At 50.3% G+C, this 111,668-nt stretch overlaps 4 protein-coding genes across 18 annotated transcripts; all 4 read left to right on the top strand.

Moving 5' to 3' along the window:
* Positions 1-7,664: 7,664 nt before the first annotated feature.
* LOC133747794 (zinc finger protein 45-like) lies at positions 7,665-25,102 on the top strand. Of its 5 annotated transcripts, none has more exons than XM_062176129.1 (6): positions 7,665-7,717; positions 9,858-10,190; positions 14,727-14,789; positions 15,752-16,005; positions 18,729-18,855; positions 20,269-25,102. In XM_062176129.1, exons 4-6 carry the CDS (start codon positions 15,991-15,993, stop codon positions 22,071-22,073), a joined length of 1,947 nt encoding a protein of 648 aa, XP_062032113.1. In that variant the 5' UTR covers positions 7,665-7,717; positions 9,858-10,190; positions 14,727-14,789; positions 15,752-15,990; the 3' UTR covers positions 22,074-25,102. The 5 variants fall into 5 exon arrangements, with proteins under 5 accessions (XP_062032113.1, XP_062032112.1, XP_062032110.1 ...); XM_062176128.1 differs by having other exon boundaries at positions 14,563-14,789; XM_062176126.1 differs by lacking the exon at positions 14,727-14,789.
* A 6,109-nt stretch (positions 25,103-31,211) lies between these two features.
* On the top strand, positions 31,212-42,426 carry LOC133747793 (zinc finger protein 234-like). The gene is given in 6 exon segments (XM_062176125.1): positions 31,212-31,391; positions 32,051-32,131; positions 33,549-33,675; positions 34,614-34,634; positions 34,637-34,702; positions 39,127-42,426. Coding segments are annotated over 5 exon segments (2,085 nt in total). The 5' UTR covers positions 31,212-31,391; positions 32,051-32,116; the 3' UTR covers positions 40,983-42,426.
* A 2,912-nt stretch (positions 42,427-45,338) lies between these two features.
* LOC133747792 (zinc finger protein 226-like) lies at positions 45,339-63,674 on the top strand. 8 transcript variants are annotated; one of them, XM_062176120.1, is made up of 6 exons: positions 45,447-45,468; positions 51,344-51,476; positions 53,445-53,489; positions 56,198-56,324; positions 57,299-57,397; positions 60,393-63,674. In XM_062176120.1, the coding sequence occupies exons 2-6, from the start codon at positions 51,459-51,461 to the stop codon at positions 62,552-62,554; spliced, it is 2,451 nt and encodes an 816-aa protein (XP_062032104.1). In that variant the 5' UTR covers positions 45,447-45,468; positions 51,344-51,458; the 3' UTR covers positions 62,555-63,674. The 8 variants fall into 8 exon arrangements, with proteins under 8 accessions (XP_062032101.1, XP_062032106.1, XP_062032104.1 ...); XM_062176119.1 differs by having other exon boundaries at positions 45,453-45,468; positions 50,925-51,476; XM_062176118.1 differs by lacking the exon at positions 45,447-45,468 and adding an exon at positions 45,801-50,278 and having other exon boundaries at positions 50,925-51,476.
* Positions 63,675-75,012: 11,338 nt separating this feature from the next.
* On the top strand, positions 75,013-88,500 carry LOC133747796 (zinc finger protein 227-like). Of its 4 annotated transcripts, none has more exons than XM_062176135.1 (5): positions 75,013-75,145; positions 77,657-77,718; positions 80,251-80,377; positions 81,228-81,350; positions 87,269-88,500. In XM_062176135.1, exons 1-5 carry the CDS (start codon positions 75,121-75,123, stop codon positions 87,286-87,288), a joined length of 357 nt encoding a protein of 118 aa, XP_062032119.1. In that variant the 5' UTR covers positions 75,013-75,120; the 3' UTR covers positions 87,289-88,500. The 4 variants fall into 4 exon arrangements, with proteins under 4 accessions (XP_062032119.1, XP_062032118.1, XP_062032116.1 ...); XM_062176134.1 differs by having other exon boundaries at positions 75,017-75,145; positions 80,251-80,421; positions 87,269-87,348; XM_062176132.1 differs by lacking the exon at positions 87,269-88,500 and adding an exon at positions 83,104-86,158 and having other exon boundaries at positions 75,017-75,145.
* Positions 88,501-111,668: the final 23,168 nt, after the last annotated feature.

Here is a 111,668-nt window from a genome sequence, read left to right as displayed (position 1 = left end):
AAAAAAGTATACCTTGAGAAACAAGAGAACAAATACAGGCAGTGCAACATTATGTAGGTCAACTCTCCCGAATCTTCAAAAAACATGGGTCACAAAATGCTGGATGGTTGGTCGGTTCTCGACCAAAAGAGATTCAATAAGCCATAAGCATATGCAATATATAAGCTTCATTTCGTTCTTGGCTTAAAAAAATAAGCCAGTGAATGCTAAAAGACACTCTTTCAGGGAATGGGAACCTTTTTCCTGCCAAGGGCCATTTGGATATCTATAACATCATTTGCAGGCCATACAAAATCATGAACCTAAAAATTAGCCTGTTAGAGATTTATTGAAATTCAAGTCCCACCAACAGTTGCCTTGGCAGGGCCAGACCAAATTATCTTGCAGGCCAGATTTTCCCAACCCCTGCAAGTTTAGGCCACTGCAGAAATTTACAAATGGACTGAACATTGTAGTATGGGGTTACTGCTATTTCTTTAGGTGACATTGGTTTGTAGCCATGTAGACTGTCTTCAATCCTAGCAGTTGTATGTTGACTTTCTAGAAGCAAAATGATGCCCAAAATATTCACGCAAAAATAGCAAAAACAGTATATGTATTTCATATGTAAATATGAAAATTTTGATATATCTGTCTGGATATATAAATACACATGAAACCTGAATGTGTATATGTGTTTGAGTCTGTATTGTACATATGTAAGTACAAAGGATCTTCGAAAAGTTCATAGAAAATATATATATAATTAAATATAATGAAAAAAGTAAATTTAAAAAATTTTTGCACCCGAAAAATCCTTATTTTTAAATTCTACTTTTTTTTTTGACAGGCAGAGTGGATAGTGAGAGAGAGAGAGACAGAGAGACAGAGAGAAAGGTCTTCCTTTGCCGTTGGTTCACCCTCCAATGGCCGCCATGGCTGGTGTGCTACGGCCAGCGTGCCGCGCTGATCCAGCACCAGGAGCCAGGTGCTTCTCCTGGTCTCCCATGTGGGTACAGGGCCCAAGCACTTGGGCCATCCTCCACTGCACTCCTGGGCCACAGCAGAGAGCTGGCCTGGAAGAGGGGCAACCGGGACAGAATCCGGCGCCCCAACTGGGACTAGAACCCAGTGTGCCGGCACCGCAAGGCAGAGGATTAGCCTATTGAGCCACGGCGCCAGCCTTTTAAATTCTACTTTCCTTTTTTTTTTCTTTTTCTTTCTTTTTTTTTTTTTTTTACTTTTTGACAGGCAGAGTGGCTAGTGAGAGAGAGAGGCAGAGAGAAAGGTCTTCCTTTTGCCATTGGTTCACCCTCCAATGGCCGCCACGGCTGGTGCCCTGCAGCCGGCGCACCGCGCTGTTCCGAAGGCAGGAGCCAGTTGCTTTTCCTTGTCTCCCATGGGGTGCAGGACCCAACCACTTGGGCCATCCTCCACTGCACTCCCGGGCCACAGCAGAGAGCTGGACTGGAAGAGGGGCAACCGGGACAGAATCCGGCGCCCCAACCGGGACTAGAACCTGGTGTGCCGGCGCCACTAGGCGGAGGATTAGCCTGTTGAGCCACGGCACCAGCCTTAAATTCTACTTTCTAAGAACATTTCGGAGTACCCTGACTTATGATATAAGATATACTGTAGCCAGGCGGAGAGCATACAAGCCATCATTGCACCACTGAAAATGGTTGCCTTTTTGGTAAACTGCTAGTCTGAAAACTTTTATACACATGAGGCAAACTTTTCCAAGTCAACGTCTGTCTTCTCGCTACCCCGTTGTTAACTTCTGCTTCCTTTGTATGGTAGGAAATGTGGATTGTACAGTGTGTGTTACAGAATTTATCTTGAAAAGATTTTCTCAAACCATGCTCTCATTTCCCACAGCTTATACTCTGAATATTCAATAAAGACATGGTATGTCTTTCCACCATTAGTCTTCAGGGGGTCAATTCTGAATTAAAATATCCTCATTTAATATATTGTACCGTATTTTGTCAGGAAAGTATATGAAATGAATGTTTTAAATATAATCAGACTCATAGGGGCGTTATTTCCCATGAATGTACTTTTAGTAATTCTGATTGCCATAAAAATAACAGGTTTAGTAAGCAGCTACTTACTACATGTGCCAGATGTCCTGGCGAGGGCTTATATTTTATGGTAACCATAACATAATCCATTTGTGGAACGATGGTAGTGGTAAAGAATCTATCACGGCTAATGACTTTCCTACGCATTCCTGTAAGAGTTTCTCACCATTGTGGAATCTTTGATGTTGAGTAAGTTGCCAGCAATGATTAAAGGCCTTACCCTATTCCTAGCATTTGGGTGACTTCACACCAGTATGAGTTCTCTGATGTCAAGTAAGTCAATCACTGTGATTTAGCCTGACCGCTTTCCTTACATTCAGAGGGTTTTCCACCAGTATGAATTCTCTTATATTGAGAAAATCCCGAGAAAGAACAAAATGCCTTTTTAATTTTTTTACGTATATAGGGCTTTAAACTACTGTGAATTTTCTGATGATAAGCTAGTTGAGAATTAAGCCTAAAGGTTTTTGCACATTCCTTACATTCAGAGGGTTTCTCCCCAGCATGAATTGACTGGTGTGTTTTCCCGCAGGACTGAAAGCTTTTCCACACTGCTTGCATTCATACAGTCTTAAATCATGATGAATTGGGGCTGGCGCTGTGGCGTAGCGGGTGAAGCCACGGACTTCAGTGCCAGCATCCCATATGGGCACCGGTTTGAGTCCCAGCTGCTCCACTTCCAATCTAGCTCTCTGCTATGGCCTGGGAAAGCAGTAGAAGATGATCCAAGTCCTTGGGCCCCTGCACCTGCATGGGAGACCTGGAGGAAGCTCCTGGCTCCTGGCTTCGGATCAGTGCAGCTCCGGCCATTGCAGCCAACTGGGTAGAGAAGCAGCAGATGGAAGACCTCTCTCTCTCTCTGCCTCCCCTTCTCTCTCTGTGTGACTCTGACTTTCAAATAAACAAATAAATACATCTTTAAAAAATCCCTATGAATTATCTGATGTTGGGAAAAGTAGGAATGAAGCTTAAAAGTCTTTCCACATTCTTTACATTCAAGTGGTTTTTTAACCAGTATGAATTCTCTGATGCTGTGTAAGTTGAGCGCCTGTACAAAAGGCCTTTCCACAATTTTTGTAATCAGCATTTTTCATTACTATACATTCTTTTATTTAAGAAGGCTGAGGGGCCAGAGCCGTGGCTCACTTGGTTAATCCTCCACCTTGTGGCGCCGGCATCCCATATGGGTGCTGGGTTCTAGTCCCGGCTGCTTCTCTTCCAGTCCAGCTCTCTGCTATGGCCTGGGAAAGCAGTAGAAGATGGCCCAAGTCCTTGGGCCCCTGCACCTGCATGGGAGACCAGGAGGAAGCACCTGGCTCCTGGCTTCGGACTGGCGCAGCGCCGGCCGTGACGGCCATTTGGGGAGTGAACCAATGAAAGGAAGACCTTTCTCTCTGTCTCTTTCTCTCACTGTCTATAACTACCTGTCAAATAAAAAAAAAGTAAAAAAAAAAAAAGAAGGCTTGAGCCCCAGCTAAAAGCCTTTGCACACTCCATATGTTCATGTAATTTCTCACCAGTATGACTCCTCTGATGTTGGATACGCCAATAGTTGTGAACAAAGGCCTCTGCACATTCTATACATTTATATGGTTGCTCACTGGAGTCAATTTTCTTTATTTTTATTTTTATTTTTTAATTATTTTTTTGACAGGCAGAGTGGAAAGTGAGAGAGATAGAGACAGAGAGAAAGGTCTTCCTTTGCCGTTGGTTCACCCTCCAATGGCCACCACGGCTGGCGCACTGCGGCCGGCGCACCGCACCGATCCGATGGCAGGAGCCTGGTGCTTATCCTGGTCTCCCATGGGGTGCAGGGCCCAAGTACTTGGGCCATCCTCCACTGTACTCCCGGGCCACAGCAGAGAGCTGGCCTGGAAGAGGGGCAACCGGGACAGAATCCAGTGCCCCGACCAGGACTAGAGCCCAGTGTGCCGGCGCCGCAGGTGGAGGATTAGCCTAGTGAGCCGCGGCACCGGCCGGAGTCAATTTTCTTATGTTGATAAAGACTGAATGTTGGGGCCGGCGCTGTGGCGTCGTGAGTAAAGCCGCCACCTGCAGTACCAGCATCCCATATGGGCTCCGGTTTGAGTCCTGGCTGCTCCACTTCCAATCCAGCTCTCTGCTATGGCCTGGGAAAGCAGTAGAAGAAGATGGCCCAAGCCCTTGGGCCCCTGCACCTGCGTGGGAGACCTGGAAGAAGTTCCTGGATCCTGGCTTCGGACCAGCTCAGCTCTGGCCGTTGCGATCATTTGGGGAGTGAACCAGCGGAAGGAAGAATTCACTCTCCTCTCTCTCTCTCTCTCTCCCTCTTTCCCTTTCTCTCTCTCTCTGCCTCTCCTCTCTGTGTAACTCTTTCAAATAATAAAAAAAGACTGCATGTTGTCCAAGTGTTTGCACATTCCTTACACTCATATTGTTTCAAACCAACATGAGTTCAATAAAGTGAGAATGATACCGAAAGGCCTTCCCATGTTGATTACATTAAAGGGCTTCATACCACTATGAATTCTCTGATGTTGAGTAAGCTGGAATAAAATCTAAAGGCCTCCTCCCCTCCATTACATTCATCAGGTTTCAAATCAGTGGGAATTTTTCTGATGTCTAATAAAATTCTGGAGAACTACAAAGGCCTTTGCATGTTCTTTGCATTCATAGGGGCTCCCCGAGTCGGGTCTCTCTGATATGCAGCGCTATGTGTCTACTCTTGGAAGTCCTAACAGCATTCCTTACACTTGAGTGACTTCTTTCTCATGTTAATTCTCTCACGTGGAGGAAGACAAACATTTTTTCTGAGACAATTTGACTAAAACATCTTATTTTAGGTCCCTGTTGTCTCCCAAACTTGATTTTGCATTGTGGAAAATTCTGAAAATAAACCCTATAAGATTGAATGTCTTACTTCTTTTCAGTGTCTCCTGATATTATGAATTTATTTCATAGCTGTTTTTTTTTTCTGAAGATAACTTGTTAGTCTTATTTGAAAAATTGAATCTGGCCAGCGCCGTGGCTCAACAGGCTAATCCTCCACCTAGCGGCGCCAGCACCCCGGGTTCTAGTCCCAGTCAGGGCACCGGATTCTGTCCTGGTTGCCCCTCTTCCAGGCCAGCTCTCTGCTGTGGCCCAGGAGGGCAGTGGAGGATGGCCCAAGTGCTTGGGCCCTGCACCCCATGGGAGACCAGGAGAAGCACCTGGCTCCTGGCTTCGGATCAGCGCAATGCGCCAGCTGCAGCGCGGCGGCCATTGGAGGGTGAACCAACGGCAAAGGAAGACCTTTCTCTCTGTCTCTCTCTCTCTCACTGTCCACTCTGCCTGTCAAAAAGAAAAAAAAAAAAGAAAAATTGAATCCTGAAAGAAAATAAGAAAAAAGCAAATGCTATTATTTTATATTGGGAGTAGAGTCGAGGTTTCTATATTAAAACTACTGGTAAGCTGAAAAGTATATTCACTAGAAATAAAAGGGTTAAAAAATTATAAAGTACTGTCATGCAATTTTTTATGATTTAATATTTATTTACAAAATGTAATTATAAAGAGGGAACAAATTTAATAGGTACAGTTTTTTTTTAAATATTTATTTGAAAGACAGAGTTACAGAGAGAGGTAGAGACAGAGAGAAAGGTCTTCCATCCGATGGTTCACTCCCCAAATGGCTGCCACGGCTGGCGCTGTGCCGATCTGAAGCCAGGAGCCAGGAGCTTCTTCTGGGTCTCCCACGTGGGTGCAGGGGTCTAAAGACTTGGGCCATCTTCTACTGCTTTCCCAGGCCATAGCAGAGAGCTGGATCGAAAGTGGAGCAGCTGGGTCTCGAACCGGTGCCCATATGGGATGCTGGTGCTTCAGGCTAGGGCGTTAACCCACTGTGCCACCGCGCCAGCCCCGAATCTTTGTCTTTTTTAAAAAATACGTATTTGAAAGAGTTACACAAAGAGAGTAAGGGACAGATACACACACACACACACAGACTGAATCTTCTATCTGCTGGTTCACTCCCCAAATGGCTGCAATGGCCAGTGCTGGCCCATGCCAAAACCAAGAGTCAGGAACTACATCCAGCTCTACCACATGGGTGCAGGGGCCCACCTACTTGGGCCATCTTTCCCAGGCACATTAGCTGGTAGCTGGATTGGAAGCAGAGCAGCTGGGACTGGTGCTCCAACATGGGAGGCAGACTACTTGAGGCAGCCTAAGTTCATAAAGCAAAGAGGTTTGTTTTGCCTTGTGGTTCTGGAGGCTTACAATCCAAGGTTGTGCAGGCCCTGCTAGTTCCAATTTTGGTGATGGTGTTCTTGCTGGCAGAGTCCCAAAGTGTCATATAGCATTATGTGGCAAGAGACCAGGTGTGCATGTCTTTATGTGTCTGTGTGTCTTATAAAGCCACCAGGATTCCATCATGGGGCTCCACCCTCATGACCCAATTCAATCTGCCTCCCAAAGGCCCCACCTCTACCTGCCATAAGTGGGTTACGTTTCCACCCTCTTATTACTGTTAACATAAGCCTATGGGATTTAACCTCTGTGTGTTTCAGTGCCAAATCACATTCAAACTTCAGCATTTCTAGACTGTTGCAAGTCTTCTGCATTTTTAAAAGAAAGATTTATTTACTTGAAAGGCGGAGTTACAGAGAGAGAAGGAGAGACAGAGTGATCTTCGATCTGCTGGTGTATTCCCCCAAATGGCTGCAGAAGCCAGGGTCCATATGGGAGAAGATATGGGTGCAGGGGCCCAAGCACTTGAGGCATCTTCCATTGCTTTCCCAGGAGCTTTAGCCTGGAGCTGTTGGTGGAGCAGCTGGTTCTTGAACCAGCACTCACATGGGAGATGCGGCGTGGCAGGCCATGGCTTTAACCTCCTGAGCCATAGCCCTGGCCCCAAGTCTTCTCTATTTTATATGAAGCCATAATGCTAGCCCAAAGGCCCCTCTTCAGATTTTCAATAGAACTCTGAGCAAACTAACCAAAGGTCACGGACTTTAAATGTTAAAAATGTTATTCATCTTCTGCCTTAAAAAATACTATTCATTCTCTTTCTCCTTCTCTAAAAAAGTAAAACACAGACTTTCGCTTCTCTGATGTTCTGCTGATGGCTGCGCTTCTTGGTCCCAGGCGAATCCGGGTCTCTACACTAAAACGGCCTTGTTGGACGTGCTCAGCGGCCGCTTTGGTACCTAGTTTTAGCTCCTTTAGACTTATTTCCTCTCCCTCTCGTCTCCCGTATTTCCAAGTTTTGACTCAAAAAAGGCTACAACGGGAAAAGGAAAACTGCGGGCTGGGTCGTACAGGAACCATTCAGCCTGCGCCTGCTAATCCAAACACCGAGGGCTGGCCAGGAGTCCGGGGACGCGCTGTCCGGGCACTCCTGCGCCTGGAAGGCTGGAACGCGCGGCTGTGTAAAATTGGGAAATACGGTCTAACCCAGCGCTCGGCACGTTTGCACGCCCCTGGGTTACCCGACGGAACCGGAAGCCAGCTGCCCTGGGGGATTCTGGGAAATCTAATTCAGGCCGCGGCTGCTGCGCGGGCACTTCCGCCCTGCAGGGGCGGGGCAGCGACTTCCGTTCCCGGGGATTCTGGGAAGTGTAGTCCCGAAGTTCTGCGGCGCCCGGAGCACTTCCGCTGTGCAGGTTGAGGTCGCGGCCTTGGTTCCGTTCAGGGCGGTGAGTGAACCCCGGGACCCCGGGACCTCCTTTAGCGTCTATGGCCTGGTGGTAGGGTGGCGGGGGCGCCCGCACCCTCGTCCCCGGGAAGGGAAGCCGCGGCCGTTGGCCAGGGGTGGGCTTGCGGGTCCGGGCGCCGCTTACCATCCCTGCGTGGGGGCCCGGGTGCCGGAGGTGGACCGGACCCCGCCGCGTTCGGGGGTCGGCCCGGCCGCCCCGCCGCCTGCCCCCGGCTTCCCCGCGCTCTGTCCCTTCCTGGCGGCGGGACGTTGGCCGACAACTTGGTCCTCGCGCGCCTCCGCCGCCTCCCGGGCGCGCGGCGAGCGGTGGCTGTGACCCGACACCTGCTGTTGCCCCGGGCCGCGCCCCCGACTCTGCCGCCCGGTCCCGGCAGGAAGGGGGGGGGCTCGCTCCTGGACTGCTGCTGACCTGTGGGAGAGAGTGCGCCCCCCGCAGCCGGGCCGGGCTCCCGGGGGTCCTGGGGCTGTGTCCCAGCCCCCGGCCCCCTCCGGCCCCGAAAGAGGAGGGAGCGAGCCCCGGGCTCCTGGCAGGGCTTAGCATTCGTCTTGGTTTTTCTGTGCGTTTTGTGGAATGGTTGGGGAACTGTGACCCGAGTGATAGAGCGCCAAGTGTTCTTCCCAAGGCGCAGTAATAATGTGCACACTTAACTTCCACAAAGGCCCCGGTGCGGTGGCCGTTGGGGAAGTGGAGGCACAGAGCCTGCGCCGGGTGGGGTGCCCGGTGTCACGGCGCTGGTCCTAAGGTGCGGCTCGCGCTCCTTGTGTCTTTGGCTATCCGTGGTCCCGCTGTTTGGAAGGCCAGCACTGGAATTAGGAAATCGAACAGGAAAGCCGTCCGTGCAAATATGGGACCGGAGGAACCCGGCTGCCGAGGAGCCCAGCGGGGAGGGCGGGTGAAGTTCTGTCGGGTCATGGGGGCCTGGGGACAGGGGACAGGGGGTCATGATGACTGAGCTTGAGTTGCTTTATAAAATTTTGTAACATTTCTCTTTTAACTTTATTTTAAACAATATATATACTTCTGATCATAAAAATATGCTTATCGTAAAAAGTTCTGGAAAATGTGAAATAGCATGAAAACCTTAAGAATTATCTGTAATACTAGGATATAGAAAGTATTAGAATTTAAGTTCATTTATGCTTAGCAGTTTTTTAAGCGTGTACTTGTCTACATTTTATGAAATTGTTACAACACTACTCATAATGTTTTTTTTAAAGATTTATTTGAAAGTCGGAGTTACACAGAGAGAGAAGGAGAGACAGGGGCAGAGAGAGAGAGAGAGAGAGAGAGGTCTTCCATCCTCTGGTTCACTCCCCAGTTGGCCACAACGGCCAGAGCTGAGCTGATCCAAGCCAGGAGCCAGGAGCTTCGTTCAGGTCTCCCACGCGGGTGCAGGGGCCTAAGGACTCAGGGCATCTTCTGCTGCTTTCCCAGGCCACAGCAGAGAGCTGGATTGGAAGTGGAGCAGCCGGGACTCGAACTGGCACCCATATGGGATGCCGGCACTGCAGGCGGCGGCTTTACCTGCTACACCACAGCACCGGCCCCTCATAATGGGTTTCTACTTTCCTATTTATCTACTCTGGAAACTTCCAGACCTGTTTGATGGATGCTATGACAGTGTCATGGAAGAGTTACCCTACCTGGATCCTTGCTAATCCTAGGCTTATCATAACCCCACGCTCCACACGCATTGTTTTCTTTGAGGTTTTTTTAAGCAAACTCGGACGTTGAGTCCGTGGGACTACAATCGACGACCATACATTGTTTCTGTACAGAGACCAAGGGACGGGAGAATACCCTCATTTGCTAGGGCTGCCGTAACAAAGCGCTACAGACCAGGGCTTACCCGGAAGAGTTTTCTCGGGTGCTGGAGGCCGAGGCCGAGGTGCCACAGCTCTGGTTTCTCCCTGAGGCCTCCTTAAGGCACTGAGTGCGGGCACCTCCGGCGCTGAGGGCGAGCGTCACCCTCAGTTCTGGAAGGAGCGTAATGCAGGCCCTGCCGGGTGTGGACTCTGACACCCGCTCGTGGTAGGAGGAGATGGGGTCACGTGGCGGAGGAGGAGGAGGGTGAGGACCTAGCCGCTGGCGTGTAACTCCTGGTTTCTGGTCTCAGCAGGCTGTGGAGACCCCCGGCTCCTGGGCGTCCTGTTCTCCAGCGCTCGCTCTGCAAGAAGGCGGCCGCCAGGGGGTGCCCCTGAGCAAGTGCGGCCGGCCGGCCGGCCAGCAGGGGGCGCTCCCGGTCCTTGGCGGGCTGTGGAGCCGTCCGCCTTTGCAGTCCTCGGGGTCGATGGACGTCTATGGGTAACGTCGTCATGGCCGAGGAATTCCGCTGGAGACGGATCAGCGTTGACGCTCACCGTGTGATCGTCGCCTGCACATCGTGGTGAGGCGGTGACAACTGCCCGCGTGTGTCGGGCGCCTCTGTGACCTGGAGGTCCGGAGTTTACGGGTACGGACCCATGTATTGTCCGTGAAAGAGCGGTTCTTATGTAAAAGATGAGGCACGGGCTCGGGCGGGGCTCGGGCGGGGTAGCTGGGCAGATGCCCAGGTGGGTATCCGCGAGGGCCGGAACAGGCTCAACCTCGGGCTAGCGCGGGCACTCGCAGCCGGGTTACCTGGGCGCACCTGACCTTCCGTGCCTCGGATCCTTCCCTGTCAATGGGAATAATGTGAGGGCCCACCTGCTGACATTTCTGTGAAGACTAAACGATGACACGGGTGACTGGGGGGTGTGTGACACCTGCACGAGGGACACGGGGGTGTGTGACGTACCTGCACGAGGGACACGGGTGTGTGACACCTGCACGAGGGGCACGGGGGTGTGTGACACCTGCACGAGGGACACGGGGTTGTGTGACGTTCCTGCACGAGTGACACGGGGGTGTGTGACGTTCCTGCACGAGTGACACGGGGGTGTGTGACGTTCCTGCACGAGGGACACGGGAGGTGTGTGACGTACCTGCACGAGGGACACGGGGGTGTGTGACACCTGCACGAGTGACACGGGGGTGTGTGACACCTGCACGTGTGACACGGGGCTGTGTGACACCTGCACGAGGGACACGGGGGTGTGTGACACCTGCACGAGTGACACGGGGCTGTGTGACACCTGCACGAGTGACACGGGGCTGTGTGACACCTGCACGAGGGACACGGGGGTGTGTGACGTACCTGCACGAGGGACACGGGGGGTGTGTGACACCTGCACGAGGGACACGGGGCTGTGTGACACCTGCACGAGTGACAAGGGAGGTGTGTGACGTACCTGCACGAGGGACACGGGGGTGTGTGACACCTGCACGAGGGACACGGGGCTGTGTGACACCTGCACGTGTGACACGGGGCTGTGTGACACCTGCACGAGGGACACGGGGGTGTGTGACACCTGCACGAGTGACACGGGGCTGTGTGACACCTGCACGAGTGACACGGGGGTGTGTGACACCTGCACGAGTGACAAGGGAGGTGTGTGACGTACCTGCATGAGTGACACGGGGGGTGTGTGACGTACCTGCACGAGGGACACGGGGTGTGTGTGACGTTCCTGCACGAGTGACACGGGAGGTGTGTGACGTACCTGTACGAGTGACACGGGGGTGTGTGATGTACCTGCACGAGTGACAAGGGAGGTGTGTGACGTACCTGCACGAGTGACATGGGAGGTGTGTGATGTACCTGCACGAGTGACACAGGGGTGTGTGACGTACCTGCACGAGTGACACGGGAGGTGTATGACGTACCTGCATGAGTGACACGGGGGGTGTGTGGCGTACCTGCATGAGTGACAAGGGAGGTGTGTGACGTACCTGCACGAGTGACACGGGGGTGTGTGACGTACCTGCACGAGGGACATGGGGTGTGTGACATACTTGCACTAGTGACATGGGGGTGTGTGACATACCTGCACTAGTGACACGGGGGTGTGTGACACCTGCACGAGTGACACGGGGGTGTGTGACGTTCCTGCACGAGTGACACGGGGGTGTGTGACACCTGCACGAGTGACACGGGGGTGTGTGACGTTCCTGCACGAGTGACACGGGGGTGTGTGATGTGCCTGCACGAGTGACACGGGGGCTGTGTGACGTGCCTGCACGAGTGACACGGGGTGTGTGTGACACCTGCACGAGTGACACGGGGTGTGTGTGACGTACCTGCACGAGTGACATGGGGTGTGTGTGACGTACCTGCACGAGTGACATGGGGGTGTGTGACGTACCTGCACGAGTGACATGGGGGTGTGTGACGTACCTGCATGAGTGACAAGGGAGGTGTGTGACGTACCTGCACGAGTGACATGGGGGTGTGTGACGTACCTGCACGAGTGACATGGGGTGTGTGACATACCTGCACGAGTGACACAGGGGTGTGTGTGACGTACCTGCACGAGTGACACAGGGGTGTGTGACGTACCTGCACGAGTGACACGGGGGGTGTGTGGCGTACCTGCATGAGTGACATGGGGGTGTGCGGCGTACCTGCACGAGTGACATGGGGGTGTGTGATGTACCTGCACGAGTGACATGGGGGTTTGTGACATACCTGCACGAGTGACACGGAGGGTGTGTGACGTACCTGCACGAGTGACACGGGGTGTGTGTGGCGTACCTGCACGAGTGACAAGGGAGGTGTGTGACATACCTGCACGAGTGACATGGGAGGTGTGTGACGTACCTGCACGAGTGACAAGGGAGGTGTGTGACGTACCTGCACGAGTGACATGGGGGTGTGTGACGTACCTGCATGAGTGACAAGGGAGGTGTGTGACGTACCTGCACGAGTGACATGGGGGTGTGTGACATACCTGCACGAGGGACACGGGGGTGTGTGATGTGCCTGCACGAGTGACACGGGAGGTGTGTGACGTACCTGCACGAGTGACATGGGGGTGTGTGACATACCTGCATGAGTGACACGGGGGTGTGTGACGTACCTGCACGAGGGACACGGGGGTGTGTGATGTGCCTGCACGAGTGACACGGGTGTGTGTGACGTACCTGCACGAGTGACAAGGGAGGTGTGTGACGTACCTGCACAAGTGACATGGGGGTGTGTGACATACCTGCACAAGTGACATGGGAAGTGTGCGACGTGCCTGTGGTGCTGGCTCACGAGCCCTCCACGTGTTGCAGGCTGAAGTTGTCCGTCATCCACCACAGTTGAGAAAGCACCATGGAAAGTGTAACAGGTGGTGCAAAGGGAAGAAGTATATTGTAAACTCTAATCCCACCTTCCACTTAAAAAATATTTATTTGACGATTTTTATTTATTTGAGAGGCAGAGTTACAGACAGAGAGAGGGAGAGACATAGAGAGGTCTTCCACCGGCTAGCTCACTTCCCAAATGGCCACAATGGCCAGTGCTGGACTGATCTGAAACCAGGAGCCAGGAGCTTCTTCCAGGTCTCCCACGTGGGTACAGGGGCCCAAGGACTTGGGCCATCTTCTACTGCTATCCCAGGCCACAGCAGAGAGCTGGATCGGAAGTGGAGCAGCCAGGACTGGAACCGGCACCCATATGGGATGCCGGCACTGCAGGTGACGGCTTTACCTGCTACACCACAGCGTTGGCCCCACCCATGCCAATTTTTTAATTTAGGTACTTCACTCTCAGTTTCCCTCCTCCTTAGCATCAGAACCATACCCTCAGAGCTGTAAAGACACCTTGTATCAGGGCCACTGTGTGATGGGGCAGGTTGTCACTGCGAATGGGCTCTTGTCTGCAGAGTGGAGTGGTCTCTGGATCCAGCCCACCCGCACTCACGAAGCTGTGTGCAGCTGCAGCTGCCCGACGTGCTGCTGTGATGCAGCCACCAGACTGGCTGGCTTAGCCTCCAGGGATTCTCCAGAGTTCTGGAGGCCGGGACGCTGGGCAGCGCCGGTGCCTGGGGAGCTGCCAGTCCTGGTTTGCCCCCGCTGTCTTCTTGGTCTTCAAGGGGCGGGGGAGGGACAGTGCGAGCAGGCGAGCTCACTTCCTGTTCCTGGAAGGACTCTGGTCCCCTCCTGAGGACTCTTCCTAGTGACTCCAGTCACCTCCCGACACCATCACGTCACGGCTTCAGCTTGTGGGTGTTGAGGGGCCGTAAGCACTCGGCCCACCGCTGAGGTAGGGGCTCTGGCCCAGCTCACGTCGAGCAGCCCTGCAGTAGGGGGACAGCTGACATTTAAGCTACTGGGTATCGTTCCAGATATGGTGCATATTTCCTGTTACCGAGATCAGCTAGTGTTCCTACGACGCTGGTATTGTTCTCTTATCTCCAGTTTGTAGGTGAGACGTTAAGGCACAGAGTGCCAGCAGGTGGGCGATGCCGGCATGCGAATGCTGGCAGGTTGGCTCAGAGCCTGTACTGCTCACCGCTCTGTTGTCTTCACCCCAGGCAGATCCTTGGGCTCCAGGGTCCTCTCACTTTCTCTTCCCACCCCCGGCTCGGCTCGCAAGTGGCGATCTCTCCTGAGCTGGCCTGAGGCTAAGACGCCAGTTAGGGCCCTGCACCCCGTGTCCGAGTGCCTGGGTTTGAGGCCTGCTTCTGTTGCTGCTCCCGTCTTCCTTCTGATGTGGACCTAGGAGGCAGCGGTGCCGGTTCATGTCGTTGGGTTCTTCCCACCGAGTGGGAACCTGGGTTGAATTCCTGGCTCCCGTTTTCAGCCTGGCCCAGTGCTGACGGGCGCAGGCGTTGGGGAATGAAGCAGTGGATGGGATCTCTCTCTGCCTCTTCAAACAAAAACAAACACATGCAGATAGATGCAGCAGAGCCAGGGTCGGGAGTTGGCTCTGTCTGGGGCCAGATTCAGGCGCTGCTCCTTCCTGTTGACCCCGCCAGGCCTCAGCTTCCTCGCCTGGTAGATGGGTACGACAGCTGCTGTCCTCGTTGTTTGCTGTGAACGCCCTCAGATGCCAAGTCCTGTGCCGGAGGCACTGCACACGTCCGTCCCCTGATCCCCCCGTAGCCGTCTGGTGACGTCTTCTCTCTCGTGTTGAATGTAGGCATAGAGGTCGGTGTGCTTGGGCCAGCGTCCCTCAGCCGGCGGCGCGGTGGCTTCCTCGCAGGTGTGTGCAGGGTTCCCTATGAAGCAGCGCATGCCAAGTGCTCCGTGGGCCCCTGTGTGCACCCAGTGTTTAAGTCCCGTGACACAGGGTTGGTCTTGTTATCTTTATTATGATTGCTCCACATTATTAACTTCAGGGACATACTGATTACCAAAATGATGGTTAAATAAATCTTGCAGAGTTACCAGTTTTCATTTGTTTTTCTTATCTCCGTGACAGTCTTTTTAGGGCCCTGTAATCAACAAAGTAAATTTTGCAAGGTCTGTGTCTTTCAAGACCCCGCCACCTGCATAGACAGGTGGTTCCCAGGGCCTGGGGGAGGAGGCGTGTGTAGACGAGTGGTTCCCAGGGCCTGGGGGAGGAGGCGTGGAGAGCCACGCGTGCGGAGTTCTGTTTGCAGTGATGGAAGGGTTCTGGGTGGACGGTGCGAGGGCTGCACAGTGCGTGGATGTCCTTCCTGGGCTGCGCTCATCATTAAAAATGGTTAAAACCATGCACTTCATGTGTTATATTTTACTGCCCCCAAAGCCTAGTCATCTGTGGAATCTTAAATATCATTGCAAAGGCACCAAATTAAGGATGACCACCTGGAGATAACAGGTATCGCAGAGGCTCAAGGAGACTTCCTGTGACAGACTGATACCTCCGAAGACTCCGTTAGTTCTCCGCGCATGAGGACGGGCTCTGAGTTACTGAGTATCACCTGCTGTTTAGCATCCAAGAAGAAATAACGTGCCCGCCAAGTGTGCTTTGGGCTTTGTCCGTGCTCATCTGATTCTTCCATGATCCTATGGAGTTGTCAGTTCTCTCATTGTTAATAGCTATTTTTTGGATGAAAGAAATTGCACCAAGGGGATGTGACTAGCTTAGCCAAGATTTCACAGCTAATTACTAGCGAGGCCATGAACCTGGGCAGTGGCCCCAGCGATTACTCTTAACCTGGGTCTGTTTTTGCTGTCTAGAATCAGGAGTCGTATGTCCAGGACGTGTGTGTGGCTCGGCGGCTCTTTCACTGCCAGGAACTGTGGGGGTGGGGAGTGGTGTCTGGATGCAGCCTCCGCTCCGCCCCTCCGGCCACCACAAGAAGGGGGCGCTGTCCCTGTTGGACCCCCAGCACCCCGGACTGGACTCTCACTGCTCTGCACTTCTGCCCCGTGAGGCCGCGCTCTGACTCAGCCCTTCCCCGGGGGAGGCCGCCAGAATGACCAAACGCAAGGTGGGTGTGGGCCCTCTGCCTGGTTTTCAGTTACCGTCTGATCGCTCAACGGTGACACACAAGTTGTCTCTCTTAGGAAGACCGGGGAGAATGTGGTGTGTCAGCTGCTTGCCACATTTTATGTTAGTGTGGTTTAACTTGTGTTGTTTTGTTTCAATCACTTTATAAGTCGGTAAGTAAATGGGGCAGAAATATCAGTAACAGTGAGTAAAAATCTCCCATTTCCCTTGTAAAGCAGCTGTTCTCTTCCTCATCTGTGCTCCTGACTGGGTGTTTGTGTTTGTAGCATAACATTCTCAAGCTACAGCTCTTCCGATTAATACTGCTCGCCCTTCATCTTCCATGGCTGCCTCCTAGTCCCTTGAATTGATGAACTTTGTTGTGTGGGTGTGTAAGGTACTTTACCCCTTTCATGGCCATTCAGGGAGTCTCGAATTTTCATTATTTTAAGGAATTTTTTAAAATATTTATTTATTTATATATTTGAAAGTCAGAGTTACACAGAGAGAGGAGTGGCAGAGTTACAGAGAGAGAGAGAGGTCTTCCATCCGATGGTTCACTCCCCAGATGGCCGCAACGGCCAGAGCTGCAACAATCCGAAGCCAGGAGCCAGGGGCTTCTCCTGGTCTCCCATGCAGGTGCAGGGGCCCAAGGACCTGGGCCATCTTCCACTGCATTCCCAGGCTACAGCAGAGAGCTGGATCGGAAGTGGAGCAGCGGGAACTAGAACCAGAGCCCATATGGGATGCCGGCGCTTCAGGCCAGGGCGTTAACCCGCTGCACCACAGCACCGGCCTCCGTAAGGAATATTTTAGTAACAGTTTCATACATGCATCCATCTTCCCTAAAGAAGAGTTTAAAGGAATTCTATTGTTCTAAATGTTTTACGAATGCTGCATTGAACAAATGCTTTTGATATTTATCTGTGGAACTGTGGGAATGCCATGGCACGACACGATGTACCTGGCCAGAGAACACTGGGTGTGTTCACGTCCCCCGAACGGCAGGCCTTGCTGACACGTGTCTGCGTTCACTGTACTCGCTCATTTGTTGAGGGAATGAAGTGTTCAATTCTTCCGGTGCTGTAGCATGAGGGCTTTCCAGGCACTCTTCTTACCGCATTACTCCTCAGGCCCCGGTAAGGGGCGGTCCTCGGCTTTACACGCGTTCCGGACCCAGTATTATATGCCTCCAGAAAATTCCTGAGAACCAGATGAGCTGATTCCAAAACACTGCCAGGCTTTTTGCTTGGATAAAGGGGGAGGGGGTGAGACATCAGCCCTTGTGCGGTGCTTCACTCGTCCTGGGTGGAAGATGTGGCCGATGGCCCTGCCCCATCTGGTCACTCTTCAGTGGCCTCGTCTCTGCGGTCACCGTCACTCATGGGGGCGTGGGAATTTGCCTGGCTGCACGTGAGAAGTGAGCAGTGAAGCCCAGCGATTGATCGTGGGTGATCGTCACCTTCCAGGCCACGCCTGCCCCAGGTTGGGGAGCATCAGCATCTCGTGGGCGAAAGCTGGGGGCACAGCCACACATCCCGCAGTGCACCAAACACCCTTGGCACAGATGAGCGGGCCCCAGGTGTCGATAGTGCCAAGATTGAGAATACTGCTATGAAGAACAATAGCAAGTTGTGGTGAAAATATTTGTAATCCTTCAAGGTCTTTAGAAGTTTTATAGTCATAAGGTAAAACTATAGTTGACATATGAGCAATATGATAATAAAAAGGTGCCAAAGATGAAACAAAGGTGGCCAGTAAATATATAAAAATGTAATCTTATTAACTATCAAATACGTACAAGTAACCAAAGTAAGTTGTTTGTTTTTTTTTTTACCAATCAGATTACCCAAGATTTTTTTTTAAATTGATTATATTTAAAGTTTTTTATGGTATGAAGAATCGGTGATATGTACATGAGGGTGCCTCAAAAAGTTCATAGAAGTAAAATGTAAGTTTATTATTTATTTATTTTAAAAATAATTAATTTATTTGAAAGAGTTACAGAGAGAGGAGAGACAGAGAGATCTTCCATCCACTGGTTCACTCCCTGAATGGCCACAACACCTGGGGCTGGGCCAGCCCGAAGCCATGAACCAGGAGCTTAGAACGTGTTCCAGGTCTCCCACGTGGGTGCAGGGGCCCAGGGACTTTGGTCACCTTCTACTGCTTTCCCAGGTGCGTTAGCAGGGAGCAGGATGGGAAGCGGAGCAGCCAGAACCTGATCTGGTGCTCATATGGGTTGCTGGCGCTACAGGTGGCGGCTTAACCTGCTGTGCCACGGAGCCAGCTCCAAGATAAGTATTTTGGTACAAAAAAATTTGGTGTCTATACACATGCATAGTTTTTTCATAATACTCATTTTCTATGAACTTTCTGAAGTCCTCTTGTATTCTCTGGGAGGAAGACAAAGATAGGCGAAAAATGGAAAAGAAAATTGCCATTGTGCATCCTAGTCTTGAAGTTGTCTGTGCTTTGACATAGAAATTTGCTCCTCTTGGAAATTATCCAAGAAGTGGATAATTTCTTATCCCAGGAAAATAGTTAGCTAGATGGGCCGGTATTTATCATGAAAAGCAGCAGCCTGCAGTGTAACTTAGCTTTGAGTGCAGCAGGGAGTCTGGCCTGAGACTGCATCCACGCCCCGTACGTCTTCTCTCAGTGCTGTCGTTCCTCCAGCGGACTTTGGCTCAAGGTTGAGGTTGCGTGTGCTTGGTGTCGCAGGAGGCGGTGACCTTCCAGGACGTGGCCGTGGTCTTCACCAAGGAGGAGCTGGGGCTGCTGGACGCCGCGCAGAGGGAGCTGTACCGGGCTGTGATGCTGGAGAACTTCCGGAACCTGCTGTCCGTGGGTGAGGACAGGCACACTCTGGCAGAACGTCCAGTCCCTGCCGTGTTCTGTCCTTAGAAGCGCAGGGCTTCCGAGCGCTTGAACTAGACTCCAATTTTCTGATCGTTGGAATTTTTCTGGTATTCCCCTAGTTAAAGTGTGTTTAACTCTGTGTGTGTGTGTGTGTGTTAAGATCTATTTATTTGAAAGGCAGAGGTACAGAGAGAGAGGGAGAGAGATCTTCCATCCACTGGTTCCTTCCACAAATGACTGCAATGGCTGGAACTGGACCAGGCCAAAGCCAGGAGCCTGAACTCCATCTGGGTCTCCCACGTGAGCTCAGGGGCCCAAGCATTTTTTTTTTAAGAGATTTATTTATTTATTTGGAAAGGCAGAGCTATAGAGAGGCATAGGCAGAGAGAGAGAGAGAGAGAGAGAGAGAGAGAGAGAGACAGGTCCGTCTTCTATCTGCTGGTTTACTCCTCAGTTGGCCGCAACAGCCAGAGCTGCCGGAGCTGCGCTGATCCAAAGCCAGGAACCAGGAGCTTCTTCTGGGTCTCCCATGTGGGTGCAGGGGCCCAAGGACTTGGGCCATCTTCCACTGCTTTCCTAGGCCACAGCAGAGAGCTGGATCGGAAGTGGAGCAGCCGGGTCTCGAACCGGCGCCCGTATGGGATGCCTGCACTTCAGGCCAGGGTGTTTACCTACTGCACCATAGCGCCGGCCATCCGTCTTACTCTATTCTGGGAAAGTTGTAGGCTTTAACTGCCACCAGTTTTTGAAATAATGGATGTTATTACTATAAAGCTGTTTCCCCAATTTTTCTCCTGGAGGACACAGCCCTGCAGGAGATAAAGGACACACTGCTTACACTCTGAACTGGAGGCAGCTGGGTGATAAGGGGTTTCTCCTCCAAATGTGTGTCTTTGCAACCAGTCCAGTGCCTCCAGGGTTCCCAACATTGAAGTAAACTTGCAGTGAAATAATCCAAGGTAGAGATTCTCACCACTGCCTGTGGACATCTTCTGTCGGTAGGGATTTCACTAGACATTTGGAGCAGGCTCCCTTGGTTCAGTTGTCCATGAAGTAGGCAGAATAACATGGACGCTGTGTGTCAGACACCTGCTGCAGCTGAAGAAGACAAGGCTTTTAGGTAGGCGCAGCTTGGTCAAGATTTGCAAGGACGCGTCGGCCACCACATTTCTACTTTGTAGCTCATTCATAGAACATAGTATTGATGCATAGTGAGCCGAGCCTGGTAGACCTGCTCCGGGTTTCTGGGGGCATCCGGGTCGGATAAGGTGATGCCTGATGATGAAGAAAACACAACCTTTCCCTGGTTCAATATGGCTTCGGGCTGTGGGGCTCGGTTCACGGTGCTGACTCTCGGAACAAAGCATTCACGTGTCCCATCCGATTTCTCTTACTCTTTCAGGAGGCAAGAACCTAAATGAGATGGGAGTAGGATTAAGGCACCTACCACGCGAAGAGGTTTTCTGTTCACAGACTTGGCAGCAGTTCACTCTGGAGTTGACCGGGCGTCAAGATTCCCTGGCGAATATTCAAAGAACTGGCAGTCAGTTGAAGACCCAGGGGGACACACTCAGTAAAGATGGGGAGTTCAGCAAAGGCTGGAATCAGAGCTCCCAGCTTCACGCTCAGTACAGAGTCCACGCTGGCGAGAAACCTCCCAGAGGGGAGGAGTGCGAGGAAGGACTCAGCTGGCACTGTCGTCTTCAAATTAGGCAGAGGGCCCACGCGGGAGAGAAGCCCTATTCGTGTGAGAAGTGTGGGAACGCCTTCCGGCGGCATTCAAGTCTTCAGGCCCATCAGAGAGCCCACAGCAGAGAGCGAGCGAGCAGATCCGATGCTCCGGGTAAAGGTTTTGCCCAGAGGTCACAAAGTCACCGTCAGCAGAGAGTCCCCACTGGAGAGAAGCCATCCAAATGTGGGGAATGTGGGAGGAATCCTGGGAAACATTCCTCTTGTCAGGTTCCGTTGACCGTCCACACAGGGGAGAAACTCCACACGTGCGAGGCGTGCGGGGTGGGCTGCAGCCAGCACTCGTGTCTTCAAGGCCGCCAGAGGGGCCACGCTGGAAATAAACCTTACAGGTGTGAAGAGTGTGGCAAGGGTTTCAGCTGGCGATCCCGGCTGCAGGCCCATCAGCGCATCCACACCGGAGAGAAGCCGTACAGGTGCGACGCGTGTGGCAAGGGCTTTAGTTACAGCTCACACCTGAACATCCACTGCAGGACCCACACTGGCGAGAAGCCCTACCAGTGCGCTGAGTGTGGGAAGGGCTTCAGCGTGGGCTCCCACCTCCAGGCCCATCAGGTCAGCCACACTGGGGAGAAGCCCTACAGATGCGAGGAGTGCGGCAAGGGCTTCTGTCGGGCCTCGAACCTGCTGGACCATCAGCGAGGCCACACTGGGGAGAAGCCGTACCAGTGTGACGTGTGTGGGAAGGGCTTCAGCCGGAGCTCTGACTTTAACATTCATTTTAGAGTCCACACGGGAGAGAAACCCTACAAATGCGAGGAGTGTGGGAAGGGCTTCAGTCAGGCCTCCAACCTGCTGGCCCATCAGCGAGGCCACACGGGAGAGAAGCCGTACAAGTGCGCCACCTGTGGGAAGGGCTTTAGCCGGAGCTCAGATCTGAACGTGCATTGTCGCATCCACACGGGGGAGAAGCCCTACAAATGCGAGAAGTGTGGGAAGGCCTTCAGTCAGTTCTCCAGTCTGCAGGTGCACCAGAGGGTCCACACTGGCGAGAAGCCCTACCAGTGCGCGGAGTGTGGGAAGGGCTTCAGCGTGGGCTCCCAGCTGCAAGCCCATCGGAGGTGCCACACGGGGGAGAAGCCGTACCAGTGTGAGGAGTGTGGCAAGGGCTTCTGTCGGGCCTCCAATTTTCTGGCTCACTGTGGAGTGCACACGGGGGAGAAACCGTACCGGTGTGATGTGTGCGGGAAGCGCTTCAGACAGAGGTCTTATCTTCAAGCTCACCAGAGGGTCCACACTGGCGAGAAACCGTACAAGTGCGAGGAGTGTGGGAAGGTGTTCAGCTGGAGCTCATACCTCCAAGCCCATCAGAGAGTTCACACCGGAGAAAAGCCGTACAAATGCGAGGAGTGTGGGAAAGGCTTCAGCTGGAGCTCGAGTCTGATCATTCATCAGCGAGTCCACGCTGATGGCGAGGGGGACAAGGACTTCCCTTCAGAGGGGGCACCCAGGAAGTAAGCTCTACAACATGTCTCACACGGGTGCTGAAATCCTCCACGTGTCAGCGCTATCGTAGGAGATAAGACATTGATTCATAAAGGGGTCAGAGGTGAGCCAGAGCTTGACCCGTCACAGTGGTCGGGAGATCCCACAGCAGAGAAGCCTTGGGAGGGTGGAGCCGTATGAATCATTCAGGTTCTTGACCTTAATGGGTAAGCCAGGGGGAGGCCCAGGAGAGACGTGTCTGACCTGGAGTGAAGCATAAGAACTGACGGGAAGGCCAGCATCTACCCGCTAGCAGATGAGCTCCGAGAGGGCTGGGGACTTGGTCGGTGCCAGAGCTACTCTGCCTTCACAGTGCCTAACACATTGTATGCGTTTAAGTGAGCAAAAAGAACACTTATTTTTTTGTTCAGTTTTTCCCTAAAGATTTCTGTAAGGTTGTCCTGAGAACAGTCCTGCGAGGCTGAGAGACACCCGGGTTTGACATAACAGGCTCGTTCCCCAACCCTGTGGGTCCTGTGAACTGACGGTTGTCAGACCGATGGTTGCAGTCCATCGGGTCCAAAAGCCAGGTCAGTGGGTTGTGATCAGCATTTTTGTACACAACTACTTAACTGAAGTATAATTTGCATGCAGTAGTGTAATACCATGCATAAATCTCATTAATGGCTTCTTTCGACAAATATATAAAACTTACATCATCATAATCAAGATCCATGTCCACAAAATTTCTATTAAAATTTCCTCTTATCAGTGCCAACAGTTGTTACCATTTTCTGTTCTTTAACTTCACGTGGGTTGAGTCTGTACTCTGAGTTTTTGTGGTCAAATATGTGATCTCCTCAATAGATTCAGAGAAAATGGCAGTTTCCAACATCGACTCAGTATTAAAGTACCTCAATGAAATTAGAGGTTCTCTGTGAAAAGCCAACAAGCTTAACTTTTTTTTTTTTAATTGAGACTATTTTATGCACAGTAAAAGTCTTAGAGTTTTGGCAGACGCCTACCATCAAGCACATACTACCGTAGTGAAGACAACTAAGAGGTCCAGCACAACTCACCTGGAGTTCCTTTATTCTGTGTAGTCAGCCCCTTTCCCGTTGCCACTTGACAACCACTGGCCTTCTTCCTGTCTGTGGTTTACCTTTCCAGAATGTCGTGTCTGAAATCCTATAGTAGTCTTGACTATGGCTTCTCTCTCTTGGCTCGATGCCTTTGAAGTCTCCTCCTCCTGTTCCCACGGTCGCTGCTTTCTGGTGAGTAGTGTTCTCCTGGGTGGACGCACCGCGGTTTGGTTACTCACTCACCACTGGAAGGTTATTTGGGTTTCCAGATGCAATGATTGTGAAGAAAACAGCTATAATCAGTTGCATACAGTTTTGTGTATTAACAAATTTTTCTCTTCATAAATACCTAATAGTATTGCTGTGTTGTATGGGAAAAGTATTTTTAATTTTTTTTTAAAGTTTTATTTTGTTTATTTGAAAGACAGTTACAGAGAGATGCAGAGACAAAAAGGGAGGTCTTCCATCTGCTGGTTCATTCTCCAAATGGCCACAATGGCTGGAGCTGAGCCGATTTGAAGCGAGGAGCTCCTGCTTCCTCTGGGTCTCCCACGCAGTTGCAGGGGCCCAAGGACCTGGGCCATCTTCTGCTGCTTTCCAAGGCCATGGTAGAAAGCTGGATCTGAAGAGGAGCAGCTGGGACTAGAACTGGCACCCATATGGGATGCCAGCATTTCAGGCCAGGGCGTTAACCTGCTGTGCCACAGCACTGGCCCAAGAGTATGTTTAATTGTATGAAAAATTGGCAAACTTCTTTTGCATTCATGTTATCAACATGGGAGTTCTAGTTCCTTATCCTCACCGACATGTGGTACGCCAGGGTTTGTTTGTTTTTTTCATTTTTCACATTTCAGAGGTGTATGGTTTCTATTTATCTAATAACTGTTCAGCATCCTTTACCTATTTCTATACTATGTTCAAGTCTTTGCCCATACTTAAAAAAACTTATTTTCTAAGGCAAAGTGACGGTGGGTAGGTTGGGGAGAGGGAAAGACAGAGGGAGGAAGATCTATCTGCTGGTTCACTCCCCAAATGCCTGTAACAGCCAGGATTGGACCAGGCCAAAGCCAGAAGCCAGAAACTTCATCTGGGTCTCCCACATGGGTGAGAGGTCCTTGGGCCATCCTCTGCTGCTTTCCCAGGCATGTTCATGGGGAGCTGGGTTGGAGGCGGAGCAGCCAGGACTTGAACCAGCGCTCCAGTGTGGGATGCTGGTGTCACGCTGCAGCTTAGCCCGATGTGCCGCAGTGCTGGCCCCACTTGTTCTTGATTTCTAAGAGTTATTTTTATGTTATGGATAAACACTCTTATCGCCCATAAGTATATGGCTTGTGTTTTTATCCCGTTAATGTTTTTCTCATAAAATTTTAATGAAATTCATATTTTGCCACTGGATTCTTTGGTTTCAGATGTCTGCCTCATCCAACATTACCAAGATTTGTCTCTTTTTTAAAAAAATAGTATGTTATAGTTTGAGGTTTTATATTTTAGACAGTTAACCCATTTGAGTTATTAAGGTCCCCTTTTTAGCATATGGGCATCAAATTATGTGTTCTATTGACATTTTCTCTTATACCTTTGTGGAAAATCGATTGGCCTTACATCTCTGCGTCTCTCTGGCCTCTACTCACTGTACAACCATGACTCTTAAAGCTTTAATAGAATGAAATCAGGTAGTTTTGAGTTTTGCAACCTCATTCTCTTTCAAAATTATTTTGGCTATTCTAATTTATTTACCTTTCCATAGTTTTTAGAATCAGCTTTGTAATTCTAAAAATAAGCTTGCTCGGATTTTTGTTAGGATTGTATTGACTATATGAATGAGTTTGGGATTGACATCTTAACAATAATGAATGTTCTAAACCAGGGACATGGTATGTCTGTATTTGTTTAAGAATCCTTTCATTAGTAACTTGTAGTTTTCAGCATATAGGTCCTGTGCATATTTTATTATATTTATGCCTAAATATTCCATGTGTTTTGGTGCTAATTAAATGGTATTATTTTTCAAATTTTGATTTCCTATTGTTCATCGCTAGCATATGGAAATACAATTGATTTATGTTGACCTTGTCATCCTACAATCTTGCCAAAGTTAATATTTCAACTAGCTATTCTGTAGATTCTTTGGGCTTTTTCGTGTAGACTCTCATGTTATCTACAAAAACTTATTTTTCCTTGCCAACCTATATGTCTTTTACATCAAGTTCCACTATGATGTGGGAAAACTCTGCAAGGTTCGGTTTGGATGTCACGAGTCATGACATTAGTCCCCTGGAGGGGCCTGAGAAAGGTGAGAGGTGGGGACCGCTGTTCCCTGCCAGGTCCAGAACAAAGAGTGCAGTCTGTCCACGCATTCTACGTGGAGGAGTCCTGCCAGCGCGTGGCAAGGGGGCATGGCGCTTGTGGGCTGGTGGGTGATTTCATCAGGATCGTGAAGAAGACGGTGGATATTCACAGGACACGAGGCTCGTGGGTTGCTTTGTACTAAGTCAAAGTCCAAGTGTCCTGTCCCCTTCAGAGTGCACCCACATTTGGCTTAGTGCAGCAGTCTCCCCGATTTCCTCTCCGCACGTATGTGAGAGAGACCAGATTTGTAGGGTTGACCTAATATAACTAGTCCAGTAGTTATAACTTCCTGAAAGATAACATGGAGCCATATAATTTATATGCCAAGCAGAATGATGCAAACAGAAAAAAATCAACGGTGATTCAGGAAAGCTTGGGGCCTATTTTAGTAATACCAATGACTATTTGGTTCGTTGCTTGATCTGCCAGTGACCTTTCCTGTTCAGTTGACCTCCATGCTTCCAGAGGGTCCTTCAAGGGTCCAACTGAGATGTCGGTAGTCTAATGCAGAGTGCTACCAGCTGCCAGCAACTACTGTTTTATTAAGAGCTACCTCTTGGGCTGTTTGGTATATGAGGTGGGCTGGAAGTTGTGACATTGTTTGGCTGAGTTCTGAAAAGCTATATCTGATTCAGGACTGAAAAGACCTAGATGTGTACCAGTTATACCCAAAATTGCAGCGAGGCCCAGTTCAAGATAGATCGTAGATGACCCTGTGTGAGAAGGGCATACAACCGTGCATTCATGTGAGGGCCCCGTAGTTTTAACAGCTTTATTTGATATCAGTTGTTGGTAGAGGCTAGGAGGAGTGTGGGATTTGTGAAAGGAAAATTAATAAAGGATCTGCTGAAGTCAAGTGAGTACCTGGGGAAATATTGAAGCTGCTGGTTGGTTGACCAGAAGGATGGTGAGTAGTTAATATGTATACCAAACACATCCCAAAGCATGGGAATAGTTGAACAAGTAGTTACCTAGGCTAGTGTGCCTGTTAACAGGCCCAGTGTTGATGTTTTCATCCCTTGGGTGACATTCTGTTACTATTTAATAGATACTACCCAGGAAGCTGAAGAAAGTAGGTTGCTGGAATAGTGGAGAGTCAGACATGGACTATTGGACAAGGGGATGTCATCACTGGGGTAGAGTCGGGACTTGGCCTGAGAGCATTTATTATATCTACATCCCAGCAACATGAGTGGTGGTGGAATTTGAGGCTTTGGTGTAGGGATAGTTTCACTCAAGGAATGAAAATAAGTTATGGGGCATCAGTGGGTATAAACTGGTTAATTTGAAGGCCCTAACTTACACCAAAATGGCAAGATATGTTGCAGGAATAGAAGGGACAAGGATACATCAATTAACTGGGGGCTCCTTGGTGAGGTGGAGGAGGTAACAGGCAATGGTAGGTCCTGTGTGCTTGCACTGTCATTCATCAGGGTTTGGCATAAAGACCCACTGATAAGCTTTAGCTTCTTGCAGAATGTGATGATATTTTGTAGGGCGGGAGAAAATGGACTTGCAAATATTAAATGAGCAGGAGAGTTGGAGCATCAGTTACGTCTACAATGACATTAGTGCTGTCTGGGCTGTGAAAAAAGTGTAAGCAGGGCTGTGGAGATTGCAGTGGGGAAAGCAAGCGAGGAGAAAGGGCAGCTGGAGCGAGGTGTGAAACTCGGAGCTGAGGGGTACTGGAATCTTACTTGACAGAGTTGAGCGTAAGATCGGGACATCTCGGGGTGTTGGTGGCAAGGCTGGTGCTGTAGGTGTGCTGGAGTCATCACTTGGGAAGATGCTGGGTTGAGGTCTTCGTTCCTAACTGAATGGTTATTGTCTGACCTGTCATTTGTGATTGTTCTGCAGATGGTACAGAATAGAGATTCCTGATAGCAGTCCTGGGTTAGCCCCAAGATCTCAGACAAAGTTGTACATTTGGGAAATTATTGCAAGTGTGAAGGCCCAGGGATGTTCTGGGGTCCTTTTGGCCACGTGTTGAGTGGCCACGTATGCATAGTGCATAGGATGCAAGAAGCCCTAGGAGCACTGTGTGTGCAGGTCCGGATTTGCTGTCCTTTTGCCTCTGTTTGCTATGGAGTCAGTTGCTAATGGGGAAGCTGTGAAGAGACGTATGTCCAAACAAGTGGAGATGACAAAGGAATTTAGTGCTGGTGAAAAGAAATAGAATGGGAAAATGTCATTAAATGGAGAAGAGAGTTCCATCTGGGTATTGTCGAGTGGCCAGAAATAAGAGGAGACAAGTGCCTTGTATTTTGGCAGGTGCCTTAAGAACTACCGGTTGAAAGTTCAGGGTAGGGGGCCGGCGCTGTGGCACAGTGGGTTAACGCCCTGGCCTGAAGCGTTGGCATCCCATATGGGTACCGGTTCTAGTCCCAGCTGCTCCACTTCCGATCCAGCTCTCTGCTATGGCCTGGGAAAGCAGTAGAAGATGGCCCAAGTCCTTGGGCCCCTGCACCTGTGTGGGAGACCTGGAAGAAGCTCCTGGCTCTGCTTCAGATAGGCACAGCTCCAGCCGTTGCGGCCATCTGGGGAGTGAACCATCAGATGGAAGACTCCTCTCTCTGTGTAACTCTGATTTTCAAATAAATAAATAAATCTTTAAAAAAAAGTAAGTAAGTTCAGGGTAACTAAGGCAATGGACAAAAGAGTGAATCATGGGGCCGGCATTGTGGCATAGTGGGTAAAGCCACCGCCTGCAATGCCAGAATCCCATATGGGCACCGATTCGAGCCCTGGCTGTTCCTCTTCTGATCCAGCTCCTTGCTACGGCTTGGAAGGGCAGTAGAAGATGGCCCAAGTGCTTGGGCCCCTGCACTCACATGGGGGACCTGGAAGAAGCTCCTGACCCTGGCTTCAGATCAGCCGCCCTCTGGCCATTGTGGCCGTTTGAGGGAGTGAACCAGCAGATACAAGATCTTTCTCTCTGTCTTTCCCTCTCTCTCTAATTCTACCTCTCAAGTAAATTAAATCTTCAAAAAAAATTTTAAAAACCCATAAATCCAATCCTCTGGCCCTGCTGACAGGAAAGGGCCAGGTTACTTTGCAACTTTTGCTGGCTTTCTCAAGGCAAGTTTTTGAAGTCACAAGCAAGCATTACTTAGCGATTGAATCAGGCAGATGGAGGAGTTAATCACAGGCTCCGTCATTAGCTTTTGTTCCATCTAAGCGGTGTATTTTATATCACTGCTTATGTTTCAAAGGAAAATAACACTTAGCTACAGCTAATGCCAGGTCAGCTTTGGGAGGCCAGGGGCTATTTTGTTTTTAGTGCTTCATGCATTCAATGTAACACCATACAATCATCAACTGGAAGAGGTTAGATTTTTTTATATTGACTTTGACAGAAAGTTTCTAGTTTACACTAAGTTAGAAAAAATGGATATGGAACATGGGACTACATTTTTTAAAAAGATTTTTTATTTATTTGAAAGGCAGAGTGTAGAGAGGGAGAGACAGAGAGGTCTTCCACCTGCTGGTTCACTCCCCAAATGGCCACAATGGCTGGGACTGGGCTGGTTTGAAGCCAGGAGCTTCTTCAGAGTCTCCCACGTGGATGGCAGGGACCCCAAACTTGGACCATCTTCCGCTGCTTCCCTAGGCACATTAGCAGGGAGCTGGACCAGAAGTGGAGCAGCCCGGACTGGAACTCGCATCTATATAGGATGCCAGTGTTGCAGGCAGTGACTTAATCCACTACACCATAATGCTGGTCCTGAGATTTAATTTTTAAAAGATTTGTTTATTTAATGAATCTTGATGTGAATGGAAGGAGAGAGGGAGCAGGAAAGGGGAGGGTTGCAGGTGGGAGGGAAGTTATGGGGGGGAAGCCATTGTAATCCATAAGCTGTACTTTGGAAATTTATATGCATTAAATAAAAGTTAAAAAAAGATTTATTTAAAAGGCAGAGAGAGAGAGAGAGAGAGCGAGCGAGCGAGCTTCCATTTGTTCGTTCACTCTTTAAATGGCCAAAGCCAGGAACCAGTAACTCCATCCTGATCTCCACACCAGGAGCAGGGGCCCAAGTGCTTGAGCCATTGGCTGGATTGGAACTGCAGAGGCTGGGACTTGAGGCAGCACTTCGATGTGGGATGCTGGCATTGCCACCGGCGGCTTCAACCTGCTGTGCTGCAACACTGGCCCTGAGACTTCATTTTTAAAGGTGTAGGCCGATGGTGAGGATGTGAGATAGACAGGGGCTTAGTAAAGGAAAAGGATCCTGATGAGGCCGCTCAGGCGCCTGGGGAAAGTGGGTGTGCTGAACTGGGGTGGACCGGGCTGCAGTTTGTAGCTGTGTAGGGCTACAGCCTGAGACTGATGGAAGCTCCTTAGCTCCTGGAGTAAATGTAGCTGGGATCCACACACCCTCAACAGTGAGATGCATGTTTATGGCGGGAAAGCAATAGTTATTGTCAAGGAGAAATATTTTAGATAGATTTTTCTTTACATTATTTTTAATGTGGTTCAACATGGCAGTTTATTTTTTTATTTTTTTGACAGGCAGAGTGGACAGTAGAGGAAGACAGAGAGAAAGGTCTTCCTTTTTGCCATTGGTTCACCCTCCAATGGCCGGCGCACCGCGCTGTTCCGATGGCAGGAGCCAGGTGCTTCTCCTGGTCTCCCATGGGGTGCAGGGCCCAAGCACTTGGGCCATCCTCCACTGCACTCCCTGGCCACAGCAGAGAGCTGGCCTGGAAGAGGGGCAACCGGGACAGGATCGGTGCCCCGACCGGGACTAGAACCCGGTGTGCCGGCGCCGCAAGGCAGAGGATTAGCCTGTTGAGCCACGGCGCCGGCCTTCAACATGGCAGTTTTCAAATTACTAACTATAATAAAGATATTTTAACCAAACACACACACACACACACACAAAGGAAAAACCTCTTAATAGTAAAATACGCTCCCTCACCTGATGAACTCAGTGCTATCACATTAGATCGTAAGCTTTGCGAGACTGACTCCCACGTCAGCGTCCTCGGTAGTTAATTCGCTTTGGGACATCAGGCAATATGCATACGTCTTTCTCTGTAATTTGATACTAATACCAGAAAAAAAATCTAAATCATCTGTGTGGACACAGCTTCCCCTTTGGCCCTGTCAGATGGCCGTCGTCTGTCCTAAGAAGCCAACCGACGGCGTCACACGGTGCCGCCCTCTCTCCTCGCTGGGCCTCGCCCTTTCTGTCAGTTTCCGCCTCAGGTCAGATCACTCTGATCACCTGCTTCCGGTCATCTGCTGGCCTCTCAGCGGTCACTGGTAATTCCTGGACGGTTGTCCTCTAGAGCGAGTGGCGGATGGAAGACCTCTCTCTCTCTGTAACCGACTGTCAAATGAATCAGTTATATTTATATGACTCCCCTAGCTTGCTCCTGAAATCCTGCTGTCCTAAGCGGGCGTTGGGACGTCAGGAAGCCCAGTGTATGGGATATTTTCGCTGGACGACGCAAGAAGACATAAAGCAAAAAGTCTCCAGTGTAGGTACCCGTGTGACCGCCCAGAGGTAGGGAATGCGGGATTAATTCCGAACGGGCCTTGCGGGAAGTGTAACCAGGAGCTCCGCGTAATCCCAGCCTGGAGCAGGCACGAGACCGGAAGTGTACCCGCCCCGCTTGGTGGGCTTCTGTGCACTTCCTCCCAGGCAGAGAGAATTCTGGGAAGTGTACCTCTCGCGTCGTTCACATTTCCGCCCAGGCCGGCGCGTGCTGGGCATTCTGGGAAATGTAGTCCGCAGGCTCAGCGACGTCGCGGGCACTTCCGCTCCGACCCGGTGAGGTTGCTGCTGTTGACTTGGTGGCTCCCGCCGGGTCCGCATGTCGCCGGCCTACGAAGTTTGCGGGCTGACTGACGTCTGCGGACCTCATCGACCCGGCGGTCGAATCCGAGACTAAGAGGCCTCGGCGGAGAGCAGAGGTTTGGCCCGGCGAGGGTTGCGGCTCCCATTCTCCTTGGGGCTGGGGTCGGTGGCGGCCCGGTTCGCGCCTCCCCAGCCTTCCCGCAGCTCCCGAACTTGCGCGGGCACCTGGGCGCCGTCCCAGTGCCGAGGTTTTAGGAGCCGAACGCGGTGGTGCGGTGGGAGCCTCTGCACGGGTGTTCGCTGGGGCCGGAGCTCGGGCTGCCGCGGCCCTGGGCCTCCCCTCCGGTGCCCGCGGGACCCTGGGTCACGGCAGACGCGGGTTCTGACTCGTCGTTTTGGAGGGAGGGACCGGGAGGGACTTGGCTTGGGCCCGGGACAGCGACCCGACGAGGGGCCTCGGGAAGCCCGGGGCGCAGGTGCACGGGGTGGCCCCGGTGCGGACGAGTGCGCGTCGCCCTGAGAATGTGACGGCCCACGAGCAAATTCACTAGTGCCACAGCGGCTCCGCGGAGAGACACTGCTTTTTCCCGTGTTCGTGGAGGCGGGCGTGAGCCCGGGAGCGCGGATTCTGTGTGCAGAGGCGCCTCCTGGAGAGAGAGGCCAGGAGGCCCGTGTTCTTCCCCGGAGCAGTCGCGGGCTGTCCCGTGTCGCGGGTGCCCGTGCGGGGAGCAGCGCCTCTCGCGACTCATTTTCCGCTTTCTGGGGCTGCCCCTAGGCCGCGTTCCCCTTCCCGGGCCCTGCGGACGTCAGGACGCTCCGGGTCCCCGCACGAGGGAGAGGAATGGCCGCCTGCGAGGTAAGGGTGGTGGCCCTCAGAGGGCCAAGGAGGGCGGCAAATACCTGAGAATCTGCGCGCCCGCGGCTGCCTTTGCCCCATTTGATTTAACCGCGCTTGGTTCTGTTTCTCTGATTATTATATATTTTATAGAATAGAGAAGTTCGTGGGGATGAACAATTTTCCCACTTTACTCCCCTGCTCACAAACTAGGTTTTGAAACTTTTTAGCTCTTTTCCTCATGTACGTTGGTAACTATATTTCTATGCATAATTGCAAAGATTTTTTTTTGCACCAAAATGCTTATCTCTTAATTCTGTTTTCCATGAACTTTTTGAGGTATCCCTATATATCTCATTTTATTATTAAGAGATTTATTTATTTATTTGAGGTAGCATTACAATGAGACAGAGGGAGAGACAGAGAGATCTTCCATCTGCTGCTTCACTGTCCAAATGGCCTCGGTGGCTGGGGCTGGACCGGGCCAAAGCCTTGAGCCTGGAACGCCACCCGGCGTCTCCTATGTGGGTGCAGGGCCCAAGCACTTGGGCCATCTTCTGCTGCTTTCCCAGGCCATAGCAGGGAGCTGGATTGGAAGTGCAGCAGCCAGGAACTTGAACCTGCACCCATGTGGGATGCTGGTGGCACAGGTGGTAGCGTAACCCCCGTGCCACCACACAGACCCCATGTATGTCATTTTAAGTTGTGACATTCTAAATTTAACATGGAAGCGTCCACGTTTTTGATTGCCTCGTGTTCCTGTTGAGTTGTGTGCCTCTGGAGACTTAGCTGCTTCCCCCTTACAGACAGGTGACAGGCACGTCACTGTGTTAAGTGACACTGCAGAGCTGCAGCCTGCCGGTGTAACCTTTTCCCAGACATCAGTTATGAAAAGAATATGCCTGGGGCCGGCACTGTGGCACAGTGCTGAGGCTTAGACAGGATAGAAGAAGGTCCACAGATGGATTAAGTCCCTGCAGACCTAGGCCAGCTCCCCGCCCAGCCTCCTCTTCTTGGTCACGGTGACGGCTGTCGGGGGTTAAGATCTCTGCTGATGGCCGGCGCCGTGGCTCAACAGGCTAATCCTCCGCCTTGCGGCGCCGGCACACCGGGTTCTAGTCCTGGTCGGGGCACCGATCCTGTCCCGGTTGCCCCTCTTCCAGGCCAGCTCTCTGCTGTGGCCAGGGAGTGCAGTGGAGGATGGCCCAAGTGCTTGGGCTCTGCACCCCTTGGGAGACCAGGATAAGCACCTGGCTCCTGCCATCGGAACAGCGCGGTGCGCCGGCCGCAGCGCGCTACCGCGGTGGCCATTGGAGGGTGAACCAACGGCAAAGGAAGACCTTTCTCTCTGTCTCTCTCTCTCACTGTCCACTCTGCCTGTCAAAAAAAAAAAAAAAAAAAAAAGATCTCTGCTGATGTTCTGTCCCTGCTGCCCTAGGCGATGGTGACCTTCCAGGACGTGGCCGTGGTCTTCAGCGAGGAGGAGCTGGGGCTGCTGGACGCTGCGCAGAGGGAGCTGTACCGGGCTGTGATGCTGGAGAACTTCCGGAACCTGCTCTCCATGGGTGAGGACGGGCGTGCTCGGGCACTGGGTGTCACCCTGTGCAGTGACCTTGTGTGCTCAGGGGATCAAGGTTCTGGAGGTCTTGAACCTGACTGTCCTACTGATAAATTTTAGTGTAGCCAACGCCGGCCAGCTGGAGCAAGAGAGAAAGGTCTTCCATCTGCTGGTTCACTCCCCAAATGGCCCCAACAGCCTGAGCTGAACCAATCCGGAGCCAGGAGCCAGGAGCCAGGAGCTTCCTCCAGGTCTCCCACGTGGGTACAGGGGCCCAAGGACCTGGCCCATCTTCTACTGCTTTCCCAGGCCATAGCAGAGAGCTGGATCGCAAGAGAAGCAGCTAGGACTAGAACCAGCACCCATATGGAAAGCTTAGCCTACTGTGCCACAGCGCTGGCCCCAGGGATGGGTTTTATACTCCAGACTTACATATGTGTCATGGGCCTAAAATACTAGTGTTTCCTCAATGTCATTTTAAGAATGAAAAATACTGCCTTTTTTTTTTTTAGATTGATTTATTTATTTGAAAGTCAGAGTTACACAAAGAGAGGAGTGGCAGAGAGAGAGAGAGGTTTTCCATCCGATGGTTCACTCATCAATTGGTCGCAACAGCTTGAGCTACGCCAATCCAAAGCCAGGAGCCAGGAGCTTCTTCCGGGTCTCCCATGTGAATGTAGAGGTCCAAGGACTTTGGCCATCTTCTACTGCTTTTCCAGTCCATAGCAGAGAGCTGGATCAGAAGTGGAGCAGCTGGGACTCAAACCAGCACCCATATGGGATGCCGGCGCTTCAGGCCAGGGCATTAACCTGCTGCGCCATAGCGTCAGCTCTGAAAAGTACTGCTTTCAGTGACCTGGTGGTCAGTATGCAGTAGGAGTCCATATTTCCAGTAGGTTGCAGCATTAGTGAGTTTGTTTTAAATGTGACTCTGCCTGTTCACAGGGTGTCACCCCTTCACACCTGATCCATCCCACTCAGAAACAGGAAAGGGCTGGACGTGAAGACAGCAACCCAAAGAGAAAGGAGATCAGGTGAGAACGTAGCAGCAGGAGTCCTCATAGACGTTGCTCCTGTTTCTCTTCTCTCCACCACTGTTGCCACCATGTGGTGGGAAATGTTTGTCGTTACGCTGCATTGGCTTCTTGCCCCAACCTCTCTCCCCTGTTGAAGACTATTTATTTGAAAGGCAGAGTGACAGAGAGACACAGAGATCTTCCCTCCGCTGGTTCACTCCCCAGGTGGCCACAACAGCTAAGTCTGGGCCAGGCTGAAGCCAGGAGCCAGGAGCTTCTTCCGGGTCTCCCACAGGGTGCAGGGGCCCAAGCACTTGGACCATCTTCCGCTGCTTTCCCAGGCATTAGCAGGGAGCTGGATCAGAATGGGGGTCTGCCAGGGCCCGAACCGGTGCCCACATGGGACACAGCGTCACGGGTGGCGGCTTAACCCGCTGCGCTACAACGCTGGCCCTTGATTTCTCCTCTGCCTCCCTCTCACACAATCCCTCTTCACTACTCCGCGTCCACCCAGATGTACAGTGTTCCATTTCAGGTCAGCTGACCAGCAAGCTTGAGCCCCCTGGGTCCTGTAGCCTGACGTCCTCAGGCCCTGAGAATGGGGTCGGGAGCTCTTTAGGGGCAATTCTTCTGCCTGACCCGGCGCCCGTGTGGCCCCTGCGCCCTGCCGGGAAAACGGCTCAAACCGTCCGGCGCCTCCTTCACTTCCTTCAAGACTCGCTCCAGTTTTATTTTTATCAGAAAAACCTTTTCTGAGCGCCTCATGGAAAAGATGGCCACTCGCACCCCGCCCTGCCTCATGTCGGCTCGCCTGGATTTTTTCACTCGCTCACCACCTCTCTCTCCCTGCTGCGGTGTGATGGCCACGAGTGGAGGAGCCGTGTCTGTGTCACTTGTTGGTTGTTCCAGCCTCAGGGCCTGGAGCAGTCCTGGGCCGTGGCAGCTCCCTAGAAACCGCTGTGTTCTGGGAGGGTGAGCGTGCCGCCTGCAGGGCTGCCGCAGGTAGCTGGCGGGCATAGGCAAGGCAGAGGGAATGGGGTATGGAGCAGGATTTGTTCGCAGGTGGCCACCTCTCCACCTTGGTGTGCGTGCGTGTGTGCGCGTGTGTGTGCATGTGCACCGTGGTCGCGAGCACCGAGCAGAATGCCTGCCTGGTTGCTCTCCCACGTCCCCTGTAGGGCGTCTGTTTACTTCTGGACAGGGTTACGTTCTGAGCGAGGATTTTGGTGCCGACTTGGTAGCAGCCCCACAGAAGGAAAAGACGTTTCTCGTGGCGTTAGGCCGTGACCAGGCAGCAGACTTGGTTCACTGAAAGCGTCTCCCGTCTGGAGCGCCTGTCCCTGTCCCTGCGTCCAGGCCTCACTGCCCCTGTGCTGCAGGGGAGGATTTAAGGCTTGCATGTCACAAGTCTCGCAGCTAAATACGTTGTGCCTTTATTTCCTACAGATATAGCCAATATACAGATTTCACGTGATTTTTCCCTATATTTTTATAAAAGGCTTTGTTTTCTGTGTAACTAACTGATATGATAACCTGGGAAAAATAGAAACTTCTGCTTCAAGCTCATCATGTCCTTTGAGAGACATTTAAGGGTCAGCTGGTTAAATACAACCGTTAGCCACAGTGCCGTCCACAAGGGACTTATGCACGTGTCAGTATTTTTCCCACGTGTCTCCCAGTGGGATTCGTCATGGACTGGGTACCTTCTAGAACCAAAGGCTCAAGGTTTTTTGAGTGTAGGCCACGTGAAGAAACGCGCTTTTCCCGCGAGCAGAAGCAGGGTTTCACGGGCGCCTAGACGCATGGCGTGGCTTCAGCAGGGCCTCCACGTGACCCCTCTCCTGCGGGGGGGTACGGCTCGCAGAGTTCCTCGCCTGGCCCCTTTTTATTTCTGAATGCTTGTGACCAGCTTTTAAATGGATTCGCTCCTCACGACAGGGTTTCGGCTTTTACTTTGCGAAGCTGTTGTGAGACACCGGTTCTTCCATGTCCCAGGCTGCAGCAGGAGCCAATGTGTGGCGCCTCCTCCCTTCTTTTCCCTCCAAGTATTTTTTGCCATCTTTGATTTTTAAATTTTTTTCTCTTTTGTTTCCCACCTGTGTGTGTTTTCCTGCCCTGCGCTGTCCCTTTGATATTTCAGATAGCTGACTTGGAAAAGAAGTTTTCCCACCGGGACTTGGCTGCAGCCCTTACAGGAAAGTCCGCCTGGGAGCCCTCTGTCCGTCCTTGAACTCTGTTGTATTGTTGTGGGCTGTGCTCATAGGTAGGAAGGTGTAAGACGGGGGTCGTGTCCAAGATGCGAAATGCTGTCCCTTGTCGCTGCTGCACCATGGTGGGAAAGACGTGCACAGTCCAGACGGCCAATGACAGGGCGCGTCAGGTGGTGGAAAGGTTCCAGGGGCCGGAAGTTACCTGGGAGAACTGGGTGAGGACCGGGCTCGCCATTACTCACCGGGCGATGAAGAAGGCCTGGAGGCTGAGCTGAGGCTCAGCAGAGCCCGCCCGGGTGGCTGGCTGGGAACAGTGCTGCTCGTGGGAGTCGCTGCCTCAGGCCAGCTTTAGGAGTTGACGCTGCGACCCCCTCCTGCCCCGGGACTCCGTCTCGGTGGGAAAAGATTAAATTCCAGCTCTGCATTTTTTTTTTCCCCTGGAGGTCTGAATTCCTGTCAGATTGTGGAATGATGTACATTGCTAGTTCAACTTTCCGTTCCTTTTGTCCTCATAAAGGCCCTGTAAGAGCCGGAACTACAGTCCCCTCTGCTTAAACACCTGCTAGGTGTGTTTTAGTGTGTTGTTAGGAGTCCCACGTTGCCGTCCCAGTCACCTAGATGTTGAAGTCGCTTTCCGAGGAAATGACCATGGCAGAGCTACATAGAGGCTGCTTGTCAGGTGTCCACTGAAGCAAAGCAAGAGGTGCCTGTTCACAAAAAAGTTTCAGGGGGCTGGTGCTGTGGGGTACTAGGCTAAGCCTCCACCTGCAGTGCTGGCATCCCATATGGGTGCTGGTTTGAGTCCCAGCTGCTCCACTTCCGATCCAGCTCTCTGCTATGGCCTGGGAAGACAGTGGAGGATGGCCCAAGTCCTTGGGCCCCTGCACCTGCGTGGCAGGTCCAGAGGAAGCTCCTGGCTTCAGATCAGCACAGCTCCGGCAGTTGTGACCATTTGGGGAGTAAACCAGCAGATGGAAGACCTCTCTCTCTGTCTCTCCCTCTCTCTGTAACTCTACCTCTCAAATAAATAAATAAAATCTTTAAAAAAAATTTTCCAGAGAAAATTATTTATATGTCTGAAGGAGGGAGGGAAAGAGAAAGCGCACACTCCCACCTACTGGTTCATTCCCAAAATGTTCATAGCATGGGGGCTGGGCTGGGACCAAAGCCTGGAGCTGGGGTTGCAATAGAACTTTCCAGTGTTGGTAACAAGAACCCAATTACTTGAGCTATCACTGGTGCCGCCCAGGGAGTTGGAGTCTTTGCTGGAGCTGGAACCAGGCATCCATGGGACACAGTCATCCTAACTGCAGCGTAACTGCTAGGTCAAAGGCTTGCCCTAGAAGTACTCTCTTAATAGATTACTTGTTCATTTGAAAGGCAGAGTGACAGAGAGTAAGGCACGCACACACACACACACACACAGAGAAACAGAGAGAGCTCTTTCATCCACTGGTTCACTCTCAAATAGCTGCAACAGCCAGAGCTGTCGAGGCCAAAGCCAGGAGCCCAGAATCCCATCCAGGTTTCCCACGTAGTACTGGGGCCATCCTCTGCTGCTCTCCCAGGTGCATTAGCAGGGAGCTGGATTGGAAGTGGAGCATCCGGGACTCAAATGGCACCCAAATGGGATGCCAACGCTGCAGCTCCAGGGGCTTCAACCTGCTGCACCATGGTGCCGGCCCCACGTATTGTATGTTTTAAAATGAAGTCTTTGACTGCTCTCATGAAGGAGACTTGGTGTCACACAGGTCTTGTTGAAGCTTAGTGGAGCGGGGGTGGGTGTTTGGCGCAGCGCCTGTGATGCCTGCATCCCACGTGGGGGCACCTGAGTTTGAGTCCCAGCTCCGCTTCCTGTTCCAGCTTCTTGCTAACGCACACCCTGGGAGGTCACAGGTGTTGGCTCAGGGAGTTGGGTCCTTGCCCTTGCCACCCATGGGGGAGACGATACCATTGAGTCCTCTTCCTGTCTTCAGCCTGGCTCACCCTGGCTGTTGTGGGCATCTGGGGAGTGACCCAGTGGATGGAAGATCTTTGTCTCTGCTTTTCAGATAAAATGGAAATACATAGTAAAGCCTAGTGGGGGTGGCCAGGTGGGTCACTTCTAGCATCTCTGGGCACGCAGATCAGAAACCGTGATGCCCAGTGGAGAAGACAGATTGAACCTTCTCGGATCCATTAAGTGTCGGTGCTTTACCTAAGTGTGACGTCCTGAATTCTGTGTCCCTGCAGCAGATTGGACCCACGGTGAGATGGAGACAGTTCCAGAAGCAGAGCCGTGTGAAGAGCGCTCTTGTGAGCAGATCTGGGAGCACCCTGCAGGTGACTCAACCAGACTCCAAGACCCCACGCTACATCATCTTTGGTTCCCCAAACAAGGTGATTCATCCTGCCAGGTTGGGACAGGACTGTGCTTGACCCTCCCTGGACAAACATCTCTCCAGAGTAACGAGCGTAAGAAGTTCTCTGACGGCTCCAGCTTTGGCCTCCACGCCCAGTCACAGCTAGGAGAGAAGTCTCATACGTGTGATGAATGTGGGAAAAGCTTCCGTTACAGCTCAGCTCTTCGTGTTCATCAGAGGGTCCACAAGGGCGAGAAACACTATAAGTGTGCCGAGTGTGGTAAGGAGTTCAGCCAGAGCTGCTGTCTACAAGCCCATCAGAAAGTCCACACCATAGAGAAACCGTTCACATGCGCAGAGTGTGGGAAAGGCTTCACCCGCAGATCCACACTCACCGTGCACCACAAGTTGCACACGGGAGAGAAACCTCACACTTGCAAGGAGTGCGGGCAGGCCTTCGTTCACGCGTCCCACCTGCAGGAACATCAGAGAATCCACACTGGGGAGAAGCCGTTCCGATGTGACTTATGTGGCAAGAACTTCCGCCGGAGATCAGCGCTCAGTAACCACTGCATGGTGTACACGGGAGAGAAGCCGTACGGATGTGCGGAGTGTGGGAAGCGCTTCACCTGCAGCTCGAATCTGCACATCCACCAGAGGGTCCACACAGGAGAAAAACCCTACAAGTGCGCAGAATGTGGCAAGAGCTTCATTCAGCCTTCGCAATTTCAGGCCCACCGCAGAATCCACACGGGAGAGAAACCGTACGTGTGCAAAGTGTGTGGCAAGGGCTTCATTTACAGTTCAAGTTTTCAGGCCCATCAAGGAGTCCACACTGGGGAGAAGCCATACAGGTGTGACGAGTGTGGCAAGAGCTTCAGGATGAAAATCCATTACCAAGTCCACTTGGTGGTTCACACTGGAGAGAAACCCTATAAATGTGAGATATGCCGGAAAGCCTTCCGGCAGAGTTCATATCTTAAAATCCACCGGCAAGCCCACAGCGTAGAGAAACCTTACAGGTGTGAGGAGTGCGGGCAGGGCTTCAATCAGAGCTCACGCCTTCAGACTCACCGGCTCAGCCACACTGGGGAGAAGCCCTACAAGTGTGACGAGTGCGGGAAGGGCTTCAGTCAGAGGGCAGATCTGAAGATTCATTGCAGGATCCACACGGGGGAGAAACCGTACCACTGTGAGGAGTGCGGGAAGGGCTTCAGTCAGGCCTCGCACCTTCTGACCCATCAGAGGGTCCACAGTGGCGAGAAACCATTCAAATGCGACGCCTGTGGGAAGGGCTTCGGTCGGAGTTCACACCTCCAAGCCCATCAGAAAGTGCACACGCAAGAAAAGCCGTACAGGTGCGAGGCATGTGGCAAGGGCTTCAAGTGGAGCCTGAATCTGGCCATGCACCAGCGGGTCCACACGGGCGAGAAGCCATACAGGTGTGGGGAGTGCGGCAAGTACTTCAGTCAGGCCTCCAGCCTTCAGCTGCATCAGAGCGTCCACACTGGGGAGAAGCCGTACAGGTGCGGCAAGTGTGGCAAAGTCTTCAGTTGGTCGTCACAGCTACAGTCACATCAGAGAGTGCACACGGGGGAGAAGCCGTACAGCTGTGCCGTGTGTGGGAAGACCTTCAGCTGGAGGTCCAACCTTGTTAGCCATCACAGAATCCATGCAGGAGATGCGTGTTATGAACGTGGCGAGAACCTGAGAGCCTTGCCAACGGAAAGGGCTTCTATAACATGACGTTTTGCAAAGCTCACATACAACACCAGTGCTTGTAAGTGTTGGGTTTTGCAGGGGAGAGAGAAGGTACTTGTTTTATGTGCATCCATGTTTAAAGCAATATCTCTATGCACCCCGCACAGCTGAGAACCTTGCAAGTGGTACAGTAAGGGCTTCAGTCGCAAGTTTGACATCTATCAGATGTTATTCAGAAGACAGAACTAGAAGGGGAAGGTGTTTGCTGTGGCCTTTAACAAATGTACAGTGATGGGTGTGCCGAAATGGATGTCCCTAGACAGTCGGTGGGACAGGAGCATTGCAGCTGCATCAGTTAACCCTGGGTTGGCCGGCGCCGTGGCTCAACAGGCTAATCCTCCGCCTTGAGGCGCCGGCACACCGGGTTCTAGTCCCGGTTGGGGCACCGATCCTGTCCCGGTTGCCCCTCTTCCAGGCCAGCTCTCTGCTGTGGCCAGGGAGTGCAGTGGAGGATGGCCCAAGTCCTTGGGCCCTGCACCCCATGGGAGACCAGGATAAGCACCTGGCTCCTGCCATTGGAACAGCGCGGTGCGCCGGCCGCAGCGCGCTACCACGGCGGCCATTAGAGGGTGAACCAACGGCAAAGGAAGACCTTTCTCTCTGTCTCTCTCTCTCTCACTGTCCACTCTGCCTGTCAAAAAAAAAAAAAAAAAAAAAAAAAAAAAAAAAACCCTGGGTAGCACTGGCAGTGTGCCCTGTACGTGCTGCTTAAACGGATCAGAAAGAACGTGCAGCATTTGCAGATCGCATCCAGAGAAGGGAACCTGGGAAGTAAAACGTTTCAGAGAATGAATGCTGTTGGGATGCACAAGATTGCTCGACGCTGCAGTCAGCTCCCTCCCTCCTGCGAGTGGGTTCTTAGTATGTGGGCCTTGGCTGGTTTCCCAAAGTGGCATACGATAGAAGCTGAACTGTTTTGTTGTTGTTGTTGGTTTCTTCTGACAGCGTTAGACTGGAAGCTTTATTAACCTTACAGTAACAAGTTAACTGTTGAAGGAGGGTTTTACTGTCGCACTTTGGAAGTGTCAAGCGTCGTTATGCATGACAAAATTTTCTTTGTCGACATTGAATTTATTATTGATTTTTAATTCTTTGTATTTCCATCTGAACCTTAAATTATTGCCTTCAGGTCACTGTAGCATTCTTTCATCAAAACATCTCAGGTAGTGCCATACTGTATTCTTACCCCACATCTATGAAGCAAATACCAAAAAACAAACCAACCCTGTGGAAATTTGATAATTTTATCAACTTTATTATTGGGGGAAAAGTGACATTCAAATACTTTTTCCTTTTTGTAGTAGTAAAACATAGTTCTGGAAACTATGTCTGAATACAATGTATATCTCTTTGATATGGAGATCAAATAAATAGAAATCGATTATGAGATTAAAATGCCACAGAGACAAGTAACATTAATGATGTCATTGATTTTTTTTTTAATGAAAGCATGCGTTCATTTATAGGAATTTTGAGCTTTGATAAATTTATTCCTCTTACTCTGAAGTCATTAAAACGATGGTAGATATATACAGCGACAGAGGAATACATAATATGGGCTTTGGAAACTCAGCTTGTAGCTTTTGTAGCATAACCAAAGGCAGAGTGCGTGTGTGTGTGCACACACGTGTGTGTGAGTGCACGCGCGGCCTGCCACATGAGTCAGCACTTCATTCCTTCCACTGCTGAGTGCGTTGCCTGGATGGATACACTGCAGTTTGTTTCTCCATTGACTGCCAAACCTAATGCCACCATTAGTCTTCTGTGTTGGTATGCCGCAGCTCTTCTAGGTCTGCTCTTCGGAGCAGAATGGCCGAAAGTCCAAGCCAGTGTTCCTGGGGCACAGTTTTGGTGATGTCTGTCTCCCTACGATGTACACGCCCTGACGTTAGCCCATCTGTCCTAGGAATGGCAGCGCTGAGACTGGGGCTCGAAAACATCAGCCGATGGTCACGGTCGTGCATTTTGCAAGACAGTGGAGGGAGCCTGGCAGTGGGAGAGGACTGCAGTGTCACCCTTAGGCCTAGAAAAAGGGGCTCCTCCTCTGGGCCCTGTTCCTCAGGGGCCTCCCCAACTGTGCAGTTCCTTCTTCAGGGTCTGGCGCCTGGGCCTGTGACTGACAGTGCTGTCCAGGTGGAGAGCCCAAGGCTAGACCTGAACTCGTCTGTGCCTCCTCCTCGTTTCTACAGCATTGTCTGACCAATGCCCCCTAAGAAACTCCAGGGTGATGCCAGTGTAACTGTTCAAGGCCCTGTACACCGCTCTGAAGAGCAACACTGCCGAGAGGATTTCTCCTGCAGGCAGCACAGTGTGAAGGATCCTGGGTTGCCGGCTGCCATGATAGAACGGCCCTCACCCATTTTGAGGGATTTCTGCTCGTGCAGGACACCAGAATATCAGCTCACTATGCCTCTTTTGGGTCCATGAATTTTGTAATCGGTTTTAAAGGAAAATATTTTTATTACTATTTCGGCTTTGTAATGTGCAAGTTTCTTGGACCTTCACTTTACCCATAGTTGTATTTTTTTTTTTTTGATAGGCAGAGTGGACAGTGAGAGAGAGAGACAGAGAGAAAGATCTTCCTTTGCCGTTGGTTCACCCTCCAAAGGCCGCCACGGCGGCACACCACGCTGATCCGATGGCAGGAGCCAGGTGCTTCTCCTGGTCTCCCATGGGGTGCAGGGCCCAAGCACTTGGGCCATCCTCCACTGCACTCCCTGGCCACAGCAGAGAGCTGGCCTGGAAAAGGGGCAACCAGGACAGAATCCAGCACCCCGACCGGGACTAGAACCCAGTGTGCCGGCGCCGCAAGGCAGAGGATTAGCCTAGTGAGCCACAGCGCCGGCCCCCATAGTTGTAATTTGATAGCAAAATACTTATTAGACGTTGATACTGTTTTAAATACTTTATCTGGTAATTAAGTGTAAGGCATTAGTCTGTATCCATCTGAAGAAATATTTTCCCCTAGTTTGATACTCCAAAATGTTTTCAAACATATGTGGATGGGTACTTTAGAAGTGGATATAGATGTGTGTGGTCTTTCTCTCTCACACACACACGGTGCATGTAAGCATGTATAGCCGTACAGTTGTTTTCCAAGTCTAGCCACTTACTGGGCCTAAAACCAATGATCTGCAGGAGCAGTGAGTACACCGGGCACCCAAATCTTGACTTTTTAAATACCATTTTACAGTAAAAGTTACAACTTCTTGAACAAATAAGTCATTTCAAGGATTGGCAGGGAATTACAAGATGAGCTTGGAACATTTTGCTCTGCCAGAAAGCGGGAAGCAATACAGAAATGGGAGAAGGAAGAAACTCTAGCTTGAAGAGAGGCTCCTGTCGGCCAAAACTAAGCAATTTCCCCATCTAAATAATTATCATAATGGAATATGAAGAAGGAGAGAGAAAGAGGGCAGGGAGGAATGAAGGAAGGGAGGACTCTATGGTAGAATGTCAAGCCATAAATACCTATATATACATATACATATATATACATATATATATGATTAATTATCACCTTTTGGCCAGGGCTGGGCCGGGCAGAAGTCAGGAGCTTCATCCAGGTCTCCCACATGGGTTCAGGGCCCCAAGCACTTGGACCATCTTCCTCTGCTTTCCCAGGTGCATTAGCAGGGAGCTGGATCAGAAGCGGAAGTGGACCATTCCGGTCTCCAGCCGGCACCTGTATGGGGTGCAGGTGTTGCAGGCAGCAGCCTAACCCCATCACCAGGGGGCCAGCCCCAAGAGTTGGGTTTCTGAGGGTGGAACCGGCTGGTCACGACTCTCAAGACCAGGAATGACTCGCTTTTTGCTTATTTTCCTGACTCCCTCCTTCGGTGGGTAGGTAGTCGCAGGTGGGCTTAGCTCTTACATAAGCTACCAGGCCATTTTGGGGGGAAGGCAAACATTCGGACCATAGCAAGGTCTACAGTGCTACTCAGCTCAGGCTTCTGGTTAACAGAATCCTTAGTTTCTAAGGCCAACCGGCCAGACTGGCAAAGTCACCGTCTCATGGATTCCAGGAAGTGGAAGCCAGGAGCGGGGGCAGCAGGTCACTTCCGCCCGTAGGGGACGCCGCTTTGACCGTTGGGAAGCTGTAGCCCGGGAGAACGGTACTGTCGGCGGCTTCTTCCCCTCGACCATTCGGGGCGTGCAGCGCAGCCGGGCGCAGCTACACAGGGCCCGGGCCGCACGGAATTCCGGAAGCTGAGGTCCCAGAGCTCCGCGCAGTCCTAGGCATGCGCCCTTCGGGAGGGCGGGCGGGGGAATTCTGGGAAATGTAGTCCTGGGCGCCGGGTCGTCTCGGCCACTTCCGCCCCGAGGCGCCGGCGCCAGCCATCTTTCCCGTGGTTGCGGCGACGCGGGGCGGCTCCCCGGCGGCGTTTGCGACTTCACCGCCCGGCGCTCGAGGCCGGCGGCTCACAGCCTCTCGTATTCGATGACACGGGAGGAGCGGCCGAGCGCGGAGGTTTGACGGGCGAGGGCGCCACGTTGGGGGCGTAGCGGCTGGGGGCGGGCCCGCTCGTGCTCGGCGGGGTTTGAGGGCCTCCCGACCGTGCACCTGTCAGCCAGCCCTGCCGCTTGGTCCGTGTCGCACGGGGCAAGTTGGTTACCCGCTCCGTGCCTTCACTCCGCTGTCCTGTAGCAGGAAAAGTAATGCCTTGCTAATGTTCAGAGAGGAGAAAACGAGATGGTACAAAAGGGTTCAAAGCTGGCCTGCGGGTTGGTACCGATGGTGATCGAATTTTCGGAGAAGCGCCCAGTTCTCAGAAGTGATGGTAGGTAGGCACTAATTGCTGAGTTCTCCTACCTTAAGGATGAGGAAACCGGGGCTCCAGGAACACGACGTGGCCGCCCGTGGTCCCCCGGCTGCTCAGAGGCCGGGCAGTCCGAGGCCGGACTGTGGGTTCTTCTTGGGCTGCAATCAGGGGAGACTAGGTTGGGACTTTCGGTGGGGACCTGGAGGAGGAGGAGGAGGAGGTTTGAGCTGTTCCATTAGGCACAAAAAATAACTTTCTGCACTGTTTCCTAGAAGTAAGATCATGGACAATTCAGAAAACATGAAAATGTCTTAAACATTTTAATGAACCGTAGCCTAGGGATGTGAAGATAACGAATACTCGTGTTTTAGTGCCTTCTGTGTGTATTTCGGTTTGCTAGAGGCTGTTTTCTTTGGAACTGATAGAATACTGCAGTGCAGATTGGTACACAAATCAGGATTGGCACACCAAGATCTTCTGATGTAGCTCTTCTGCGGGGGTAGGTAGGGGAGGGGCAGGAGTGTGGATTTCTTTTTTTTTTTTTTTAAATAGAAAACTTTCATTTAATAAATATAAATTTCAAAAGCACAACTTTGGGATTATAGCAGTTCTTCCCCCCATAACCACCCTGCCACCCGCAAACCATCCCAACTCCTACTCCCTCTCGCATCTCATTCTTCATTAAGATTCATTTGTAATTAGCTTTATATAAGGAAGGTCAACTCTATCCTGAGTAAAGATTTCAACAGTTTGCACCCCCACAGACACACAAAGTATAAAGTACTGTTTGAAGATTGGTTTGACCGTTAATTCTCATAGTTCAACACATTAAAGACAGAGATCCTACATGGGGAGCAAGTGCACAGTGACTTCTGATGTTGATTTAACAATTGACACTCTTATTTACGATGTCAGTAATCACCCAAGGCTCTTGTCATGAGCTGCCAAGCCTCTTGAGTTCACAAACTCTTATTATTTAATTTTTTTTAATTTTTGACAGAGTGGATAGTGAGAGAGAGAAAGAGAGAAAGGTCTTCTTTTGCCGTTGGTTCACCATCCAGTGGCCGCTGTGGCTGGCGCACCACACTGATCCGAAGGCAGGAGCCAGGTACTTATCCTGGTCTCCCATGGGGTGCAGGGCCCAAGGACTTGGGCCATCCTCCACTGCACTCCCGGGCCATAGCAGAGAGCTGGCCTGGAAGAGGAGCAACCGGGACAGAATCCAGCACCCCGACCGGGACTAGAACCCAGTGTGCTGGCACCGCAAGGCGGAGGATTAGCCTGTTGAGCCACGGCGCTGGCCTCGAACTCTTACTATTTAGACAAGGCTATAATCAAAGTGGAAGTTCTCTCCTGCCTTCAGAGAAAGGTACCTCTTTTTTGATGGCCCCTTCTTTCCTCCGAGATCTCACAGAGATTTTTAGTTTAGGTCATTTTCTGCTACAGTGTCTTGGCTTTCCATGTCTGAGAAACTCTCATGGGCTCTTTAGCCAGATCCAAATGCTTTAAGGGCTGATTCTGAGGCCAGAGTGCTGTTCAGGACATCTGCCATTCTATGAGTCTGCTGTGTATCCCACTTCCCATGTTCGATCGTTCTCTCCTTTTTAATTCTATCAATTATTATTAGCAGACACCGGTCTTATTTAGGTGATCCCTTTGACACTTAATCTTATCTTTATGATCAGTTGTGAACTTAAACTGATCCCTTTAACTAGTAAGGTGGCATCGGTACCTGCCAACTTAATGGGATTTGGATTCCCATGGCAAGTTTTTAACTTTGCCTTTAGCGGTAAGTCTGAGGGCGCGTGCGCCAAACTGTACATCCCCTCCCTCTCTTATTCCCACTCTTATTTTTAACAGGGATCAACTTTCAGTTGGGTTTAAACATCTAAGAATAATTCTGTGTTAATTAAAGAGTTCAATCAATGGTATTAAGCAGAAAAAGAAAATACTAAAAAGAATAAAGTAGTAAGCTGTTCTTCACCAGTCAGGACAAGGGCTGACCAAGTCATTGCTTCTCATAGTGTCAGTTTCACTTCTACAGGTTTCCTTTTAGCTGCTCAGTTAGTTGTCACAGATCAGGGAAAACATATATTTGTCCCTTTGGACTGGCTTATTTCACCCAGCATTATGTTTTCCAGATTCCTCCATTTTGTTGCAAATGACCAGATGTCATTTTTTACCACTGTGTAGTATTCCATAGAATACATATCCCATAATTTCTTTATCTGGTCTTCTGTTGATGGGCATTTAGGTTGATTCCATGTCTTAGCTATTATGAATTGAGCTGTAATAAACATTGAGGTACAAATAGTTCTTTTATTTGCCAATTTAATTTCCCTTGGCTAAATTCCGAGGAGTGGGATGGCTGGGTTATATTGTAGGGTTATATTCAGGTTTCTGAGGAGTCTCCAAACTGTCTTCCATAGTGGCTTTACCAGTTTGCATTCCCACCAACAGTGGATTAGTGTGCCTTTTTCCCCACATCCTCGCCAGCATCTATTGTTGGTAGATTTCTGAATGTGAGCCATTCTAACCGGGATGAGGTGAAACCTTATTGTGGTTTTTTTTTTTTTTTATTTTTGACAGGCAGAGTGGACAGTGAGAGAGAGACAGAGAGAAAGGTCTTCCTTTTGCCGTTGGTTCACCCTCCAATGGCCACCACGGTAGCGCGCTGCGGCCAGCGCACCGCGCTGTTCCGATGGCAGGAGCCAGGTGCTTATCCTGGTCTCCCATGCGGGTGCAGGGCCCAAGGACTTGGGCCATCCTCCACTGCACTCCCTGGCCACAGCAGAGAGCTGGCCTGGAAGAGGGGCAACCGGGACAGGATCGGTGCCCCGACTGGGACTAGAACCCGGTGTGCCAGCGCCGCAAGGCAGAGGATTAGCCTGTTGAGCCACGGCGCCGGCCACCTTATTGTGGTTTTGATTTGCATTGCCCAGATGGCTAGTGACCCTGAACATTTTTTCATGTGTCTGTTGGCCGTTTGGATTTCCTTTTTTGAAAAATATCTAGGTCCTTGGCCCATCTCTTAAGTGGGTTTTTTGTTTTGTTTTTGTGGAGTTTTTTGATCTCTTTGTAGATTCTGGTTATTAATTCTCTAATCAGTTGCATAATTTGCAAATATTTTCTCCCATTCTGTTGGTTGCCTCTTCACTGTCCTGTTTCTTTTGCAGTACAGAAACTTCTCAATTTGATGTAATCCCAGTTGTTAATTTTAGCTTTGACTGCCTGTGCCTCTAGAGTTTTTTCCAAGAAGTCTTTGCCTGTGCCTATATCTTGCAGGGTTTCTCCGATGTTCTCTATTTTATGGTGTTGGGTCATAGATTTAGATCTTTAATCCATGTTGGGTGGATTTTTGTGTAAGGTGTAAGGTAGGGGTCTTGCTTCATACTTCTGCATGTGGAAATCCAGTTTTCCCAGCACCATTTGTTGAATAGACTATCCTTACTCCAGGGATTGTTTTTAGCTCCTTGATCAAATATAAGTTGGTTGTAGATGTTTGGATTGATTTCTGGTGTTTCTATCCTGTTCCATCGGTCTGTCCATCTACTTTTGTACCAGTACCAGGCTGTTTTGATTATAACTGCCCTGTAGTATGACTTGAAATCTTGTGATGCCTCCGGCTCTGTTTTTGTTGTCCAAGATTGTTTTAGCTATTCGAGGTCTCCTGTGTTTCCATATGCATTTCAGCATCATTTTTTCCAGATCTGAGAAGAATGTCCTTGGTATTTTGATTGATATCCAATTGAATCTGTAAATTGCTTTTGGAAGAATGGATATTTTGATGATATTGATTCTTCCAATCTATGAATATGGAAGAAATTTCCATTTTGGGGGATCCTCTTCTATTTCTTTCTTTAAAGTTTTGTAATTCTCATCATAGAGATGTTTGACATCCTTGGTTAAGTTTATTCCAAGATATTTGATTTTTTTTTTTTTTAGCTATTGTGAATTGGATTGATCATAGAAGTTCTTTCTCAGCCGTGGCATTGTCTGTGTATACAAAGGCTGTTGATTTTTATGTATTAATTTTATATCCTGCTACTTGACCATACTCTTCTGTGAGTTCCAGTAGTTCTCTTAGTGGAGTTCTTTGGATTCATTCAATATGATGCTGGCCATGGGTTTGTCATAAATTGCCTTGATTGTGTTGAGGAACGTCCCTTCTATACCCAATTTGCTTAGAGTTCTCATCATGAAAGGGTGTTGTATTTTATCATATGTTTTCTTTGCATCTATTGAGATAATCATATGGTTTTTCTTCTGCAGTCTGTTAATGTGGCGTATCACATCGATTGATTTGCAAACGCTGAACCATCCCTGCATCCCAGGGATAAATCCCACTTGGTCTGGGTGGCTGCTCTTTCTGATGTGGGGGCCAGGAGTGTGCATTTCAACATGATGAGTTTGAGATGCTCAGGACACGCCTACCTGGGTGGTAGATGCTGGATGGTTACCCTGATCTGGCCAGACTGGAATCCTGCTCAATCCCATGATTTCACCCCCAGCCGCCAGGTAAACACTGTCAGCCAGCACGTGTCCTTGCAGAATCTTCATGTGAGCAGGAGTCAGCAGACAGAGCAAGTCTGGAGTCAAAATGGGGGGAATTGTAAGTCATGAGGACGTATTTCTCTCATCTTCGGGGAGTAGATTCATCTCTCTCTTATGCTGAAGGCTTCTGTGTGAAGGGGAGATCAACTGCTGTTTCTGTTCATTAATGTCAGATATTACTGCGTAACCATCGTCATTATGGTCATTTTTATTTCTGTTATTCCTAGGACGCTTTACTGATTTCTCTGATTTTTTCTTTATATGTATTCATATGTGTGGAGTGCATCAGTGCAGAGCGCAGGGGTCACATCAGGGTAGTTGGCGTATGTGTCACCTCAAACATTTATCATTTCTGTGTGGGGAACATTCAGAATCCTCTCCACTGTTTTGAAATCGGATAGTTGTGGCTGTACTACAATTAATAGTTATCCTATTGTGCTATAGAACATTAGAGCTTTTTACTTCATATAATTTTAAACTTACAGAAAAGTTGGAAAAAGTAGTATAAGAAAATCTCATTTACTCTTACCCCAGATTCAGCAATTGTTTATATTTTGCCTTTCAAGCAATACCAGGAGTATACCTGTAACCAGAGTTACTTTTGTTTTAGTTTGCTAAAGCCAGGAAGCCCACACAGGCAGGGAACCAGGCACGGATGGATGGGAAGAGGAGCTGGTTCTTGAAGGGAACTGAAGTGGACATAGTTTTTGGCAGTGAGGATTGGTTCTGGATTTGATGCCATCAAGAAGCAGAAGCAATACGGTGACTGAATGTTGTAAACTTTCACATAAGAGATGAGAGGAGCAAACCGAGGCCGGATCTGGTGTTGAAGTAGTCACTGCTGTTAGCAGGAAGAGGCCATTATCTGCTTCTCTTTGTCCTGTGTTTGTCCCTCTGTTACAGCCACACGATCGCTGCTTCCAGTGCTTTTAGTATTTTTATAGCATATTGGGAAGTTGTTAGTTCAGAGACCGCCCTGGCTTTAGGTTTATTTGACACTTGTTCATAGTTAAATTGTATTATCAGCAGAGATGCCCCAGAGGTGGTGAGGTGGCCTGCTCGGTGCATCACGGGAGGAGCTGAACATTGCTACGTTGCTTTGTGGGTTTGTGCCACTGTGGTCAGCTTTGCTTTCCTGGTTAAGATGCCCGCCATGTTAGCAGTAAGTACTGGGAAACTATGGAGCTACCTTATTTGTCACCAAACTTATACCAGCTTTTAACATCCTTGATAACTTCCTGATTGTGTTTCATTCTAACCGGTTAGTCTGCATGTTCCGTAGTAGGAGCTTTCTCTTCCCACCCACTTATTTATTACGCATTCCCGAATTAATAACGGTGTGGAGTTAGAGTGGCGGTCCTGTCACGTCAGTTAGGTAGGGACTGTCAGACTTGGGTTTCTATTTCCGTATGGTAGGCTTTGCTGGTTTCTTGGCTTCCATGCATATGAATCAAAAGGTTGCTTCCTGCTGAAAAAGAAACATCACACATTCTTAGATCTTTTTTCAAAAGTTGTCCAGGACAATGTAGTCGAGGTAGCAAATGCTCAGAAGACAACCAGAGGGTTTCAGAACCTGTAAGAGGCTCCACACGACAGAAAGCAGCTTGTGACCCGCAGCATTCTGCGGGCAGAAATCACATTTTTCAGGATGACTCCAGCTGTAGGTGTCATCAAACACATGGTACTCTGGGAGCTTTCTGCCTCCCCGCCTCCGTGAGGTGCCCGAGTCACCCCACCGCAGCCCATGAGGTGCTGCCGTCCCCCCACCGCAGTCCCTGAGGTGCCCAAGTCACCCCCACCGCTGTCCGTGAGGTGGCCGCCGTCCCCCACTGCAGTCCCTGAGGTGGCCGCCGTCCCCCTACCGCAGTCCCTGAGGTGCCCGAGTCACCCCCACCGCAGTCCCTGAGGTGCCCGCCGTCCCCCACTGCAGTCCCTGAGGTGCCGCCGTCCCCCCACCACAGTCCCTGAGGTGGCCGCCGTCCCCCACTGCAGTCCCTGAGGTGCCCGCCGTCCCCCCTCCCTGCAGTCCCTGAGGTGCCCGCCGTCCCCCCACCGCAGTTCATGAGGTCCCCACCATCCCCCTCCCAGCCTCCCCTCACGCACACCTGACCGGGCGAGGCAGGCACGTTAATCTCTTCAGGGTGGCCCGGCCGGTGAGTTGCCAGGCCAAGGTTTCAGCCATTGTGTCAATGAAGGACCCCAAATCTGGGGATCCAACGCGCTCGGGTGGTCGGCCAAAAACCCAACCTCCAGACCAGAAGATGCAAGAGCAAGAGGATTTTTATTAGGCGTTTGCGCAAACGGGCTCCCCAGCGCCACAGGCGGTGGAGAGAGAGAGAGAGCGTGTGTGTGTGTGTGTGTGTGTGTACGTGCGCGCACGCGCAAGCGAGCCCGAGCAGGGGTTACAGCAGTTTTTAAAGACAGTAGCCACCTGATTAACATATGTATGCAGGGCGTTTGGTGATTAGCTATTTTGAAGGGCAAACTCTTGTTCCGATTTTAGCGAGGGAAGGGGTAAGTTTATACAATGGTCACAGAACCTTATTGCAACTCTTTTCCGGACTCCTGCAAGTGTTATCGCATGAGACAGTTACACAGAGCAGTTTCCCAAGGCAGTTTCCCAAGGTTATTCTGCAGGCAGGTGGAGACACAGTTATCTTAAGGCATGTCTACTGTCAGCAGCCAAACTTTTTAACCCTTTACTATAATATTATTTTAATATTTACTTTTAGCAGGGGTCTTACAGTGTCAGCCCCAGGGTCTGCTGTTCCATCGTCCTGCCCGGCAGAGGGGCTGCTACTGTGTTGGTGGTGGAGCCACCGGGTGTGGCTGGGCAGGGGGTCCCTGAGCTGTGGTGGGTGAGGGGCGTGGGATCCCCCCGTGGATCTGCCCCCAGGACTGGGCTCTGGCGGTGGGTGAGGGGTGTGGGATCCCCCCGTGGATCTGCCCCCAGGACTGGGCTCGGGCGGTGGGTGAGGGGCGTGGGATCCCCCCGTGGATCTGCCCCCAGGACTGGGCTCTGGCGGTGGGTGAGGGGCGTGGGATCCCCCCGTGGATCTGCCCCCAGGACTGGGCTCCGGCGTACGCTCACTTCCGCTTTCTCCCGCCTTTCCTGGTTCTGCCTTGCTAGGACTCTGCAGGCCCCGGGAGGAAGAACAGAGCGAACATGTCCCAGGTGCGTGGAGGGCCTTGCTCACTGCTACGACCCCGTTTTGGTACTCAGAGAACGGACACCAGTTGTCTCTTTGAGGGGGAGTCAAGGCCGTGGGGGACGTGTTGTGGGTGCCAGGCTCTTACTTTGTTCCTTTTACATTTAACTGGTTTTGGTTCTATTTTATCATTTTTAACTTTACAAATAAAAGCCAAAATTGATAGAAGTAATAGGCTTCTACTACTTTCTTGCTTATAAACCAGTGGCTTTTATATTTCTGTAATCTCTTTATTGTATGTATTCATACTTATAAATTTGTATTCATAACAGATACAATTTTAAATTGTGCTTTACATTTAATATTATATAATGACATTTTAAAAACATCTCTTATTTATTTATTGAGAGGCACACAGAGAGAGTGAGAAAGGGACAGACAGAGCTGCCATCTGCTGGTTCCCTCCCAGACATGGGCAATGGTCAGGGCTGGGTGAGGTTGAAGCCAGGAGCTGGGAACCCATCCCCTGTCTCCCGTGTGGTGGCAGTGACTGAGCAGGGTGACCCGTCACCTGCTGCCTTCCAGGCTAAGCATTAGCAGGAAGCTGGAATTGAAGGTGGAGCCAGGACTTGAAACCAGGTGTTCCACTCCAGGGTGCAGTGTCCCTCCCTGGTGTCTCAGTCACTAAACCTAACGTTGGCTTTTAATTGCTATATCATATGCTTATCAAATTTGTGTGCCCGATTTTTAAGCTAAATGTGTAGACATTTAGGTTAGTTTAGGACTTTTACTATTTTAGGAACTACATTGACAGTTTTCTTGCATTTAATATCTTCTGAAAAGAATTTTTGAACATACTGCCCTTTGTTTTCCTCAGTATAACCCTTTGTTTTCTTTAACATACTGGATATTCAGAATGGAAAAGGTATGTTTCCTACGTGGGACCTCACATTTTTTAATAGAGTATTCAGGTATGACACAGGACATCGGATTTAACTGCTGGTTCACGCAGGAAGAAAACTGTTGTCACAAGTTTTCTCTACAAAGATTAGAGTGTGTCTTCCTCATGTCTGAGTCTTTCCCTATTTTTTTTTTTTTTTGACAGGCAGAGTGGACAGTGAGAGAGAGACAGAGAGAAAGGTCTTCCTTTTGCCGTTGGTTCACCCTCCAATGGCCGCCGCGGTAGGCGCGCTGCGGCCAGCGCACCGCGCTGATCCGATGGCAGGAGCCAGGTGCTTCTCCTGGTCTCCCATGGGGTGCAGGGCCCAAGCACTTGGGCCATCCTCCACTGCACTCCCTGGCCACAGCAGAGAGCTGGCCTGGAAGAGGGGCAACCGGGACAGGATCCGTGCCCCAACCGGGACTAGAACCCGGTGTGCCGGCGCTGCAAGGCAGAGGATTAGCCTAGTGAGCCGCGGCGCCGGCCTGAGTCTTTCCCTATTTAAAAGGCAGAGTTACAGAGAAAGAGAGGGAGAGACAGAGAGTTTGTCCATCTGCTGGTTCACTCCCCAAATGGCCACACCAGCCAGGGCTGGGCTCCTAGATCCAGGAGCTTCTTCCAGGTCTCCCATGTGGTGCAGGGGCCCAAGCACGTGGGCCATCTTCCATGCTTTCCCAGGCGCATTAGCAGGGAGCTGGATCAGAAATGGATATGAGATGCCGGGGTTGGAGCTGGTTGCTTTACCCACTATACCACAATGCCAGTCTCCTTTTGCAAATTTTTCTTAAAAATATCAAAATAAGGGGCCGGTGCCATAGCGCAGTAGGTTAATCCTCGGCCTGCGGCACCAGCATCCCGCATGGGCGCCAGTTCTGGTCCCGGCTGCCCCTCTTCCAGTCCAGCTCTCTGCTGTGGCCTGGGAAAGCAGTGGAGGGTGGCCCAGGTCCTTGGACCCCTGTACCCACATGGGAGACCGGAGGGAGGCACCTGGCTCCTGGCTTCGGATCGGCATGGCTCCGGCTGGAGTGGCCATTTGCGGGGTGAACCAACAGAAGAAAGACCTTTCTCTCTGTCTGTCCCTCTCACTGTGGCTCTACCTGTCAAATAAAATAAATACAATCTTTTAAACAAATCAAAATAATATGTGACTTGAGTTAAAAAGTCTCATGTGCTTAGAGGATGTACCTGGCATGTGCATGCTGCCACTGTATTTTCACCTCAGCAGCTGTGTGAGGAGGTACTCACCTTCCTATTCATTTTGAACATGAAGAAAAAGGGTTGTGAAAAATAAGGAGCCTGCTCAAGTTCACATGAAAACCAGGGATCTGGGGTCAGGTCGTGCGTGTTAGTGAAAAGCAGAGACAGGAAGAAAGTCTTTCATTCAGAGAACCGTTGTGTTCTTTTGGTGATTTCCATGTATAATACTGCTCCTCACCTGGATTTCACCTCCGTGGGCATGCGCTTGTGGAAGTATCATGTGTCTGGGGAAACTGACAGCGTTGATTGAAAGGTAAAGCTTTTTGGCTCAGGATGCAGCAGTGGGGAGTTTGCTTCTAGCGGTACTCATGGAGAGTACCAAGTAAATAGTCACAGCTTGCTTTTCCATGGCAGCACTTTTGGTGAGGCTGAGGAAAATCCGTGCATGGCACTGGTGAGATAGAAGGAAAGTGGCTGGGAAATCTTCCACAGCTGGCACCGGATCCCAGGCAACTCGCCTCCTTCCTGCCTGCCGTGTTAGTGCTGGCTGTCTCCAGGTGGACACTGGTTGTAAGATCGGGGTCGTGTTTGTTGCAGGAGGCGGTGACGTTCAAGGATGTGGCTGTGGCCTTCACTGAGGAGGAGCTGGGGCTGCTGGACCCTGCCCAGAGGAAGCTGTACCAGGATGTGATGGTGGAGAACTTCCGGAACCTGCTGTCCGTGGGTGAGGACGGCCCCCCTCTAGAGTATCTTTGTAACCTTGGGGTGTAAGGCTTTGGGGCTCTTGACATGGTTCCCTGAGTGTGGATCTGACTTTGCTGATTCTGCCAGGATGCAGAGACAGGTGCTTCTGGTCTTTCTGATTTCCCAGATGCTTTTCATTTGTGTTTTGTAAAAGAACCGTAAATGGACAGAATACTGCCCTGGCTTACCTGTACTTCTTCAGGGTTCACTCCTGTCCCATGAGTGAACTATAAAACCAACTTTCTGAACCCTACCAGCGACTTTTTAGGAAATAAAAGAGAAGACATCAGAGCTCCTTAAGAATACAGAGGCATTGCAGCAAAAACTCTGGCCCATTGCATGAGTGGAATGAGAACCAGTGGGAGGAGATTTAGTGAAAAGAGGTATTATTTAGAAATGGGTCATTCAGACTTTAGTGTTTAAAATATATTTATACAGGCTGGCGCCGTGGCTTAACAGGCTAATCCTCTGCCTTGTGGCACCAGCACACCGGGTTCTAGTCCCAATTGGGGTGCCGGATTCTACCCTGGTTGCCCCCCTTCCAGGCCAGCTCTCTGCTCTGGCCCGGGAGTGCAGTGGAGGAGTGGAGGATGGCCCAAGTCCTTGGGCCCTGCACCCGCATGGGAGACCAGGAGAAGCACCTGGCGCCTGGCTTCGGATCAGCGAGATGCGCCGGCCGCAGTGGCCATTGGAGGGTGAACCAACGGCAAAAAGGAAGACCTTTCTCTCTGTCTCTCTCTCTCACTATCCACTTTGCCTGTCAAAAAAAATATATATTTATGCATATGTATCTGGGTCATGAAATAAGTGGTGTACCTTTAGTGAATCATGATTTTAATAAAAGCTTGAAAAACATTTTTCTCCGTGTCTTGAATGTTGCAGTTGCAATTCAGATTTCCAGCCAGTTCCAGCTGCAGTGTGTTCGTTTTAAACCTGAGACTTGCATGTTCACAGGGCATCAACCTTTCCGACAAGATATCCCACACGTGCTCATGGAAAGAGAAGCGAAGCTTTGGGTGACGCAGACAGCAGTCCACAGAGAAAGAAATTTAGGTAAGAACCAAGCAGTTGGCTGGCGCCGCGGCTCACTAGGCTAATCCTCTGCCTTGCGGCACCGGCACACCGGGTTCTAGTCCCGGTCGGGGCACCGATCCTGTCCCGGTTGCCCCTCTTCCAGGCCAGCTCTCTGCTGTGGCCAGGGAGTGCAGTGGAGGATGGCCCAAGTGCTTGGGCCCTGCACCCCATGGGAGACCAGGAGAAGCACCTGGCTCCTGCCTTCGGATCAGCGCGGTGCGCCAGCCACAGCGCGCTACCGTGGTGGCCATTGGAGGGTGAACCAATGGCAAAAGGAAGACCTTTCTCTCTGTCTCCCTCTCTCACTGTCCACTCTGCCTGTCAAAAAAAAAAAAAAGATAAAAAAAAAAGAACCAAGCAGTTTTGAGTTCTTATAGTTAACTGTCCATCTGCTCTGCCTCCTGCAAGCCGTGGTGCCATTCCCTGGTGCACACTGCCAGATCTTCTCCCTGGATTATTGCCGCAGTCTTGGTACTGGTTGTCCTGCTCCCACCCTCACCCTCCTACTGTCTGTTCTCTGCCTAGCAGCCGAAATGATCCGTCGTGCTGTTGGGTCAGACTTGTGAGGCCACTACTCAGCAGTTCTCTGTGGCTCCTTTCCCACTTCATGTGGTAGTGCCCTGCAGCACCTGCTTCTCGCCCTCCACTGCCTCCCCCTCCTGTGGGGTGGGCTCCGGCCTGCTTGTGCTCACTGCCTCTCTTCAGGCCTGTCAAGGCCGCCTCTGCCCCGAAGCCCTCAGTGGGTTCTCTGTTTCATCTCTGACCCTCCTGTCCTCTTTATTTGTTCAGGTCTCTGCCTAGCTTGAATACCATACGAGAGAGCGCCCCTAACCACTCTCTTGAAGCTAAAATCTTTCCATTACTCTCAGTGTCCTACTTTAGTTTGTGTCTAAGCATTGATCATCACCTCACATAGGTTTTTCTTCACTTTTTTTTCTTTTATCACCTATGTCTCGTTATTGGAGTGTAATCTCCAAGGGTGGAGGAAGTCAGTTTCTTTCTTTTTTTTTATTTTATTATTTGACAGGTAGAGTTACAAACAGTGAGAGAAAGAGAGAAAGGTCTTCCTTCCGTTGGTTGACTCCCCAAGTAGCTGCCAGGGCCGGCGCTGAGCCGATCCGAAGCTAGGAGCCAGGTGCTTCTCCTGGTCTCCCATGCAGGTGCAGGGCCCAAACACTTGGGCCATCCTCCACTGCCCTCCTGGGCCACAGCAGAGAGCTAGACTGGAAGAGGAGCAACTGGGACTAGAACCCAGCCCATATGGGATGCCGGCGCTGCAGGTGGAGGATTAACCTAGTGAGCCACGCCCGAGGAAGTTAGTTTCTTCTCTGTATTGCTGTCTTCTCAGAATAGCCCTGGTACATGGCAGGTTGACGGCCTGTGGCCATGAAGAACCACAAGTAAATATTAGTTGAATAGATGGATAAGTTAATGGATATGAAACCTGTCTTTCAGGTTAATAGGAAGTGAGCAAATAGTTAATAGGAGGTGAGCAAATCAGAGTAAATAGGGATGTTGCAAACTATTTTTACTTAGAAACGAATTCCTAACCTAATTCTAATTTCTTACGTGCCTGATTCTGGAGGTGTGCGTGTGTGTCTGTGCATGTATGTGTATGTGTGCTGTGCTTGTCTTTACAGGTTTATTCTCATCTTAGAGAACCTCCAGTGTTGGAGGTTGTTTCACATGCTTTCCCTGTGACTTTCTTTGAGCACTTGCATTCATACATATCCAGTTAGGGAGCAGTTTTTTTGTTCTGTTTTGTTTTTTAAATGAGAATTCGTGTGCCAACTTCTTAGGCATTTGCCAACAGAAGGAAATTTCCTTATTCCATTTGTTTTTTTCAAGTCCACATCCAGATTTACATGTATGACTTTAGAAGGCATTTCATGTTAGAACATCGTTATTGGGGCTGCAGGTCAAGCTGCCATCTACGGTGCCAGCATCCCAAATGGGAGCCAGTTTGAGACCCAGCTGCTCCACTCCTTTTACTTATTTATCCATTCATTCATTCATTCATTTATTTGACAGATAGAATTAGACAGAGAGACAGAGAGAAAGGTCTTCCCTCTGTTGGTTCACCCCCGAAATGGCCACTATGGCCAGAACTACGCCGATCCAAAGCCAGGAGCCAGGTGCTTTCTCCTAGTCTCCCATGCGGGTGCAGGGGCCCAAGCACAACTATTGAATGTATTCACTCATAGTCTAAATTTATCAGTTTGGAAAGCTTATTAAAGGCAAGTGTACCTGCATCACAAAATCATCCATTCTTTGCTTTCAAACAGCATTTTCATTGGCCTCTGAATTTTAACTCTTACTTGGGAAAGGAAACTCATTAGAGAGACAGTCCAAAAGCCGCAGGAAGATCCAGTGTGTGGGACTTCATGGTTTCCTCTCACCCCAGAAGATCCTTGGCAAATTTCATTTTTCTCCTCAGCCTTACTCTTCTCTGTGTACCCCTGCCTCAGTTGCAGCTTTTCAACTGCTCAGCTAAATTGCACTTTCCGATTCTTTGTTGGTATCTTTGTTGTAAAAGCTCATTTTCTTCTGTGACTTGGCTCAAGCTTAAGGTTGGATTTGAAGTTACGGGGAGTCCTGGAAACCATACTGGGACTCATCTATGTGTGTGCTGATTGAGAACCTGCTAACCCACCAGGAGCTGTTCCCAATAGCGTTACAAAACTAACTACCATAGAATCTCTCTCTCTACTTATGTTGTGTTAAGGTAGGAAAGACATGTCATATTTTAAAAACAGTTTACATCGTATGTCATTACTGCCCAGCAGGCCAGCACCTAGCGGGCTACCTCTTGGTTTCTGTCATTATATAAACCAGGAAAGTTCATATATGGTGAAAAGGATAAGCTACAGCATCCCGCAGTTCATTCCATTCTCATGCAGTGTCTCAAGTGTGGAATCCTGAATATTTGAGCAAGACGTTCACTTGTCTGTATCCAAATTCTTTGTCCTTATAGGAGGGGACAGTCAGACTGAACCAAAGGCTGTTCAGGACCGAGGATCACGTGACGAGCTCTCCTGCTGGAAAGTTTGGCAACAAATAGCAGATGATTTCACCAAGAGTGAGGACTCCAAGATCAATAATTCTCAGTTCCACAAAGCTGGGGCTGGACTATCTGTTCATATTTCTGAAGCTGAACACTCTGTGCTGAATCATGAAGTATATGGTCTCAGTGGTACTGAAAATCCAGAAAGTCCAACGTCAAACACTCAGAATTCTGGGAAGAAAACTTGCCTGACTGAGTCACAGAATCACCAGAATAAATACCAGCAAATTTCTATAAAAAATAAACTGTGTCAGTATAAACAGGGCATTGACCCCAACGACTGGACTTCATATCACCACAGTGATTGTGGAGTACACAAAAGTGAAAGATTTTGTGGCCCCAGTGATCGTGGGAAAGAGAGCATGAAGATTTCAGCCTTTGATCGAAATGGTCTGAGTCACACAAGACAGAGACTTTACCAGTGTCACGGATGTGAGAAAACCGTCAGTGATCTCTCCAGCCTGGGTCTTCAGCAGCAGCTACACTCCAGAGTGACGTTTCAGCCATGTGTTGAGTGTGAAAAAGGCTTCAGTTGTAGCTCTGTTCCTCGTGTTCCTCAGAGAGTTCACAGGGGAGGAAAACACAGGTGTGACCAGTGTGGTAAGGAATTTGGTCAGAGTTCACATCTACAAAGGCATCAGGAAGTCCACGTGACAAAGAAACCGCACACACGTGAGCAGTGTGGCCAAGGCTTCCGTCGGAGGTCAGCACTTAGTGTTCATTGTAAAGTGCACACGGCAGAGAAACCTTACCCGTGTGAGCGGTGTGGGAGGGCCTTCAGCCAGCCTGCTCATCTTCAGGATCATCGGAGAGTACACACTGGGGAGAAACCATTCACCTGCGACACCTGTGGGAAGAGCTTCGGTCGGAATTCACACCTTCAGTCCCATCAGAGAGTACATACGGGAGAGAAACCATATAAGTGCGAGGACTGTGGGAAGGGCTTCATCTGCAGCTCCAATCTCTACATTCACCAGAGGGTCCACACCGGAGAAAAACCGTATAAATGCGAGGAGTGTGGTAAGGGCTTCAGTAGGCCTTCAAGTCTTCAGGCCCATCAGGGAGTCCACACTGGAGAAAAGTCATACATGTGTACCGTGTGTGGAAAAGGCTTTACTCTGAGCTCAAACCTCCAAGCCCACCAGCGAGTCCACACTGGAGAGAAGCCATACAAATGCCACGAGTGTGGGAAGGGCTTCAGGAGGAACTCCCATTACCAAGTTCACCTAGTTGTCCACACAGGAGAGAAACCTTACAAATGTGATGTGTGTGGGAAGGGCTTCAGTCAGAGCTCATACCTTCAGGTCCACCAGAAGGCCCACAGCATAGAGAAACCTTACAGGTGTGAGGAGTGCGGGCAGGGCTTCAATCAGAGCTCACGCCTTCAGACTCACCGGCTCAGCCACACTGGGGAGAAGCCCTACAAGTGTGACGAGTGCGGGAAGGGCTTCAGTCGGAGGGCAGATCTGAAGATTCATTGCAGGATCCACACGGGGGAGAAACCGTACCACTGTGAGGAGTGCGGGAAGGTGTTCCGGCAGGCCTCAAATCTTCTGGCCCATCAGAGGGTCCACAGTGGTGAGAAACCATTCAAATGTGACATCTGTGGGAAGGGCTTCGGTCGGAGTTCACACCTCCAAGCCCATCAGAAAGTGCACACGGGAGAAAAGCCCTACAGATGCGAGGCGTGTGGCAAAGGCTTCAAGTGGAGCCTGAATCTGGCCATGCACCAGCGGGTCCACACGGGCGAGAAGCCGTACAGGTGTGGGGAGTGCGGCAAGTACTTCAGTCAGGCCTCCAGCCTTCAGCTGCATCAGAGCGTCCACACTGGGGAGAAGCCGTACAGGTGCGGCGAGTGTGGCAAAGTCTTCAGTCGGTCATCACAGCTACAGTCACATCAGAGAGTGCACACGGGGGAGAAGCCGTACAGCTGTGCCGTGTGTGGGAAGACCTTCAGCTGGAGGTCCAACCTTACGATTCATCACAGAATCCACATTCGTGATAAGTCTTACAAAAGCAATAGGAGTGGTAAGGACAGAGAAACCACAGAGGAAAAAAGTTCGATAAAGTGATTTTTTTTTGGAGACTCCAGTGTCACGTGAATTCTTCCAATCATCATATCTTACAGGAAAATTATTTCATTAAAACCGGTATTTGAACCCTAGCTCCTCATATTCCAGTGGCCCATAGAGTACACAGAGGAGAGCCCTCATTACTGATGTAGGATGAGCTTCTGTCAGAACCTTGGCCTTTCTCCAGAGTTACTTGGAAGAGAAGCTTTGGGAAGGAGAGGGGTTTTAGCAGGTGTCTGACCATAGTTTCATGATGCCCAAATCAGTGTCTGATAGAATGTTAAGTCCATGGAGACAGGTGCCTTGTTCACTGTTGAGTCTGCAGCATGGCCATAAACTTCACTAGGTCTCAATAGTTGTTAGGTTAGTGAGGAGAGTGTGTAATAGGTGAAAATTGGTATTGAACATTTGTATTCAGAACAGGAAACTTGAACATAGCCTTAATAAAATGAATTCAGGGAGATAGCATTGAAATGTGGAAAGGCACTCAATTCTGCAACCTGCAATACTAGTTTGGTAAGGCCCTGCTAAATTAGCCTCTCTCCAGCCTCCTATCAGATTGGTTCCCATCTCTTTGGACTTTTTCTAGCACTTGTTGGTTTATACAGTATAGATTCAGTTACCTTTTGTGACTGTGGAGTGAAAAATGAACTTTGTGGATCTTATGTGCTACACAATTGATTATTTTTCTCAACACTGTTAAGGCAAGGTAAAGTGTCAGAATTACTAGTGACAACTTTTATTTTTGTAGATTATTAATTATTTGAAAGAGCCACAAAGAGAGGAAGACAGAGCTTCCATTCATTGGGTCACTCCCCAAATGACCACAACAGATGAGGCTGGGCCAGGTGGAAGCAAGGAGGCTGGAACTCCATCTGGGCCTCCCACATGGATGGCAGGGGACCAGTTATTTGGGCCATCTTCTGCTTTTTCAGGCACTCTGGCAGATTGCTGGATTGGAAGTGGAACAATCGGGACTCCAGCTGGCACCACAATGCCAGCCCTACAAACATTTTTTAGTCAATGTTGATCATTGTTTTCTTACTCTTTAGCTTATTGTCCACAGCTTTAGTATTTTTTTATTGTTTATTTTTGACAGGCAGAGTGGACAGTGAGAAAGAGAGAGAGAGAGAAAGGTCTTCCTTTTGCCATTGGTTCACCCTCCAATGGCCTCCGCGGCCGGCGCACCGCGCTGATCCGAAGCCAGGAGCCAGGTGCTTCTCCTGGTCTCCCATGCAGGTGCAGACCTAAGGACTTGGGCCATCCTCCACTGCACTCCCAGGCCACAGCAGAGAGCTGGCCTGGAAGAGGGACAACTGGGACAGACTCTGGCGCCCCATCCAGGACTAGAACCCGGGGTGCCGGTGCCACAAGGCGGAGGATTAGCCTAGTGAGCCGCGGCGCCGGCCACACAGCTTTAGTGTTACTTTCAAAAGTTTTAGGTAGAGGCTATATGCAGTAGATTACTTTTGTCAACTTCTCTAGTGCATAGTCTTCCTTTCCCCAGTAAGAGAAAGAATAGCAAGTTACTAGAACTTGGTGAATTTCATTAACTATCAATTGTGGGGCATCACTCACTTTCACACCTTTTCCTAGCAGTGAGAATGAAAATAGATTTCCAAGAGGAGTTCAGTATGTATCAAAATGCAAAATGCCCATTCCTGATTGGGAAATCCTAGAATAGGAATTTATAATTAGGAAATTTAAATAGGAAAGATAAGTCACACATTAGTCATGTTACTGAGTTTTGTAGAAGTGTGAAGTGAGTTATATACTTCTATAACAACGTCCATCAAAACGATGGTCAAGGGGCCTGTGGTATAGCGCTGTGCATGCCTGCAGTGTCAGCATCCCATGTGGGCGCCAGTTCGAGTCCCTGCTGACCCACTTCCAATCCAGTTCCCTGCTATGACCTGGGAAATCACCTGCGTGGGAGACCCAGAAGAAGCTCCTGGCTTCAGATCGGCGCAACTCTGGCCATTGCAGCCATCTGGGGAGTGAACCGGCGCATGGAAGACCTCTCTGTTTTTCTCTCTCTGCCTCCTTCTTTCTCTGTGTAACTCTTTCAAATAAATAAATAAATCTTAAAAAAAAAAAGATGGTCCAGACAGAAGAATGTGATGGTTTCTTTTATGAGGGTATTTGAAAATGTTCATGGGGAGATGGAATTCAAAGTAAAGTTTATTTTGATGCAAAAATTGAAATCCAGTTTCTGGATAATATGCATATTCTATGAGCTTTGCAAAGACCCCTTATGTGCATGGATTTCAAAAAATTTTTGCACCCAAATAAACTTAGGAACTTTGTTCCATTTTCCATGAAGTTTTTGAAGTACCTTTATAGTTAGGAAAGTAACCTGTTAAAGTCATGTGCGTCTGTGAGTGTGAATAGTGCCTGTGACCATGTGTGACAACCTGGCAAGGAGCATCGGAGCCGTGTGTCCACATTTAACCTGCATTTGAAAAACTGCAGTGAGCGCCGGCGCCACGGCTCAATAAGCTAATCCTCCACCTGCGGCGCTGGCACACCGGATTCTAGTCCCGGTCGGGGGTGCCAGATTCTATCCCGGTTGCCCCTCTTCCAGTCCAGCTCTCTGCTATGGCCTGGGAAGGCAGTGGAGGATGGCCCAAGTCCTTGGGTTCTGCACCCGCATGGGAGACCAGGAGAAGCACCTGGCTCCTGGCTTCGGATCAGCGTGGTGCACTGGCGCTTGGCCGCAGCGGCCATTGGAGGGTGAACCAACAGTAAAGGAAGACCTTTCTCTCTGTCTCTCTCTCACTGTCCACTCTGCCTGTCAAAAAAAAAAACCAGCAGTGAGCCTCAGTTTTACAGTAGGATACAGTGGCTTTAACAGCAAAGATACTAAAGATAAATAAAAAATGTATCAAGAGCACATTAGTCTCTTACCGTTAAGGAATCATGTCATGTGGCAAGTAAGGCCAAAATTTAAGAAATAGAACTCTGGAAATCAATTATTTTAAAAAGTATGCTTGTTTAAAGATGCAGACCCTTTGATAAATGTGACTTTGTTTGCAATCAATATATTGGAAGCTTCTTGGGGATAAAGCCATGTGGCCTAGATGATTTTCATGTAACTCCAGTGGTAAGAACTAATGCCTACTAGTTCTCGCCAGACTTGCTCACCGGGTGAGCGGATATCCTGGGGGACTGGCTTGTCCTTTCCAGTGCTCGGTCTGGGAATGTAGCGAGGCCCACACAATGGACGGCAGAGCACGTCTTCAGATGTGGGGTAAGGGAATGATGGGAAAGTTGTTCACCAAGTAACAGGGCAAGACAAATCCTGAGGACGGTGGAAAACAAGCTTTAATATTTCATAAAGATTCCCTGAGGGAAAGGTGTGACTGGAGCGGGACCAGCATGGTGACAGCTGAGCTCAATAATGGCTCAGGGTCGGGTGTGCTGCTGAACAGCCCATGGTGGACGGGGCGTCCTCGGGGAGAGAGCGGTGCAGACATGCCACGGGGCCAAGGTTCGTGAGCCATTCTACAATATACTTAGAAAAGTGGGGTTTGTTTGTTTTCTTTTAAGATGTATTTGAAAGGCAGAGTTACAGAAAGAGAACCTCTGCTGGTTCACTCCCAGCTGGAGCTGGGCCTGGGCCCAAGCTGAAGCCAGGAGTTTCTTCTGGGTCTTCCACATGGGTGCAGGGGCTCAAGCAGTTGGGTGGTCCTCTGCTGCTTTCCCAGGCGCGTTAGCAGGGAGCTGGATCAGAAGTAGAGCAGCTGGTGCCCATATGGGATGCTGGTGCTGCAGGCAATGGGTTAACCCACTACGCCAAAAGTCTGGTATTTTATCTTCAAGGTAGGCAACAACTTTGCATCCATATTTCAGTGACTCAATGAGTTGCTGAAGGCATTCCAAAGTGTGCGAGCCAACAGTGAGTCTAGAATCACTGTCCATTGTACCCACATCAATAAATCCAGCCTAATTCATCATTATGTTACTTCCACTTCAGCTCTGCGACCATATATATTTCTCAGGTTTCTCTAGATGTTAATAGTAAAAATTTCAATTTTGCTAGTCTATCATCCCTTAATGGTCATAGTTTGTACCTAATGACCCTCCCCCACTCCCCCTTACCTGTAATTAACAACAGGCAAAGAAGTCTCCAGACATTGCCAGATGTCCCCTGGGGGTGGGGGCAAAATTGCTCCCAACCAAAAACTGCTTTAGGAGAATATACAAAGCAATAGGAACGCTGGGATCCGGGAATGGATTTATCATGTAAGACCTGCTCGCCCAGCACCCTGTGTGTCTTGGAGGCTTCAGAGGGTACTTTTTTTTTTGGCCAAGAGTTTGAGAAATTGATTGGTGAGGGCTGCATTGGTGTCTTGGCTGTGTAGTGACTTTTCTGCAGACCAAGAATTAAAGAGGGAAATTCTAGCATCACACTGGGCTCTCTGAATTCAGTGAGGGTGTTGGGATCTTGGTATCCTGCAGCATCAGGGGTCAGCTGGGGGCTCGTCAGTGCTGGGCCAAGGTGAGTGTATTTCCCATAATGAGTGGAAATCCAAAGAGGTCCCTAGGAGGGGTTTATGTGGGTGCTCGTTAGGGTGTCCTGGGATGGCAATGGAGGAGGAGCGTGGTAAATGCCTGTTTGCCTTAAGTAGAAAAGCCCTCAGCTGATTCCGTACTTCCAGTGCCCATGCTCAGAGTGCCTTGAACACAGGGCAGGGCGGGTCCCCTGGAGGCAGCACCCTGATATGCCGGCCAAACTGATTTACGCTGTCGGAAACCGTCCGAGACTTCCCCGAAGTAAGTTCCAGCCCGATTTTCTGGTGGATGTGCGTTCGGTAAACGTAAACACGTGGAGCGGTTTCTGGACTCTGGAACTGAATTGGCGTTAACTCCTGGAATCTCAGATGTCACTGTGGTCAGCGGGAGTGTTCACAGAGGACAATTAGTGCGTGTTTCTGCTCAGGTTGGTATCTAGAGGTCTGAATGCATCCCCGAGCCCATCCCATGGTTATTTCCCAAGTTCTGCAGCACGGTATTGGCAATAGAAATATTCGGCAATTCTCCGAGTGCTCATATTGATTTACTAACCCGTGGAATGAGGGCTGCTTTGTTAAGAAAGGACAGGTGAGGGGCTGGCACTGTGGCTCACTTGGTTAATCCTCCTCCTGTGGTGCCCGCATCCCATATGGGCGCCGGGTTCTAGACCCGGTTGCTCCTCTTCCAGTCCAGCTCTCTGCTCTGGGCCAGGAAGGCAGTGGAGGACGGCCCAAGTGCTTGAGCGCCTGCACCCACGTGAGAGACCAGGAGGAAGCACCTGGCTTCGGATCAGCACAGCGCGCCAGCTGTGGCAGCCATTTGGAGGGTGAACCAATGGAAGGAAGACCTTTCTCTCTGTCTCTCTCTCTCTCACTGTCTAACTCTGCCTGTCAAATTAAAAAAAAAAAAGGTGAGCAGTAACTGCTTCATATGTGCCAAAATAGTAAATCCAAACCAGATCGCACTCGCGGAGGGACTGCAGAGATTAATGTCGCTCTCCCGACCCTGAGGGTCACAGGGCTCGTGATTCGCCCTGTGCCGACCATAAGGGAGTCTTGGAGAATGACATGGGATCATCTTACACTTGACTAGGAGCTCCCTGTGCACTTGCACTTCCACATGTGGTTCTGTTGATGGAGAAAATCACTTCTGCTAGCCCCTGACACGTAGCACTTTTTTCTCTATCCTTATTATACACCATCCTCCAGGGCAGCGTCAGCTTTTCCATATTTCCATGACTTACCCAAAGATTGATGATGGCCCATGGATGTAATCGGGCTACCAGTTGTTTTTACAAATACAGTTTTATTGCAATGTAGCCATGACCACTGCTTGCAGCATTGCCTGTGGGTGCTTTTGTGTTCAGATGGCAGAATTGAGTCCCTGACCACAGAGGCTGTGGGGTCTGCAAAGCCTAAAACATTTATGTGCTCTCTGGACCTGTACAGAAACACCTCCCTGACTCCTGCTTTAGTCTATTATCAATGAACATTCATTGCCACTTTATTCCACAGGAGGGTACCCTGGCCCAATACATTCTAAACAGGAAGAAGTCATTACGGTAAGCATCTTGGTTGGACCTGTGCACGAGAGGCTGGGTGCAGACATTCAGGGGCAGGCCGTCTTCACCAGACTTCCAGGCCATTCGGAAGCTGTGTTTGTCCTTTCAAGAGCTGGGACAGGCCGGCGCCGTGGCTCACTAGGCTAATCCTCCGCCTTGCGGCACCAGCATCCCGGGTTCTAGTCCCGGTGGGGGTGCTGGATTCTGTCTCGATTGCCCCTCTTCCAGGCCAGCTCTCTGCTGTGGCCCAGGAGTGCAGTGGAGGATGGCCCAAGTCCTTGGGCCCTGCACCCGCATGGGAGACCAGGATAAGCACCTGGCTCCTGGCTTTGGATCAGCGCGGTGTGCCGGCCGCAGCGCGCTGGCAGCGGCGGCCATTGGAGGGTGAACCAACGGCAAAGAAAGACCTTTCTCTCTGTCTCTCACTGTCCACTCTGCCTGTCAAAAAATTTAAAAAATAAAATTTTTTTTATTTTTTATTTTTTTTATTTTATTATTTTTTTTTTGACAGGCAGAGTGGACAGTGAGAGAGAGAGACAGAGAGAAAGGTCTTCCTTTTTGCCATTGGTTCACCCTCCAATGGCCGCCGCGGCTGGCGCGCTGCGGCCGGCGCACCGCGCTGATCCGATGGCAGGAGCCAGGTGCTTCTCCTGGTCTCCCATGGGGTGCAGGGCCCAAGCACTTGGGCCATCCTCCACTGCACTCCCTGGCCACAGCAGAGAGCTGGCCTGGAAGAGGGGCAACCGGGACAGAATCCGGTGCCCCGACCGGGACTAGAACCCGGTGTGCCGGCGCCGCAAGGCGGAGGATTAGCCTAGTGAGCCGCGGCGCCGGCCTAAAAAATAAAAATTAAAAAAAGCTGGGACAGCGACACAATGCCTCAGAGGCCTCCTTGGCAGAGTGTGTGTGTCTTCAAAAATTTTTATTGTAAAAAAACAGCATTTATCACATTAGACATTTTTTTAAAGATTAATTTATTTGAAAGGTAGAATTACAGAGACAGAGGGAGAGATAGATCCTCCATCTGCGGGTTCCCTCCCCAAATGGCTGCAACAGCCGGGCCTGGGCTGACCCGAAGCCAGGAAGCAGGAGCTTCCTGTGGGTCTCCTATGTGGGTGCAGGGGCCCAAGCACTTGGGCCATCCTCCACTGCCTTCCCAGGTGTATTAGCAGGGAGTAGGATCAGAAGTGGAGCAGCTGGGACTTGAACCTGCACCTATATGGGATGCCAGCACTGCAGGCAGTGGCTTTACCTGCTAAGCCACAGTGCCAGCCCCACATTAAATGTTTTAAAGTGTACAGTTCAGTAGTGTTAAATACGGTCACGTTGTGTAAAATCTCTGGGATTTTTTTCATTTCACAACCCATCAGATGCTATTCCCCCCTCCCCTGCCTTGGGAGGCACCTTTCTACATTCTACAATTTTGACTACTTTAGATACTTCATCTGAGTGGAATTATGGAATATTTGTCTTAGGGCTGACGTGTTTCACTTAGCATAATGAACTTGAGTTCCATCCATGGCAGAGCACAGGATCAGGTTTCTTTTTTTTTTTTCCAAAAAGGTTTAAACGTTTGTTCAAAAGGCACAGGGAATGTTCCCATTTGCTGGTTCACTGCGTCAATCCACACAGTGGCCAGGACTTGAACAGGGCCAAGGCTGGGAGCTGAGGATTTGCCTCCTGTGTGGGTAGCAGGGACTCCACGTACTACCTCCTGGGGTCCACATCAGCAGGGAACTGGAATTGGAAACCAGAACGGGCATTGAGCCAAAGCAGTCTGATACGGAATACAGGCATCTTAACTATGAGGCCAAACACCCACAGCCTTGGATTTCTGTTTTTTAGGCTACATATTACAGTACAAATATATAGCACATTTATTTTATCCATTCATTTAAAAAGTGCTTCCACTTTTTAAAAAAGATTTATTTATTTGACAGACTGATGGGGAGAGAGGGAGAGACAGATCTTCCTTCATCCATTGGGTCACTCCCCAAATGGCTGCAACAACCAGGTCTGAGCCAGGAGCCAGGAACTGCATCTGGGTCTCCCCCACAGGCAGCAGGGGCCCAAGTACCTGGGCCAATCTTCCACTACTTTGCCAGCATTTTCCAATCCAGCATTAGCAGTGAGCTGGATCGGAAGTGGGGCAACTAGGACTCAAAACCAGTGCCCTGATACAGGATGCCAGCATTGCAGGCAGCAGCTTAACCTGTTGAGCCGCAGCATGGGATCCTCCACTTTTTTTTTTTTAAGATTTTTTTTTATCTACTTGAAAGTCAGTTACACAGAGAGAGGAGGAGATGCAGAGAGAGAGAAAGAGAGAGAGGGAGGTGCTCCATCCACTCGCTCACTTTCCAATTGGCCCCAATGGCTGGAGTTGTGCTGATCTAAAGCCATGAGTCAGGAGCTTCTTCTAGGTCTCCCACATGTCCCAAGGACTTGGGCCATCTTCTACTGCTATCCCAGGCCATAGCAGAGAGCTGGATCGAAAGTAGAGCAGCTGGGACTCGAACCGGTGCCCATATGGGATGTTGGCACTGCATCCGGTGGCTTTACCTGCTACGCCACAGTGCTGGCCCCACATTATAGTTTTTATTTGCATTTCCCTAATGACTAATGATGTCAACTATATTTCCATGTGTTTCTGAGCCATTCATATATATCCTCTTTCAAAAAATTTCTCTTCTGATCCTTTGGCCCCTTGTTTAATTGGACTGTCTTTTATTATTGAACTGAATCAGTTCTTTCTATATTCTAGGAACAGGCCCCTTATCAGATATATTATTTACAAATACATCCTCCCATTCTGTTTGTCTTTTCCCATTCTTGATGGTGTCCATTGGTGCACAAAAGTTTTAAATTTTGACACAAAGTTCAATCCATTCGTTTTTATTATTCCTTGTCATTTTAGGTCACATGTAAGAAACCACTGCACGTTTCAAGGTCATGAAGGCTTACACCTGTGATTTCATCCAAGGGTTTTATGGTTTTAGCTCTTAAATTTGGGTCTTTTAAGGCTTTTGCTTTAATTTCTGTATGTGGTGGTCTGTTTGGGTCATTTAATTTATTATACAATAATATATTTTACAACATATAATTCTATTTTATACAATAATTTATAATAAATAATATAATAAATCATAAATTAATTTATAATAAATAAATATTTTTTAAAAACTATAATGAGAAAGCCACCTTACGTCTACCAGATGTGCTGCACTAACAAAGATAATAGAAGGGTGGTTGAGGAGGTGAAGAGATGGGATCTCTCAGAAATTGGTAGAAATGTCGAACGATGCAGATGCCTTGGCATACCATCTGGCAGTTGCTCAACAAATGAAGCAGGTTGCCCTGTGACCAAGCATTGCGCTCCTGGATACCAAGATAAATAAAAGCATATGTCTATGTAAAAACTTGGGCACAAATGTCCACAGCAACATTGTTCATAACATCCAAAAAGTGCAAACCCAAATGTCCACCAACTGTTGGATAAATAAGACATGATATCCTCATACAATGACATATTTTCAACAATAAAAAAGTAATGACCAACAGGGATGGACCTTTGAAATACTATGCAGCAGAAATCCACTTCAAAAGACAATATACTATAGAATTGCACTCACACAAGTTGTTCAGAATAGCTAATTTTACAATAAGTAGATTACGGATTGCTTAGAGTAGGAAGTTAGGGGGAAATTGGAAGTGACTGTTAATTGTTACTAGGTTTCTTTTTGAGATGGTGAAAATGTCCTAAAATTGTACTGGTGACTGCACAACCCTGTGAATATACTAAAATTCATTTTGTGGACTTTAGATTGATTAATTATACGGTATGTGAATTATAACCCAGTAAAGTTGTTACCAAAATGTTCAGTGCTGAATAGAACATGTCTCATTAAGGTATTGATAATTAGAATATGCAGTGCAAATGAACAAGAAACAGACGGGTGACAGGCAGAAGTAAAGTTGACAGAAGAGCTGTCAAGCATTTGAGGAAATTCTGAAACTTACCATAAATGAGAGGAATCTGTAACAATGAGATACTACCATGTGTTTAATAGAGCGACACAGGGTGATTACTCCTGGAAACGGTGTGGTTTTGTGATAAATTTCATGGGAGTGTAGACTTATGTAACCTGGAGGGAAATCCAACTACTACTTGTAAATTTCAGTATATGAGTATGCTACGCGCCAATAAATGAACCTCTATGTAAAGTTTAGTATATTTGTTCGAACATGTATCTTAAATCAAACAAATCAAATAAACATCTCAAATAAATAAATAAAGCTTAAAAAAAAAAACTTTGAAGCTCCGGGTACTTCGAGTACTCCCGCCCTCGGGGGGCGGGGCTGTGTCTACTCTGGGAATTCTGGGAAATGTAGTCTGGGTCTGCGTGGCCCGGAGGCGCTTCCGCTTCCGGCCGGCTGTGCTGGGGAATTCTGGGAAGTGGTTCGGGGTGACTGTGCTGCCCGGGGTCCTCTAAGCCTGGGCACCGCGGCGGAGAGCAGAGGAGCGGGGAGCAGCGGCCGGCTGCGGAGCACAGAGGTGGGCGCCGCCCGTTGCCGTTCTGAGCAGTCTGTCCCGATTTGAGGGTCTCGGGGCTCCCCCCCACACTAGTCAGTCGTGCCATTTCCTAGCAATGTAGTGTTCTGTTTTCATTTTAAAAATATTGTATTTATTTATTTGAAAGGCAAAGTTAGAGAGCTCGTCCATCCGCCGGTTCGGTCCCCAGATGGCCGGCACTGCTAGAGCTGCCCCGATCCGAAGCCAGGAGCCAGGGGCTTCCTCCGGGTCTCCCACGCGGGTGCAGGGGCCCAAGGACTTGGGCCATCCTCCACTGCCTTCCCAGGCCACAGCAGAGAGCTGGATCGGAAGTGGAGCAGCCGGGACTCGAACCGGCGCCCATATGGGATGCCGGCTCTGCAGGCGGCGGCTTTGCCCGCTACGCCACAGCGCGGGCCTCAGAGTCTGCAGGTTAATTAAGCCGTGCCTCATTCTCATCTTTGAAGTGGAGTCTGTCATCCTGCCACCTTCCCATAGGCGAACTTGACCGCGCACGCGCTGCCAGTTCTCTCTCACATTCCAGCATTGGCTGCGAATCAGATTTTTTGTTAGGTAATGGCCACAGTTTCTCTCTCCTCCCCGCGCTGTTCCACTGACGGCCCAAAGGCACCCTCAGCCGTGCATCCCGAGAGGGACACTCGAGGTTCTGCTTCTCAGACGTTTACCGCAGGCCTCTACAAGGGCTGTCGGCACTTAACAAAGTTGACGTGCATTGCCACCGGGCATGGGCGCCGGTTCGATTCCCGGCTGCTCCACTTCCCATCCAGTTCTCTGCTATGGCCTGGGAAAGCAGCCCAGCCTACGAGTTTATCTATTTTTCAGGCTCCACATGAGTCAGGTCACATGACACTTGTATTTCTGTGCTCGGTTCACTTCACTGAACGCCACGACCGCATTGTCGTGGACGGCAAGACTTCCATCCCTGTGCATCCAGAATGTCTCCCCTACCAGCTGATCCTGTTAGCGTCAAAACCAAATCGAAAGCTGTCACTATCATGTTTCGGTAGTGGTGTATACTTCCGGTAATAAAGGGTCCCTGTTCCTTACACTCATGTTTTAAGATTCTCACGCATTTGCTGTTACTTTTTGTTTGTTCCTTGCACTGCCAACGAGAAGCTAATCTCCGCGCGTGTCCGAAGACGACTTCCGGCCAGTGACAGGAAGTCATGAAAAGGATTCTGGGAATTGTAGTTCATGAGCTCCAAGACTTGGGAGATTTTTCTCTTCCTTTTTTCTCCCTCTACAAGGGCGGGACCTGGCTCTTCCTCCTCTTTGGGGTTTTGGGAAATGTATTCCAGGGCTCTGTCCGGAAACAGTGGGCGGCCGCTCGGAGCGGGGGCCGCGGCGTGGGTGCCGCCCCCAGCCCCGCGGCCTTCTGGGAAATGGAGTTCGGGTCTTCGCGGCCACTTCCGGCCGGCGGAGGAAGGCCGCCATCATTCTTCCGGTCCGGGAGGTGAGTCGGTCTCGCTGCCCCGCGACCCGGCCGGGCCTGTTCAGCCTGAGCGTGGGTGGCCGTGGGCGGCCGTGGCGGCCGAGGGCGGCGGCCGGCGAAGTCGCGGGGCGGAGGGCGGGCGTTCTGAAGATGGCGGCTCCCTGCCCCGCTCCCCGGCCACGTCCCGCGCGTTGACGCCGCGGCGGAGCTGCTGTGACGCGTGGAGGTGCAGGTGGAAGCGGGACAGGGCGCGTGAGAGGCGACTGCGAGGTGGCCCCGGGTGGCGGGCGGCTCTCGGCGTCTGGACGCGAGGCCGGGTCCGGACCTCTGCCCGTGCGCGCCGCCGCCTCGCGCGTTCCCTCGCGCGGGTGCAGCCGCCGGGCGCCCACGCGTGCCTGCACCGGGGCGGATGCGAACTGCCAGGGACATCTGAGCGCTCCGGTTCCGACGCGTCCTCCCACGGCCGTGTGGTGTTGGAGTCCTGCCGCATGTCTGGTTTTAAGGATGAGAAAAGTGAGACAGAAAAAGTGTAGGCGGCTTTGCCGCAGTCGCTCAATAGTTTAATATGGGGCGGGCGCTGTGGCGCAGCGGGTAGAGTCGGTGCCCGCATCCCATAGGGGCGCCGGTTCGAGTCCCGGCTGCTCCACTTCCCATCCAGCTCTCTGCTGTGGCCTGGGAAAGCAGTAGAAGATGGCCCCGGTCCTTGGGCCCCTGCACCCGCGTGGGAGACCCAGAGGAGACTCCTGGCTCCTGGCTTCGGATCTGCGCAGTTCTGGCCCTAACGGCCACCTGGGGAGTGAACCAGCAGATGGAAGACTTCTCTCTGTCTCTCCCTCCCTCTCTAGGTCTACTTTTCAAATAAATAAATAACTAATTAAAAACAAATCTTGGACTTAAAAAAAAAAAAAAAAAAAAACAAGGATTATTCTGTTCCCCAGGGTTTTTGCAGTGTTTTCTCGCAGCCCGTTTTTGAGGGTACCTACAGACGTGTTTGTCTTCAGCTTTAAAAGACAGCTTGTGTCATGTAAAAAATGTTTTCGTTGAGCACAGAAAGCTTGACTGGGCAGCTGCCGTCTTCCTTCCACTTTTCTGTAATACTCCATTGTTTGGTCTCCTCGTAGTTACACTGTTAGTTTCAATCTACTGTCGTTTCTTTGAGGTGTGAACTATATTTCTTTCTGGGAGTTTGAAGGTGGTTCTTGTCGTTTTCAGTTCTGGGTGTGTTTACTTCCTCTGTTGCATTCCCGAGTGTCACTGTAATTTGTTAATTGAGGAGAGCCCCAGGAGGCTTCAAAAAATTCATGAAAAAATAGAATTGAGAGAATGCACATTTCCAGTGAACACTCTAGAAGCCCCTTTATATTAATTTTATTTATTGTTCTGAAGTTTATTATGTTGGGAATTTTCTATATGTGAACTCATGCCTTTCATCAGTAGGAAAGCCTTAGCAGTTCTCTCTCTCTTTAAAGATTTATTTGAAAAGCAGAGTTAGAGAGAGAGGAGAGAGAGGAAGGGTGACAGAGATCTTCCATCCACTGGTTCACTCCCCAAATGGCTGCAGCAGTCAGAGCTGGGCTGATCCGGAGCCAGGAGCCAGGAGCTTGTTCTGGGCCTCCCATGTGGGTGCAGGGGCCCAAGTGCTTGCTTGGGGCATCCTTCGCTGCCTTCTCAGGTACATTAGCAGGGATCTGGATTGGAAGTGGAGCAGCTGGGATTCAAACTGGTACCCATTATGGGATGCCGGTGCCACAGGGCCACCCCCAGCAGTTATCTTTCTCTTTTTTTTTTTCCAAGGTTTATTTATTTATTAGAAAGAGTTACACAGAGAGAGAAGGAGAGGCAGAGAGAGAGAGAGAGAGAGAGAGAGGTCTTCTGTCTACTGGTTCATTCCCCAGTTGGCCACAACAGTCAAAGCTGTGCCGATCTGGAGCCAGGAGCTTCTTCCAGGTCTCCCACGCGGCTGGAGGGACCCAAGGACTTGGGCCAGCAATGGTCCTGGCCTTCTCTTAGCGTATAACTGATAGAATTGAGGCACTGGGATTTTTAATATTCCTGAGGTTATATAAATGCTGTCACTTTCAGAAATCGAACCCAGGCACTTCATTACAGTACCTTCTTTCTTTCAGTCCATATGTGTGTGTGTGTGTGTGTAAAATATTTATTTATTTTATTTGAAAGAGTTACACAGAGAAGGAGAGGCAGAGAGAGAGAGAGAGAGAGGTCTTCCATCTGCTGCTTCACTCCCCAATTGTCCACAACAGCTGGAGCTGTGCCGATCCAAAGCCAGGAGCCAAGAGCTTCCTCTGGGTCCTCCATGTGGGTGCAGGGGTCCAAGGACTTGGGCCTTCTTCCACTGCCTTCCCAGGCCATTGCAGAGAGCTGAATCAGAAGTGGAGCAGCCAAGATTTGAACTGGTACCCATATGGGATGCCAGAACTGCAGGTGGCAGCCTTAGCCACTACGCCACAGTGCCGGCCCCCTCCATATATGTCTTTTTTAAAGACTAATTTATTTGAAAGAGTTACAGAGGGAGATATCTTACCCACTGCTTCATTCCCCAAATGGTCTCAATGGCTGGAGCTGGGCCAGGCCAAAGCCAGGAGCCTGGAGCTCCATCCAGATCTCCCACATGGGTGCAGGGGCCCAGGTGTGTTAACAGGGAGCTAGATTGGCTGGGTCATGAACTGGTGCCCGTATAGCATGCCATTATCACAGGCGGTGACTTAGCCCACTATGCCGCAGTGCTGGCCCCTTGTCCACGCACTGTTACTCTGCCTCTCCTTTCTTCCTGTTCTGAAGACTGGACACCTGCGTATCAGGAGAACTCGCTTGGCCATGCAGGCTGTTCACTGCCTGACAGCACTGAGCCGGCACGGGTAGGAGCCAGATCCCGTCCACGCTCTGCTGTCAGGCTGCGCGTGGCTGCCTCTGGAAGAGGGGGTACCTTGTGTAATTTCTGGAAAGACCCATGTGGCTAATGGCAGCTCTGACGTGTGTGTCCTGTGGATTTTTGTCCTTCCCCAGTTATGCCCTCCCGGGAGTCCGAAGTTCCCCAGGAGGAACGGGAGAAAATGACCAGGTTTCAGGTAAGATCTGTGTCTGCAGCTGTGGTTTTGTTTTTAAAAAATTAGGTTCACCTTTTTTCTCATCCTTCATGATGCTGGTCGCAAACAACAGGTCTTTCAGTGCGTGTCGTGGGCCAGCTGTCCATGTGTGTGTGGCTTTATGATCTGTACTGGTTTATAAAGCAGTCTGGAAAAAGGAGCGGTGGAGACGATGGCCGTCACTTCCCTTTCCCGTGGGCCTCTTCCCTGTACATCTGTAACTGCTTATGTGCAGTCAAGGATAGGGGAAACTTTGAACTGTTTTCCTTGTTTAACTGTATCACCTGCATTTTAAGTGGTTATATCTTGTTCTATTGAATTGCAATATCCTTTTAAAAAACTGATTCCTTGCTCGGACTTTCAGATTTTATTGTTTTAAGAAACGGTGCAGTGACCCTCGGGGTTGTGTAAGCAGGTGTTCAAGTGTGATTCATCAGACAGAGGAGAGCTATGTATTTTTTCTTCCTGTGTGTGAATGGGCATGTATATTTGTTTTAGTCACCTGTTTCTTTCCTGTATTAATTTTTTTTAACAAAATAACTATGTATATAGTTTAAGGTCCAGTTAGTGCATAAACACCTCGCCAACCTATCTGTCATTGCGTTATTCTTCGGAGTGCTGTGTGAGGCTGCAGGTGATTTATCTCCAGACAGGAAGAAATGGAAGTGGATACATCATATAACTAACATCTCCCCACAGGTAGCCAAACCTGTGGTCTCTGAAGCCTCTATTGGGTTAGGGATTTCTGACATTCTGTTTTCAGGAATGGAAAAGGTAGATAGGGCAAGGGAAGTTTCCATTCAGAGGGCTGCGTGCATACCATGGATGTGTCTGACTTGACCTTCTGGAATGATAACCCCAGTGCTTCTACTGTCCCCATCTCTGGGCCTGTCTGTTCTTTACTGGCTGTGGTACCTCGATGCTCAAGCACAGCTCTGCTGTGAGTGTTTTAAGTGCCCCTAGAGCAAAAAATAGGAAGTATCTTGGTATAAGGCAATAGCTGACTGGTGGGCTATGCTTAAGCTTGAGGCAGAGATCAAACAGCTGACATTTCTGTTCAGATTAGTAGATGCATACAGTCAGATTGGAATAGGAGTATCATAAAAATGAAAGTAAATTTATTTTTAAAAGATCATAACTAATAATTAGATGTGTGCAAATGTTGGGGCTTCTATTTATTTAATTTAGATTGCCAAAAGATTTTTATTTATTTATTGGAAAGACAGAGTTACAGAGAGGTAGAGGCAGAGAGACAGTAGTCTTCCATTTGCTGGTTCACTGCCCAAATGGCTACAATGGCCAGAGCTAGGCCAATCCGAAGCCAGGAACCAGAAGCTTCTTCCGGGTCTCCCATGTGGGTGCAGGGGCCCAAGCACTTGGCCCATCTTCTACTGCTTTCCCAGGCGACAGCAGAGAGCTGGATTAGAAATGGAGCAGCCGGGACTTGAAATGGCGCCCATATGGGATGCAGCACTGCAGGTGGCGGCTGTACCCACTATGCCATAGCACCAGCCCCCAGAAAACTTTTTTTTTTTTTTTTTTAAGATTTATTTATTTGAAAGAGAGAGAGAGAGATCTTTATCTGCTGGTTTGCTCCCCAGATGGCCTCAAAAGCCAGGTCTGGGCCAGACTAAAGCCAGAAGCTTCATCTTGGGTCTCCCACTTGGGTGCAAGGGCCCAAGCACTTAGGCCATTTTCTACTGCTTTTCCCAGGCCATGAGCAGGGAGGTGGATCAGAGGTGGAGCAGCCAGGACTTTAACTGGTGTCCATATGGGATGCTGGCGTCTTAGGCAGCAGGTTAATCTCCTACGCCACAATGCTGGCCCCCAAAAGATTTTTCTCAAGAGGGAATTAAGATCTGTTTAGTGAGGGTCTAGAGACTAAAGAAAACTTTGGCTCTCCTTTGTGAAATGTTATTTGGCTAAACCTTCTAAGAGGAAGGTCTACCATTATTCAAGAATTTTTAAAGTGAATATTCTATGGCATTTGTAAAAGAATCTGCAATATTGATTATGGATAAAAATTTGTAATTAATTATATATTACTTGGGTTGGGTAAAGGTAAGTCATTCCAAGAATACTGTTCTACCCAGTCGTGAAATAGGATGAAAGTGATCATCATCATGATAGGAATCGCTCACATTGATTAAGGCCTTGTGATGTGCCAGATACTATTCGGAGTGCTTTATACCTGTTCACTCATCTCATCCTGTCAGCCACCTTACGATTCAGATGCTGTCACAGAGGAGAGCTGGTGAGATAGCGAGCAGTTAAGGAATGCGTGCAAGGCCCTCTATTTAATAAAGGGCAGGGCTTTGAAATTTGAACTCAAACAGCCTGACTCCGGGACTGGTGCCCTAACTGCCTGTGAATGTGACAGTAGATGGGTATGGTGGGTGCCTTGAGCCACTTACCTGTTACAGAAGGCTGCCTGGAATCTAAGTTTTTTTGTCCTCGTTATCCTTCTTGGTACTGCCCTTCCTCTGGAGGCTGGTGGTGTGTTTTATGTTGTAGGAGGCTGTGACGTTCAAGGATGTGGCTCTGGTCTTCACCAGGGAGGAGCTGGGGCTGCTGGACCTCACCCAGAGGAAGCTATACCGAGATGTGATGGTGGAGAACTTCAAGAACCTGGTCGCAGTGGGTGAGGATGGCCCCCGACACTGGGAGTCACCTCTGTGTCCTCAGGTGTTCAAAGCTTTGGACCTTTGGGAATGGCCTCCTGCTCTTGACAAAATGTTTTCTAATCCCTGGGGAAACAAGTATTGTTTTTTCTGGTCTTTCTGCTCAGGCAAAATGCTATCCTTTTAAATCACTTGTTTTCAACCAAGGGTGATTTTGTTCCTAAAGGACATTTGGTAGTTGATTGTCATAACTTGGGGAGGAGTGCCATTGCAATATAGTTGGTAATGGCCAGGGACATTAAACCTCCTGCCGTGCACAGGATAGCTCCCATAGCAGAGATTCACCCATTCTAGACTCCCTGTAGGACCACAGTTGAGAGACCCTGTTTTAAATAGACTGTCAATGGGCAACTTAACTTCTGTACTTTTTCTTATAAGTACTTTGTTCATATTATAATTGTGACCCGTGATGGGTTGTGAAATCAACCTTGTGCATTATATTGACAATTATTTCCATGAAATTGAACAATTTCAATTTAGATAAGGATAGAAAATATCAGAATTTGTTATGAAAGACTTCTGACATTACAGCAAAAACTGACCATCTTCAGTGAGTGGTATGAGAGACAGGGTTGGAAGTGTGATGAAAACAGATGTTGGCTAAATCTAATCTGTCTGATCTATCTGTGGCTGCAGCTAATTTGATCTGTCTATTAGCTAGGCCATGGCCTAGTCTGACTAGTTCATGTTCAAAAAAGTTCTTAAAATATGAGTTTAGAGGTTCTGAGGATTATATAGGTTCTGAGGATTTGGACAAAGATGTGTTTTAGTTGTGTGTTCACCCTAAATGTATATGTAATCTTTTCATAGGGCATCTTCCCTTCAAATCAGATATGGTGTCCCAGTTGGAAGCAGAAGAAAGGCTTTGGAGGAAGGAAGCAGAGACCCAAGGAAGGGGACGCTCTGGGCAGGACCACACGGCTGTTCTTTCAGGTAGTCGCTGGTCTGCTTCTCACGTCCGCGATTGCCACCCTCGTCCAGTGCTGCCATCTCTCACCTGGGGTGTGATAGCACAGCTCAGCGTCTCACTGTTCAGCCAATGCGTTGTCTCACCTCGCTTTTCCCTGCCCTCCATTCTCCTGCCCCTCACTTCTTCACTTTTCACCCTCTTTTCTCTCTAAATGCATATTCCTCATTCTACACATGTAAAAACTAAAGTAAAAATTAGATATTCGTGGCCCCCACCTCAGAAACAGAACAGAGACGATTGTCTGTTCATATGATAGACCAAGCTAGCCCCTGCATTTTGTATCTGATGGATGCAGTCTGTTCTGATGTCTGTCTGCCTTTTTAGGTCACCATGCTGCGTCACTTTTGATGTGTTCCGGAACATTACACCCGCTTCACTTTACTGGGTTTCATTTTCATGCATACACAACCCTGAGATCTGTGATCATTAGTGTTGTTATTTTTTCATTTTTGCATAATATAGCAAGTCCTTTTTTTACCCAATCCTATGACATTTTCTTTTTTAACTTAACATAGTATGTTTCAGGGTTTTATAACCCTGCTCTGTGTACAAATAATATTTTACAACATTGTATATTGGTGACAGCCCAAGTTAAAGGGTTTGTTTTTATGAATCTTAAAAACAGCTTACAGAGAATGGAGACAACTGAACTTCATGTCCCTCTTAATTCTAGAAATAGCTCATAGGTTTACAATACACTAGAATAGTTCATGGATTTTTTTTTAAACATTCTTTTCTAGTGAATGTTGAACATAATTCTAATTCCTTATATAACTTTGATGAGTAAAGATTCAAACCTAACATCAGAAAATAAAAGCTATTCCCAATTTTCAGAATGTATAACTGAACTATTAAATGTGGTCAACACTTGTATGCCAGCATTACAGTTCATCTGGTCCCATGTAGTAACATCAGGTTGGCTACTTCCTGGTGAAAACTGCTTCATCCATGCAGCCAACGTACCACTTTCTCACTCTCCTTACACTCGTACCTGAATAATCCTATGACCTAGCAGTAGTTAGCAGTTTAAATTGACCAGCTCCAGAAGTCTAAAGACACTGACATACCTGAGGACATGAGGATAGTCCTGACTAGGAAAGGGTGGAATATATATATATATATATATATATATATATATATATATATATATATATATTTACTTATTGGAAGGGCAGAGTTACAGAGAAGTAGAGGCAGAGAGAGAGAGGGAGGGAGGGAGAAGCCTTCCATCTGCTGGTTCATTCCCCAAATGGCCACAATGGCTGGAGCTGGGCCAATCCAAAGCCAGGAGCTAGAAGCTTCTTCCAAGCCTCCCACACAGGTACAGGGGCCCAGGACTTGGGCCATCTTCTACTGCTTTCCCGGGCAATAGCAGAGAGCTGGATCAGAAGTGGAGCAGCCAGGATTCGAACAGGCGCCCATATGGGATGTCAGTGCTGCAGGCCAGGGCTTTAACCCACTATACCACAGTGCTGGCCCCAACAGTAGGTTTTCTAAATGAGTCACTTTTACCTTTTAGAGTTAGAAGCCTGTTGACACCATTCATTGCTTTCACTTGCATGAAACATGAGAGAAAGATAAATAATGTTATAAGGACAAGGTCATCCTTATGGCTTAATAAGGCATTCTCCTTTGGCCTTAGGGTAAAATTCGGATATTTCTGAAGAAAGAATATGTATTTACCTGTCCTCATCTCTGAATATTTAATTTTGATAGGTAGCAAGAATCAAAACGAATTGGAGACTCTTCGAAGATTGGCCTTAAAATACCTTTTACATGAGGAGTTATCCTGTTGGCAAATCTGGAAGCAGGTTGCAAGTGAATTAACCAGGTGCCTTCAGAGGAAGAATTTCCAGTTAATAAAAGTTGATTCTATGCAGGTTTCTGAAAATGAGAATGATACAATGAGTCATAAAGGAGATAGCTCCAGTAATACTGAAAACCGAGAGTGTTCAGATTTGAGGACTCAAGATTCTTGTCAGAATAGTTGTTGGCATGCAACACAAAATCAGAGTAGAGGTAAGCAGATTGACAAGCAAAGTGACCTGCATGTGTGTGAAGACTTCATTGAGGAATCTTCGTGTAGTGAGCAGATTAACACTGCCGCTAAGTGGAAACCCTACAAAGGTAAGGAATGTGGCAAAGTTGGCATCAGTGATGACACGAGTCAGCAGCTGCCCGTAGGAGAAAAACCACACCCATGCCATGAGTGTGGAAAGGGGTTCTGCTACAGCTCAGTGCATCCCCTTCGCCAGAGTGTTCACCCAGGAGAGAAGTGCTTCAGCCAGAGTTCACATCTGGAAATTCATCAGAGAATTCACTCAGGAGAGAAACCAAATGAATGTCGTGAATCTGCTGATTACTTCAGGAAGAACTCTCTTCACTCTCATCAAGCTCATCATACAGGAGAGAAGTGCTACCGCTGTGACAGCTGTGGCAAGGGATTCAGTAGCAGCACGGGGCTCATTATTCATTACCAAACTCACACTGGCGAGAAACCGTATAAGTGTGAGGAGTGTGGGAAATGCTTTAGTCGGCGTTCAAATTTTCAGTGCCATCAGAGAGTCCACACTGGAGAAAAACCCTACAGATGTGAGGCATGTGGGAAAGGCTTTACCCGGAATACAGATCTTCATATCCATTTCCGAGTTCACACGGGAGAGAAACCCTACAAATGTAAGGAGTGTGGTAAGGGCTTCAGTCGGGCCTCCAATCTCCAGGTCCATCAGAGTGTCCACACCGGGGAGAAACGATTCAAATGTGAAACGTGTGGGAAGGGCTTTAGTCAGTCCTCAAAGCTTCAAACCCACCAGAGAGTCCACACTGGGGAAAAACCATACAGATGTGGTGTGTGTGGTAAGGGCTTCAGTCAGGCCTCCAATCTCCAGGTCCATCAGAGTGTCCACACCGGGGAGAAACGATTCAAATGTGAAACGTGTGGGAAGGGCTTTAGTCAGTCCTCAAAGCTTCAAACCCACCAGAGAGTCCACACTGGGGAAAAACCATACAGATGTGGTGTGTGTGGTAAGGACTTCAGTTACGGCTCAAATCTGAAGCTGCACCAGGTAATCCATACCGGAGAAAAGCCATATCACTGTGAGGAGTGTGGGAAGGGCTTCAGTTGGAGATCAACCCTCAATGCTCATCAGAGAGTCCACTCGGGAGAGAAGCCCTATAAATGTGAGGAGTGTGCGAAGAGCTTCAGTCAGGCCATAGATTTCCAGGTACACCAGTGAGTTCATACTGGAGAGAAGCCATACACGTGTGGTGTGTGTGGTAAGGGTTTCAGTCAGTCCTCTGGGCTTCAGTCTCACCAGAGGGTCCACGCTGGGGAGAAGCCATACAAATGTGACGTGTGTGGAAAGGGCTTTCGGTACAGCTCGCAGTTTATATACCATCAGAGAGGCCACACAGGAGAGAAACCCCACAAGTGTGAGCAGTGTGGTAAGGCCTTCAGTCTCCCCTCCAATCTTCAAGTCCATCTAAGTGTCCACACTAGGGAGAAACACTTTACATGCACGGAGTGCGGTAAGGGCTTCAGTCAGAGTGCACGTCTTCAAGCCCATCAAAGGCTCCACACTGGAGAAAAACCATACAGATGTGATACATGTGGGAAGGACTTCAGCCACCGCTCACGTCTTACGTACCATCAGAAAGTCCACACTGGCAAAAAGCTTTAGCAATGAGAAATGTGTTACTGACTTGTCAGAGTGCACATCTTCATTTCTTTCTGGAGTCCATGTGGCAATAAACCTTACACCTATTAACAGTGGAAGGAAATTCTTCAGACTCAGAATTTTCCTGATCATTAAAATGGTGACACAGAACCAGAGAAACAAGAATAGAACTCTCCTTGGGAGAGGAGTAGAAATTTGGCCCTCTTGGTAAGAGTCAATTAGTAGAAATTATATTTCAATGTGAATAATTCCTAAAGACAGTATGTGAAAGGATGTTTTCCATACACTGACTAACTGGGTTTGTTTTGTTTTGTTTTTAGTTTGTATTTATTTTGGTTAGGGAGAGTTGCATTATTTTTCCACTAATTTTCCTTTTATATTTAGAGCAGCCATTATTTTTACTAAATCTGGAAAGCTATGAAAAATGAATAAAATTGCTGATTAAAATTCATGTAGCTAAGGACTCATAATATTGTTTCATATTGCATGTAAGTTAAAAATTAAGGGATAGATTCCACAGAGATGAATCTTTGAATTTCAGAAGTAAATAGGAGGCTGGCACAGTGGTACAGTAGGTTAATCCTCCACCTGTGGTGCTGGCTTCCCATATGGGCGCCGTTTCTAGTCCCAGCTGCTCCTCTTCCAATCCAGCTCTCTGCTATGGCCTGGGAAAGCAGTATAAGATGGCCCACGTCCTTGGGCCTCTGCACCCACATGGGAGACCGGGAAAAAGCACCTGGCTTCTGGCTTTGGATTGGCACAGTTCTGGCCATTGTGGCCATTTGGGGAATGAAACAACGGAAGGAAGACCTCTCTGTCTCTCTGTAACTCTACCTCTCAAATAAATGAATGAAATCTTAAAAAAGTATACTTACGTAATATAGAGTATGTCCACTGCATCATTGTTTAATGGCAAGAGTAGAAATAACCAGATTGCCAAAGTAGTTGATGGTTTACTAATACTGGATTGCTATGGAAACATCACATGGGAGAAGGTAAATTTGTAGGTATTGAGGTTGGAAGATGTCAAGAATATATTGACTTTAAAAAGCACAAAAGAAATTTTTAAATTTAAAAAAAAATGCAGGAAGGTGTTACTAGTTATTTCCAAATTATGTGGCTTTTGCTTCATATATTTTTCCATTTAAACATTTTGAAAACACTTCATAAAAATGGAAAGTTATATAGAATCTCATACCTGCAGACACTCCAGGTGTTCATGTGATTGAATCATTCTTTCCACATGCATGCTCACATGGCGTATTGATACCCATGTGTACACATGAGAACTTTTACAAACCACATGAGTATATTAAAGATACCTTGTCCCTTACATGAAATAAGTATGTTTCTCTAAGAGCAGGGAATACGTACACAACTACAAAACAGCATATTTGTGGAGGACCCAATATTCTTGTATCAAACAACTAATGCCAATGATGATATTTGAATTGTAAGGTCTTCCAAACAATTTTCCTCATTCCGCATTGGCACTTAAACCAAATGCAGTGTCCCAGTAGCTCATGAAGAAAACTATCTGATAGAAAAATGGGAAGATCAGCATGTGCATGTGACAAACCAGGAGTCCAGTATGTCTAGCTGATAGGAAGGATTGGCTCCTTGGAAAGTATAGTTGGGGAGCTCTGCTGGTACCAACAATGCCACTTCCGTTTGCCTCATTTTCTTCTTGTACCTTCTCAGGGAGTTTGACAAAATTCTCACACCATCATGGACCATGCCCTGTGGTGCTTCTACAAGGTCCAAGACATTTTAGGAGAAACTAACAAATCAGTTAAGAATAGTGCTTACAAAGAGAAACTAATCTTTCTTGTTCACTTCAGCCGTTTGCTAGTTAAATAACCACAGGAAAGATGCCTAACCTCTCTGCCAACTTGCCTGTATCTCCAATGTTGATGATAACATTTCTTAGTTCCGTTATAAGGAGAAAAAAGCCTATGCCTAGCATATTGAGAATTGTACAGTGTTTATTTTCAACGTAGATGTTGCTATTATATTTCTGTTTATATTGTTACTAAACCAGGGATAAGTAAACTGTAGGCTGCTGACCAGATCTGACCTGTATCCCATTTTTGTACAGCCCAAGAGCTGAGATTTTACATTTTTATGGTTACAAGAAAAAATGTGCTATGGAAACCATATGTGGCCCACAAAGCCTAAAACATTTAATGTCTGGCTCTTTGTAGTTTACCAGACCCTGAGCTAAGCAAATTTCATTTGCTAAAACCAGTGCTTCTGAGAAAAGCATGATAATACAGGTAAGTGTTATCTCAGTTCAGCACTTACATCTTCCAGATTTAAGAAGTAAATCAACTTTTGAAAATACCATCACATTTTTAATGGAAAGTTCTGACTGTGTGTGGCACTGTATGTCTTCCTGAGTCTTTTCTGTTAGTGTAACAAAATACCTGGGACTGACTGCACCTCTAGAAAGATTGTTGGTTTGTGGATGTGGAGGTTGAAAAGTCCAGCACCAGTGGCCAGAACTGGGGAGGTGCTTGTGCCGTTTCACTTTGGGGTGGAGAAAGTAGAAAAGTTTGGTACATGAGGAAGAAGCACAGGCCTTTCTTTATAATAGTGCCCTTGTAATTAATGCAGTCCCTTGAGAGCAAGAATTCCCTCCTGCCCAGTCCTTGGAGAAAGGCATGGATCCTTCTTACTGGCAAACCCCACCCCTCTTTTTTTTTTTTTTCTTTTTTAAGACCCCACCACCAGGGCCGGCACTGTGGCATAGTGGGTAAAGCTGTTGCATGCAGTGCCGGCATCCCATATGGATGCCGGTTTGTGTCCCGGCTGTCCACTTCCGATCCAGCTCTCTGCTATAGCCTGGGAAAGCAGTAGAAGATGGTCCAAGTCCTTGGGCCCCTGCACCCACGTAGGAGACCTGGAAGAAGCTCCTGGCTCCTGGCTTCGGATTGGCTCAGCTCCAGCCATTGCAGCCATCTGGGGAGTGAACCAGCAGATGGAAGACTCTCTCTCTCCCTCTCTCCTTCTCTCTCTGTGTAACTCTTTCAAGTAAATAAATAAATCTCTTAAAAAAAAAAAAAACCACCACCTAATTACCCCCACCCAGGGACCAAAGCTCCAGCACAGGTTGGGAGGATGTACTCAGACTAAAGCAGTGTATAATGTGTAGTTCATCTGCAGTACCATGAGCACTCACAGATGCTATCGCTCCATTTGTTTCGAATGAGAAAATTTAGATTTGTGGGATGAATTGCCTTCCCACAAGTTATAGTAAATGGTACAGCCTGTTCAACTCAGCCCTGTCTGAGCACTGGTTTGAGTCCCAACTGTTTGAGGCCAAATCCTTGGGCCTCTGCACCCACATGGGAGACCGGGATGAAATTCCAGGCTCCTGGTTTGCATCTGACTTTACTACCACTTGGGGAGTCAACAGCAGATGGAAAAATCTCCCTCCCTGCCTCTTTTTTTTTTTTTTAAAGATTTATTTATTTGAAAGAGTTACACAGAGAGAGGAGAGGAGGGGGGGGGGCATCTTCCATCCGCTGGTTGACTCTCCAGATGGCCTCAACAGCCAGAGCTATGCCGATCTGAAGCCAGGAGCCAGGAACTTCTTCCAGGTCTCCCACGTGGATGCAGGGGCCCAAGGACGACTTCTACTGCTTTCCCAGGCCATAGCAGAGAGCTGGATTGGAAGTGGAGCAGCCGGGACTTGAGCCAGTGCCCATATGGGATGCCGGTGCTTCAGGCCAGGGCTTTAATCCACTGTTCCACAGCGCTGGCCCCCTCCCTGCCTCTTTGTAACTCTGCCTTTCAAGTTTCAAAAATGTAGCACTTGTCACCTAATTAAAAGCACCTCTTTAAACTGTAATTTTGCAATCCCCTAGAGAAAGGAATCTTTTTTAGGATGACTTTATTTGTTTGAAACAGTTACAGAGAGGCAGAATGAGAGAGAGAGGTCTTCCATCTGCTGGTTCATTCTCCAAATGGCCAGAATTGTGCCAATAAGGAGCCACGAGCTTCTGAGTCTCCCATGTGGGTGCAGGGGCCCAAGTATTTGAGCCTTCTGCTTTCCCAGGCCATAGAGAGCTGGACTGGAAGTGGAGCAGCCAGGACTGAAACCAGTGCCCATATGGAATGTCAGCACTGCAGGCAGCAGCTTTACCTGATAACGCATCTCGCCTCTTTTCAGAGAAAAGTACATCCTTCTTTGATGGCCACTTCTTTCCACTGTGGTCTCACCAAGATCCTTCATGTAGGATTTTTTTTTTTCCAGAGTGTCTTGGCTTTCCATGCCTGAAATGCTCTTATGAGGTTTTCAGCCAGACCAGAATGCCTTAAGGGCTGATTCTGAGGTCAGAGTGCTATTTATAGTGATTGTCATTCCATGAGTCTGCTGTGTGGGTTGCTTCCCATGTTGGAACATTCTCTCCTTTGTAATTCTATGATTGTTATTATCAGACATTTGATCCTATTTATATGACCCCTTTAATACTTAATCCTATCTATATGATTAAATTAACACTTAATATGGTCACTTTAGCACTTAAGATGGCATTATTACCACCCAGAATCTCTGTTGTTTTGTGCATGCACACTTAATTTGAGGTAGAGAGATTTCCTCTTTATCATTTATTTACTATCCCTATTCTCCCTGCTTATATTCCTTGTTTTGATGTCTACTTTGCATGCTTTTAGTATCACCAATCCAGCTTTCTTTTTGTTCATGTTTGCCTCGCATTAAGATACCCAGTCAGCTTTCTTTTCATCATTCTTGCTTGCTTCTCCAACCTGACAGTTTCTACCTGCTAAGTGGTATGTTTATGTCATGTTGTATTTTATGTAGTTATTGATATGATCAGGTATAAATCTGTTTTAAAGTTTTCTTTGTTACTTTTTCTCATACAGTTTTAATTAACTTGAAATTTTTATCTTTATTTTTAAAGATTTATTTATTTGAAAGAGTTACACAGAGAGAGGAGAGGCAGAGGGAGAGAGAGAGAGAGAGAAAGAGAGAGAGAGAAAGTCTTCCATTGGATGGTTCACTCCCCAATTGGCCACAATGGCCAGAGCTGTGCCAATCCGAAACCAGGAGCCAGGAGCTTCTTCTGGGTCTCCCAAGGACTTGGGCCATCTTCTACTGCTTTCCTAGGCCATAGCAGAGAGCTGGATTGGAATTGGAGCAGCCAGGACTCAAACCGGTGCCCATATGGGATGCCGGCACTTCAGGCCAGGGCATTAGCCTGCTGCACCACAGCACATAATTGGCCTATTTCTACTTTATTGTTTTAGTAGTTCTATAGAATTTGTAATATACATATTTAATCACAAATTGTTTTTTAAAAATGTTTATTTACTTAGAGGGAGAGAGAGATCCTCTGGTTCATTCCCCAAATGTCTACAATGTCAGGGCTGGGCCAGGCTGAAGCCAGGAGCCAGGGGCTTCTTCCATATGGGTGCGGGGGCCCAATGATGTGGACCATCTTCTGCTGCTTTCCCAGCCCATTAGCAGAGAGCTGAATTGGAAGTGGAGCATCCAGGATTTGAACCAGCACCCATATGGGATGCTGGCATTGCAGATGGTGGCTTAACTCGCTGCACCACAGCACTGGCCCTCCACACACTATCTTTAAATGACATATCCTACTTATATCATGTACCCTAAATTTATTTCTCAAAACTTTTAGGCAGTTGTTTTTAAACATTTTTCTTTTGCTTGTCTTATAAAGCCAGACTATATTACTATTGTTTTTGCTGTAGAGAGCCAGTTCTCTCTCAGAACTCAATTTATAGCTGCTTCTGGAAATCACTGATTTGCCATGGAGATCTAAATTTCTGTGCTGTGTATTCTTTCCACCTGAAGAGCTTCCTTTGCTGTTATGCTACTGGTCTGTTGCTAATGAATTCTCTCAGCTTTTGTTTGTCTTAAGGAGTTTTCATGGCTGGCGCCGTGTCTCACTTAGTTAATCCCTTGCCTGCGGTGCCGGCATCCCAGGTTCTAGTCCCGGTTGGGGCACTGGATTCTGTCCCGGTTGCTCCTCTTCCAGTCCAGCTCTCTGCTGTGGCCTGGGAAGGCAGTGGCCCTGCACCTGCATGGGAGACCAGGAGGAAGCACCTGTCTCCTGGCTTTGGATCGGCACAGTGCACTGGCCGTACTGGCCATTTGGGGGGTGAACCAACGGAAAAAGAAGACCTTTCTCTCTGTCTCTTTCTCTCACTGTCTAACTCTGCCTTGTCCAAAAAAAAAAGTTTTCATTCCATCTTCATTTTTGAAATGTTTGAATACAATTTTGAAATTTTGGATACAAAATTGTCTTTTTTTTTTCCTTTCTGCACTCCGTTGTCTTCTGCTTTGCATAGTCCTTAGAAGTGTTCTATAATTCTCACATCTGTTCTTTGACATGTATTGTGTCCCCCCCACCCATTTGTCTGTCTACAAAATTTTCTCTTTATTATGAATTTTCTGCAAGCACTTTTAAAAAAAGATTTATTTATTTCAAAGAATAACACACAGAGAGAAGGAGAGGCAGAGAGAGAGAGAAGTAGAGAGGTCTTCCATCCGCTGGTTCACTCCCCAATTGGCCACAATGGCTGGAGCTGCGCTGATCTGAAGCCAGGAGCTTCTTCCGGGTCTCCTACAAGGGTGCAGGGGCCCAAGGACTTGGGTCATCTTCTACTGCTTCCCCAGGCCTTAGAGAGCTGGATTGCAAGTGGAGTAGCAGGGACTTGAACCAGCGCCCATATGGGATGCCGGCACTGCAAGTGGCAGCTTTACCCGCTGTGCCACAGCGTTGGCCCCTAATTACCATTTTAATGTTTGATAGAGAACATCCTCATGTTGTTCTCTTTAGGGGATTTCGACAACTTCTGGGGAGAATAATAGGAAGCAAAAAAAGGACCTCTGATGTATTCCTAAAAAACAAACAAACAAAAAACACCAAAAAACCCAGAAAACAAAAACCTGAATCAAACTGAATCTACACATTTCTATACAGAAAATCTGGAAAGAAGAGTCTTTTAAAAGAGACTCAATAAATATTACAAAGTAATGAAGAGATATTTTTTGTTATTTACTTGATTTGAAAGAGATAAGCATGGGACCAGCACTGTGGCATAGTGGGTTAAACCACTGTCTGCAGTGCCAGCATCCCATATGTGCGTAGGTTCAATTCCCGGTTGCTCCACTTCCAATCCAGCTCCCTGTTAATGTGCCTGGGAAAACAGAAAGATGGTCCAAGTGCTTGGGCCCATGTACCTACATGGGAGAACTGAAAGAAACTCCTGGCTCCTGGCTTTGGTTTGGCCCAGCTCCAGCCACTGCAGCCATTTGGGGAGTGAACCAGTGGATGGAAGACCTCTCTTTCTGTCTCTCCTTCTCTCGCAGTGTAAATCTGCTTTTAAATAAATAATACATGTATTTTTAAAAAAAGTTTAAGTGAGATGATTATTGGAAAATTTCAACTTTATATAACACAGGTATTTATGGCTAAATAATGTCTTTATTTAGAGATAGATGTGAAAACTTCTACGAAGAAATGCTATGATACTGGAGATGTGATTTTTTTTTTAAAAGAAGAAGAAAAGCCACAGATGAATCTGGTGATGAGGTGCAGGGTGTTCATTTTACTCTACACAAGTTACAGAATGGTTTGGAAGTTGTTTTTCAAAAGGAGAAACGTGGTTAGAGCTTACTTTCAGGTGCTGAATTTACTGGAAATCACTGATTTGCCATGGAAATCTAAATTTCTGTGTTGTGTATTCTTTCCACCTCCCGTTTCCACTCACCTTCTGAATGACTGCGGTTGAGTTCCACCAGGCTGTACAACAATAAGATACTCTATTGTCTTTATGATGCTGAGGTCAGTATGGATGCAGAAGACAAGAATTTTTATACAAGTATTTGGAGGGGCTGGCATTGTGGCGTACCAAGTTAAGCTGCAGCCTACAATGCTGGCATCCCACATAGGCACTGGTTCAAGTCCCAGCTGCTCCACTTCCGATCCAGTTCCCTGCTAATGGCCTGGGAAAGCAGCAGAGGATGGCCCAGGTCCTTGGGTCCCTGCACCCACATGGGAGATCTGGATGAAGCTCCTTGGCTCCTTGCGTCTGCCTGGCTCAGCCCCAGCTGTTGGGGCCATTGGTGGGGGAGGTTAACCAGTGGATGGAAGATGTCACTTGCTCTCTGTCTCTCCCTGTCTCTGTAACTCTTTCAAATAAATTTTTAAAAAAAAATTAAAAAGTATTTGGAAGGCAGAGTTACAGGGGATTGGGGGCTAATGTCTATCCACTGATTCACTTCCCAAATGGCCACAACAGCCAGGACTGATCCAGACTGAAGCCAGGAGCCCAGAACTCCATCTGGGACCAAAGCACTTGGGCCACCATCTGTGAGTTTCCCAGATAAGTGTATTAGCAGCGAGCTGGACCGGAAGCCGAGCAGCCAGGACGCTGACACAGGATGCAGGCGTCGCACGCAGCAGCGTAACCCACTGCGCCACAACTCCCACCCCTGATGGTAAGATTTTTGAAGAACTAAGGGAAGAAAGATTCTCAAGATGTAACTTGGCCTCCTCCCGCTCAGATTACACTTCTCTGCTAACACAGAGCCCCTTTCATTTCCCAGAAAACCTCACATTTTCAAATGAACAATTAAGCCCCCAGGAAGTAGGAAACTTTTGTGTCCTGACTGGAGGTTACCCTTCCTTTAAATGAGCCAGGCACAAGTGGAGTGAAGGAGGGACGAGAATCAGTGTGTGAGCTCTTGGTTCCCTCTATCTACAGGGCCACATTTCCAGTCCCACAGAGGAGTGGTTTAATACTGACAGGAGGGGCCGGCGCTGTGGTGGGTAAAGCCACTGCCTGCAGCGCCGGCATCCTGTATGGGCACCTGTTGGAGTCCCAGCTGTTCCACTCCCAAGAAGGCTCTCTGCTGTGGCCTGGGAAAGTAGTAGAAGATGGCCCAAGTCCTTGGGCCCTGCACCGGTGTGGGAGACCCAGAGGAGGCTCCTGGCTCCTGCCACTGTGGTCCTTTGGGGAGTGAATCAGCGGAACGGAAGACCTTTCTCTCTCTGGCTCTACCTCTCTCTCTAGCTCAAGTAAAATAAATCTTAAAAAAAAAAAAAAAAAAAACCACAAAACTAAAGGACGAAGGGGCAGGCACTGCCAGGCAGCAAGGTGAGCCCTTGCTCACCGCCGACTGGGGCCCTGGCGCCTCTGCTCCAGCTCCATTGCTTGGGCTCCTGCTGCCCACGTGGGATACCCAGGTCGAGTTCCAGGATCCCGGTTTCAGCCTGGTCTAGCCCTGGCCATTTGGAGGAACGAACCAGTGGATGGGATCAACCACTCCTTCCCTCTCGCACTCTTCCCCCACTTTTTTTTTCCTTTTTAAATATTTATTTATTTGAAAGTCAGAGTTACAGAGAGAGAGAGAGGAGAGAGGTCTTCCATCCGCTGGTTCACTCCCCAGATGGCTGCAATGGCCGAAGCTGCGCCGATCTTAAGCCAGGAGCCAGGAGCTTCTTCCAGGTCTCCCACATGGGTGCAGGGGCCCAAGGACCTGGGCCATCTTCTACTGTTTTCCCAGGCCACAGCAGAGAGCTGGATCGGAAGAGGCACAGCCGGGACTCGAACCAGCGCCCATATGAGATTCACATGGGATGCTGGTGCTGCAGGCCAGGGCGCCAGAGCGCCGGCCCGTCCTCCCTCCTTTAAGTAGATGGAAATACACATTTGAGAGAGCGAGGGAGTAAAAGGAAGGAGTGTAAAAGCTGGCGATACTAAGATGATGTCTTTTCAGACCCAGACAAAATGACAAATGGAAAATTACGGAGAAACCGCGCCTGCTCCCAGCGACAACCGCATGACCAACCGCTGGGTTCTGCCACTTCCCACTCTGCCTTGCACACACGCACACATCCCTCCCAAAAGAAAAGCCTGTCTGGACGCTAAGACTACAGCAGCCCCACGAGAGGGTCCCGACAGACCCCGGCCCGCACGGCGCCTCCAGCCCGCGCTCTGCCCGGGGCTTCCCGGCGGCCGCCGCATCACCCCACCACGTCCCCTAAGTCCCAAGTAGGCCTCCCATTCGGAGACATTGTCTGCTTGGACAGGAGAGAGTAAGCAGAACGAAGGAAGACGAAAGTACAGACACCGTGCGCGAAGGGCGACCGAGAACCGCGAAGCGAAAGCGCTCACGCTCGTCCATTCACAAAATAACGAAAGTGGGACTTAGGGCCACGCCTCCCTTGCCGGGGATTCTGGGAAGTGTAGTCCAGGAACGCCGGGTAGTCGGTTACTTCCGCCGTAGATGGGCGGGGCTGTAGCTAGATTCTTTCGGGGATTCTGGGAAGTGTAGTCCAGGAACGCCGGGTAGTCAGTTACTTCCGCCGTAGGTGGGCGGGGCTGTGGCCAGCGTCCTTTCGCGGGATTCTGGGAAGTGTAGTCCGGAAGTCTTGCACAGCCCGGCACTTCCGCCGCGCAGGACGAGGCTGCGGCCCTCCGTCCCCTCTGGGAGGTGAGTCCGCACGGAGCCCTGGCGTGTGCCCGGCGCTTCCCTGCTCTGCGCCCGGGACCCCGCAGGTCCTCGTCCTCGGGCGGAGGCAGCGGTTTGCGTCCCCTTCGGCTTAGGGGTTCGCTGCGGCCGAGCTGGGGCGGGCGTCTCCCGCCTGCGCGGCCCGCAGCCTTCGCCTCACCGTCGCTGTTTCACCGCCCGGTTCTCGTGCACCCGTGAGTTCGGCGGCATTTGTCTGCTACCGGGGCCGCGGTGAGGTTTGGGTGCAGACGCGGGGATGCCGGGAGCAGCCCTGGCTCCCGGGAGAAGGTGGCCGGAGGTGCGGGCCGCTCCCGGCAGCGTGGGTGGGGCCTCGCGGAGGGGCTGAGCTCCCGCCGCGGCCGGGCTGGCCCCGAGTGACCACCGAGTGACCACACGGCCGCGTAACCTCCCGCTCCTTCCGTCCCCAGCCCTGCCTTACCGCTTCAAAAAAAATTATTTACAAGTTTGTATTTATTTCAGAGCGAGCGAGCGCTGGCTCTCATTCACGAGATCGCTCCCCAGGCACCGGCAACAGCGCGGGCTGGGCCAGGCCAAGCCAGGACACCAGGGACTCCGTCCAGGTCTCCCACGGGGGTGCGGGACCCAAGGACAGGCCGTCTCTGCCGCCCCCCAGGGCGTTAGGGGGCTGGAGGAGGAGCCCAGCGGGACCGGATCCCAGACACCATGGACCGTGTCTTAACTGCCGTAGAGAATTGGAGAAACTATGAGGAAGACTGAAATTACCCGCAGTTCTAGTCCATAGAGGCCCAGCGTGCCCCGCGGGGTGACGAGGCCTGCAGGGAACAGTCACTCGGTCAAGTGTGCCGCTGCAGGTGGCCAGGTGGCAGCTGGAGACGGGGACGAAGCTCCAGGAGATCGTCGTCTTCGTTCTTGAAAATGGATTAGGAGGCAAAATAATACAAAATATATACGTCCATATATACAATTGCTTGTGCTTTATCTCATTCTTTTTTGACTGTGTCTGTATACAGAAGTCAAAAACCACAGCTTTTTTAGAGCATTCGAAAATTGATCATGCTGGGGCCAGTGCTGTGGCATAGCGGATGAAGCCGCTGCCTGCAGCACTGGCATCCCATGTGGGCACCGGTTCAGCCAGTTAAAATCCCGGGTGCTCCTCTTACGATCCAGCTCTCTGCTATGGCCTGGGAAAGCAGTGGAAGATGGCCCCAGTGGTTGGGCCCCTGCACCTGTGTGGGAGACCCGGAAGAAGCTCCCGGCTCCTGGCTTTGGATCAGCGCAGCTCCGGCCGTTGCAGCCATCTGGGGAGTGAACCAGCGGATGGAAGACCTCTCTCTCTCTCTCTCTCTCTCTCTCTCTCTCTCTGCCTCTCCCTCTGTCTCTCTGTAACTCAGAGTTTCAAGTAAACAAATACAATCTTTAAAAAAAAATTGATAACGCTTTCATGTCCCCAAGAACTGAAATGTTGCAAGTTTACTCAGCAACAGACAGGACCGGCGCGTCGGCTCTGTGCTTGTCACCGGGTCACAGTGAGGGAGAGGATAACGATGACTGGCATTTATGGGAACTTGAGGCAGGCCATGTTTCCAGTGTCCAAGTGTCAACTCACGTCTCACATCAACGCTGTTATTAACCCCATGCTGCCCACGGGGCCCAAGAGGATAACTGATCACGGCAGGTCGCTCAGCTGCGGGTAAAGTCACCTGCGGTCCCATCTCTCCCTCCCCTTCCTCTGCCAGGCTCACTGAAGGCCCCGGCGGACACGTGCTGTTCCTCCTGGTGTGCGGTTACTGCCTGTCTGCCCCAGTGTGGCGCCTGCTCCCTGAGTGTCTGCGTCACTGTTGGGTCTTTAATAGTGTGTGGCACAAGCTAGGGACTCAGGAAAGGTTTGGAGAATCGACGACCGAGTGAATGATCAATCCTGGCGGGCAGCAATGAGGCCCTTGGCTAACACAATACAGAATGCATCCGACCCACTCTTTATTCGACCAGTGGTTTTCACCACTTCTGCACTGGGCACCTGCTACGCACACAAACAGCTCGAGGCCAGTGGCCCACACGGTGGGACTTACAGTCGGAAAATCGGGAGAGATGTGAACAAGATCTGAACAAGAACACAACGCGCTGGTGTGTCGGGCTGAGCTGCCACGGAGAGGGGAGGTGGGGGGAAGGGGGAGAGCGTGTCCGGAGGAGAACTCTTGGAGGAGATGAATTTGAGTCAACACTTGTTGTTATGGAAACAAACAAAGATGGTCTGCGTTAACCAGACACCGCCATGGGCCCTTTTATGAGTCATCCAGCTTTTAAGGACGACCTTGATGTCACTTGAGCAAAGCAAATAAAATAAAAAACGCAGACGGAGAGACTTCAAGCTGCAGTTCATCCACGCTTCCTCCCGATAAGGAACAATCTAAGACTTACCCAGCGGACCCTCGGTGAGCCGTCGGTCAGCTCTCGTGTGGCCGTGGCCCTCCTTTGACCACATGTGATTGGGGAAGTGGGGCGAAGGCAAGTATTGGGCCAGGACAGAGGGACCCACGTGGTAGAAACTGGCGTTTGTCTCCGTCTTTGAGGTGGACACGTTGCTCCTGTCTCTACCTCTGCCGAAAATAGGAGGAGCTACAAACAGGAGTGGCCATCCTGTGTGGCGTGTCCCCGGAACCCTCCTGATGACCCCAGGAGATAGATCTGTCCCTGTCCCCACTTTCTAGATGTGGAAATCAGCGCCCGGAGCCCGTGGGTCGGGCGACACAGTGGTCTGATGGCAGGCTCTCTCCATGGGGCACCTCCCTCTGAGCCCAGGCACTCCGCTCCCCACAGACACTCCTGTCTCTCTTCATGTCTGTGATTAGAGACGGAGGCAGGATCAAGGTCAGGGGCACAGGCCCTGGAGCTGGAGCCAGACTCAGATTCAGCCTCGCCTCACCAGCTCTGTGACCCTGGGCCACTTAGCCTTGTCCATTAAATAGCAACAGTGATTCACTGATAACTAACCTACTGTGCCCTCTATCGGGTTCATCACTGGCACAGAGAAAATACTTCCCTTTGCAAGTACGTATTTTTTTTTTTTTCTAATTTCTGCAGAGGACGTCCCCTCTTTGTCTCATTGAGAGTTCTCGGCATCAGACCCCAATCTAAATGTGGATGGAGAGAGATTGAGATTTTTCTGGCTGTTTTGAGCTTGCTTACCATACACAGCCCACTGAAGGGACAGGCAGGTTGTGCAGTGCAAGCAGGATTTTGAGACTGACTGACAGCCAGGGTTTCTCAGGTCCTGCCTGTTTGCCTCCTGCACGGAAGAGGGGAAGACTCAGGTGACCCGTCCTGGGGGCCAGTCCTGGGGACCCGTCCTGGGGACAAGGAGCTAGTGCTTCTCCTGTGTGGAGCCTTCCTAGGGCGTCTTTCTGTCGTTCTGCAGATTCTGCATGGGTAGCTCACATATCCAAGTCTTGCTATAGCTCTGAGCAAGTCCCACCCACACTTCATAGTTAGGGCCCCGGGCACGGCCTCTTTGTTTCCAGAGCCGTGGGAAAAACCAGTGACGGAGTCAAACTCAGCTCTCCGCTGGCCGCGTCTCCCCTGTGGCTGACCCGACGTGGCTCCGCCTGCACACAAACCTTCATTCTTCCCACTTTCCTCTTGGTTCTCATTTCCCGCTCAGGACGCTGGCGTGAAAATGAGAGACCATTCAAGAGGCAGGACCACGATACCTTTTACAAAAAGACCCTATGTGGGGCCGGCGCCATGGCTCACTTGGTTAATCCTCTGCCTGTGGCGCCGGCATCCCATATGGGCACCAGGTTCTAGTCCCGGCTGCTCCTCTTCCAGTCCAGCTTTCTGCTGTGGCCTGGGAGGGCAGTGGAGGATGGCCCCAGTCCTTGGCCCCTGCACCTGCATGGGAGACCAGGAGGAAGCACCTGGCTCCTGGCTTCAGATCGGTGCAGTGCTGGCCGTGGCGGCCATTTGGGGAATGAACCAACGGAAGGAAGACCTTTCTCTCTCTCACTGTCCAACGCTGCCTGTCAAATAAAAAAAAAAAAGACCTTATGTGCCAGCGGTGGGAACAAATTGTAAGGGAATTAACAAGAAATCAAGGCTTGATAATAAATCTTCAGGGGAAGGCTCCTAAGACGCTAAAACCAAGCGCCCCTCCCTGTCCGACGTGGCCAGACCTGGCTCCTCAGGGCTCTGCAGATGAGAACAGCGCAGTGAAGCTTTGAGAGGAGAGCGCCGGCAGTCTCAAAGTCCAGAGTTTCTCATGAGAACCGCCTGGACTTCTGGGAGAGTCGCGGAATTCTGGAAGCAGGTGTCCGCGAACTGACGCAGAAGATCAGCCCTGCCAGTGCAGTCAGCGCGCTTCTAGAAGGATCACTCATCACCATGGCAACCGGGAGTAAGCAAGAGAGGACGCTTGTAGCCAGAGCAGCAGTGAGCAAAAGTCCACGGAGGACTTGTCCCCACGTCCCGCCATCCCCTGGGAGAGCTACCTCTGATGAGAACGGAGGAGGCCTGGCACTGACCAACCTTGAGCTCCATCACAGTTAGGCTCAGGGGAGATGCCCCCCGGGTGTGGAGTGGGAGAAGGGCACGGGTTCTCGCTGCGTGCTTCCCGGGCACCTGAGTGTTCGCCCGCACAGGGGAGAGACGCCCTAGGAATGGCGAGTGTGTGCAGACGGTCAGTGAGCTCTCACACCTGCGGCCCACTCGGAGAGTCAGCACAGGCGAGTGGCCCTGTGGATGCGCGGGTGTGCTCGGAGCTGTGAGGAGAAGGGCCTGTCCCCTTGGGAGGAGCGGTGTGTGTGACAGGTATGTGACAGATGTGTGAAGGCTCCGGCAACAGCTTGAATGGTGCCCTTCACCGTGGAAACCACAGCGGCAGAACCTCCAGTTCTTGTGATGGGGGTCACGAAGACTTCCCTCCGACATCGCAAGTCCATCGCAGGGCCCCCCTAGGGGACGAGGGATGCAGGCAACGGGATGCCTCGTCAGGATGCTGGTTTTCGTCACCAGCCTCACCCCGGGGAGAAGCCCTCCCCATGTGAGGCTGGTGGCAAGGGCTTCAGTCAGTGTCCCCATCTTCAGGCCCAGCAGTGCGTCCACACGGAGGCGGGGAGCCCTGCAGGTGTGGCGTGTGTGGGAAGGGCTTCAGTTGGAGTTCTCGTCTCCTGGCCCACCAGAGGGTCCATGCAGGAGGGAAGCCCGCCAAATGTGAGGCTGTGGCAAGGGCTTCCTCTGGAACTCGCGTCTCCGTGTCGTCGGAGAGCGCACACAGCACAGAAGTCTTGTGGAGTGGCGTGTGTGCCACGAGCCCGCCCCCTTCAGCCCGCCAGAGAGGCCACGCAGGAGAGAAGCCCTACAGATGTGCCCGTGGTCTAAGGGCTTCCGTAAGAATCCGTGTCTTCAGGTTCATCAGAAAGGCCGTGGTGACAGCGGCTGATGCGCGACACATAACAAAGATGATGGGGGTGTTCTTTAGGGCCTAGATTTCTCGTTGGCCTCAGAGAACCCACACAGCGGGGACACCTGCAAAATGTGGGGTCTTCATAGTTCATGGGTGGGGCCAGCGCTTGGCCCAGAGCTAAGCCACTGCTCATGACACTGGCATCCACGCTCAAGTCCCGGTTCCACTCTGGCTGCTCTGCTTCCGCTCCAGCTCCCTGCTGAAGCGCCTGGGAGGGCATCAGGAGACGGCTCGAGAGCTTGGGCCCTGCTCCCCGGCTCCTGGCTTCAGCCTGGCCCAGCCCTGGCTGTTGCAGCCATTTGGAGGGTGAACCAGCAGATGGAAGATCCATATTTCCATCTCTCACTCTCCCTCACCTCTCTCATTCTGCCTTTCAAATAAATCTTCAAAAAAAAAAAAAGCATTCCCCTGTGACCTATTTTATCATCAAAATTCCACAGGAGAGAGCAGATCTGTGTTGTGTTTGGCTGTGACCAGTGTTTGAGCAGGGCAGCCCTGCGGGGGAGGTGCAGTAGTGGCCGCTTGGGTCACATTTCTGCAGCCGCCTCCCATCTCCCGCTCAGCGCCACTTGCCAGGCAGCCGCGGGCTAAGGTGTGCTGTCTTCCCTGTAAGACAGGCCGCCCCGCGTGTGAGGTGCACACAACGCCGTCTTTCGTTTTTGGGTCTCTTGACAAGGGGTTGGGGTGGGGGCTGGAAGCCGAGTTGTTTTTCAGTCCCACAGAGCTTCGTGCAAAAATGGGGAGAGACCTTCTCACCTGAGTTTTGGACGTCGAGCCAGGCCGTCATGCACGTGGAGCGCTTTGGACGCTGCCACATGCGTCTCAGGGCCTCGCTGGCTTCCCAGCTTGCTTGGTTCTGGGGTTTTCTCCTGAAGCTGCCTACCAGCACAAGGGGTGCACACATACCGTTGGATCTCAAGTGCCTGTGACCACCCAAGACACGCACACGGGCGCAGCCACGCTCTGCCTTGTCCCCAGAGACGGGAGTGGACTCTGAGCTCATGGTGATGTGTGCCAGAGAGTTTTCCAATGATAAAGAAACAGAAACAAATGGAAGCAAGAAGGAGTTATTGGTGTACACAACCAAAAGGAATATAGGTGGGACCTGGCTTAGGCCTGAGACCCTGGATCAATGCTCTTGTGATTTCCTTATAGAAGATGTATTTAAAGAATAGATACTTTGGAGCCAGCGCTGTGGTGTAGCTGGAAGGGCTGCCGCCTGCACTGCTGGCATCCTGTGTGGGCGCCGGTTCGAGTCCCGGCCCCTGCACTTCCTATCCAGTTCCCTGCTAGAGGCCTGGGATGGGCAGTGGAGGATGATCCAAGTGTTTGGGCCCCGGCACCCACGTGGGAGACCTGGAGGAAGCCCCTGACTCCTGGCTTCAGCCTGGCCCGGCCCTGGCCGTTGCAGCCATCTGGAGAACGGGCCAGTGGCTCGAGGATTTCTCTCTCCCTGTGCCGCCCCTCCCCCCACTCTGTGACTCTGACTTCCAAAATAAATCACTCTTAAGAAGAAAAAGAACGACGCTTTGTTCACTTGCTTATACTCCCTTCTCTCTGTCCTTCTCACGAAGTTGTTTCCCAAACCTCTCGCTCGGTGCTGCGGCGTGGCAGGCGAAGACACCCCCGCGCGGCCAGCATCCCCCGTGGGCGCGAGTTCGTGGCCTGTGTAACTGCATGGTGTCCCAGGACCCAGACGCACACCCTCCCCAGGAATGCTTGGTTTGTGTCTCCTAGATAGAAGTTTGGATGGACACTTCAGAGCACCCGTGTTCCTCTTGTTGCACTTATATTACTGTTTCTTTGGGAGAAATTTCTAGAATCAGTGCCAAAGCTAAGTATAATCACTTTGAGATGTGCTGTATCCCACACAGCTTTCTTCCCCAAAGTCCATGAGATTGTTCCTTTGCCCGAGTCCTGTGAGAAATGGAAGCATCTAGAACCTTAGGGCTGCTTTTTTTTTTTTTTTTGACAGGCAGAGTTAGTGAGAGAGAGAGAGACAGAGAGAAAGGTCTTCCCTCCGTTGGTTCACCCCCTAAATGGCCACTACGGCTGGCACTGTGCCCATCCGAAGCCAGGAGCCAGGTGCTTCTCCTGGTCTCCCATGTGGGTGCAGAGCCCAAGCACTTGGGCCATCCTCCACTGCCCTCCCAGGCCACAGCAGAGAGCTGGCCTGGAAGAGGGGCAACCAGGACAGAATCTGGCACCCCAACCGGGACTAGAACCTGGGGTGCCAGCGCCGCAGGTGGAGGATTAGCCTAGTGAGCCACGGTGCCGGCCCTAGGGCTGCTCTTGCCTTCCAGAGGAAAAATAAACCCTCGGTGGAGAAAGACACTACAATGTCTGCCATGAAAGCCACAGTCATCAGAATGTGCAGGAAGGAGAGAGCGCAAGTGACCAAGAGAAAGACGAACAGATTTAAACAGAAAGGAGGTTCCGCAGCAGCCGGGTGGGGGATGGGCTGGGGAGCAGGTGGCTCGGCCGGGGCCCCGGCTGGACACGTGCTGTGTCCTCGCGGAGACCTGATAACGGGGTTCGGGAAGAAGCCCGGAGGCAGAACCCAGCAAACGCAACTCCTAGGAACCACCGGCCCTCGGCTCCGGCACACCGCCCCGGGCAGCCCCTTCCTCCATCCTCGGCGCGTCTGGGGGAGACTGGTCACGTGGAGCGGGGTGCGACCCCGCGAGACAGTCTCGGAGGTACCTGGGGAGGGCGCCCCCCTGGGACACAGGGAAATGGGGGCTTCCTGGGGGGACCCCGGCCAGAGCAGGGGAGGTGAGCGGGGGAGAGGGCGCTAGGGGGCGCCACAACACTGAGCCTCGCACAGCGCGGTCCTCATTTGCTCCACGGAGTTTCTCCCACCAAATGCCCGGCGTGGCCCCTCTACACGAAGATGAGGCCATGGGGGCGCGGAGAGAGCAGCGTGGGGGCCCCGGGCTGGAGGCTCCACGAGGGAGCTCCCGAAACCGGGCCCTGACGGCGTCCTGGGCTGTCCAGCGCCGCGCCGGGCAGCAGGGCCCCCGCCCCTCGTGCTGTGTCCCTTGCTCCTCGCGGTCGCCCCCGGAGATGCCCACAGCCCGATCCCTGGAAGCTGCGAAGGCGCCGCCTCCCGCGGGCACAGGGGAGGCCGCAGGTGTGGGCGCTGCGAGGCTCCTCCCCCGGGGCGGGCGGCGCTGACCCAGGTGGGCCCCGCTCGGAGGCGGCAGGTGCAGCGGCCGCGGAGGGGGCGCGTGGCGCACACGCGGCGTCCGCGGGGAGGGGTTCCGCCGCGGCCGCTCCGGAATAGCCGGCCCTGCCCGGACAGCCTGGACCCTGAGCTCCCAGGCGCTCTGCGCTCCCGAGCCCCAGCGCCTCAGAACAAGTCGGTGTTGGTGTTTAGCTTCTAAATGCATGCATTTCCTTGTTAAGTGGCAGCCGTGGGAAACGCAGGAGTCTGTTTGTCGGTAGAGGAGCCCAGGGACGGAGCGAGCCGCCGGCTGTGCGGGCAGAGCTGGGCTCAGGTCCAGTGCGCCTGTCTGCCGGCCCTGGGCCCTGCGAGCCGCAGGCGTCACGCTGGTCCTTGCTTACTGGGAACTGAAGCACCAGGCTGAGCAAGGCTTTGCGTGGGAAGGCTGCTCCAGAAAGGCTGTGTGGAGGTGGGGCTGAAAAACAGGCTTATTTTATTGTAAAGATTTCATTTATTTGTTTGAGAGGTAGAGTTACAGACAGCGAGGAGGGGGGGAGAGAGGGGGAGAGGGGGAGAGGGGGAGAGGGAGAGAGGTCTTTCATCCGCTGGTTCACTCCCCAAATGGCCGCCACGGCCGGCGCACTGTGCTGATCCGAAGCCAGGAGCCAGGTGCTTCTCCTGGTCTCCCATGTGGGTGCAGGGCCCAAGCACCTGGGCCATCCTCCACTGCACTCCTGGGCCATAGCAGAGAGCTGGCCTGGAAGAGGGGCAACCGGGACAGAATCCGGCGCCCATATGGGATGCCAGCAGAGGATTAACCCACTGCGCCATGGCACCAGCCCCTTTCAATATATATTTTAAGCTTCCATATAGGCTGGAATATTCTGGTCTTTCTCTCATGGCTTCCTTTTCTCCCAGTCCTGCCTTTGCAGGTCCTGCCCTTGGAGACAGGGGGAAGCAGCACGTCCCAGGTGAGTTGCATTTCTCGGCTCATTTGGCAATGGGTGGGTACATCTGTTCTCCAACTCCTGGGGGAGGGTGAAGCGCTATTTGGTATTTAAGGTGCCAGAGGTTTGCTTTTCAATTATTTTTATTTTGGTCTCATTTTGGTTTCTCAAATGAGAACAAATTTCCACCTTGTTATTCTGCTTATAATTCCGCTGTTTGCAGCGCTGTTTAAAAACATGCATTCGTGACTGCACTGGTGATAACAGAAATCCTTTGGAATTGTGGGTAGTCTGTGGTAACAGCTCCGTTGAGCTGCCACTCATAGCACGCAACCCACGAGGGAAAGAGAACGGTGCGCGGCTTCTTAGGTTCACTCCGTGTGCAGGTCCCGCACAGGTGAGTTTGCAATATTTTTGTCACCTCCAAAAGCAGCCCTAACGCCTCTAGCTTTTCCCCTGTCCCCTCCAACCCTCATCCTGGGAGCAGGGAACGACCTGCTTTCTGGTTGGGGAGCTTTGCCTATTCAAGAAAGTGGAGTTGTACACGGTCTCCTGTGGCTTGTCCGGCCTGGCATGCTGTTTTGAAGGTTCATTGCTCTGTCGGCTTGGGAGACTGCGTCACTGTCGCACGCCTCCGTGTGGCTGGGCACTGCATGCACACGCAATATCTTATTTTCTCGGCAGTTGAGGAGCATCTAGGTTGCTTCCAGCTTTCACTGTTACATTCCATGCTGCTATGGATACGCGTACGCGCTTTTGCCCGGAAAGATATTTGCGTTTCTCTTAGGGATGTGTGTGCCCAAGAGTGGATTGCCACATCATAGGTTAACCACATGTCTGATCCTTGGAGGGCTGCGGACTGTGGCCAATGCGGTGGCACCATTTTACACTGCCACTAGCTGGGGAGGGTGGCTCCAGTTCCTTCACGTGCTTGCCGACATTGTCACTATCTGATGTGTGTTCATCCCAGTAGGGGTAAAGTGGCATCTCACAGGAGTTCATTTTTTATTTGTCCAATGACTAACATACTCATTTTAAAGGTTTATGTATTTATTTGAAAGAGTTACACAGAGAGAGAAGGAGAGGCAGAGAGAGAGCGAGGGAGGGAGAGAGGGAGAGGTCTGCCATCCCCTGGTTCACTCCCTGATTTATTAGGGCCGGCGCTGTGGAGCAGCAGGTTAAAGCTCTGGCCTGAAGCACCGGCATCCCATATGGGCGCCGGTTCGAGTCTTGGCTGCTCCACTTCCCATCCGGCTCTCTGCTAAGGCCTGGGAAAGCAGTAGAAGATGGCCCAAGTGCTTGGGCCCCTGCACCCACGTGGGAGACCCAGAAGAACTCCTGGCTCCTGGCTTTGGATTGGCACAGCTCTGGCCGTTTCGGCCATTTGGGGAGTGAACCAGCAGATGGAAGACCGACCTCTCTATAACTCTACCTTTCAAATAAATAAATCATTTTTAAAAGATTTTATTTATTTGAAAGAGTTATAGAGAGATGGGGGGAGGGAGAGAGTGAAAGAGAGAGAATTTCTTCCCTCCAATGATTCACTCCCCAGTTGGCTACAACAGCCAGGGCTGAGCCGGACCAAAGCCAGGAGCTTCCTCTAGGTCTCCCACGTGGGTGCAGGGGCCCAAGGCCTTGGGCCGTCTTCCACTGCTTTCCCAGGCCATAGCAGAGAGCTGGATCGGAAGTGGAGCAGCCGGGACTCGAACCAGTGCCCATATGAGATGCTGGAGCTTCAGGCAGGGTGTTAGCCCGCTGTGCCACAGCGCCGGCCCCTAAGTGAAACCAGATTTACCAGATCCTTTGTGATTATGTGTCCAGGGTAAGAAACGTCTGACGTGATCCAGAAGACGTTCAGTGGAAGTCTGCTAGCTCTAGGTCCCCATTCAGCCTCTGAGACGTTTTGAGCAAACCTGCAAATGTGGGCGGTCTTCAGAATTGTCATGGAAAATGCCCGTCAGGAAAAGCTATGCCTTAGCTATATTGATCTGTTAAAAACAAAGAACCAATGAAAATAGGTAACAGGTTATAGCAAACAAGAAACTGTCCTTCAAAAAAGGGAGAAAAATGATACATGGTTTTCAAAAGTTTTTTTGTGCCAAAATAAACATATTTCAGTTCCATCTTTCACCAACTTTTGGATGTATCCCGTTCGGTGTCTTGGACGTGTCCTGTTTGGTGTCTTGGACGTGTCCTGTTCGGTGTCTTGGATGGATCCCGTTTGGTGTCTTGGATGTGTCCTGTATGGTGTCAAGCAGGGGCCAAGGTTCCTCTATGCCAACATCGAGTTCTCGGTGACGCTGCCGTGTCTGTGGGAGGCTGGACTTCGCCATCGCTCCACCTTAGCGGCTGTGTGAGAGCTCCACAGGGCGCGTGGTCCTGACTGTCCCGCTGAGCTGTGTGTGTGCCCGTGAGGACACACGCTGTCCTGACCGCTGGGGTTGGAGTGCACAGTAGGAATCCTCTCCATTTGTTCTGAAATCGCTCAGGCCACGCTAACCTTACACAGTTGCCCCGTGTGTTCTAGACCACGCCAACGCCTACAGAGTCTGGATGGGATTCGGATGGGGATGGCGCTGAGCCCATAGGTCAGTCTGGGGAGAACGGACCGACATTTACAAATGTTGCACAGTATATATGTTTACAATCATATTTATGAACAGCTGGTCTCCTTCAAGTTCTTTCAGTGTATTATATGACGTAAAAATCTTGCACACGTTTTTAGGTTTACCCCTATTTTATGTGTCCGTAGTAGGTAATGTTTTTTTTTCTTTCTTTTTTTTTAATTTTTATTTATTTTTTTTATTTTTGACAGGCTGAGTGGACAGAGAGAGAAAGGTCTTCCTTTTGCCGTTGGTTCACCCTCCAATGGCCGCCGCGGTAGGCGCGCTGTGGCCGGCGCACCGCGCTGTTCCGATGGCAGGAGCCAGGTGCTTCTCCTGGTCTCCCATGGGGTGCAGGGCCCAAGCACTTGGGCCATCCTCCACTGCACTCCCTGGCCACAGCAGAGAGCTGGCCTGGAAGAGGGGCAACCGGGACAGGATCGGTGCCCCGACCGGGACTAGAACCTGGTGTGCCGGCGCCGCAAGGTGGAGGATTAGCCTAGTGAGCCACGGCGCTGGCCAGTAATGTTTTTACAAATCTCACTTGCGCTTTGTACCCTGGCCTCCTGCCCAGTGGCGTTTGCGGGACTTCGCGGCTCGGCCGGTACTGGATCCTTTGGTGTTTCCTGTGAGGCTGTGCCGGCCATGGCTCTGGCCCTGGGGGCGCCGAAGCTGCAGCAGCCATGCCGTGAGCGCCAGACGCGCCGGCCCCAGCGAGCCGGACGGGACGCTGGAGTCCTCCTGCCCCTTCTGCCTCTCCCACCCCGCACTTCCCCCTTTCCCGGGAGGAATCTTTCTCTTCCTAGGGGAAAGATTTTTAAATAGAAACCAGCCAGCCGCAGCCACCTCCCCCACCAAGTTTCCACACTTGGGGCTGCTATGTACCGGCTCTGTCACCCCAGGATGGTGACAGGGGCCGCTCTAAACGCCTGAGCCCACTGAAAGGGCTCACAGGGCCCAATCCTAAACCTGCTCGCCCTGCTCGGGTGTTTGCTCCCATAGAAACCACAAGAAACGCCCTTGCAGGAACCCCTCCTCCCCCAGCCTCCGACCCCAGTGCAGCCCTGGGTCCTGCCCTGTCCTCACCTCCCTGGCGCACCAAGACCCCTCTGCTTGAACGCGGTGAGCAGGGCTGGCGCTGTGGTGCAGTGGGCTAAAGCCGCCGCCTGCAGTGCCGGCTGCTCCACTTCCCATCCAGCTCTCTGCTGTGGCCTGGGAAAGCAGTGGAAGATGGCCCAAGTCCTTGGGCCCCTGCACCCACGTGGGAGACCCGGAAGAACTCACAGCTCCTGGCTTCAGATCAGCACAGCTCCGGTTGGTGTGGCCATCGGGGGTATGAACCTGAGGATGGGAGATTCTCTTCCTCTTTCCCTCTCTCTCTCTCTCCCCCTCTGTCTGTAACTCTGCCTCTCAAATAAATAAATAAAAATCTAAAAACAAATGGTGAACAGTAAACCATCCTTTAAAAATTGTTTATTTGAAAGGCAGAATTAGAGAGCAGTCTTCCATCTGCTGGTTCATCCCTAAATGGCCACAATGGCTGGAGCTGGGCTGATCCAATGCCAGGAGCTTTTTCCAGGTCTCCTACATGGGTGCGGGGGCCCGAGGACTTGGGCCATCTTCCACTGCTTTCCCAGGCCATAGCAGAGAGCTGGATCGGAAGTGGAGCAGCCAGGACTGGAACTGGCACCCACATGGGATGCCAGCACTGCAGGCTGAGGCTTTACCTGTGACTCCACAGCGCCGGCCCCAAGCCATCTCCTCAATGGCACTTTTCTGATCTGCTGGCCTTACTATGCCGCAGATTTTATTTTTTAAAAAATAGATGATAATTGTGTATCTCTATGGTAACCGTGTGGTTACCGGTGCATTTATACGTTGTATATCAATCAACTCAGGCTGTTTAGCTTATCCATTAGCTCAAGCTTTTATCATTTCTTTGGAATCAAAGCAGTCAAAGCTCCCCTCGTGGCTGTCTTGAGTTAGAGTTCTGTGCAGTAGAACCCCAGGGCTCCTCTGCCTGCCTGTGACTCCACGCCCCATCCCTCGCTCTTCTCCACGCTCCCTGGCCTCTGCTAACCTCTCCTGCTCTCCACTCCCTGAGCGCAGCGTCTTCAGATTCCGCCTGGGGGTAAGGATTTGTTGCCTGTGTCCGTGTCTGGTTTATTTCACTTACGGCTCCGAGCTCCCCCCATCCACGCGGTGCAGATGGCAGGATTTTGCTCCTTTCTCGGGCGCGTTGGCCGTGGACAGTGTGCGTACCTCGTGTTCTCTTCACTCGTCTGCTGGCGGCCACCTCGGTATCGCAGCCACTGCGGGTGAGCTGTGCTCCCACAAGCATGGGTGTTCTGGGACCTCCGGACCTGCTGATTTGGTTTCCCTGGGCTACACCCCCCACCAGGGAAGGCTTGGATCAAAGGGCGGGTCCATTTCTCACTTTTGGAGGACCTCGTCTTGTTTCCCGCAATGACCGTACTAACGTGGGTTCTCATCCGCACTGTCTCGGTGTTGTCACCTCTCCACCTCCTTGCGACATTTCTTGCTTTGTTCTTGATTGCAGCCATTCTGATGGGATGCATCTCTTCCTGGTTTGGACTCGAATCTTCCTTTAATTAGTTGTGCCGACATTTTTTTCAGAGCCTTGTTGGCCATTTGTGTATCTTTTATTTTTTTATTTTTATTTTTGACAGGCAGAGTGGACAGTGAGAGAGAGAGAGAGAAAGGTCTTCCTTTTGCCATTGGTTCACCCTCCAATGGCCGCCGTGGCCGGCGCACTGCGGCTGGTGCACCGTGCTGATCCGAAGGCAGGAGCCAGGTGCTTCTCCTGGTCTCCCATGGGTGCAGGGCCCAAGCACTTGGGCCATCCTCCACTGCCCTCCCGGGCCACAGCAGAGAGCTGGCCTGGAAGAGGGGCAACCGGGACAGAATCAGTGCCCCGACCGGGACTAGAACCCGGTGTGCCGGCGCCGCAGGCAGAGGATTAGCCTGGTGAGCCGCGGCGCCGGCCCATTTGTGTATCTTTATTCAATCATCTTCCCATTTGTAACTGAATTTGTCCTTTTTTTGGCTGTTGGGTTTTTGAGTCCTGCATACATCCGGGTATAATGCCTTCTCCGATGAGTCGTTTGTACATCTTCTCTCGCCTTCTGTAGACTGCGACTTTGCTCTGTTGTTTTCTTTGCTGCACAGAAGCTGTAGGTTGTGTGACCATTTGTCAAGTTTCGCCTCGGTTGCCCATAAAATACATTCTTGTCCCCAGACTCCTTGCCCAGGCCAATGTCATGGAGCGTTTCCACTGTGCTTGCTTCTAGTTGTGTTACAGTTTGAGATTTCTCATTTAAATCCTTGGTCCATTTTTTTAAAGAAAAAATTTATTTATTTATATGAAAGGCAGAGTTACAGAGAGGCAGTGGCAGAGACAGAGGTCTTCCATCTGCTGGTTCACTCCCCAGATGGCTGCAATGGCTGGAGCTGTGCTGATCTGAAGCCAGGAGCCAGGAGCCTCTTCCAGGTCTCCCACACAGGTGCAGGGGCCCAAGCACTTGGGCCATCTTCCACTGCTTTCCCAGGCCACAGCAGAGAGCTGGATTGGAAGAGGAGCAGCTGGGACTCAAACCAGAGCCCGTATGGGCTGCCGGCACTGCAGGCGGCAGCTTCACCCACTGCGCCACAGCGCTGGCCCCCTTGGCCCATTTTTGAGTTGGTTTCTGCATAGGAGAGGTGGAGTCTGTTGTCATTCTACGTGTGGACACAGTTTTCTCAGTGACATTTATGGGAGAGAGGATCCTTCTCAGATTTGTATCCTTGGTGCCGCGGTCAAAAGTCATCTGGCCGTAAGGGTGTGGCTTTATCCATTCTGTTCTGCGGATCTGTGTGCGTGTTTCTCTGCCAGTGCCGTGCTGTTTGTGTTACTATAGTTTTGTCGGATATTTTGG

This window comes from Lepus europaeus, chromosome 19 (assembly GCF_033115175.1).
Source record: "Lepus europaeus isolate LE1 chromosome 19, mLepTim1.pri, whole genome shotgun sequence".
Classification (NCBI taxonomy): Eukaryota; Metazoa; Chordata; class Mammalia; order Lagomorpha; family Leporidae; genus Lepus; species Lepus europaeus.
Note: the sequence above shows the minus strand (reverse complement) of the source record. Positions and strands in the feature narration are given on the sequence as shown.

Excerpts from the sequence above, each read along its gene's own strand:
- LOC133747794 (XM_062176126.1), top strand. Across the intron at positions 18,856-20,268 it reads CCGGAACCTGCTGTCCGTGG|GAGGCAAGAACCTAAATGAG; the intron begins GTGAGGACAGGC and ends TTACTCTTTCAG.
- LOC133747792 (XM_062176117.1), top strand. The coding sequence starts at position 45,439 with ATGACACGGGAGGAGCGGCCGAGCGCGGAG. Across the intron at positions 53,490-56,197 it reads ACAGAGCGAACATGTCCCAG|GAGGCGGTGACGTTCAAGGA; the intron begins GTGCGTGGAGGG and ends TGTTTGTTGCAG. Across the intron at positions 57,398-60,392 it reads CCACAGAGAAAGAAATTTAG|GAGGGGACAGTCAGACTGAA; the intron begins GTAAGAACCAAG and ends TTGTCCTTATAG.
- LOC133747796 (XM_062176132.1), top strand. The coding sequence starts at position 75,121 with ATGTCTGGTTTTAAGGATGAGAAAA. Across the intron at positions 75,146-77,656 it reads TGGTTTTAAGGATGAGAAAA|TTATGCCCTCCCGGGAGTCC; the intron begins GTGAGACAGAAA and ends GTCCTTCCCCAG. Across the intron at positions 81,351-83,103 it reads CCACACGGCTGTTCTTTCAG|GTAGCAAGAATCAAAACGAA; the intron begins GTAGTCGCTGGT and ends TAATTTTGATAG.